Source organism: Balaenoptera ricei, chromosome 2, assembly GCF_028023285.1.
Source record: "Balaenoptera ricei isolate mBalRic1 chromosome 2, mBalRic1.hap2, whole genome shotgun sequence".
NCBI lineage: Eukaryota > Metazoa > Chordata > Mammalia > Artiodactyla > Balaenopteridae > Balaenoptera > Balaenoptera ricei.
In genome coordinates this window covers 178,901,063-179,042,941 of record NC_082640.1, presented here as the reverse complement: position 1 = coordinate 179,042,941, position 141,879 = coordinate 178,901,063, and the positions used below count along the sequence as shown (strand labels likewise).

Below are 141,879 nucleotides of genomic sequence, written 5' to 3'. Positions count from 1 at the left end.
TGCCTCAATTTCCCCATCTATAAAATGGGGATAATTATAGTACTTACCCCATAGGGTTGGTGTGAGGAGTAAATATACATGAAGTGCTTAGACAGTGCCTGGTACAGAGTAACATGCTGGGTAAGGATGTGCATCATTATTCTGGAGCTCACAACCCCATGGGGGAAACGAACTTGAACAAATCATTGTGCTAACATGGTTCCTAATCCTGGCTGTGTCTTAGCATCCCTTGGGGAATTGTTACAAACCCAGATTGCCCAGCCCCTCCCCAGACTTACTCACTCAGACTCTTTAGGGATGGGACCCAGGCATCTGTAATTGTGAAAAGATCCGTGAGTGATTCTGATCAGGCTGGTTTGAGTGGGAGCCACTATTCGAAGCACAAATGCTCCTCCCTGTAGACCTGAGAGGACAGGAGAAGGTCTCAACCAACTCCGCAGAGCTGAACCAGCGGATGCCGGCTGGATATCAGAGATGGGGAGAGGAGTTAGTTAGGTACCTTCCCACTTCCTGTAGCTCTAGCTCTCTAGGCACTCTACCAAAGGCAATCCACGCCGCCCACTGCGGACACGTGTAGGGTCTGGGTAGATGGAATCTGTCTCTATAAAGAATGGGTCAGTAGAGGGGAAAAGCCACCCCGGACCCATGAAAAATACGCAGCCACAGAGAAATGTCACACTGCAAGGAACCTCAGGATAGAATTACTCTGAAAATTATTTTCTCCATTAAGCAGAAGGAAACTGTTAGGAATCATTTTCAGGGGGTCTCAGAAGGAGACGTGGCCTCTCTAGAAAAGGGTCAAGGAGCCTCAGACGAGTCTGAGACCCTAGGGCAGGAGGCTGAGATGAAGAGATGGGCTGCAACAATGAAAGCCTGCAAGAAAACCAGGATGCGATTGCAAAGATGAAATCTACATCTGAGGCACTAAAGACGGAATTGACCAAGCCGAAAATCAAATTAAGGAAGTTGTAGTGGGTTGAGTATGAGCTCAAAATTCATGTCTACTCAGAACCTCCGGAGTGAACTTATTTGGAAATTGGATCTTTGCAGAAGTAATTCGTTAAGATGAAATTATAGCAGATTAGAATAGAGCCTAAATCCGAAGACTGGTGAAGAGGAAAAAGGGTTCACAGAGATTCACACAGAGGAAGAAGGCCATGTTGTTACCGACCAGCGTTTTTGGCCTCCTTAACAAATAGAAATTGATCAGAGGCCGGACAAGAAATTCAGGCAAGGCTTTATTGGGGCCCCTGCTGCAGCAGTGGGGAGCGAGAACAAACAACATGTTCCCTTGCTTGCTCGCTCCCTGAGCGGGGGCGGGGCGAGCTTGTTCCTTATATGGGGTGAGGGTAGGGGTGTGCCCAGGGGTCGGGCCAGAAGGGTGGCTTCAGCGGTTCACCCATCCCTTAGGTGGTGCTGTGTGCAGGGGGCATGCGCAGCTTTTGCTCCCGACCCCCTGCGTTTGCTCAGGGCTCTTCAAAAGTAGCAGTTGGGTTTTTCAGTCTCTTTGTATCTTTTATCCAGAATTTGTCCCAACTGCGCATGTGCGCGCAGTTATTTTCAGTCCTATACAGTTTCTTTGTATTTTGTTGCTCAAGGAGAGGTGTGTCCAGGTGCAACCACTGCAGCGCTGCAGCAAAGGGTCCCAGGTCCCAGCCTAAGTGTGACCACGGGGGCAGAAATTATAGTGATGCAGCTACAAACCAAGGAATACCAAACATTGGCAGGAGCCACCAGAAGCTAGAAAAGGACAAAGAAGAATTCCTCCCCAGAGCCTTCAGAGGCAGCGTGGCCCTGCGGACACCTTGATTTTGACTTCTGCCTTCCTGAATTGTGAGACAATAAATCTCTGTTGTTTTAAGCCACTCAGTTCATGGTAATTTGTTACAGCAACCCTAAGAAACTAATACAGATTTCTAGGTCATACTTCCAACTGAAAAGGAAAAAGACAATGGAATGAAAATGTTAAGAAATTAATAGCTATAGAGGAAAGAGAAAAGATCTAAACTACTGGGCTGTCTGGGCAAGCAACCAGGCCCCCAGTGAGTTTACCTAGACATGAAGGAAAGAGTTAAAAACAAGCCCTTGGACTTCCCTGGTGGTGCAGTGGTTAAGACTCTGCCTTCCAATGCAGGGGACACGGGTTCGAGCCCTGGTCTGGGAAGATCCCACATGTCGTGGAGCAACTAAGCCCATGCGCCACAACTACTGAGCCTGCGCTCTAGAGCCCGCGCTCTAGAGCCCACGTGCCACAACTACTGAGCCCACACACCGCAACTACTGAAGCCCGCGTGCCCAGAGCCCATGCCCCACAATGAGAGAAGCCACCGCACCGCAACGAAGAGTAGCCCCCACTCACCACAACTAGAGAAAGCCTGCCTACAGCAACGAAGACCCAACGCAGCCAAAAATAAATAAATAAATAAATTTTAAAAATAAGTAAATAAATAATAAGGATAAAACCAAGCCCTCCATCTGGGCTTGTGTGTCTTATACTAAGGGATTTTTTTTTAAATAAATAAAATTTAAAGGAAAAGCAATGACAGAATATTAACCTATTAATAAAAAGTTTTACCAAAAAGAAAACCAGCATAAATGGTGCAGGAGCACTTTAATAGAAGAAAATTCCAGACCTCAGAAGTTACACCTTCATATCACAATGCCAGGTCAGCAGATTGATGAGGCCTGGCCAGGACTCGGTTACAAAGTCGGTGCCCCACAGCCCCGTGCTTGTCACATGCCTCCTCCCCTTCTGTGCTCCAGCCGCAATAAATTACCCCAAGTCTTCCCAACATGCCCCTTCATGCTTTTTCATGTATCCTCACCTCCTTTCCTAAAACTGGAGTTCCTTTCCCAATCTCCCTTCTTCTCTCCCCCAACCCTGCTTACCCTCTCACCATTTTGGGGGGACCCACTTACTCTTCAGGTCACAGCCAAGCTTCTTTGCCTCCAAGAAGTCTCTGCCCTGGCTGCCTCCTTCCTTCTCTTGTGCCCTCTACACCCTAGACACAGGCCTAGGATCCTGTTTCTCACATGCCATTGTAACTTAGATTGTTCCATCTCTGTTTCACCTTCTAAACTGAGAGTTTCCTGAAGGCAGGACTCCCACCTTCCCTGTCCTTTTGCCTGCAGCTTCCTGCATGGTGCTCAGAGCTACCTCATCCCTGAGGGATAAATAAGCACAGTGCCTAGAGACAGCTAAATTTTCAAGAGCTGAAAAATTAAAAAATGCTTGAGACCTGAAAAAAACGATAGCTCCAAATTTGGGGGGAAAAGTGCAAAATACAGTTAATGTTTGTCTATTAACCATAACAATAAGTCAGTTTCATTAATTGTTCCATTTAATGTTCATAAAATGTCATTATAATTGGAAAAGTGTGTAGAGTAGTTTTTTCTCTTTGCAAGAATCCCTCATATGCACAGTGGTTGCTGAGAAATCATAGATGATCATAAAGAATGACTCATACCCAATAATTTTAAAAGTAAAACCAAGGCCTTAAAAGCCTTCCAAAACTTCTAAGGCAAAAGAAAAATTTTACATAGGGTGGATGTATTTTAATATATTTGATATGAGAAGAGATGGGGAATCCTAAGGCCAGGGTGTCTGAGACCTATGATCTTAAACATCCCTGACGCTGCTGTCACATAACAGATTTTTCTATAGATGGGTGTCAAGTGAATAAATGAACACAACCCGCAAAACAAATGGCCATTTATGGGGTACCATCCTTGCAAGGAGGGTGTACGCATACATTGGTGGGCTGTGGAAGGTCAAGTGCCAAGATGTATCACGTGCACACGTATGTACAAGGAGGGAACCTTGTTTCTGCTCTGTTTCCACTTCGAGGGACGTCAATTAGGGTAGCACTCTTGGCCTCCTGCCAACCTTCACTCACACCATGAATTCTGATTAGGGGGAGGGGAAGTGGGCGTGCCCAGCTCAGCCCCTCCTTCCTCCCTCCTTCTCCTCAGGGAGGGACCCAGGTTCCTACAGGAAGTATACGTTTTGGGCTGCCCTTCCCTAGGTTTACAGGGGCAGGCCCCATGCAGGGATGCTAGTTGTGGTCTAGCTGTGCCAATGAGAATGGGTGGGACTTTCTGATAAAGGGTTCAACATCTCCTTTGTTTCCATGCACCCAAGCCACATTACACACAGCAAGTATGATTTCCTTCCTGTTCTTGGAATAGTTCATTGTGGGTGAACCTGCCCCTCTGATGCTGACCTCAGCCATGGGATTTGCTTTGGCCAGTGGAATATGGGTAAAAGTGCTATTTCCAGGCTGAGACTTTAAGAGGCATCACATGTGTTTGCTGGTCCCTGGCACTTATGCCACCTGCTATGAGGAGAGTATGCCCTGGTCCCAGCATCAGAGACACACAGAGCAGAGATAAGCTCATCCTGCAGCCTGAAGCAGAGCTGCCCTAGTAGATACAGATCCATGAGTTAGAAAAATAATTCTTTTTTTTTGTCATAAGCCACTGAGTTTTGGGGGGTTGTTTGTTATGAGGCAAAAAGCTAACTATTACATCCTCCAACCTAATGCACAGAGGTGGTATTTTGCTCTCCATCTGATGAACTCAGACTGGGAAAGAGAGGTGTCATTTAATGAGCCCCTCAAACCAGAAAAATATGCAGTATCACAGTGGAAAGGTCTGTGCATGGGAGCCTCTTAGGATTAGACGGTCGCCAAACCACTTGTACACATGCTTAGGAGACTGTATGGTTTGTGATGAAGAGCTCATGCAGTGGGTAGAAATAAACTGATCCAGGAACACAATGCTGTTCTCAAAATGAAGATGGGAGAGGGAATTCAACCCATTCTGCTTTTTTGTTGGGCCATTTGGAGTAATGGACCAGAACCAGAGCTATTAGGGGGCAGGTTCAAAGCTTCTGATTTGCTAGAATTTTTATTTGTCCCTTGGGAGTATCTTTCACCACTGCTTCCCTGCCTGGGAGGAACTGTACTAAGATGACCTTTTTACTCATCTGTTTTCCCTCCTATGCTGGGAACTCCTGGAAGGTACGAAGTTCGTGTCTTATTTATCTTCATAGTCCTAGAACCTAGCCCAGTGGATGAACATCCAGTTGGATGCATGAATAATGGGAGGACCCCCAGACTTTGGCAGGGCAAGCCGGGTGCACGTTTCTGGTCCTGAAAGTGATGCTTCCCTCGGCACTAGCTTTCCCAGACTGTCACCATCAAATGAGGGTTGACAGAAGCCCAGATTCCCTGCTCACTTCATCTGCTCAGCCCTGCAGAAGGTTCCCGGCTAAATGGATCAAGTTGAGCTCCTAGGGACCATTTCCCCAGTTCCCTAAAAGGATGCGGCACAGCGACCTAAAATGAATTATTCTTCACAGAAGACACCCTGTTCGCAGCCGCTAAAGCAGCATTTCCAAGGACATGGTGTGCATTTTTCAGGGGCAGAAGAAGCATCAGGCAAGTGAGCCCAGACTTGGGACTTTTACCTGTGTCTCCACTAGCCCTGTGACTTTGGAAAAGGAACTTAATCTCTTTGAGCCTCGATTTTCTCATCCTTACAATGACCATCCTGCTGCCTGCCTCAGAGTACTTAAATCATACATAATAGATGCAAAATGTTTAGCTCGTAGTAGGCCCTCATGACAATTGGAGGCTTTTTTAAAATGTTTTGGCAACAGCTGGACTTTCCACCAAATGGGCTTTTTATAACCGTTGGCCCAGAAGACTCAAAAGGTAATTCTATTTTGTTTCAGTACATCTTAGATCTGCCTCCTTTGAGGGGATGTAAAGCAGAGAAATGCTGATTTGTGACTATTTTAAGGACTCTAGGGAGAATGACACATCTTTCAATAGTATATATGAAAGCTTTGCAAATTGAAAATTGAAGTGGTAGCTTTGAACCTGAGTCTCAACTGATGCCTGACCCCACTCTGCCTTTCCAATCTTCTTGGCCATGACTGTCCTCCCCAGGTGGCCTGGGCTCTGATCGCTGCTCTTTCCCTGGATAACCCCCTCTCCAGGCTGGCCGCTCACCCTTTTCTCTATCACAAATAACAGTACCTACATCTCATCCCTGCATATCCATACCGTGTCATGTCTTCAAGATGGTGCAGAAGCCACCTCCTCCAGGAAGTCTTCCCTGAAGCCCCAGTGTATTGGTTCCTACATGCATGCTGCAGTGCCTGGAGCTTTAAAGTAGGATAGCCCTGGGTTTGCAACCTAGATCCACATCATACCAGCTGTGTGACCTTAGGCAAATAGCCTAATTTCTCTAGACAGACATTTCCTTGTGTGAAGATAGAGCAATCACTTAATTTGTAGGGTCGTTGTGAGATTAAGTGACAAAGATCCCTTACAGTAAGGGTTGGGTCCAAAGAGAGCACTCAATAAACATTGCTTCCTTCCATTGGCCTGTATCACTGTCTTCTCTGTCTTAGACTGAAAACTCAGGTCTTTTCCTACAAGTCCATAGCTTGTTATTCATTCATTCATTAACATTATTCATTGATCACTTGCTATTCACCAGGCACTGTCCCAGCAGTTGGGTCCATGTGTGAAAAAAGTAGTCAAAGATCCCTATTGTCAGGGGACTTAACTTCTAGTCAGGAAGACAAAATAAACAATATACGTAATATATAAGTACATTACTTTGTCTGTTAGAGGTGATGGGGGGGGAAGAGAGCAGGGAAAGGGGGACCAGCAGTGTTGTGGGGAGACCAGGTTGCAGCTTTAATTAAACAGATGGCTGGGGGGACTTCCCTGGTGGTGCAGTGGATAAGACTCTGCTCTCCCAATGCAGGGGACCCGGGTTCGATCCCTGGTCAGGGAACTAGATCCCACATGCATGCTGCAACTAAGAGTTTGCACGTAACAACTAAGGAGCCCACATGCTGCAGTTAAGGAGCTGGCGAGCCACAACTAAGGAGCCCACCTGCCACAACTAAGACCTGGTGCAACCAAATAAATAAATAAATATTAAAAAAAAAAAAAGCCAGGATAATGGGAAATGTGCTTCTAGGTTCTCAGGGTTACAGCTTATGTGTAAAAGCAACTGCTGAAGTTCTCCTTCAGATTCCATGTATTTTGAGCCTGTCCTGGCTCAGGGTGGGGGCAGGGGTACCTGATTCCCAGCTGAAGGCTCAGCCCCAGACCTGGGGTCTAGAGTGGGAAGAGGTGCCATCGCAGAGTCTAGGGCTTAGGGCTTAGCATAGACACCCCAGGAGGCTGGCTCATCCCTGTTGCTGATTACCAAGGCTCAGTGTCAGTTTAGGACTAGACGGACCTACCAATAATCTGGAAATATTTTCTGCAGTTCATCACCTAACTTCCTGTGAACCAGGGGACCTATCAACCTCTTATTTCCTGGCAAAATGTATCCCTGTGAAAATCACTACTTGGGTACAGTAGAACCCAGCATCACAATCCTTGTTACTGATAAATTAGAATTAACTCAAGGTTAAACTGTGTTCTTTCAAGCATACCTCCACACAATAAAGCCTATTCTAACCTATCAGTTCAGTACAGACTTCCCACTGCATGAAACAGAAATAATATTTAAAAAAAATTAAAACTCAGTGGCAATAAGTCCAACTATAGTCTTGGGAAAGTAATTTACAGGGAATTCTTTCTGTCTCAGGGCCCTCCTGACCCCAGCCCCAAGAACAGCTGAATAATGGGTACACTCCACTGAGATTATCACAAATATTAGATCTTGTCATTGACCTTCAAAGATGAGTCTCCATGCTCTGGGGACGACCAAACAATGGCCTGTTAATAAATATGGACTTAGCTCTACTCCCTTAAGCCTAACAATGATGGAGAGTAATATACCGCAATCAAGTCCAGGTCGAGTCCAAGGTAACCATGGAGGTTAACCTATCTGGAAAGCTTATTATGGGCTTGGCTTTTGATGTGGATTCTCCCATCTCATAACAAGCCTGACGTAGGTGACTTTCACCGCTGTCCTGTCCAGTAGAGTAGGTAAGGGAGGTTATTAATGTGTCTGAGGCCAGTCACACATCTGGGAAGAAATGGGATGGGAATCCAGGAAGTTTGATCCAAACCCAAGCTCTTAGGGGTTGCCCTGTGCTGCTACCCTGGTGAACTGTAATGACCTAACGCTTCTTGTGACTCATCAGGACAGAACGGAGAAAGAGAATCCTTTGCTTATTTTTACATATTTTTCTAAGCACTACATGTGCTAGCGATAGTGGATCCTCGAGTGAAGCCAAGCAAAAGGGCAATGACAATCTGGTGCCATGGGGACAAAGCAGGGAGGTGAGGGAAGGACTTCTGGGGCAGCGACCTGGGAGGTCAGTAAGTAGGGGAGTGAGAAGTGTAAGTAGTGTGTCTGTGGAAGGCCATTCTGGCTGCAGTCGGGGAAAAGGCCTTCGAAGCAAGGTGCACTTAGCCTTTCAGGCCAGATCTGCTCCCAGCTCAACTGCACAGCCCATGCAGCAGTGACACTGCTCTCAGGAAGCAGGACGGGATGCGACTTCCCACAAGTCCCCCTTGGCCACGTTGTGGGTGGCTTGACAACCGCTCTTCCCCCTTTCACCGTTCCTCCCCTCTCGCTCAAATTAGCTATGGGACTCTGCTGGCTGAGACTCCACACTTACACTGCAGGGGGCACAGGTTCGATCCCTGGGCAGGCAACTGCATCTGGTGCAGCCAAAAAAAAAAAAAAAAACAATTCTCAACCGGATTAAGAAATCTATCTTTTTTAATAGCTATCAAATCAGCTCCTTTTGGTGTGACCATCCACCGGTATCTATTTTTGCCCGTCAGTGACTCTCAGGAACCCACCTGGAAGCTTCCTTGCCCCTGGTTTAAATGTACTCCAACATAACTTGGCCAGCACGAAGGTCGATCCTCTGAACCCTTAGCCCGATCTCTCGTCACGAACACCAAGGGACCCAACCTCTCAAGAAACAATTTTCCTCTACATAGCCAAGCTCGTTAATAAATTTACAAGAGTTCTTTCTCAAGCTAGCTGCTGGGGCATTGGTAATTACAGGAAAGCTTGAGGTCCCAGATTCTACCCAAGTCAATTCAATAGGGTCAATAACAAGAAACCCAAGAAGCCTTAAAACTTACCTGCTGTTCTAAAATATCTCCCCAACTTAAATGAAGTGTAATGACATTTATGTAACTACCAGCTTACAAGACAAAAACTACCTCAACTCATACAAATGTTCTAAAATAACTTCATCTATTTCTAAACGGTCTAATAACACAGGACTGAAGTTGTGACATAAATCAAATCAAATGATACAAGCCAGTGTCCTGTAGTGGAAAGCCGTGAAGTGGACCTTGCATTTTTAAATAGATGATGTGTGATATTGCTGTTTGTACAATGAACTTTGGTGTCACTGTTCTAATTATCACAGTGAATTCTAATTATGCAGATCATTAACGTTATTCAGACTGACATCAGATAGCATCTTTAATTTCCCACTTGGCAGAGACTTGTCAAGCATAGAGAAAAAAAGGATTAATTAACTTTGGAAAGAACATTTCCATTTCTTGTAGAGCTCAGTGATTCCTTAAACTTTTAAGCTCTCTGGTGACTGATACGATCTCACTATGATTCATAAGCATCTGAGTCCAATTATTTGCCTCGTAGCTCTCCCCTAGTGCTAATATTCCAGGGAGGTTTCCTACATTGATGTTTCCCTACAAATAAGGTTCTTATCATTTCATTTTTTAGATGAACCCTAAGGGGACATAGGCAGGTTGAAGGAAAAGCCAAAAGGAGCAAAATTATGGAAAGGTACCCTATTACACACCAGATGTGAAGGCGAGGGACAATTTTGCAGACTCATGTGTGTGCCCCACGGCCTGGTACTCATCCAGGGACAATAAAAAGTGGTTTGTTAACGGTATTCTTTCCAAAGGACAAGGTCACAGCCTCGGCTCGGCCACCACGTGGCAGCAGCACAGGCAGCTCTGAGCTCAGGGCTTCCTTCCAGCGCCCTCACTCTCATCTGTGAAGCAAAGTGCTTCCAACAAGTGAGCTCCAACCTCCTCTAAGGTCTGTGTAAGCTCTTAGCTTAGAGCAAACCCAAAAGGTATTGATGGGATGCAGTATACAATGCATGTAATATAAAACTCTTTGTGGCAGTAATCTGCTTTTCTTTTCCCTGAAACCCTGAGCTCTGTAATTTACGAGGGGCAGTCCTCTCACCTGACAGGGCAGTCCCCAGGGATGTGGGACAGTCCCCACGGATGTGGGGATGGGCTACAACTTGCCTTTCTTTTCTCCTGGGAATCTCACAACCTCTGGGGGAAGGATGGAGCCAGGAGCTGTGAGCTACAAGACCACCTGGCAGGTCAATCCTTACCCCACCAAGTCTGTCCGTTTTCAGAGCTTTTCCAAGTGGCACTCGTGTAAACTCAATAATCAACACAGAACAAGCCTCCAGAACAGCTCCAGGGAAATAAGCCATCCCTCTTTCCTTGTCATTTTTGCTCTTTTCATTAAAGAATGCAGCTTCTTCTTACCTCTGTCACTGTAAAGATGTGCTTCTAAACAAATGCTCTGTTTAAGCAAGCGCTTGGAGATGAATGAAGGCTTCTGGGGACCCAAGGGCACACGGTGACAGGATGGGCTTTCTTCCCACGAGTCGCTTGCTGTAAAGCTTACCTCTAGCTCCACCTCCAGCCTAGGTGGAGAAGCACAGTCTTGGTAAAATACACCATGTACTGGAAGATCTTGGCTATGATTCCAATTATGTCCTTTTTTATAAAGGCCCCATTTTATTTTTTTTAATTGTAGGTGTTTTAGGTATCTATTCTTTTTTTAATTTATTTATTATTTTTGGCTGCGTTGGGTCTTCGTTGCTGCATGCTGCCTTTTCTCTGGTTGTGGTAAGCAGGGCTACTCTTTGTTGTGATGCGCGGGCTTCTCATTGAGGTGGCTTCTCTTGTTGCGGAGCATGGGCTCTAGGTGCATGGGCTTCAGTAGTTGTGGCACATGGGCTCAGTAGTTGTGGCATGTGGGCTCAGTAGTTGTGGTGCACAGGCTTAGTTGGTCTGCAGCGTGTGGGATCTTCCTGGACCAGGGTTCAAACCCGTGTCCCCTGAATTGGCAGGCAGATTTTTAACCACTGCTCCACCGGGGAAGCCCAAAGGCCCCGTTTTTAAGGAATAAAAGACTCATGAGACCCTATTCTTTGGAGGGCTGCTAATACTGCTCCCTCTCCAAGTGCAGCGCAGGTGGCCAAGCACAGGTCTTCAGAGATGGGCGTGCGGGGCGCCCTCCTCCAGCCTCCCCACCTCACTTCTCGCCAGTCCGCCCAAGCCTCCAACTGGATCATCAACACCTCTCAGCATTCACAACACTTACTTCCCTTCGAGAAATTAGAGTACAGCTTGATGGCAATTTTTGTGGCAAATTTAACAGAAGAGTATGAATGAGAATCACTCTTTAATTCCTAAAATCAAAAGGTCAGCGGTGCTAAAAGTCCTTATCGACTGAATGTCTGTGTCCCCTCAAAATTCCTATGCTGACATATAACCTCCAAAGGGATGGTTTTAGGGGGTGGGGCCTTTGGGAGGTGATTAGGTCATGAGGGTGGAGCCCTCATAAATGGGATTAGTGCCCTTATAAAAGAGACCCCCAAAGAGCTTCTGTGAGAACACAGTGGGAACACAGCTGTCTGTGAAGCAGGAGCAGGCCCTCACCATATACCTGATGTGCTACAGCCTTGATCTTGGACTTCCACCTTCCAGAACTGTGAGAATCAATATCTGGTGTTTATAAGCCATTCAGTCTGTGGTATTTTGTTATAGCATCCCGAACGGACGAAGACAAATACTTATTGCTATTCAGATTAACAACTCACACGTGGTATCCCTGGGTTGGCAGTTTATTTTAAAAAAACAACACCCCGGTTATCTTTTCTTCCTTGTCCATCAGTTTTCTTAACAGAACAAGTTACAAAAAATTGGGGAGGGGGGTATATTATCTTTGCAGACTGACATATTTGCAGAGGACTCATGAATAATAATGATGATTCAAAAGCTCCTAGGTTTACTCCTGAATCAAGCAAAGAGCAAAGGACAACATAAGAAGGAATTGTTTACAGCAATCTCATCGTACAACATGGATTATGACAGTGCAGTGGTTACAATTACGTTCATGATAGGATATTCCTTGCTCAAATACCAGACATGCTAAAATCACCAGGCTGCTTACAAACTGGAGGAATCAGTGCAAACAGTCATCTGAAGAGCAAAAACCAGAATCGGGAAGGCTTTTCTGGCAGTGAGATTCTGACACCAGCGGCTTCCTCGCATGGGCCACCCTCACTTTGAGTCTTGATCTTTCTTTTCATCTAAGAGGGCGGAGCGGATCCCCAGCTTTTTCAGTTCTTCCACCAGGTCCCCATTCTGGTGCATCTGCAGAAGAATGTCACAGCCCCCCACGAACTCGCCGTTGAGGTACACTTGCGGGATGGTGGGCCAGTTGGAATAGTCTTTAATGCCTACGGGGAAAGAACATTTAAGCGTCATTTCAGTGGTCAAATACTTGTACGGCAAAATACGTTTCCCTGCTCCTAGGGACACGCCGTATCCCCTCCTGGCTCCCCATCCCTGGGGGACCGTGTATTTGCTACAAAGAGCATAAGCTTTAGGGTTGAATGGACCGCTGACTCTTCCAATTATAAACAGTGAGGCCTCCATCCTGTTTCCGCCCTCATCTCACAAAGTTTTTATGAGAATCAGGTTAAGTAAGGCTCTCATAAACTACCTGACACACAATCGACCCCGGATTAATGGCAAAGAACTTGACTGGTTAATGCAAGTGACACAAGATACACAAGGCTATACTCCCCATGCTTCTGCGGGCCACGTTTTCAGCAAAACAGACAAACGAAAGAAATGCCACTCCATTCCCAAATGGACTGCTGAACGTGGACCCATGGACCCATCATGGTAACTCACTGGCACACTGGGCAGCTCACACCTAATGTTTTCCGTGCCTTCTCCGCTGGTGAAGTTACAGACACTGAGTCACTCACTGGCTTTGATCTTTTACCCAAAGAAAAATCCCTCTCCTGTGGCTAGACTGTGGCCCTCGTCCTATTCAGCCCCTCAGATGAGCTCTCCATGGCACAGCCGATCTGGCTCAGCACAGAACTCGCAGCGACTGAGTGAAATGAAGGAAGGGCCCAAAGCTCATGAAGGGCCACGTCCTGGGCCAGGCGCAGGGCCACGGGGTGAGACCCACTCCCTGCCCTAAGAGACAATGGCTTTGAGAACACACCGAGATGAAGTATGTTCAGGGACAGTGCAGCCATGGGATGATTCTGTTCAGTGCTGGGCCACGAGGATGATGGCTATGAAGGAAATGTGGTTTCAATCTTGAGGCAGAAAAGATCACTCTTTTCTAAATTCCTCCTTACCTTTTACTTCCTTTTCTACTCAGAGGTTGAGATGAAGTATACTTTTTTAAATGTACAAATAAATGAAACAGAAAAGTCAACAAATTCTTCAGGCAAAAGACAGTATGACACAAATTTTAGAAATCGGTCAAGTGGTGGTTTTTATGTAAACAAACTAAAAATACAAAACCTTTTTCTTGATGCCCTATCATTTATTATCAGATGAGTTTTACCAAATAAGATTACCAATATGAGTTACATTACAAATAACAGTCCCAAGATACCATGTGTTTTTCTCTTTTAAGTCACTGCTTTCTAAAAAACAGCGACTTCGCTGTAAACGACAGCACTAGAGGGCCCCCAGTAGAGAGCTTTATCTTTCTTCTGCAGGCAGACTTTATGGATAGAGAAATGGTTACAACGTTATAGGCCCTGAAAAGCTCACTTCTAAGCCACTCTGGGTTTCTGTTTAAAAAAAAATCAGCTAGAGGTTTGGAGGTTACCAATAAAGGGCAAATTCCATTAACCATCAGAATGTCTTTATACTTGAATACCCTGATGAATTCAAGTTTGTTTTTTTTTATTTTTTGAATTCAAGTTTTTCATCACTCTGATGTTTGGTGCTACATAAACAATTACTTAGCATGTAAGCTGTATGTTTTGGATTTTTTTTTAAACTCTATCCTCAAACACAAAGAGTCCATCAGAACTTAACTTTACATTTCCAATGACACATCTTTTTTTACTTTATGACGGGGGGAGATTAAGAAACGTTTAGAATAAATATGAACTTTTTACTTCTTCTAAACTTTCTTAAATATCTGTTACATTTATGTACATGAACCACTTATCTGCACAATATTATATCTGGGTTTTTTTTTTCCAATTAATAATACACTGCATTAAGCTTTCCATGGCAATGAATATCTACTGATTCTTTTGGTGAGTGCCTACAATTTTTGAAACACACCAAAGGTGAAAACAAATTTGCTATCTGAGGGCCACCCAAAACCACATGTTTAATCCTAAAAAGTACAATTTTTTAAAATAAAATCTTTGTTGAGTAAAAGAATGACTTGCTTTCATCAGTCGTTTTTATGGTACTACACTCAACCAAAGCATTAGGCTTGTCCTATTTTATGGTAGCACACTCAACCAAAGCATTAGGCAACAACTAAACATTACATTGTTGCAGACCATACGTCCCAACTACAAGGGAAGGAAGGAAATCCATCCTAACCACCAGAACTACCAAAATAAGTGGGCTTTCCATTATCCTGAACATCCAACATACAGTCACATGCAAGGGAGGCTAACTCCTTCCAAACCCCTTGGCCTGCGACTGTCCTAGTAACTTCAAGAACTCGGAAGAACCCACCTCAGAACACATGGCATTGTGACAGCATCCAAGGTGCCTACCAGCTGATAGTTTATCAAAATTAAACTTAACTACTTCTTTAATTTTTAGATTATCAAGTGTTACAGGCGGCTGTTGTCAAAGCAAAGTTCTGGCATCTCTCCTAAAAACGATGCCATTTTCCATGTTTAAAAAGTCTGATTACAAGTTTAAATATTTAAGGAAATACCCAATTGCTTCCTACAGAGTGAAGTGAGAAACTTCCAGTAAGACTACATTCATAAATTGAAAACTAAAACAAATTCTATCAATTCACAATTAATTGTGTAAACATGGCTAATTTTTCTCACCCTTTAAATTTTCAGTAACTGCAATATACAGTGATAATTCTTGTATAACAGGGAATAACTCAGAATCAGAGAGCAACTCTTGAAAATGAGAAAATCATACCCAAGAATGGATTTTAATGATAACTGTATTCTATAGATGACAAACTGCGATTCGGTTTGGGACAGAAAATGCTGACTGCCAAGTTATATAACAGGTAACACGAGGACAGGGACTTAGGAGGCTGTCTTACAAAATCAGTTCCACATACACCTACTGCCCCACCAAAACAATGTAATGTTCCAAAGTATCAAGCCAGAGGGGAGAAAATGTTCTGGAAAATTCCCTTCCAGAACTTTCAAAAGGTACTTTTCAAAATTCATGACATTTCAGAACATTGGACCTCGTTCCTGGTTTGGACAATCATCATAAGAGCACCATGATTATAGTTTTCTTTGTTCCTGGTAGATTTTCAGTACACAAGCTTCAGAGTCTGATGCAGGTTGATGCCAACTCTGCCACTTAACGAGGCTCTGTTCCTCGGGCAAGTCATGTCACCTCCTCCTGGAATCACATATTTCTCCATCTTCCTTAACTTAGAGAATGATGTTAGCACTGCTTGACAAAAAGTAAACCGTGGTGCCGAGAGGGACAAGGTGCTGGTTTAGGGGTCAGCAGACTGTGGCTTGTAAATACCGCCTCAGATAAATCTGCTCACCTCTCAACCTGTTTCCTTTTCTGTAAAATGGGAATAACTCTATGCCTCACATATTTGTTATGAAGATTAAGTAAGATATAATTGGTGAAATGAATTAAGCTCCCACAGTGCCAGGTGCACTGTGGCTATGCTCTCCACGTCAGTGTCCTCTACCCCACCCTCCCCAGGAATGCTTTCCTGACAATATATGCAACGGGGAAAACAGAGGGAAAGAATGCAGGAAAAATACCAGTGAAGTATGCCATGCAATAATAAAAATACCATTTACTGAGCTAAGGGTTCCTGAGTTTCATACTCTAAGTTTTTCACATATCTAATCTCATTTCATCTTTACAAAATTCCTACAAGGTATGTATAATTATCCCTATTTTACAGATGAAGAAATGAAGGCTCAGAGAGGTTAAATAACTTAACCAACGTCACAGTGCTGGCATACGGTGGAGACAGGATTTGAGTCCAGGTGTCTAGGAGTCCAAAGGCCAGGTTCTCGACCACCAGAGTTGGTCTCTGGCCAGGGGCTGGCATCTGTCAGCTGGCATCTGCCCCCCCGTGAGCCCCACCTGCACGACACATGGATCTGCAATCCATGGGACTGTTCCACATCTTTTAACATTTATAGACACAAACGGCGTTAAGCCACAATTACCCTTTTGCAACTTGCTTTTTGACTAAGCATCGCCTTTTTTGAGATTCAGTCACATTAACTACATCTAGATCTAATTCTTTTTTCTTTTTAATTTTTAAAATTTTTGGCTGCGTTGGGTCTTTGTTGCTGTGTGGCTTTCTCTAGTTGTGGAGAGCGGGGGCTACTCTTCGTTGCACTGCGCGGGCTTCTCATTGCGGTGGCTTCTCTTGTTGCCAAGCATGGACTCTAGGCGTGCGGGCTTCAGCAGTTGCAGCGCACGGGCTCAGCAGTTGTGGCGTGTGGGCTTCAGTAGTTGTGACTCGCGGGATCTAGAGCACAGGCTCAGCAGTTGTGGTGCACGGGCCTAGTTGCTCTGCAGCATGTGGAATCTTCCCAGACCAGGGATTGAACCTGTGTCCCCTGCATTGGTAGGTGGATTCTTAACCACTGCGCCACCAGAGAAGTCCCTAGATCTAATTCATTTTAACCACAATTTAGTTTTCCATCATATGACTAAGCTACAGTTGCTTTCTTCGGTCTGCTGCTAACAGACCAAGATCTGTTGTTGCCCACTTTTCATTATTACAAGGAACACCGCAGTGCTCCCCCTTACGTGCATCTCCCAGCTCACATGCAGGGGACGGTCTCTCTAGACAAAGGGGTGGCAAACTACAGCGTTCGGGCTGAAGCCGGTCCACATCCTTGTTTCTGTAAATAAAGTGTTACTGGAACTTCGCCCCGCTCATTTGTCTCTGTGTTCTCCCCGCCTGCTGTACACTGTAGCAGCAGAGCTGAAGAGGTGTAGCAGAGACCACCAGGCCCCCAAAGCCTAAACTTTTACTCTCTGGCCCTTTACAAGCTTGTCGATCCCTGATGTAGCCTAAATACCCGCGACTGAAACAGCTGGGTGTTCAGCTCTGTTCACCTTCAACTTGACTGGGTACTGATAGTCACTCCTTCCAAGTGTGGGCACCACTTTATACCCCCATGTGCAGCATACAACCCGCCCACCAGACACCTACGCACACTTGTTACCTCATTTTTAATGCTTACCAACATCATAGTTCTATTATTGCCTTAAATTCCTTGATACTGGAAAGGCTGGGCATACTTTCAAATGCTTAATAACCATTCAACAATAGGATGATGGGTATTCATTCAACAGACGCTGTTCCCGATTCGAGGAATACAGTGGTGATCTGAGTAGGCAGAAATTCCAGAGTGTCTATAATGTTTTTAAGAGCAGGGAAGAGAGTTTATGATAAAATGATAAATAAAAGAAGCATTTATTCATTCACTAAAACATGCATTGAAAGCTCGCTTTGCATAAGCATCACACACAGTGCTCAGGGAGTCGCAGAAGACATGTTCCCTGCTCTCAGGAGGGCAAAATGCTATATATAGACATGCATGATCTCAACTCTGTTAAAAAAAAAAAAAAACAAACTGTTAGAAACTAGATCCAAATGTTAATAATAATGGTTTATGGTTTATACGGAATTACAGGGGATTTTCATTTTCTTTAGATTTTCAGTGTTTTCCAAATTTCTCCCATGAGCACATGTTACTTTCGCAACTGAAAGTAAAGATTAGTCTTTGTTAAGACCAAGAGCAGGATATGGTGACATCCATCCACCGTGACCCTATCCCTTTGTGGCCGTCTTGTGTGTGCTCCAGATTTTTAAAAAGGAACAAACCTTGAGGAAAGGCCAAAACGCAAAGCTGCCTCAGTCAGCTTGGTTCTTTGGGTCTCAGGTCTCAGGCTGACACCTCTGTGCATCATAATCCCTGGACCCAGTGCCCAGAACTAGGAGACAGTGTCTGAGGGTCTTCTTCCGACTTGGGTCCTTTCTAAGACTCAGCCTGCTCTGGCACAAGAAAACAGGAAAGGCCAATTTTGCAGAAGCCCCTATCCTGTTACTAGAAGTGACCTTGGGTCTGGGAAAAGTTCACAGACGTATCTTTAGTTGGCAAAAGCAAGCATCAGACAGCCTGTCAGTCTCTCTTGGCAAACCTGAAGGTGTGGAGAGCAAAAAGATGAAGAATCTTCATGTTTTACAGCCTCACCCTGGCTAAACTAATCCCCACTCTAATAACCTGCTTACACCACCCTGTCCTAGTCTAGAGGTTAATACTTACCCTAATGTTTACTTTTCTAGGCAACGAAAGACGTGTTATGCTCAATATATATGCAACACATTCACTTACTAAAAGTAATGGTCTGATGAAGCTCAATGGTTAAGAAATTTAAGGGTTAAGTTCCTGTTGCTATTGTTTGAACACTTAAGAACAGAAGACTGGAAGTCAGATACATAAGTGCTCTCGGCAAACATTCTTATTCCTGCTGTTACTTTCAGATTACTGGCCATCTTCCAGTATAGCCCATCTCTGGTTATATTTCAAAAAAATGTTTTAATTCAAGTATAGTTGATGTATAATGTTTCAGGTGTACAGCAAAGTGATTCAGTTATACCATCTCTGCTTGTATTAAACAGGAGAACAGAAATTCATAAACCAAAGACTCTCAAAACTTTAAGCTAAGCAAGGTATCAACAACACAACGTTTTACTAAGGACCACAGTGGCAATTTGCAAGCGGCCTGAGGCAAGGTCCCAGCAGAAAGATTACAGAGTAGTTTCTCCTATCTTATCTTTTAGGCAGAGACGCCACTGCTGCTGCATGAAGACGGCAGATCACCCTGTATGTGAAAAAAGCCAGCAATTGGAAGCATTCCAGTAGTCCAGGAAGGGAGAAGGATCATGGGGGCATAGCACATGGTAATACTACATATGCCTCCTGGTAACTCTAAGCTGCCTTCACTCCTTGTTTCCATCCACCAAAACCGAGAGTTCTATAAGGATTAGATTCCATGGAAAAAAATACTTTTAAAACCATAAAGTGCTAATAATAAAATAGCTACCATTTAATGGATGCCTTCTGAGTGCGAGATAAGAGGACAGGCACTTTCTAAAAGTTTTATTTTCCCTTTTTTCCTCACAAAACCTTTGCCAAGTGTGGTTTCATTATCCTCATATTATCAAAAAGGAAAATGCAGTCACGTGACTTGCTTCGGGTTGCACAGCTGATTGGCCAAAGGAGTCTAATCCAAAGCCCTTCCCTGACGCCAGCCTGTCGCATCTCTGTTGGAATGACTATGATTGACAACTTCAAATGCAGAAGAGCAAAATACAGAATTCTGAATGCAGACTACCATAGCACTTGATGCCCTAAAACACTTTTTAGAACACTGTCGCTAAACAGCAGCAGGAAACTCAGGGAGAACTCAGTCACTGAAAGTCTGGAATGCCACCCTTCAGGGGGTACAGGCACGGTCCCCCCATGCCTCCGCCAACCCCACCCACCCCAGCCAAGGAGCAGACCCGGGTGTTCTGGCCTCTCTCTCCTCCCCCACTAAGATGAAATAGAAGAATGCAGGTAAGGTTCTCAGCAAGGCGCTCATCAGAAAATATGCTGGTTAACTGTCAGGGCCCTCCACCCTCCCCTGTGGGCCGCTGAAAAGTCACAGACACTACTGTGTCTGCCCCAGACCCTGACTGGCTCCTGGAGCTCCAAGCTTGAGTGAGCTAGGGCCCAGGAATCATTCCTCGTCCCTCTCCCCACAAGCCTCTCCAATCCCTAGTCCTCACAAATCTCCCCCATCCTTGAGTATCTAAAAATAAATTTAATGTCTTTTTCTTCCACACCAGATCCCAACTAAGACCTGACCAAAAGCTGTGTCAACCGCTCCTGTAGCAGCAACAGAGAACGGTCCCTGACACCCCGAGCCTTGAGGCACGACAGGCCAGCCTCTGACCCCCTAGCCTCAGACAAGGGCAACCTCGACCCTCCCCCCCGCCATCGACAGCACCTGCTCCTTACCCACGAGACAGGGCGGCCTCTCAAAGTGTCCCCAAAGTGCCTACCTCTTAACGGCTCTTCCTGTATCCCTCTCTGCCCACTTCCCCAGCCCTGCAGAACAGGGAGTCACGCTGCTGACCACGCTCCTTGGATTCAGCCGAAGGGCACTGGCCCCGAAATGCCTTTTTCAGCTCCGAGTGAGGACCGGGGAACCGTTAGGACTTACTCCATTGCCCAAGTTGGCCCAGAGGCCCAGATCCTCGAGACCCAGTTCAAGTCGATCGTGCCCCCACCCCAGACCCGTGTGGAAGCTCGTGTCTGAACTCCCCTCGAGCCCCCAGACGGGCCTTGCCCGACAGACCCTCGGCCCCGCAGAGTGGCCTCGGCCGGTCGCCCCCCGGCCCCGCCCCCGCCCCCAGCCGGCTCTGACCTTGCCGGAGCTGGGGGTCGTCCAGCACGTTGTACGCCGCGTAGTCGCGGACGCCGTGCAGCCGCAGGATCTGCACCACGGCGTTGCTGAAGCCGCACTGGGGCTGCTCCGGCGTCCCCTTTAGGAAGACCACCACCCTGTCCTTCTTCACCAACGCGTCCAGGTGCTCCGACGAGCCGCTGCCGCCCGAGCTCGCCGCCCGCACGCCCGGGCCCCGCAGGCCGCCGCCCGCGCCGCGCCCCCAGCGGAGCAGAGTCGCCGCCGCCCGGCCCAGGGACCCGTTCATCCCCGCACGCTGGCCGGAGCTCTCGACGGCCAGGGACCTGGGCTAGCCAGCCGAAGCCTTCCCGGGGCCCGGCCCGCCCCCCGGAGGCCCTCATTGGACCGGCTCCGAACAGCTCTCCGTGATTGGAGAAACTTGGTCCTCAATTGCTGGATTCCACCAATCATGTTACTCGTCCCGCCCCGACAGGTTGGAGGCGGTCCTTACGCCTGAGCCGCATTTCATCGCCTTACCATTGGCCGCCGGCAACCGTTTTGTCAGTTGATTGGAGAGAGTGGATGTCCATCAGGGTCACGCTCCGAGGCAAGGGGAGGCGAAACGAGCGGGAAGACGGCTTCTCTCCGAAAGGTAGACGGGCCTGCTACGATGCTCCGGGAGGACTTGGAACAGGCGCTGGGCGGGGTTTCGCCGTTCCGCGGAACGCCGGGAAGGGGTCACTTTCAGATGAAGGTTCCGGTTCCGGTGCGGGCAGAGGTTGCGTTGCCACGGCAGCGCGGTTGGCTGGCCGCTGGTTCTTGCTTTCCGGGTGGTGGCTGGGCTGGAGCAGGCTTGGATCCGCCGTTCCTGGCTTAGGCGAGCTTCCCGGAGCTTCAGTAAGGCCGCGGCTGTTCGCGGCGGAAGCAGGGACTGCGCCGGCCTCTGGCGGCCAGGCCTGCCCGGGGCTACGGCGTCGGGGCCCGGGCCGTGTGTCGCAGCCCTCCTGTGGTCCCGCTGCCCCCGTGGGAGCAGAGGCCCAGACCCCTTCCCGTGGTTCCCGCCTCTGCAGCGCGATTATTCCACTAAAACAACTTTGATTTTTAAAGTTTGTAAAGAGCTCTCGTCTGTGTGATCGGGGCTTCGCTGACTTTCCAGCCGACCTAAGCCCCTGGGCCTGGGCCCAGGAAAGGTTTGTTGAATGGGGAACTAAGAAAGGAATTGGTTCGTTCGACAGACGTTTCCTGAGCAGCTGCTGCGTGCAGGGCACGGTGCCGGCGCGGGACCTGTGCCCAGAGCTTGAGAACTGAGAAGCAGGTACAAAGCAATGTGAGGGTAGAGAGGAGGGAAGGGAAGCCTCCCTAGGCCCACTGCTTCCTCTGTTCTCCATTGTGCTTAGTACATCTTGACATATATTTATTAGCTTGTTTATTGACTTCCAGACTGTCAACTTCATTAACTGCTGTATCCTCAGTACGTAGAACAGTGCTTGGAACCTAGCAGGTGCTCACATTGGTGGAAAGAATGATCCCAGAAGAGCGGGGCTCAGTGAAATCGCCACGTGGTCTGTAGTCTTGGAGCGGTGCTGGGTTGGTGGTACCCTAGAGCACACCAGACTTGCAGAGAAAGCATTCTCCAGAGGAAGCTGAGGCATGGCTGCTCAAGGGACAGCAGTACCATGTGCAATTTTCCTCTGATAGTTTCCAAGTACTGTTGCCACGGTGATAATGGCTGTGCCATGTCATTATCTATCAACCGACAGTAAAAGAAGGTTTTGCAGTCAGATGTTGTTTAACAGATGGAGTGGTTTCTGTTGGACACTAAGTACTGCTACAAATTACTTTCTTTTTAAACCCTAAGTATTTTAAAAGTTGTGGCTGGAGGTGATCTGGTTTTGCATTGGAGGCGCTCAAGTTTAAAAATCAGAAAATTAGTACATGTGCTGACAGCAAGTGAATCTTCCAAATAATCATTCACCACGAGACTTGAGGCCAGTAAGCTGAAAATAAACTCAAGATGTTACTCAGAAATGCTCCCCAGTGATGTATTTGTTTTATCCCCGTGGTTGTTATTGATGTTTGGTAGTTTGCTAATGTGGGACCCAAAATTGATCAGCTTCTTAAAGAGTCCTTTTTTTCCCCCCTCCAGAGTCATTGATTCCAGGTAAATCAGAGGAACAAACATCATACAGAAATATACAGGACAGTAATATACAGGAAGCGACGTGATGTCGAAGCTTAACTGTTGTTTCAAAAGTCCAGCATCTGGTGTACCTAACAGTAGGGGCTATATTGTTTGCAAAGTTACCTAACTTTTACTCATACTTATGTTCTGGTAAGTTTGTTTCAGTTTTTTTTTTTAAATAAATATTGGCAGTTCGTTCCAGAAAACCTGAATTGTTTATTGCCTACTCTGAGCTGTCTCATTCTGCTCTTGTGTTGACTGGAATAGGAAGAAAAATTTGCAAACTTATGATGTGAGGATCCGGAGACATAGTGCTAGTCATGGGGAGTATCATGTCGCTTATCTAGTGGGTGATACTGGCTTTGCCAGTACAGTTGGCAGACATTTTATTAAATTGAGAATACAGCTGTCATTAAAGGTTAAGAGTAATCCTTGAGCAGGAAGAATACAAAGCCTATGTTTTCCAAATTTATAATAGAGTTGCTGTGTACAGTCGTGTATTATAAGGACGTCCATGAAATGCAAGGAAAGCAAGTCGGGGCTCTTTCAGGGAGCTAAGTGGGATGGCTTTGATAGTATTGATCAAGGCCAGGAAAACAGATCATGTATCTAGACCAAAGAAATTGAAACAATGCACCTAAATTTAAGTTTTTGATAGAGCAACCTAAAATGCAAAATGTTGAATGTGTTGAACATACTGCTTTCTGTCTTTGACTTAAAACCACTCATCAAGTATTGGCACCAAACATCAGTGACTTAAAGAATCAAAGAAAATAGTGTTCAAAATATTTCTTCCAAAGCACCAGCTTCTTATATATGATGTGGCATTTGAGTTACGAGCTTTCTCATTAGAAGTTCTGTAGTGAGAAAGTATGATAAAAAATACACTTCTTAAACAGTTGTAAGAAATCTGCATTTATGCTCAAATGCATTTGGGTGTTTTGAACATGGAAGTCACCATCTTTATCAGTTTGTGATCTCCCATGTGGACATTAATGGGGAGGTAGGGGTGGGAAGTACAGGAAACTTAGGAGAATCCTGGGATTTGGGGTCACAAAGTGTAATTAGACCCCAAACTAAATAATCATACCATGTAAACATGCTGACTCAGGCATCCTAAAAATGTTTTTCTTCCCTGTGCTTATTTATAGATAAGGCTTTACTATATTTAGTAAAATTTCTCCTTTCTCCGCACTCCACCAAAAGCAAATTCACTGTTGAACCCATAATTAAAACCTTACAAATTTGAGATCATTTCTTCCTATATATCAGCTCTAAATGAAGAGTCAGGATTATTGAGCCTAAGATGAAATTTTATTTGAACACTTAGCATGTCAGTGTTTTTGTACCCTAACTTCAGTCCTAAAGGTCACGCTGCATTCTGACAGGGTGCGGTGATTGTGCATAGGACACATGACCCAGAAATGTCTCGGTCTCAGCTGGCCAGAGCATTCTGTGAGTGTAATTTTAAGGGAAAAGTGGCTGCAGGTGTTGCACAACGGGTTGAGCCACCAAACATTCCTGAGCTAAAGTAGCATTTGAGACCCAGATTACCATAGACCCAAGCTGAAACTTGAGACCTTTCTCCGTGGTGCCCCTTAGCTATTCAGTAATTCTAGAGCACCACTGCAACCCTGGAATTAACTTGATTCCCTAAAAAATAATTGTAATGTGTGAGAAACTGAGGCAGTGCCCAGCCCCCTGAGAAAATATTTGCTAACCCGTAATGAAAAGATAGAAATGCCTTTGCAGGGACTTCCCCCGGGGCGCAGTGGTTAAGACTCCGCGCTCCCAATGCTGGGGACCCAGGTTCCATCCCTGGCCAGGGAAATAGATCCCATGTGCATGCCGCAACTAGGAGTTCGCATGCCACAACTGAGGAGCCCACCTGCCACAACGAAGACCCAGAGTAACCAAATAAATAAATATTAAAAAGAAAAGAAAAGAAAAGAAAAGAAATGCCTTTGGGATCTTCACTACCTCTATCTGACAAGACAGCTGGGTTTATAAATACTTCTCTGGCCATGGGAGTGGCCTCAGTTTTGCTAATCGCAGGTTCTCACATCATGTGGGCTCTGCCTAGAGGCAGGAAGGGGGACCTTATTCGGGCCCCCTTCCACTCTATCACAAAGGTCCTGCTCTCCTCCTCTGGGTAAAATGAAGAGAAATGACGTCCTGTAAATTTAGTTCAGTCTAGAACACACTGTGGGAGATACAGGTGAAAATGAATTCCTGAAGAAGCACTTATGAAAAGCCTGGATGTCACAGCAGAGCCTGATTCTGTTCTGGGATTTGGACTGTAGAGGTGTGAGGCCTGGCTTCAGTCCTAAGCATCACTTACAAGCTCTTTTGGATTTTCCTTGGAATTTTCTGCCCCTTACATCTTCCCCTTCCTGGATTTGTGAAAAATGTATTTGTGACATCTGCAAAAGGTAATACCTATTTCAAGATGTCTTTATCTAAGGATTGCAGAGTTTTAATGAATCACTTTGTACTCTATTCCTCTGCTCCTAGACATTTACCCCCAAAATATTGGCATGCATGTGTAGTACAGCAAACTGGTTTTGTGTACGTGAATTCATTTGAAACTTTCATTAGCCCTAGGATAATAGTTCTCTGGCATTTTGGTCCCTAAATTAAGTTCTCTTTTCACTATAAGATCCCACATGCTGCAGAGCAACTAAGCCCATGCACCACAACTACTGAGTCTGCGCCCTAGAGCCTGCGAGCCACAACTACTGGAGCCCGTGAGCCACAACTACTGAAGCCCGAACGCCTAGAGCCCGTGCTCCGCAACAAGAGAAGCCACCGCGATGAGGAGCCCATGCACAGCAACAAAGACCCAACTCAGACAAAAATAAAAATAAATAAATAAATTTATATATTAGAAAAAAGAATGAACCAGAAGTAAAAAAAAAAAAAAGATTGTTAATAACATCTTTTTGAGAGACTTGAGCACTTTGGGTTCCTCTTTTTACCTTCACAAGCACTTCTTAAATCTTACTGCAGAATCATAGCAAAGCCAGCAAGTCCCACAGAAAATTAAATATTCCTGAATTATCTCCAGGGTAGGTATGTATTGGATACAGATGTGATTTTTATGCTTTGTGAAACTAAACTGACAACAATTTCAATGCAAAACTCCAGTGAAACAAATAACCCGTAGCTTTTCACTTCTGAAAGTTTCATTCTCTTTTGTCCCCATGCTGCTTTTTCTCAGTGAGGCCTGAAGTCCCTGGCTATATATAGGCTTTTAAAATCAGACACCTGCTGGACTTTGTTCTATTGAGAACTTTATTTTGAGGGAAAGAGCCCAAATCATATCTCCTGTCAGGTAATATTAAGAATTAAGTGGTAATCATAAAACATGTTAAGACTTAAGTAAAGTTGATAAAAGAATTGTTGACTTTTCCTCAACTGTCTGTTTAGTGAAAAATTTTAATGTTTTGTGTTATGTTTCTTTTTTTTTTGCAAGCAGATAGAGTCCATAATTCAAACTGTCATTACATTTCCAGCGACTTCTGAGAAGGTGCCTAGACCACAGAATTTAGAAAGCAAGGAGCCAGTACTGTTGTGTGTCACACTTGTTAGGAAGATTTATCTGTTGGCAGGAGTCTTGTGTCCCCCTCTGATAATCACTGAGCTTGCAGCCAGACGAACACTGAGAAAATTTTATTGTTTTCCTTTGAATGATGGCTAAGATGTATTGCCAAGGCCATAAATATTCTTTATGTTGAGTCAGAATTTCATTTCGTACTTCAGCCTTTGAGCCTTAATAATTTCATGCTTCAAAATTAAATCTTGCTTTCATGGGAATCCACTGCTCTAGCCTACTTCAACAAAGTAGCTAGCGAAGGACCCCAGTATCACGGATTGGGGGAGTGGGTTGGAAATTGGCTGACATTAACTGTTCATTTTCCTTTGCAGGAAAAAAACTGGTGGATTTTAAAAAATATTTTTTCCTGCTCTTATGGCCAGAAAAATCTCACTTGCTAATTCTAAACTTTACACTTTTTGCAAGTGTACTCTACTGAGATAGAATTAATTGATACCAAATTTCTGTGAGCCAGAGTTTTGAAGTTTTAATAAAAGACTATATTATAAACTAGTTACACTGTAAAACAAATAATAAATAAATAATAAAAGAAGGGAGGAGCATTTTGCATAGGCTGCACTTGCAAAATTGAGTCACCAAGAGAATTTTGTATCAAAAGCCTTGAGAAGGTGACATATTTGCTGGCTTTCTCCCCTCTCCAGACATCCAGTGATGTGCACTTAGTGTAACTCTAAGCACATATGTCAGTCCACTTGGTGAGCTATTCCCATTGGTTCATCTCTTCATACGGCTCAGCTGCAGCTCTGTGGTGGTTCATGCATACTGCCGGCTGGTGGGGAACAGGGCCAATAATACCCTCCTACTTGAAGGGATTTTTGAATCCCTTCTTGAAAATAACCCATCATCTTTCAAAATCATTCTATCTTTTGAGAAACTTGGAGCATTTCATAATGAGTCTCTGCCTTACCCCACAAGACAGGTAGGGGGCGCTAGTCTATCTTACTTAGGAAGCAGGGGCAGCAGGAGCCAATAAGTGCTGTCGCTGTCAGCGCACACAGTGTCTGGGAATTAATCAGCCAGCCGGTTTCTAGGAAGAGGCTCTCAGTTCCCATCCAAGTCCTGTTCTTATTTTAGGGAATGGTTTACTCTCTCAGTTTTCTAATATTACAGCCACAACAGATTAGAAGCAGTAAATTTAAAAGGCTAACACTAAAACCAGGAAGAAGCAATGACTAACAGGTTAACAGGAGATTTTTTAAATTGAGAAGCAGATATTTGGGGATTTTCCTCTTTTTCTTTTTTTTTTTTGAAAAGTCACATTCTGGAAGCGTTTGGTGTAAGCAGGGGCAAACATCCCTCACATGTCACAGTTCCTTGAGCATTAGAGCCCTGTGTAGTAATTCTAAATCATCCAGAAAAGGAAATGGTATTTCACGTGCTTTGGTTAAGAAGTCAAGGAAGCGTAGTATATATTAGATTGCCAACAAAAATTATACAGACTCATGGCCTAAGGGGGTTGTGTTAAATAAATTTCAGAGGAATACTTTCTTCCCTCATTATGCCAGATAAACAGAGTTTTATTCTACTTTTTCTTTTTTAATATTTTTATTTCTTTATTTATTTGGCCGTGCCGGGTCTCAGTTGCGGCACTCAGGATCTTCGCTGAGGCACGCAGGATCTTTCGTTGCGGCGCGTGGGATCTAGTTCCCTGACCAGGGATCGAACCCAGGCCCCCTGCATTGGGCGTGCGGAGTCTTAGCCACTGGACCACCAGGGAAGTCCCTATTCTACTTCTGTTACGTGTCTCATATTAGTCCGTGATGAGCACTTAGAAATACTTAATACATTTAATTAGGTGGTGAGGTATTGAATAATATTGGCATAAAGCTGGGTTTTTCCAAACTGTATGAGTCAGTTTGGGCTTGAGAGCTCAGCTAACATCAGGCCTGGAGACAGCTGCCCACAAAGCAGTTCTGCAAACCCTGGGTACACAGTCATCAAAGCATATAACCACTGTGTGTCCTACCACTCAGCCGCGTTTTACTGCTTTTGGGGACCAGGGTCCTTCAGGGGTTTGTATGTATCACAGTTTAACTTTATGCCCCGCTGCCCACTAGACCATCAGCTTCTAGTGCGACAGAACTCATTTCTTCACCCCGGGTCCTTAGCGCTACGCCTGGCCCTTAGTATGTGCTCAATGCATAACTCCTGCATGGAGAACACGTGACATGGTAAGCGATCCAGGACAGTATCTCAGAAACCCCAAACTGCATGAAACTCACAACACTGACCGCAGATGCCACAGAAGGGAGAGAAACATTTGGCCGTAGAGCTTGTGCTAAGCAGGACCTGGAGTGGAGTAAGACACTCCCACTCCCTGGGACCTCACCATCTTATGATGAGGACAGACGCGAGAATGTCACTAAGTACTGGAGAGGGCTGAGGTTGTGAGCCCCAACACAGCGAGTCAGGGCTTCAGGGATCAGAGACAGTCGGTAGAGGGGCTGGTGTTTGAATTGAGTGTTGATGAAGAGGTAAAGAGCTGCTGTTTAAAAGGGAAGGACAAACAAAATTAAAGAAAGGGAAGGACATTCCAGGGAGAGGAAACAGCCAGGGCAAAGGCACAAAGGCCCAGGCATGCTCTGGGGGCACACCAGGCCTTAGGATTTTGTCCTTGGGTTGAGAGAAGATCACAGAAAGAGTGTAAGCAGCAGAGTTCTTGAGAGATGAGCCTGGTGGGAACGTTGATGAATTGCAGGTGGCCCAGACTGACCGAGGGGGGCCAGTCCGGAGACCCCTGTGAGATGGAACAATTCCCGGGCTCTGGCTTGGGTGCTGTGGGTGAAGGGCACCAGTGCGAGCCACATTCCATACTTTGAAGGTAGGACTGACAGCATCTGGTGACTGGCCGTGGGGACTGGCTCGTCCCCATGGACGAGGCTGGGAAGGAGAGGGCAGGACTCGGGCTTACTCCCAGGTTCTGGCCTAGCCGCTAGAGCTCCTACTTGCTGAGGAATACGGGAAATCCAGGGGGAGGAGGAGGGAGGGTTGGAGGGGTGAGTCATGAGTTACTTCTGAACATTCTGAGTTTCCAGGAATCTGAGGGGCATCTATCTAAATCATTAGGTTATATCTGACATATTGGGGGAGATGATTCAGGTGATTGCCCTGGCAGGTCTGGACCTGATGGTAAAAGAGATTCGGGCAGGGAGAGCAAGAAAAAGGAAAAACCAGGGATGAAAGCTGGGGGATGTGTGCAGTTAGGGAAGGACAGGCCTGAAGACTAGAAAGGAGGCAGCAGGAGAAATGAGCAAGTGCTTCCAGGAGAGAAGCCCCATCAGGGCTGTCAGAAGCTGCGAGAGAGGCCAGGTAAGGACCCAAGTGTCCCCTGGGTTTGGCAGTGGAGGTAAGCGAAGCATGGCTGTGGGCTGGGCAATGAGGGCGTTCCCCAACCTTGGGCAGCTCCCTGAACCTCTCAGAGTCTCTGGAACATGAAGGAGCTGGGCCAGTGAATTTATAGTGTCTTCAGGCTGCTATTTGTGGGCGTGCACCTGTGTTTCAGGCCATCTTAGAGTGTAAACTGAGCAGACAGGGTCCAGTCCTTTGCCCAGATTTGCCAGTGACAGAAACAAACATGTCAGCTTGGATGATGAAACAGCCTTGATTGCTGAAGGAGGTGAATTAACCCCACTGGCGCAGCACCAGCAAGGACCTTTTAGATACCCAAGGACACAGGATGTGAGTGCTGCTTTCTCTCCTGTTCATGGGGGCTGCTTCTGTCTGCTGAGTACGGCTTTTGAAGAGCCAGGAGGTGCATGTGGTGGCACTTGCCGTTTTTCTCTGCACACCAACTCGGTAGCATCAAAGAAGAAAATGAGGATTAAAGTTCTTTAAGATTCCAGGCCAGGTGCCGGGGTCTCGCAGTGCAAGGACTTGTGGCAGTCAGTTCGAAAAGCGTTTGTGACGCCTGTGTCTGGGGCCAGTCGTTTGCAGCAAGATTCTAAGGTTTGCTGGAAAGAAGCTCCTGCAGTGAAATGGCCTTCTCTCCTGGGGAAACACCAAGCATTGTCATCAAGAGCAACAGGTGTCATACAGGGGTGCGGATCTGTTTGACACAAGCCTCGCCAGTCCAGTAGCGGGGCCAGCCATGCCCCAAGTGTGGGTTTCCCCAGAGCAGAGCCCAGCCGGATTGCATGGTGATGGGGGTGGCACAAATGCCCTGCACAGTTCTGCTGCCCTAACTTGGGTGCAGAGCCCCCGCTGCCCGTCCTGGGCACCCTGCCTGTCACACTGAGCTTCTAATATTATCACATGTTCAGAACAGCCGAGCCTGCCGAAAGCAAGGAGAGAACATTTCAGCAGATTTCAAAAACATGTCTCCAGGGAGCGAAAACAAGAAAAGATTTCTCTTCCTCCTTAGTGGGGATGTCTTCCTTACCCACAGCCTCTTCCTGAGTTGGTCTGCCATGAACTTTGGTTGGCAAGCCTAGTCATTGGAGGGTTTCATTTCCCGTGATAGCACACATTTGCACAGAACTTCAAGTTCGTAGCACATTCTTACGGTCCTTATTCTCTGCGATCCTCATGACAGCTCCTACAGGGAACCCAGGACACGAACTGGCCCCATTTTGTAGATGTGGAGGGGTGATGGCCCGCCCTGCACTCAGCCAGCTGGGGGATGCCTAGCCCCGGAGGCACCACGTCAGGAGATTTTCATCCAATGAGCTTTTCACTCTGCCACGCCTCCCCCCTCCCCGCGCCCCTCTCTCCCTCCGCACCCCACCCACCCCTGGCTTCGCAACACTGACATTATCAAGGCTGCATCCAGGTTTCAAAACAAAATCAAACAAACAAATAAGCCGGGTTCCTAGTGTGCCCCGTGCCGTTGTTTAAGCCAAAACAGTGAAGCTGGAAGGCTGAGCGGCTGTCAAGGCTGTGACAGAAGAGTAATCACACATCTCACGTGTTCAGCACCAAGGAAATCGCTGAGCGTGGCTGTGACTTCCCTGGTACAGAGCAGTTCAGAGAATTCAAAACCACAATCATCATCATCCGAGATGAGCTCAGCCAGCCCTGCGTGTTTCATGGTACGTATGAAACTGAAGCTCTGATGTTTTTCTCACTGCATGTGCAGGTGATCAATGTAACTGCAGGGCTCAGCCCTGCTGTTTACACTCACTGATACACACACACACACACACACACACACACACACACACACACAACAGACCTCCAGGCTGGTCCTCTTCATTATGTGCAGACTTTCTCTTCTGTTACTAAGGCTGGTGCTGTTCTTTGCAAAGTACTTCTAATTTCTCATCAGTAACCTTGACCCATAAGGAACTCATCACAATAATGAAGCCAGAGCTGTCATGTTTGGGGTTCAATGTGGCTCTGTGTAAAAATATAACCTAAGAAACAGATTGGAATCTAATCATGACCAGAAAATGGCCCTCCACTATTGCTACCAGGCAGACAGAAGGGGCAGTGATTATTAATAAGAGTGTGGGCTGAAGCCAGAGTGCCTGGGTTTGTACCCCAGGGCAGTCATGTGATAGCTGTGTGATGATGAGCAAGTTATCACCCTCTCTGTTCCCTCATTTGTAAAATTAGATAATAGTAGCTACCTTGATGAGGACTAAATGAGTTAATATAAGTAAAGTCAGAGGACAGTGCTTGGCACATAGTAATCCCATAATAGATGTTAAATATCATTATTATTCTCCATCATTCAAGATGTAGCTCACATCTCACCTTATCCACAATGCCCTCCCCCAAACACTCGAGCCTTCACTCCTCTCTCCCGTTTCTGGATTCCACTAAGAGTCAATTCTGTACCGTGCTGTCTAGCATCTGATGCCCTGCAGTGCTGTCTTGTTATTTCAATGTTATTTCAAATGTTTCAGTCTTAATGTTGCTTCCCCCATAGATTGTGAATTCCTGATGGTAGGAACCATGTAGTTTGCGTTTGTTGAATTTCCACAACTCACAACTTCCTGGTCCTGGACATTTACTAGACACTTCAACATCCTTGGAGTGTGTTCATCACTATAAATAAATAGGAAAAAATCTGGTGGTGTGGTATTGTATACAGGTACTATAACTAACAGTTAAAACTTACAGTGTAATGACTTACCTTGAACCAAAAACCTGTACTAAATGTTTATAGCTGTTTTATTCACAGTAGAACCCAAGCTGAAAGCAATCTTGAGGTCCTTCAACAGGTAAATGGTTAGACAAACTATGATCCATCTATACTATGGAATACTACTCAGCAATAAAGAGCTATGAACTCTTGATACAGTGACAACCTGGATGAATCAGCAGTGAATTACACTGAGTGAAAGTAGCCAGTCCCAAAAGGTTACACATGATTCCAAGGTTATAAATTTTATATAACATCCTTGAAATGGCAGAAGTATAGAAATGAGAACAGGTTAATGGTTGCCAGGGGTTAAGGAGGGGATGAGGGCAGGAGGGAGAAGCAGCATGAGGGATCCTTGTGGTGATGGAAATACTCTGTATCTTAATGGCATCAGTGTCAATATCCTAGTTATGGTATTGTACCAGCTACTCTTGCAAGATGTTACCATTGGTGGAAACAAGGTAAAAGGTACAGGGGACTCTCTCTGTATAATTTAATACAACTTCATAATCTACCATTAGCTCACGTAATTTTTAAAAACCACTTAAGATGTTCCTTAAGCAAAAGCAGAGAGAATAGATTGGCTTGCCCACTGATGAGCGGAATATAGCAAGGCTCTTTCAGAAGGATTTTATTTTTTAGGAATAAAGATGGCGATTTTACCTTAACATTTTTATTTCTGTTATTACTTATTCCTTGGAGTATAATAATAGTAGTGTTTCATAGTCATGCTAAATGACATTATTATCCAGTACAATCAAGATTCACATTGTTTTTTCAATTGGGAGGAGTAACTTAGAGATGATCTTTTCCAATTCTCTCATTTCACAGATTCAGAGACTCAGAAGTGACCCAAAGTAACACAGCTAATTAGCAGCATCAACAAGGGCTAGAACCCAGTCAACCCAGGATCCAGTCCTGTGCTTCCGACGCACGTTACATTTTTATTTTATAAAAGCAGCACAACTCAGGAAGAGAAAGACAAATACCATATGATATCACTTATATGTGGAACCTAAAATATGATACAAATGAATTTATCTACAAAACAGAAACAGACCCACAAGCATAAAGAACAGACATGTGGTTGCCAAGGGGGGATGGGGGAGGGGTGGATTGGGAGTTTGGGATTACAGATGCAAACTGTTCCGTATAGAATGGATAAACAACAAGGTCCTACTGTATAGCACAGGGAACGATATTCGGTATCCTGTGATAAACCATGATGGAAAAGAATATGAGAAAGAATGTATATATATGTATAACTGAATCACCTTGCTGTACAGCAGAAATTAACACGTTGTAAGTCAACTATACTTCAATAAAATTAATTTTTAAAAAAGCAGCATAATTCGCGTATGTAGAGGAATAGCCTGAATTACTCCAGTTACCGTGCTTAGTGCTTGAGATGACTGCCATCCAGCAGGGGTGCCCCTACTCAGTTACTGGGTGGCAGCTGCCAGTGGGGAAGGGAGCCGACTCAGAGAGGTTAACAAACCAGGCTGGTGGATCCGCTCACCCTACGAGCGCACAGTAGGACTGGAGGGGGAAAAGACAGACTAACACTAGGAGAATTGGCAAAGGAGGAAACAAAGAAAGAAGCAAATGAGAGCAGAGGCAGGATGAGAACCAGCTCTCCACGCCCAGATTGGGATATCTCCGATGAGGCGTCACAGAAATGGCTACCCCAGTGCAAGCTTTTCATCTGTGCTTAGCCAAGAGCACCGTGTAAGTCGTCACTAAGGGGGAAGCCAGGCTAGGGATGGAGAAATGGGAACATACATTTCCAGAACACCAATTACCACCCTTGGACCCTGGGCAGGGTCCCTCCTTCCTGCCCTCTTGCCTCAGTTTACCCATTCGCACACGAGGGGTTGAATTAGTCAGAAGAGCCATTCCAGCTTTCCTTGTTATCTTTCTGTAGAGACTGAACACACAAACAACTGAGAATCACACAAAATAAGACTTGAGGATTGCTGTTGAAGCTAGCTAGCCAAGGCAAATGTGAAACAGACCTGAATAACCTCCCCAGGCTTTTTAAATTGGCCCCTGCTTCCAGGGGAGTGGTGGTAGAGATGCTGGCCACAGGGAAGAGACGTGGAGAAAGAACAGAAAAAATTTCACTCTTGGGGAGACTTTTTGAACGTTGCACAAACAACCCCCCTCGCCAAATGAGTCAATTTCCAAATGGCACCATTTTAGGGCCTCCTTGTGGTTCCTTCTCTGGGCCACGTCTGAAAGGGGAGGCTGGGTGGGGTTTCCTGTGCTCAATTGCAGAGGTGACAGAGGGGCTCTCCCGCCTGCCTTTGCCAGAATGTTCTTTCCAGATAAGCTTTCATTTTCACTCCTTTCTGTAGCAGTGGGTAATGCTGAAGATGAATTGAAGTTTTTATAGCCTTCCTACTTGCAGACTCCCCCATTCTCCCGCATTGTTTATTCAACTTTTTTCCCTTCCATATGGATTTAGTGCTTGAGATGACTCTGCCATCCGGCAGGGGTGCCCCAACTCAGTCCCTGGGTGGCCGCTGCCAGTGGGGAAGGCAGCCGACTCAGAGAGGTTGACAAACCAGGGTGGTGGATCCGCTCACCCTACAAGCACACAGTAGGACTGGAGGGGGAAAAGACAGACAAAAGACTGCCATAAAATGAACAAAAAGGAAGCTCCTGTTTTTGTCGGGCTTAAGGAAAGCAATGGAGGACTATACTGAAAAGCACTAAGCCCTGTAAAGCTCAAGCTAATAATAATCACAAAACTAGTAACGTCTGCATGGTATTTTGCCGTTTATAAAATATTTTTATCCCATGTATTCTCACCTGTGAAATGTTATTGCTATCACCATTTAACGGATGGGAAAACCAAGGTTCTAAGAGGTTACCCGGCTTGCTAAGGTTCCCTCAGTCAAGCAGCAGAGCTGGGCCTGGGATTTGGGTCTCTCAGCTCTGACAGGTGCTCTGTAGTGAGAGGAACAGTCCATCTCTGTACCACACGACCCTGTTCAGGCTACAGCCCCTTGGACACAGAATCACTGCCCTGTGACCTCCTTTCGGGTGATCGTCCATGACTCATTCTTCTCCATATTCCCAGGGACTAGCACATAGTAGGTGCTCAGGAAATGATGAAAGACTGAATAGGGAATTCCCTGGCGGTCCAGTGGTTAGGACTCTGAGCTTCCACTGCTGGGGGCCCAGGTTCAATCCCTGGTTGGGGAACTAAGATCCCACAAGCCACATGGCTCAGCAAAAAAAAAAAAAAAAAAAAAAAGACTGAATAGCTGTCTGCCAGGAACCATAGTGATCCTGCTATCTCCAGAACAGTTCACGTGAGCTGGGTGCTCACAATATCAGGCACAAAACCATTCAAGAGAGGTTGTTATTATTAGACCCATTTAAGAGAAGAGGAAGCCAAAGTTGAGTAACGAGCTGAAAGTCATTAACTTGGGCAGTTTGGCACCAGAGCCTGAGCTCTTGACTCCCCACTGCATCAAACTGTCTCTCACTGCAGGAGACTGACTTGAAGGGCCTCACCCTTTCAGGAGCGTTGGTGGATCCGTCTTCATCCTGGTGCAAATCACCTGACCTGTTTCTGTCCTGAGAGAACTCATGAAACTTTTCTTAATTACCTGGGGGATCTTTGCAGAGATTTCACGAGCAGATACATGTGAAAGCATTTGGAAAAGCAAAGCACATTATCCAGATGCCCAGTATTATAATAATTGTTGACCGCTGTCTGTACCTTCAGCTAGACTGCTGCAACCCCAAAGCCTGCAGCAGCGTTATCAGCTGGAGTCAGGATGATAATGAGAAACATAACTGGACACCTAGAACAACCAAAGGGCAAAGGATGAAAGAGGCCCTTTGTGTGTATCTCCTCTGACCCTGTGAATAATTATAACTCAGTGAATGGGTTCTTTTTTTTTTTTTTAGGCAGAATAATTCTTTACTTATTTATTTTTTTTATTTTTGGCTGTGTTGGATCTTCGTTTCTGTGCGAGGGCTTTCTCCAGCTGCGGCAAGCGGGGGCCGCTCTTCATCGCGGTGCGCGAGCCTCTCACTATCGCGGAGCACATAGTGTTGTTGCGGAGCACAGGCTCCAGACGCGCAGGCTCAGTAGTCGTGGCTCACGGGGCCTAGTTTCTCCGCGGCATGTGGGATCTTCCCAGACCAGGGCTCGAACCCGTGTCCCCTGCATTAGCAGGCAGACTCTCAACCACTGCGCCACCAGGGAAGCCCAGTGAATGGGTTCTGAGTTAAGGGAGTGGGGCTGACACTCCGGCATTCGGCTCAGGCTAGGTCTACCCAGTGTTAACTCTGAGCTTTGGCATCCTTCTACGTTGCCCTCCATTTGGAAAACACACACACACACACACACACACACACACACACAATTACTATCTGGTCCTGCTTTACAATTTAATCTTTCTCTTAGGACGCTGATTTCTACACTGATTTATTCAACAAACATTGATAGAGGGTTGGTCAGCCAAACTAAGGAACCAAAGAGGAAAACACCCTCTGGGAAGCATTAGATTTGGGACATTTACTTAACTTTTCATCTGCAACATGGGCGTAGCCACACCTGAATTGTGAAGACTGGAGTCCACGTGGTACAGAGTTCTGCAAGTTGTATCCTTCGTGAGCGGCTCTCATCCCCATCCAAAGGAGGCGGACCCGATCGTGCAAACCTGTGATTACTCGGACAAAGATCAGCGCTGAGGTGGGGGACAGTCCAAAGGCCTGAATGTGCTGGGAGCACGAAGGCAGAGGCAGATAAGATTTAGACTTTCTGCTGTAAGGTTAAAGACTTGGAGTCCCTGGATCTCGGGTTTGCGAACGCGTGGGAGGAAGTGTCCGCTGGGGGGCGGGTCGCGCGGGGACACCGAAGGGGAGGCACATTCTAGCGCCTCGGGTTTGTAGGAGGTTGATTATGGGTGGGATTCACATTCCTCGTGACTCACCCCCCATCGCCTCCTCTCGGCATCCTGGGTGTCTCCCATCCGAGCCTGGGGCGCGAAGATCCCTCGCAAGGTGGCTCCTGGGACTGTGGGGTGGGAGGGGCCGGATGGGGCGCCCCCTCTGTCAGGCTGGCTGATAAGTGTCACTTCCTCCTTGGATTTCGCGCCTCCGGGAGGGGAGCCCCTGCCTTTGCCCCCATCTCGGCTCCCAGAGGGCAAGACCTCCCAGGCCCCCAGCCTCCTCCCCAAGGCTGGACGCACAGAGGAAGTCCGCAGATCGAACTTTCCCCCGGGGCGCGGCAGCTCCGCGCCATCCGCAAGGATGAGACCCGGGCGGAGGCAGGCGGGGGGCGGGGCTCGGGGCGGCTCCCGAGCCGGAGAGGGCAGCCCCGGGCGCGGGGCCTGGGGTGAGAGTGGGGACCCCCCCACGGCAGCGCTCCTTCCGCCCGCCGGACTGGGGCCGAGCCTCGGGGGCCTCCGCCGAGCGCGCGGAGCCCGGCGCGTCCCTCTCTCGCCCCGCCACCTTGGAGGGGCCTGGGGGCGGCTCCCTTGCCGGGTCCCCAGAGGACTGGGCGGGGCGGGGGCGAGTGTCCGTGTCCCGCCCCGGCCCCGCCCAGCCCGGAGCCTCTCCGGACGCAGGGAGGGGTAGGGCGGTTCGGCCCGGAGTGCCCGCGGCGCCGCGCTCCTGCAAGATCCCGGCCGGGTAAGTGGCGCGGGGCCGGGAGGCCGGGACGGGGACCGAGAGGGTCGGGTCCTCACCCCCCCTGCCCAGCCGTGGCGCGTCCCCCAGGGATCGGGGTCGCTGAAAGTCAAGGGGACCTGGGGAGGCGCGCCCGGCGCGGGGGCGGGGGCCCGGGCGTGACAGCTGCGGGCGGGCGGGTATTTTTAGTTTAAACCCAACCATTTCCTGCCGCCTGCGAAATCCCCTAGCCTTTCTGCTCCCCAATCCTGGAGGTTCGGTCCCCAGGAAAAAGCCCGTAAGCCCCGGGCAGCGCGTCCTCGGAGGGCCGGGCGCCGCCTCCAATCTTCGCTCTGCCTCCACTTGGGGCGAGCGGACCTGTCCCTGCGGGCTCGCGCCGCCGCGTGTCCCCGGACCGGGCGGTAAACGCCGGCAGGAATACCCGCTCCGGGCGACCACGAGCTCGCTCCGTAGTGCCTGAGAGAGCCCAGAGCCCATGGTAGGAAGAGGAAGCCGCACCCGCAGGCAGGATCAGTTTCCTTCAGAGCCCCCGGCTGTGCAGCCTTGGGCAAGCTTCTCAGCCTCTCTGAGCCTCATCCCACATCTCTAAAGGAGGGGAGAGTGAGGGCAGAAATCTCTTGTGGGGCCTGAAGGAGCCCCACATGGATGCTGACTCCTCTTAGAATCTTCAGATCTTGACTCCAAACAGTGGATCTGGTGGACGTGGCCTGTTGGTCGTCCCAGGAGCAGTGAGTGCCCAGCGCAGCCCACTGACCTCCGCTTCAAAACTCTAAGGCGGGGAACTCCAGCTGCGGTGGGGTGATAATAAATGTTATTGTTTTATCACTTTGGCCCTGAAGCTCTGGCCCAAGGCTGCCCTGGGACCCTCTCCCAGGTTCCTCCTGGCACTAATGAGGGGCCTTTTACAGCCAAGGGCTGCCAGTGGGGGAGCCTGATGTGCCCGGAGCGGGGGCGGGGGGGGGGGCATGCCTCGTTTCACATGAAGGAGGGCAGGAGGAGACAGTGGGGAAAAGTGACTGTCCTCCCAGTAAAGGGAGCATGTCACAAAATCGCTGCCCTTCTGAGCTTGACAGGACAGCCTCCTTCATCCAGAGGAAACAGGTCCAGAGAGGGGGAGTGATTTGCCCAGAGCCACACAGCCAAAAACAGAACTTGACTCTTGAAGGGTCCAGCCCTGCCTCCTGCACAGCCAGGACAGCCAACAGCTATCAGAGGTCAGGAGCTGGGAGGCAGAGGGGGGAGTGCACTGTGCCAACAGGCTGTTTTGCCCTGTTTCCTGTAACCATGCCCCAGCGGAGCTCTCTGACACGTGTGGGTCTGTGCATTCCTCAGGCAGACGGCCACAGCTGTGCCAAGCCTGCAGGCCCTGGGGCATCATGTGCAGCCAGAGAGGCCCCTTGGAGGGCAGCTGGAGGGGGTGTGGGCTGGGAGGGCTTATTTCTGGAACTCATTCCTCTCTTCCTGGGGCTCCTGAGGAGAGGACCTGAGGCTTTGCTGGCGGCTCTGAGGGGAGTAGTGAGAATCTGGGCTCAGGTTTCTGCCCCAGGGTGCAGGCTGGCCTCCAGCGCATGCAGGCACCCTTCAGGGGAAGTCTGAGTTCCTTCTGTCTCCATGGGAACAAACCTCTAGCCCGGGTGTTTTGCATGTTTTCCCACAGCTTGGGACCTGTCCTTGCCTGGGTGGCCCCTCTGCCTTGTGATGCAGAAACCTGGGGCGGGGACTGTTGGGGGAACAGGCTTGGCTGCAGGGTGACCGTGACCTCCATGCTGGGGAGGCAAGACCGGGCAGGTCCAGCACAACCTCCAAAGCGCCCTGGAGCCCCTGGGTGCCCGGTGGGCAGTAGGGCCTCCCGTATTGCTCAGCTGTTAGAAAGGAGGGTGGACGTCAGACTAGCTGTTCCAGCCCTGCCTTAGCCTTTTCTCAGATGTGTGATCGTGGAAACGTTACTTCGCCTTTCAGGGCTTCAGTTTGCTTCCCCACGAGATGGGATGACCATACCGCCCGCTGAGAGAATGAAATGGGACTTCCCTTCAACAGTGTTCCGTGCGTGTCCGCCTCAGCACATGGGAGCAGGTGTCACAGTTTGGGGTGATGGGGTCTGGTTAGGACACCTGAGTTTCCTCCCCCTCAGTTCCACCCTCTCCCCCTCTGTCTTGATGTCCCCATGTCTGTCAAATGGCGGGTGGCCTTGATCATCTCCCTCCGAGCTCTTCTGGCACTGAAAGCTGGCCCTTGACCCAGGCAGAGAGATTTGAGAGGCACCAGGAGGGGACTCCAGGGGACTCTGGGCTCTTAGGCAGCATTTCCTGTCTCTCACCTCCTAGGATTCTGACCGCAGGCAAGGCTGCTACTCCTGGCCCAGGGACAGATGAGGAGAGAGATACAGACGCCAGGAGTGGTGGAGTCAGGATTTGAACTCGGGGCTTTTTTTTTCCTTTCCTTTTCTTTCCTCCTTCCCCTTCTTCCTCTTCTTCTTCTTCATTTTAATTGAAGTATAATTGATTTACAATGTTGTGTTAATTTTTGCTGTACAGCAAAGTGATTCAGTTATACATATATGGTTTTTTTTAAATTTTATTTATTTATTTATTTATTTTTGGCTGCATTGGGTCTTTGTTGCTGTGTGCGGGCTTTCTCTAGTTGCGGTGAGCAGGGGCTACTCTTCATTGCACTGCATGGTCTTCTCATTGAGGTGGCTTCTCTTGTTGTGGAGCACGGGCTCTAGGCACGTGGGCTTTAGTAGTTGTGGCTCGCGGGCTCTAGAGCACAGGCTCAGTAGTTGCGGTGCACGGGCTTAGTTGCTTCGCGGCACGTGGGATCTTCCCGGGCCAGAGCTCAAACCCGTGTCCCCCTGCATTGACAGGCGGATTCTTAACCACTGCACCACCAGGGAAGTTCTATATATATATTCTTTTTTCTAATATTCTTTTCCATTATGGTTTATCATAGAATACTGAATATAGTTCTCTGTGCTATACAGTAGTACCTTGTTGTTTATCCATTCTATACATAATAGCTCACATCTCCTAACCCCAGCCTCCCACTCCATCCTTTCCCCAGCCCCCTCCCCCCGGCAACCACAAGTCTTGAACTCAGGGCTTTTGACTTGATGCTCTTCACTCCACCACACTGCCTGTCTCAGACGATACAAGGACAGTGTTATACGTCAATTATCAGGAGGACAGTACTGATGAGGCAGGATCCAATCAACGTTAAGACATTGGCATTTGCTGGAAGAAGTGGATTCCAAACTTTTTTTTTTTTCCCGTAATATCTAAAAGTAGCCCAGCTGGATCACAGAGAGAGGAACCTGGGAGGAGCCGATGGAAGTTGGGGAAGTGTCTGTCCACCCTCTCGGCCCCTACCCACCGGCCAAGGAATCTTTGCTTCAGGACTTAAGGATGAATTCCCTGGCAGTGAGCAGCTAGGAAGGAGATGGGGGGACGGACGGTCCTGGCAGCAGAAGCCTTGATTTTGTCATCATCAAAACAGAGTTAAGAGGCCCCAATACCTCCCGGTGGGGTTGCTGGGAGGATAAATGAGACAACTGGAGACAACGCTCAGTGGAATGCTTGGCGTGGGGGGGACACACCAGAAAGAGGCGTTACCATGGTGTTATTATTACTAATCCTCCTAATGTCGTTGCAACAATGTAGTGTGGCCTGCACCTCTTGCCTGGATTTCCAGGCTGCACATTTGGCAAAGGGAATCCTAGCATACCCAGAATACTTTGAAAGACTCAGGGGAAAGGCAGAGGCTGCTTAGGAAATTAGAAAGGTCAAAACACAAGCACACTAACATGAGTTGACTAATCTATATACATCTCATGTAATATATACATGAGATGTAAAATGGTGGCAAAAAGCAAGAAGGTGATTACCTTAAATAAAAGTCAAGTATCACCTTGGGCTGGGGGGAGAGGAGATTGGTATTGAGAGGGTCATGGTCGGGGGGGGCAGGGGTTATGAGGGAATTCACCTTGTAATTACTTGTGAGTACAGGTATGTTTCATGCATCCCTCTATACCTAGATCCTGTTTCACAAATTTAAGCAGGTTTAAAAAAAAAAAAGGCAAGGGAATGATAATGCAAAATCAAGGTGGTCATCTGTGGTGGGGGAGAGGATACAGGGTCAGCCTGCTCCATTCTCAGTGGGATCCACTGGTTCTGTGGGCTCGGGGGCATTATTTAAAAATATTTTTATGCTTCATCACTTGCAAATAAGAAACAAATACATATACAATGTATATAATATGTAAATAGAATACATATATAATGTAATACAATGTATATTCCATTGTTTATATATCAAATCATACATACAAATAAAATTAGAAGGTAATATAGAGCATTTTCACAAAGCTCTCTTAGAAATTCACACACCTCCCAGAGATTCAAATGTTAATCTGCCTGTGTTTAAAAAATAAAACAAACACAAATCCTGTTGTATAACAGACACATGGTTTCTCATTCAGTAGAAGTAATCTCCCTCTTCTGAAGTCATAACAAGAAAGTGACTTTCACACTCTACCATCTCAGATGATCAACAGGACTTTTTAAAGTCTTGGCCTCATGATTTATGCTTCTGAAATCAGAAAATCCTGGCGTATTTGAGCTGGGAGGAACCTCAGGTCCCCTGGACCCATCTGCCGGTTTTACGGCCGAGGGAATGCGAGGCACGTAGTTAGAGAAGACAGTTCGCTCTGTGCTGCTACTACTGACTCTCATCAGGACCCCACCCACCACACCTGTGCCGCTACTACTGCTAGTACTGCAAGGCAGGGAAACGGGTGGTATATCTGAGATTAAACTGATGCGATCGTTTCAATTTTACAAAGTCAGAAGAGAGCTACAACAAGCGGTGACCACAGCACTTCCGGGACTTCCGTGGACAGAAACATCACCGAAGGAAATATACAAGCAGTGCCTTTCCTCCTGGAAGCCCTCTTAGGGCTCCTCCTACTCTTTGCAGGGCATGCTTGATATATTTATAAATTATCAAAGCAATTTCGTGCCATGGATGTGGTGATCCCCATTTTTCAGTTGGGGAAACAGGTTCAGAGAGGTTAACTGTCTTGCCCCAAATCATATGACAGGTAAGCGATGAGGCAGGAGTTTCACCCCAAGGGAGTACTAAAGAGACGAGAAACTGTTTTAAGTGTGCTGTGTGTGAGCACACCCTTCACTCCTCAGAAGCCAAAGCCCACAGTGGCCACTGGTTGAAGTCAAGAGTTTTATTTGAGATCTGGAAAGGGCTGAGCCCCTCCCAAGTGACATTTGCTGAAATAATGCAGCAGGGCTGACTCACTGGGAGAGCCTCTTTCCTTGTTGTTGCAAAGAGCTGGCCTTTCTGTGATGCTAGGAGGTGCCCTCATTCACAGACCTGTTTGACCTTCACCTGGGCTGGTCTCCGTTTCCTGCCCTTTAAAAAGGGAGGTTGGAATTAGGAGATCTCTAAGGTGCCTTGAAGTCTGAATGTTTCCTCTCATCCAAGAACCACAGCCTCACGGTAGGTGTTTGGGGACCTTCAGTCTGGCCGCTGCAGTCTGCCCCCCTGCCCCTCCCAGGAGGGGTCAGGTCACTTAATCGGGTGATTCCCTGCTTATCTGCCTCCAATGCCCCCCCCCCCCCGCCCCCTTGCTCTAAGGATTAAGTCCCAAGCCTCCAGCCTACTGGGCTGGCATTTCATGCTTTCTACCGCTGGGCTACTTCCCGGTCCCACGAGGCGCCAGACTCATCCCGATCTTTCCCACCTCCAGACTGTGCTCCAGAGGTTACCTCTGCCCAGCTGTTACCTCCCCACCAACACCTGGCTAGACATCACCTCCTCCTAGAAGTCTTCCTCAACTACCCGGTCAGGGTTGGTGATTCTGTTTCCATGGTCTCATTGCACTTTGCAAGTGATAGGTAGTTTTCAGTTTTCGTGTTGATTTCCTGCTAGACTATGACCTCCTGGAGGGCAGGCATAGAGGATTATTTATTCTCACATCCCAACCAGAAAGAGGTTATTATTATTTTCATTATTATTATTTAGCGAAAAGGCTTTACGGTTTAAAACAGGATCTTACAAACTTGAGGGCAGCTGATGCTCATACCACCCCTGAATGAAGCGGTCAGGGCACTTCCTAATAATTCCCAGGACACAGAGGAGAAAGGTGACCGGAGGCTGGGGAGAGAAGGTGTCACGCGCCTTCTCTCCCTTTGTGGCCCTCTTCAGGGGACTTTCTCCTTGGAGAACCGTCCATCTTCCTGGACTCTCCCGGGTCTGGCCCTGGAACTCTGGACACATCTCTTGGCCTCTCTGGGACTCAGACCTGACGTTTGTTCTCTCTCCTGTTCACGCCCAGCGTTTGCGCCGGGTCTTCCTTCTTGCTCCTTCCTCTGCATGAAGCGTGCCTCCCCCAGGCCTTTCCGTGGCTGCTCCTTCTTTTCTTGGAAATCTCACCTCACAGTCACAGCCTCCAGGGGGTCATCCTGCCCACCCAGTAATGCCCATCCCATCCCCTGCCCCTCTCTACCCTGTCCTTATCTCCCTGTTTTATTGTCTCTCTAGCACTTATCACTACCTGAAATTATCTTAGTTATTTATTTACAATCGAGTTTAGCTTCTGTCTCATCTACCTGAAAACTCCAGGAGGGTGAGATTGTTTTTCTGTCCCCAGAGCAGCCTGGCCGTTGTAGCTGCTCAACACGTATTTACGGAATGCAGGAATGAATGGATCAATGAATGAATGAAAGAATGTCTAAGCTGATGGGCTGGATGGGAAGCCGTGAGCCCCCTTGCCTGGTTTATCGTGTCAGTTAACATCTGTTCAGCCCTTACTGAAGTTTCTCTGCGTTTTCTCTCTTTATCTTCACAACTGTTCCGTGACGTGTGCTCCGATAGTCCCGTTTACAGTGAGGTTAACTCAACTGTCCTCAGCTAGCTCACAGTGAAGTTAAGAACTGAACTCAGACTATCTGATCCCAGAGCTCATGCAGGTCTACATTGGCCTTTCCATGCTGGGAGTGCACTGGGCAGGACGCGGTGAGTCAGACCCAGGACTCAGGCCTCCTTACCAGGGCTTCTAGTTCTTTCTCTGCAATCCCCAAAGGCTCTCACACTGCCAGGCCATTCCTCAAAGGAAATCCTCTCTGTGTGGAAATCCTCTCTGTGTGTCATAGGGGTTCAGGAATGCCACGGGTTTCCCAGAGCTGGGGCCCACCCTGGAGCACCCTGCCCTGCACACGCCCTTTGCTAGCTTGGACCCAAGGATCTCCACCTGCGGCTGGCTCACCAGCTGTCCGAACTTGGTGACCGCAAGCCGGTGGCTGTAGATTGGATGTGGGCCAGTTGGGGTTGCCAGGTTACATTCCTTTCCTCAGAGCCTGGCAACCATCGAGCCTGGTTTATGTAATTGGCCTATTTATCGGTTTGTTGATTTCAAACTCAACTTTGCTCAGAAATAATTTTAGAAAATGGATTTTTTAAAAAGTCCATCTTGTGGTGTCTCATCCCCATTTCCTTCTGGATAAAACCACCTGAAAGCTTAAGTCTTTGCTTGTTGCTGCTTGCTCCCTTGAGGAAGGGAGGGGAGGTCCCCATAAGTTCCTATATTTGTCCCCTATTGGAATCGGCTCCTGGCTGGAGCCAACTTTGCTTCGGGAGCCCTAGAGGCACACGTTTGTGCCAGAGATCTGGGCCCTTCCGCCCTGGAAGCTGCTCTCCTTGGGCAGCCGCATTCCTTCAATGCGCTGACTGAGATGGACACGTCCCTGCCCTGGGTGGGAGCAGTCTGGTGGGGGGAGGTAGATGCTTTAAACAGACTGTCCCATCCCAGGGACTATGGCTCAGCTCCCAGGGAGCTGGGAGAGGCCCCATGATGGACCCTTTAATTTTGTCCTTTTGGGCCTCAGTTCCCTTCTCTGCAAAGTTGGGGGGGGGACACGTGCTACACTCTTCACCGGGCTTGGTATGTGTGAGCAGGTATCACAAGCCACAAAACCCCGCCTGGAGCTAAGGGATTGTTAAATGCTAGTTTAGCCCACAGAGCAAGGTGTCACCTGTCTTCCTATGCAAAGGAGAGGTAGACCTTCTACTTTGCCTGATTTTTCTCTGCTCTTGGGCCTGAGGTGTGGAACCGGCAGCCTGGAATGGTGACATCAGACAGACCTGGGCTGAGACCCTGATTCTGCCACCTGCAGTGTGATCTTGGCAAGTCACATAAGCTCTAGGGGCCTGGACAACTCGCCGGTTCAGGGGGTCTGGTCACACCTTCCCTGCAGAGCTGGTGTGAGGGGCAGATGTGATCACAAGTTTACGAGGTATTCCCAGCTCCAAGCAGGTGCTTGGTCCCACTTCCGGTCTCTTCCTTCTCCAGCCTTCCCGAGCACTCCCCATTCACCCGAGGCGCTCCCTAGCTGGGAGGTGACTTTGATGACAATTTGGGTCACTTGGAAGGGAGCTCGGCGCTTCCGCCTGCCTCGGCCCCGGCACTGGCACTTGTTGGATCCAGCGCAGCTGCTGGTGAGTCAGCCCAGGCTCAGGTGTTCTTGGCCGAGGCCCGTCCGGGGGGGGCGTGATGGGCTGGAGTCGACCCAGCCTAAACCTGTCCCCTTCGGAGGACTCTTATTGGGGTACACAGGGTGCAGACCACATACCTCAGTCATTCGTTTCCTTCCCAAGGTCCCAGCCATCCCTAATGGCCAATGCAATTTTGTTCTTTCGTAGAATTAATTATGGGAAAAAAGTCAATGTCACCACTCCAGGCCCTATTGTCTGACTCCCAGTCTGGCCTCGGGGTCCCTTTCAATACAGCGAGGGAGCTTAAACTAGATCAGAGCTCTGAGTTTGGACCAGGGGGCTACTAGTAGCTGACAGGATGACTGTGGTGCACTAACTGAGAGCACAGGTGACATAACTCCCTTCTGTCTTCCTCTCCATCTTCCTTCTTTTTAATCCTTCTGATTATCCTATGTTCTCATCATCACCTGGGCGCCGCCTTCGGCTAAAGGGTGAATCTCTGGACCTGGGACTGCTTATCTGTATTTTGTCAAAGCTCCCCGGGTGATTCTCGTGCACAGAGATAGTTGAGAAGCCCTGGATTTTGTGCAGAGACCATCTCCGTGTGGAGCTAATCTGGTCTGACCCCTCTCTGACACTCGCCCATCTCTCTCTATGGGCTGACCACCAGATAGAGATAAATAAGTGGTGTTTATATTCATTGCATTTATTCCTTTTGATGTTCTATACATGGCAATCGATCCTCACCCTGGCTTTCTATTTAAGGTAAAAATAAAAGGTCTCCTCTTAAAATAAATTTAAGTTTCAACGGGTTGAATTTCTTACAAACGAACGAGAAAAAATAATAGTGCAGGCGTCCCCAGATGTGGCCCAAATCATGGATGTGATGATGCACAAATGGCCAAAGTGTGTAAAAACGTGGAACTAGATGACTTCCAAGGGCCCCTCAAAGCCTGACATCCTGATGGATCCAAGGAGTGCTCACCATAGCTGCCCTTTAAACTCTCCAGAAGTGAAACGGAAATAGAATTTCAGGTGAACAAACCCTGCCTGACCCCAGCTGGCTTTTTCGGCTTGTGTCCCGGGGCACCTACCTATTATCACTGGAGAGCTGGCCTGTGTACCTCCTTTCAGAGTGATTGTGAGGTTCCTGTTGTCTTTGAACTGTCTTCTAGGGATTCATGCCGTGGCACCCCCTGGGGAGGGTGGAACCCAATCCAGGATCCAGGTATGATTCCGGTACCGTCCTGAAGGGCATGGGTAGGTGGCCCCAACAATGTCCCTGACAGCGCTGGGAAGACCTCACCTTAATGACAAACACTACCTAAGTGTCTCTAAGTAAGGGGAACTCCGGAGGGAAAACTCTGCTGAGGACACGGCTCTCAGCATTTGGAAAACTTTGCCTGATCAGCCCGTTCTGGATATCAGGGACTGCGTACTATTATATTTCCTGAAAGGAATAGTAAGGAATCTTCTGGATTCCCAGACCTGGAAGAATGCTATGCTGATAGGTAGGGTTGGGGTGAGGTATTTCCCTTGAGCTGATAGAACAGAGGTCAGCAAACTTTTTCTGTAAAGGGACAGATGGTAAATATTTTTGCCTTCATGGACCATTTGGTCTCCAGCGCAATTATTCAGTTTTTCCATTGTATCTAGAAAGCAGCCATAGACACTTTGGAAATGAATGGGCGGGCTGTGTTCCGATAAAGCTACTTGGGGACACTGGAATTTGCATTGCATGTAATTTTCACCTGTCATGAAATATTACTCTTCTTTTGATTTTTTTCCAACCATTTAAAAATGAAAACATCACTCAGCTGGAGAGCTGTACAGGAACAGGCAGTGGGCCACGGTTCAGCAGTCCCCTGCTCTAGAAACCTTCTCTGCAGTGGAGGGTGGACCTTAAAGATGTGAACAAGTCACTGTTCTAATCATTTCAGTTCTTACAAACAGAGCTCTGAAACAGGTCTGAGTCTCGTGTCTGTTGGTTAAAATAGAATCTAGTGTTAGTTATTGTACTTAGTTCATTCATCAGCAAATATTAGGTCTAGTGGTGAAGAGGGAGGGAGAACACTCGTCCTGGGCTGGCTGTGGAACCTTGGGCAGATGGCTTAGCCTCTCTGAGTCTCAGTGCTTTCATCTGTAGAGTCAATAATAGTGGGACCGATCAAATCAATGAAATAATCAATGCAAGACAGTTCACTTCTGGCACATAGCACACCCTTCACGAAGGCTAGCTATTTCCTCTCACTTCCATAGAGTTCAAGAGCACAGGGATGTTTTATCCCTTTATCCAGCAACCCTGCACAGTAGATCTTATTTAGCACTTTATGGAGGAAGAGGCCCAAAGAAGTTACAGAGCTTGTCCAAGGACACAAGCTAGTAATAAATGGTAGAGCTTGAAGACTGTGACTTGAAAGACCTAGCTTTCTCTATGTGATGCCCTTGCAGACAGCCAGACAGGAGAATAAATCTAGTTTCTCTAGGGACTTGTGGAGGTGGTTAATTTAATGACCTTTTCGTCTAGAGCCAGGCTCTTATAACTCCTCCCTGCTGTGCCTCAGATTCTTGGGGAGACCAGCATCATTTGGGGGACCTCACAGCCCTCTAGCAGTTTGGGGAGGCACCAGGCTGAGGGGTTTCTGTGAATATTTTAGGGGGAACTTTGTTGCTCTGCATGGAGCTCTGGTTTAGAAGCCCCAGCGTGGAAACAGGCATCTGGGCAAGATTTTAAGTTTTTCTGAGTCCTCCTGGGAGAGAACGTCTGTGGTGTGTGTCTCTGCAGGGCTAGTAGGGAGGGTTCTAGAAGACAGGATTTAAGGCAGCTGCTTTTGAATAATGGAATCATCAGGATCTTGGGAAATAAATAGCAGAGGTGGGTTCCTGACCAGTTTTATGCCTTGGTTTTCTCTTCTGTATAATGGAGATGGAAAAGTCGTCATTAGCTGCCTGTTTCTTGAGCCCAGCACGTGTGTGTTGGACGCCTACAATGGTTCTCACTCTGAACGCACAAAGGAAGTCTGGGGAGGAAGTCTGACCTTGGATAGGGGAGGCCTCGGGAGGTAAAGCTCAGACAAGGGAAACAGTGAGCCTGCAGCAGCCTGGGAAGGTGGCCGAGCCAGTGTTTCCCACGCCCCTGCACTTGTCTGAAGACTTAATCAGAGAAGGGAGGAACACGGGCATTAGACTCACCCATCGCTGTGCCCTCTGTTCCCACTCGGTTACCGGGGGGAAAAGCTGCCCTGGACCCTGGCTGCGAAAAACCCAGCCCTCACCTGTGAGTGGCTGAGAGGCTGGCGGGGGAGGGGTGTTGGGAGGAAACGTGAAGGTGGAAGTAAGTGTGACCAGCTGTTCCCAATTTGCCCAAGACTGAGGGGTCTCCTGGGACACAGGACTTTTGGAGCTAAAACTGGGGAAGCCCCGGGCAAACCAAGACACTTGGGTCACCCTAGTTAGTCAGAGCCCTGCCATCCTGACTGTGGCACTGGGCAGTCTGGGTCACAATGGACAGTGTAAGAGGGGTCATCTGCCCCCTGAGCCTCGGTGCCCCCTCAGACTTGATTGCCCCTCCTCTGAGCTCCCAGCGCCCCTGTGCACGAAGAATCACTGGCTCTGCTGTCCCCCAAGTCTGTGAGCGCGTGAAGACAGAAACCACTCTGTCCTCGGACCAGCCTCTGCCTGTCCCTGAGCACAGAGCCGGTAGTAAATGCTGTAGGGTGAAGGAATGAGGGCTGAGGGTCTCCGCCTTCATTTCCTCCACGCTGGGGACAAATTACTCAGATGCCAGTTCATGCTTTGCTACTTTGCACATGCTGTTCCCTATCCTGCATGCCCTTCCCTCCCTTGGCAGTCTCTCACCATGCTGTGTCCCCTCTGAGCTGAACCTTAACTCTCTAACTGGCCTTCTCTGTTCATTCATCTTCCCCTCCCACCCCCGACATGATGAGCTCCTCAAGGGAAGGTCCCAGCTTAGTATTTTCTCTGCTGCACTTGGCACCTGTAAAGGTTTCTTGAACAAATGAGTGGTGCTGAATATGTAGAGCAGCGATTCATTCATTCACTCACCAACTCCTTGCCGAGGTACGACCGCATGCCAGGCACTATTCTAGGGAGAGGGATGGGAGCAGTGGACACGACTGGCAAAATTTTTGCTCTGATGGAACTTACATTCTAGAAGGTTCTAGAATCATCTAGCTTCAACAAGCAAGCAATAAGTAAACAGACCATATCCGAAGGTCACATGCCCTGGCCAGTTGCTGCCAGGCTGGAGGCTGCAGTTCCGTGGAGGGGAAGTGATTCAGGCCCAGCACATGTGGCTCCCCTCCTGTGGATGCAGAATGGACACACCTTCCCCTGGGTGGTGGCGGCCCTACTGTTAAGCGCGGTCAAGTCGGGGAGGGTGGCATTTGCCTTTCATGCAAATCCTGTAGGCCATCAGTCCTTGCAAGAAAATCCACTAAAGCTAGCATTGTGCAGCAGGAGGGGAAAAACACATTTTAGGAGGTCATGTGGTATTTGTGCCGAGTGTGGGAGGCCCCGTGTGTCTGACCCCGGCCCCCGGGGCGGGAGTGCAAAGAATGGGGCTCACATGCTGACCGCCCCTCTCCCCCAGCTGCGTGGGTGACCTTGCTGGGCAGCAGCAGGAGGGCCATGGGCTCTGCTAAGGGATTGTTGGGGAGCCCAGATTCCTCCAGGAGGAAAGGGATTAAACTCCCTCCCATCAGGGGGATGAGGTTGGTCAGCTTCCAAGCGCTGCACACAACAGTGAGGTATTGTCCGCTGGGACTGACGGGGAGCTCAGCCCTGGGCACAGTCCCCTCCGGGAGGGAGGAGCGGAGTCCGGCAGGGCCAAGCGCCCCATGCCCCAGAAACACGCTGCTCCCCAGAGCCCCAGGTGGCATCTCCCTGCTGCCTGGGGGCTGGTAGCCCCTGGTCCTGAGGTCCAAGGGGCTTGGGTGGCACCTCTGTGTCTGCAAGGACGTGACTCACCCCTGCTGGTGACCCCCTCATGTTGACCCCCACCCTGGAGAGCAAGGAACAAGTCAGTCCCCAAGGCCGGTGCCCTTGGCTTCACACAGACACATCATAAAACTGGCGTCTTGAAGCCTGGGAAGGAACTGGCATGTGCTAATTATAATCTGCACAGCCTGTTAACGATTGACCTTGGACTCCAGGGAGGTGAAGGCTCCTGGGGGAAGTCTTAGTGGTGCTCTGAGGCTTCTAGATATCGGGCACGGCATCGAGATAAGGAGGATGGACTCTTCTGGATGGCTCAGTGGATACCACCTTGCAGCTCCAGCAGAATGCGGACAGTTTTAAACCTCTTGGGCTCTGCTAAGGGACTGTTGGGGAGAAAAAGGCAGCAAGATACCTTCTGTATGACCTTGGGCAGGTCACTGAACCACTTTGGACCTTGATTTCTCTATGTAAAGAAGACAATCATTCCTACTTAACAAGAGGTGAGAGACCTCAATAAGCTGTGTGTAAACACCTAACATGGGGACTGACACCTGGTACATGCTTAACAGTGTTAGTTCCCAGCCCGGTATGCCCTGAAAAATCCTGGAGGGCTCCCTGGAGGCAGTGGTGCCAGAACTGATGAATGAATGTGGGCAGGCAAAGAAGAACACTGAGGGGGGAAGCCACATGGAAGCCCCATGGAGCTCTGGCTCAGGAAGAGGAGGTGGGAATCAGTGGGAGGTGAGGCTGCAGAGATAGATGGAGAAGGACCTCAACTGTCCTGGGACGCATTGTGGACTTTCTCAGGTACGGGCCGTGGAGCCTTGGAGGGATTAAGTCAGAAAGGCCTTTGACTCTGAACCCTAAGTGCCCCTTTCTGCCAAAAAGAGAGGACTCTGTTCCCTCTGCCTCCTAAAGACTCAGGGCCCAGGGCTCAGGCCCCAGGAAGAAGCACGCTGGGCCTGAGCCCCTGTGGCGACGTGCGTCTCCCCAGGGGTTTGGCCAGTGCAGCCCCGAGAACTCCCTTGCTCCGAAAACTCCCATTTGGAACAAACCCTGCCTTCTTTAGGCTGTTCTTCTCACAGCTAGGGTGCCATTTATTAAATGGAAGTGGGGTTCAGGTTGTTCTGTATCCTTTTATAAACCAAACCTGAAAACCATAGGAGGGCATTTTTCTTAGGTGAGAAGTAAAGCGTGCTGGGTTTTCTAGTCTGCCTTGATCCTGGTGATGCCACAGACCCAGGGTCAGCAAGATCCTGCCTGTGTGGGTCCTGTGGGTCCTGTAGGTCTGAAAGGCACGTCTTTGTATTGAGGGCCTACTGTACCCCAGGCTCAGCGCCAGGCCTTTGTTGTTTCATTTTGTTTTAAATTTAATTATTTATTTTTGGCCTTTTGTTTGTTTTAAGTTTATTTATTTATTTATTTATTTATTTTTGGCCGCGTTAGGTCTTCGTTGTGGTGTGCGGGCTTTCTCTAGTTGCGGTGGCTTCTCTCTTGTTGTGGAGTGTGGGATCTAGGCTCGTGGGCTTCAGTAGTTGTGGCACGTGGGCTCAGTAGTTGTGGCTCGCGGGCTCTAGAGCGCAGACTCAGTAGTTGTGGCGCACGGGCTTAGCTGCTCTGCAGCATGTGGGATCTTCCCAGACCAGGGCTTGAACCCGTGTCCCCTGCATTGGCAGGCAGATTCTTAACCACTGCGCCACCAGGGAAGCCCAGTGCCAGGCCTCTGTATGCTTGTTGGTGCCGTTGGTATCCTCACTTTACAAACAAGGAAACTGAGGAACAGAGAGGTTAATAAACTTGCCTGGGGTCACACAGCTAGTAGATAAAGAAGCCAGATTCAGTCCCATGCTGGCCATACTTCATGGACTACGTTTTCTGTACAGCATAATGTGAAAGCTGTGCTTCCTAATTCTAACTTATTTTAAAAAGTCGAATGGAACTGTGAAATCTCTTAATTTGTTATTAGAATGTATGCAGCCTTAAAGTACTTTAATTTTTTAAAAAACTACTACTACCACCTTAAAGAAATTGACATTTAAAAAATGTGCCTATGATTCCAGTGCTCTAAGAGAACGTTCTACTTTTTCCTGTGTTCCTTTCAATCTTTATCTTTTTTCACACAGTTTTTGTATAATTTGCACAGCAGGAGTTGGCAAACTGCAGCCCACAGACCAAATGCCACATGATTTTGTAAACAAGGTTTTATTGGAATACTGCCATGCTCATCATTTACATACTGTCTATGGCTGTTTTCACGCTACAACTACAGATTTGAATAGTTGTGACAGAGACCATCTGGCTTACAAAGCCTAAAATGTTTACTATCTGACCCATTCCAGAAAAAGTTTTCAACCCTTGGTCTAGAGGGCAAAGAGTTTTAATTAAAGTATAGTTGATTTACGATGTTGTGTTAGTTTCTGGTGTACAGCCAGGTGATTCATTATGCTTTTTCATATTTTTTTCCATTATAGTTTATTACACGATACTGAATAATAGTTCCCTGTGCTATACAGTAGGACTTTGTTGATTATCTATTTTATATATAGTAGTTTGTATCTGCTAATCCCAAACTCCTAATTTATCCCTCTCCCCCCTTTCCTCTTTGGTAACCATAAGTTTGTTTTTTATGTCTGTGAGTCTGTTTCTGTCTTGTAAGTTCATTTATGTCATATTTTAGAATCCTCATGTAAGTGATATCACATGCTATTTGTCTTTCTCTGTCTGACTTACTTCACTTAGTATGATAATCTCTGGGTCCATCCATGTTGCTGCAAATGGCATGATTTCATTCTTTTTTATGGCTGAGTAGTATTCCACTGTATATATATATGTGTGTGTGTGTGTGTGTGTGTGTGTGTGTATATATATATATATATATATATATATATATATATATATATACCACATCTTCTTTATCCATTCATCTGTCGATGGACATCTAGGTTGCTTCCAAGTCTTGGCTATTATAAATAGTGTGCAGTGTGCTCTTTTTTCTCTTCAGACACAGCATTATTCCATGGTGTTAATCATCACATTTCTCAGTGTAAATGGCCCAGGATATTCCATGGGATGGATGTCATCAACTTTCCTTAACCATTTTCTTTTTGCTGGACAGTTAAGTGGCATCTTTTTTTTCTCAATATTTATCTAAAACACTTATATAGCACCTACTGGTTACCAGCACTGTTTACCAGTATAACTCACTTAATCAGATCAGTGATAAGAAGTTCATACTATTATTACTTCCATTTTACAGATGAGAAAGTGAAGTCAGAGGAGTTAAATCCACTTGGCTGAGGCCGCATTGTTTTTCAGCAGCAAAGTTAGGCCTGAATCTGCTCAGCCAGCTGGCTCTGGAGTCTACGCTCTTAGCAGCTGTTAGGAAGCGTCCTGGAAGAGGCAGGCCTTTGTGACCGTGACTGTGTGTGTGTGTGTGTGTGTGTGTGTGTGTGTATGTGCGCGTGCGCGCGTGGTGAGGGGAGGGTGTCCAGTGCAGTGACTCACCAGGAGTGAGCCCCACCCTGCCCAGCCCAGCCTGACCACCCAACGTCACCCAGATTTGGTTAGTCTCTGGTCCTCCTTGTTACACACCAGGCAGCTACAGCCATGTGACCACATACTTTGTTTCTTTGTGGAAAACAGCCCTGAAAAGAAGGCCAGCTGCTGATGCTGAAGAGAAAAATGAATTCTCCCGGTCAGAAAAAGACCTCTTGGGCGGGATAATACAACGGTAGATTAGGGCTCTGCCTTGTGGCCAGGGGGGTACAGGTTTTGCTCAAATGTTAAATCAGTGATAAATTTGCAAATGTTCTAGTTGGACTGAGAAAAACAACAGCAAATATGTGACATAATTGTCCAGCTAAGTGGAAATGATTAAGGAAAGTTTGTGACATCCACCCCAGGGAATATTCTGGGTCACTTACAAGGAGAAATGTTAATAACACCATGAGTCGGGTGTAGCACTAGTCAGGGGGGGCTTTGGGAAGCTGATGAGACCTGCAGACCTTGCCAGGAGAGTAAGCATATACACAAGATGCTGCATGAGATTTCAGGAGGCTCAGGGAACCCTCATAGCCTAATCCAGGGGTCTTACCCATTGTCGGGGAGGGGGGCAGGTTAAAACCCCTGGTCCACAGAGACATTTTGGTTTTTTAAAATAAATTTATTTATTTTTGGCTGTGTTGGGTCTTTGTTGTTGTTGTGTGTGGGCTTTCTCTAGTTGCGGTGAGCAGGGGCTACTCTTCGCTGCAGTGCGGACTGTTGTGGCTTCTCTTGTTGCGGAGCACGGGCTCTAGGCGTGCAGGCTTCAGTAGTTGTGGCACGCGGGCTCAGTAGTCGTGGCTCGTGGGCTCAGTAGTCGTGGGTCGTGGGTTCTAGAGCACAGGCTCAGTAGTTGTGGCGCACGGGCTTAGTTGCTCCGTGGCATGTGGGATCTTCCCGGGCCAGGGCTCGAACCAGTGTCCCTTGCATTGGCAGGCGGATTCTTAATCACTGCGCCGCCAGGGAAGCCCTCACAGAGACATTCTGAAAAGTGAATTTAGTGAGTACTACCCACGGGACACTTGTGAGGTGAGCTAGTGGATACCAGAAGGTCTCAGGTCAAGAAATGCCGTATTGTAGAGACTGGGGCGGGTGGAGGGTGTTGAGAAGACTCTGAACACTGTGCCCACCTTCCAGCAGAAGGAAGGGAGCCTGAGCTGCCAGGGGACCCAAGGGCGCAGGATCTGGTCGGTCCTGTTCACCTCTCTGATCTTCAGCACCAATCACAGCATCTGGGACAGAGCAGGCGTTGCAACAAGATCTGTCATTAAATGAATGAAGCGTCTCCCAAGCTCTGGAACAGAGGGAAGTTGGGCCTGGTGTGGCTCTGGGTTAGAAGATGAGACGGGCCCCTCTCTCTGCCTGTTCACACGGGTCCCTAGAGGGCACGCCCTTCATCATCACCTGGCCTGGCGGCTGGGTGGAGTGAGAGGCACAGAGGGGGAGAAGCGAGGGTGAGCTGGATTCTTCTTGGCTGTCAGTTCCTGGAAACCCAGGTCGGGCCTCCACCGCCTGGTTGGTGCCCCATCTGGCCTGATTCATTTCGAGCCGTACACTGAGGAGCCTGGTGTCCCTGGGCCCATCGCAGTCCCGCCCAAACTGGGCATGCCTCTTAGCTAGTCCCCCATCTCAGGCACGCTCCCTGCAGAGGATTTGGCCTGGGCACCTCGTCAGTCTGACCTGCAGGGGTTCATCTCCCCCCCGCCCCCGGCCTCTGCATCAGTCGGGTATGGGATGGGACATCCTGTTCTGACTCAGAAAGGAACCCCCTTCTTTTGCCTTCCTGACTCACTTCCTCCTTTTGCTGGCCGTCTTGCAGCGTGGCATGGGCGCTGGAGCCCAGCAGACCTGGGCCTGCTCCTGACTGCGCCTCAGACCTGGGCAGGAGAGCTGGCCCCTCTGAGCCTCAGTTTCCCCATCTGTAAGGTGACGCGGTCGCCCCTGCCTTGGTGGTAATGGATGCACCACACCTGCCCAGCACCTGGCACCCAGCAGGTAACCTCATACATGGGAACTTTGGGTGACATTTTCCCCAACCCACAGGGGCCTCCTTTGGCATACAAAAGTTAAGACTTATGATGACCTTGACACTCACCCAGGGCAATCATAAGGTCACAGATGACCTGGGGTGGGGGCAGGGTAGGAGCAGGCAGAACACTCGTTACCCACCAAACAGTGTTGGCTGGGGTGCGAGGCTGGGGGCTTTGCTGGGAGGGGGCCCATGGGACAAGCTTCAGGGGCAGACACCGTGGGGAGGAATGACGGCTGCTCCCCACAGCTTATCAGATGTTTGCACATTCAGGCAGCAGTTGAGAAAAGATCCTTGGACTTGAACTCTGTTTTCTTTGTGGAAGAGCAGGTTTCCAATAAAAAGAATGCCTTGGGGTTAAACGGCACTTTACAAAGCATTTCCTAGCAGGTGATGGAAGGTTCCAGGTTGCCTGGACCCTTTTCAGTGCAACATTGTTTCCAGACAATTGGTCAGGCGCTGCCCTCCTTGCCTGTGGGTCTGTCACTGATGAGAGCACGCCACTCCCTTGCTCACAGACCCTCGCTGGATCCCTAGTGCCCACAGAGGAAAGTCAGTGCACCGTTCTGACTCTCCTGCCTGCCTCTCCGTCACGGCGTCCTTTAACAATTCCCAAGCCCACTCTGCAGCCTGAACTTGGCGTTGCACTTTCCCAGCTTGTGCTTATGCTGGTCCAGCAGCTTGTTATGCCCTTTCCCACTTGTCATCTTATCCAGACCCTGCTCATCCTTCCATCTCAGTCAGTGTGTCCCCTCGTCTGTGAAGCCCTCCCTGGATCCCCTAATCAGCATCATTGCTCCACTCTCTAGGCTCCGAGAGTTTCTCGTGTGCCGCTCCATTTGAGCATGTAAGAGCCTGAGAGTCTGCGGTCACGCAGACCGTGTTTATAACCCGCAGCCTGCGCCTGGCTCAGCGCTGTGTACATCTGGATGTTAAAGCCGACTGGTCTTGGATTTGACTCCTTATCTCCTAACTAGTAGCTCTGGGACCTTGGGCAGAGCACGAAACTGCTCCATCTCAGTGCCCTCGTCTGTAAAATGGGAATGAGTATTAAGGCCTGCCTCTCACTGGCTCTCCCCTGTCATTTTTGTGTCTTGAATTCTTTTTGTCACTCTTAATGTTAACCTAAATCTATGTCTCTGCTCTCTCTCTCTGTAATTGTCCGTAATGTAAAACAGAAATATTGTCATAATTTTTGGATATTTTATGTTCTTCTTAATATTTAAGAACATTTAAATTATTTTGTCAAAAAAAAAAAAGACCTGCCTCTCAAGTATAAAAAATATTTTTATTGTTAACTCAGCAAATGCTGTTTAATTGAATTGAGTAACTTCTCACGGGGGTGGGTCTGTTTCTCACAGGAATGGGTACTTAAACTAGGTCTGTTTGAATGGCCCTCTTAGTTTGGAGATTTTGATTGTTTCTTTTACAAAAAAAGTTTTATTGAGATATAATTCACAGTATACAATTTAAATGGGTGCATTTAAAGTGTACGATTCCACGCCTTTTAGTATATTCACAGAGTTGTAAAAACATCACCCCAGTCATTTTTAGAGCAGTTTTACTACCCCACCCCAAACCTGCACAATCCCCGGTCCACCCATGCACCCACCCCAGCCCTAGGCACCCACCCATTTCCCTTCTGTCTCTACAGACCTGCATGTTCTACACATTTCGTATAAGTGGAACCATACAATATGTGGCCCTTTGTGATTGGCTTCTTTCATTTAGCATCATGTTTTCAAGGTTCTTACATGTTGTAACCGCATCACTACTTCATTCCTTTTTATTGCTGAGTAATATTCCATGGTATGGATGTAACATATTTTATTTATCCGTTCATAAGTTGACAGACATTTGGGTTGTTTCCACTTTTTCGGCTCTCATGAACATTTGTGTATAAGTTTTTGTGTGGACATATGTTTTCATTTCTCTTGGAATATACCTAGGATTGGAATCGCTGGATCATGTGGTAACTCTGTGTTTAATCATTTGAGGAGCTGCCAGGCTGCTTTTCAAAGTGCCTATACTTTTTATATTCTCACCAGCAGCATAAGAGCGTTCCACTTTCTCCACATCTTCACCGATACTTTGTTATTGTCTGTTGTTTTGATTATAGCCATCCTTATGGATGTGAAGTGGCATCTCCTTTTGGTTTTAATTTGCATTTCCCTGATGGCTAATGACGTTGAGCATCTTTTCATGTGCTTATTGGCTATTCGTAGGTACGTTGTCTTTGAAGAAATGTCTATTCAGATCTTTTGCCAATTTTATAATTGGGTTTTTGTCTTTCTAGATATAAGTCCCTTAGTGGGTAAATGATTTGCAAAATTTTCTTCCATTCTGTGGGTTGTTGTTTCGCTTTCTTGATGGTGTCCTTTGAAACACAAAAGTTTTTAATTTTGATAAAGTCCAGTTTATCTTTTTTTTTTTCTTTTGTTGCTTGTGCTTTTGGTGTCACATCTAAGAAATCAGTGCCTAATCCAAGGTCAGGAACATTTACGCCTATGTTTTCTTCTATGAGTTTTATAGTTTTGGCTCTTACAATTTGGCCTTTGATCTATTTTGAGTTAATTTTTGTATATAGTGTGAGGTAGGGGTCCAAGTTCATTATTTTGCATGTGGATATCCAGTTGTCCCAGCACCATTTGTTAAAAAGACTATTCTTTTCCCATTAAATTGTCTTGGCACGCTTGTTGAAAATTAATTGTCTATAAATATGAGAGTTGATTGTTTCTTTTTTTTTTTAAATTATTAGCACCTTTAATTATTATTTATTTATTTATTATTATTTTTGGCTGTGTTGGGTCTTCGTTTCTGTGCGAGGGCTTCCTCTAGTTGCGGCAAGTGGGGGCCACTCCTCATTGCGGTGCACGGGCCTCTCACTATTGTGGCCTCTCTTGTTGTGGAGCACAGGCTCCAGACGCGCAGGCTCAGTAGTTGTGGCTCACGGGCCTAGTTGCTCCGCGGCATGTGGGATCCTCCCAGACCAGGGCTCGAACCCGTGTCCCCCGCATTAGCAGGCAGATTCTCAACCACTGTGCCACCAGGGAAGCCCCCAATTGTTTCTTATCTGTGGGTTATTTTGAAGAAATGTAATGCTTTCCTTCAGAGGCAGAGATGTTTTTATACCAAGATGAGTCCTGGCCAGAGCTCTGCCACTGAGCTGCTGCAAGATCTTGGGTGGGTCTCTAGCCTTCTCCAAGCCTCAGTCTCCCCATCTGTAAAATGGCACAGCTAGATAAGAGGATTCCTGAGAAGCGGTCCAATTGTTTTTGTTGTTGTTGTTTGTTTGTTTGTTTGTTTTTGTCCAAGTTGCGCGGCATGTGGGATCTTAGTTCCCCGACCAGGGGTCAAACCCGAGCCCCCTGCAGTGGAAGCACAGAGTCTTAACCACTGGACCGCTGGGGAAGTCCTGGTCCAATTGTTACATGCGGAAATGTAGGGAGGTTTCCGCGGTACTTTTCACTGGCTCCTGGGGGTGTCCCATGAGGCCTAGCCCTGCAGCCTGAGACCTGGAGCCAATCTGAAACCTGTGGGCAGTTTCAGGAACTCCCTACCCTGGCCTGGCCCCAGGGGAGCCAGCCCTGCTTTTCCAAGAATGTTAGTGCTGTGCTCACTTAGTAAGCAGCACCGCCATCCTCTTCCATGCTGGCTGTGGTCCAGGCCTGGGTATACAGAGCAGGTGAGACACAGCCTCTGCCCTTGAGAGCAACAGTCTAATGGGAAGACAGACAGACACGTCAGCAACAATCGTGGAGCCGAGTGGCGTGTCCTGGTTGGCACTGTGTCCCAAGGGCTGCAGGTGCAGGGAGAGGGGGGCAGATGGCAAAACTCGGCTTTGCTGGTAGGGCCACAGGCCTGGCCCAAATGTGAACGCTTGCTCTGGGCAGTATCTGAAGAACGGTCGGGTGAGCTGTGTAGTGTATTTCACAGCTCTTCCATGTGCCGTCCAGCAGCAGCTCCTTCTTAACTCGCATTTAACCAGCGCTAATGCACTGACCAGGCGACTACTGACCTCTTGTCTCCAGGCAAGGCGCTGTGGTTAAGGAAAAGGCTCTGGAGCCAAGCTGCCCGAGTTTCAATCCCTGCTTTGCATGCTTTGGGGAAAGTTATTTAACATGTCTGTGCTTTGCTTCCTTATCTTCTAATACGGGGTTTTATATTAGCACCTACCCGGTAGCCTATTTGTTTCTAAAGCACTATAAAGTGCTTTAGGAACATGGCCTGGCACAAGGAGCCAGCTCTTATTAAGTTCTCTGGTTATTACAGGTTGGAATTGTAGCTTGGAACAGTGTAGCACTGACCCCAGTATGTTAGGCCCGCTACACAGTCGGTTATTATAGCCCATGGCTATTACACGGTGTGACATGGTAACATGGTACAATTAGCCTATAGGTTGCCTGAGGATCATTACAGTTCTGTGCCTTTGAATAAAGCAGAGCTTCTCGGCAGTGTATACGTCCCTTCCTAACAGCTGCTCTGTTAAAAAAAAAAAAAAGCCCGGAGGTGAATCGGTTGTGCCCCTTCCCTTCAAAACAATCTTCCCATTTAAAGCTCTGCCATCTCAGAGAGGAGGCAAGTCAGGCAGAAATTTTTGCTCTTATTTGACCAAAGAGGCTGGTGTTTGGAGCTGGTTAGTGGCAGATCCTGCACTGGACCCCATGCTCCCTAATTCCATTTTGGGGCCTGCTCTGCCCCCAACCCATGGCCTGAAGGAAGACTCTGCTTTGGGGATTAACAGAGTCTGTGCTGAAGTCTACCCTTCCCCCATCCCTGCCCTTCCCAAGTTTCCCTGAACCTTCAGCTTGTGTATATTGAGGACCAAATAAGGCTGGTAAGATGCTCCTTCTGGCTCCACACGTATTCCTTTTAATAAAAAAGACCAGGGAGTTCCCTGGTGGTCCAGTGTTTAGGACTCGGTGCTTTCATTGCCGGGACCTGGGTTCAATCCCTGGTCGGGGAACTAAGATCCCGCAAGCCACGGGGCATGGCCAAAAATAAATAAATTAATCAATTAATTAAATTTAAAAAGAAGACCAGAACTAACAGTTATCAAGTACTTACTAAATGCCAATGGGGGTAAATATTATTCTTTATATTTTCCAGATTTATCTATCCGCCCATGAACATTTGTGAGCACCTACTATGTGTCAGTATCTGTCTCAGGTACCTTGATCAAGATAGCAGTGATCAAGATGGGCAGTTCACATTCAAATGCGAACAGCAGGCTGAGTTCAGTGGTGCTGGACTCCTGACTCGGAAGTTGTTGATTTCCGTCCTGGATGCTGGGAGACCCCATGGCAGCCACACGAGTTGTTGAGCAGACATCCAGGTCCCTACTGAACCAGGGACCCACAGGAGCATGGATAAAGGCCCCATGGCACCGCTCTTTGGGAGCTCTGAGAGCCCCACGCACACGTGAGGGACTCCATTTGTTTATCTGCTTTTACACACTCTTGGCTGTTGGTTCAAGGAGTCAGCTGGCAGCGCCCTCGGAACTGGAGCAGGTTCCTGTTGGCTGAGTGTCTCCGCATCACTCAACTCCTCACTCCCTTAGCCTCCAGCCTACCGGGCCCGCACTGAGCACGGTAGCCTTAAAGGAGGAGGTGCTTGGGAAGTGCTGAGCGCAGTCTGGAGCTTAGTAACTTGTCCTAAAGTACAAACGCAAAAGGCAATCAGGTGGTTCGCCGTGTGGGACTGCAAATTAAAACCACAGTGAGATTTCATTACCCACTGGTTAAAAGGGCTAAGATTAAAAAGACTGATCATCGCGGGCCGTGTGGGAACGGGAACTCTCATCCACTGCTGGTGGGAATGAAAAGTGGTGTGGCTGCTTTGGAAGATAGTGTGGCAGTTTCTTAAAAATGTGAACATAGGGCTTCCCTGGTGGCGCAGTGGTTGAGGGTCTGCCTGCCAATGCAGGGGACACGGGTTCGTGCCCCGGTCCGGGAAGATCCCACATGCCGCGGAGCGGCTGGGCCTGTAGCCACAACTACTGAGCCTGCGCGTCTGGAGCCTGTGCTCCGCAACAAGGGAGGCCGCGACAGTGAGAGGCCCGCGCACCGCGATGAAGAGTGGCCCCCGCTCTCTGCAACTAGAGAAAGCCCTCGCACAGAAACGAAGACCCAACACAGCCAAATAAATAAATAAATAAATAAAATGTAAACATACACCTACCATCTGATCCAGGCACTCCACTCTTAGGTATTTTTATTTTTTTTATTTTCTGTTTTTTTTGGCTGCGTTGGGTCTTCGTTGCTGCACATGGGCTTTCTCTAGTTGAGGTGAGCAGGGGCTGCTCTTTGTTGCGGTGCACGGGCTTCTCACTGCGGTGGCTTCTCTTGTTGCAGAGCATAGGCTCTAGGCGCACGGGTTTCAGTAGTTGTGGCACACGGGCTTACTTGCTCCGCGGCATGTGGGATTTTCCCGGACCAGGGATCGAACCCGTGTCCCCTGCATTGGCAGGCAGATTCTTAACCACTGTGCCAGCAGGGAAGTCCCACTCCTAGGTATTTTTGCAAGAGAAATGAAAGTGTATGTCTATACACAAGTGTTCAGAGCAGCTTTATTTGTAATAGCCAAAAATTGTCCATCAGCGGGTCTCCGCATGCTATGGAATTTTACTCAGCAATGGAAAGGAATGGACCATTGATACAGGCAACAACATGGATGAATCTCAAACTAATTATGCTGAGTGAAAGAAGCCAGGACCACACCACTCGCCCCTATATATATATATATATATATATATATATATATATATATATATATATATATAAAATTACATTTACGTAAAAATCTCCAGAAAATGCAAACTAACCTCTAGAGACAGTAAGCACATCAGTGGTTGACTGGGTCAGGGTGTGGGCAGGAGGGAAGGATTAGAAATGGAATCAGGAAACTTTTGGGGTAATGGGTGTGTTCATTATCTTGATTGGGGTGATGGTTTTGTAGGTATATATGTTAAAGCTTGTCGAACTCTACAGTTGAAATGTGTTTATTGTTTATCAATTTTACCCCCAAATAAACCTGTTAGAAACAAAGGCCACCCCATCTCCAATTAATCAGTAAGATGAATCTGACCCTGCCCTCCTTCAGAGAACTTGTTTGTGTCAACAGATATGCACAGCAAAGCATGAACCGTGAGGTCAAACTTCTGGGTTCCGTCTTGGATTCGTGGCTACTCACCTTGCCTCCCTAAACTCCAGTTTTCTCACTGTGGGATGGAACTGATAGTAGTACCTTCCTCCTGGGGTTGTTGGATGGAGAACATGGGAAAATTCAGAGTGCTTAGTAAACAGATAGTAAGTGGTAACATGCACAGGGCCCTGTGGGGTCCCAAGGAAGGGAGGAGCTTTTACTGTCGGGGGAAGGAAGCTGGAAAGGTTTCCCCTCTGAGTGAACTGAATCTTGAAAGAACAAGGAAGAGTCTGCTAGAAGGAGGTGTGTATTGGGGTAGGGGAGGCTCGCCAGGCAGAACTAAGCCGGGGAGGCAGCACTCAGACTCTAAGCTTCTAGAAACTTCAGCAGTGTGGTACAGCTGGCGTGCAGGGACCAGGGGCACCCTGGTGAGTCAGGGCTGTAGGTTAGGTGGGAGGCTCATCCTTGAGGGTCCCTGAGGATTCCCCTTCATCCTCCAGGCCAGGGTTTCTCAAATTGGGATATGAGGAGGATTTCTCCGGAGACCATGAGTTCTTTTTTTTTGGCTGCACGGAGCGGCATGTGGGATCCTAGTTCCTGGACGAGGGATCGAACCCGTGCCCCTTGCAATGGAAGTGCGGAGTCTTAACCACTGGACCTCCCGGGGAGCCCCAAGACCATGAGTTCTATGAGAATTTTTGGAATTTTTATCTAATAAAGACAAAAAAATAAAAACCCTATATCTTGATGCAATGCCTTTGGATACAAAGACGTTTTCATCTAGTAGAAAGCGCTCATTTCTGAAGTCCTTCTTGATAAGAGTGGTTCTGAAAGTATATTATTGTGCAGCCATAATTTTCTTTTCTTTTTTCTTTTTCTTTTTTCTTTTCACAGCCATATTTTCTTTAATTGAAGTATAGTAGATGTACAATGTTGGGTTAGTCTCTGCTGTACAGCAAAGTGATTCAGTTATATATGTACATTTTTTAATATTCTTTTCCATTATGGTTTATCTCGGGGTATAGAATATAGTTCCCTGTGCTATACAGTAGGGCCTTGTTGTTTATCCATTCTATATATAATAGTTTGCATCTGCTAACCCCAAACTCCCTTGGCCACCCTCCCTTCCTTGGCAACCGCAAGTCTGTTCTCTATGTCTGTAAGTCTGTTTTTGTTTCGTAGATAGGTTCATTTGTGTTATATTTTATATTCCACATATAAGTGATATCATGTGATATTTGTCTTTTTCTGTCTGACATCACTTAGTATGATAATCTCTAGGTCCATCCATGTTGCTGCAAATGGCATTATTTCATTCTTTTTCATGGCTGAGTAATATTCCATTGCACATATAGATATACATATAGATATATGTACCACATCTTCTTTATCCATTCATCTGTCAAAGTACATTTACGTCTGTCCATGTGTTATTCAGGTTTGAGGGCCACAGGAGGTGTGTGTGTTCATTACGGTTGAACCCGCTCCCTTGGGCTGTGGTGCAGACAGTCCAGGGAGGGGGCACTGGTTCCATGGGAGATGTTCAGGAAGGTAAGGCAGGTCTGGTGGGTTCAGGGGTGACTGTTGGAATCACCCCTCTGCAGGGAAGATTCCTACCTGAGGAGAAGGTATGAGGCACTGGGGGCCTGGCATGGGCCCCTGATTCCCAGGGCCAATAAGAGAGAGGCCTGGGGAGGAGGTGTGAGGACATCTGTCACTGCCATGCTGTCACGGAAGACGCTGCCTTGGGTCACTGGAGAAGGGAGGGGAGGGAAGGCGCAGGGACAAGGGGCCAACATCCCATCCTGGAAGCTCCACCCCCTTGTCCAGATCTTCTTCAGGGAGGGGCTTTGGAGGCTGGAGCAGGACCTGGGATGGGCCTTGCCACACGGCAGATGGAACCCTCTCTGGTGGGACAGGACCTTGGAGATTTCATCTACAGGGTACTTGGGAGTGCGGCGGGTGCTTTCACTGCCAAGGCATGGGGTTGGGCCACGACCCACAGTGTGAAAAACCAAAACCGACCTAAAGCTCCCGTTTCCGAATCAGAGGTAGGCTGGGCAGCGTTGATTGGTCTGCCCAGACTCACGCCTGCGGCCCGCAGCACTCGGTGTCCCACCCAGGCCTGGACTAGTCTGATGCCTTGCCCACTGCTGCTCTCTGACCCGCAGCTGACGGCCAGTCCCTGCCTCCCCGGCCTCTGATCGCCCCTGGCCACACTGCCAGCGGCCGGCTGGGACTACGACGTGGCCAGGGCTACTGGAAGGATGCTTCTCAGAACCCCCTCAGGGAGCCCTCCGCTTCGCGCCCTCTAATTGGCTGCCCTCCCAGCAGCCTGAGCCAATCACAGCTGGCCCGAGGAGCCAAGGCCCCGCACCTGGGAGCCACTTGCCTTGCCCAAGGGATGCCCCTGTCCTCTCTGGGAGGTCGGGCCTTCTGTACCCCATTCTCTTATAGTTGCACTTTGCATTCTCTCCCCCTCCCAGACATCCATATTTGACTGTGCTTTGCAAGGCCAGCGTTTCCCGGGTAGAAATCCTAGCGTCCTCCACACTGTGCCTTTTGACGGAGAGCTTGGCTTTAGTTAATTTCAGAGTGGGAAATGTTGTTTTATCGTCAGCTATCTGGGAAAGGAGGTGGGCCAGAGCACGGTGGGCTTTCACTACCAAATACCATGTGTCAGTGATGGCAAAGCTGGTTGAGAATTCCTCTCAGAGCGCTTGTCTTGAAAGCAGTCCCCTTTGTGGGGACTCTTGGCCTGTCCCCTTTGTGGCTAGAGTTGTAAAGTGGACCCCAGAACCCTGTTACTAAGCGGGGTTTCTTGTATGAACACTTACAAGCCCATGGACAGAGGGTGGGTTGTGGTGCCCTGTAGTTTGTATGGCTTTGGTTCAGTCCCTTAATCCCTCCAAGCCTGTGGTTATCTCTGACCGGATAAAGCCCAGTAATTGTTCCCAACTCCAGGTCCAGCAACCCTGGAGGGCTGTTGTAAGATTAAATAAGATGGTGTGAGAGTTCCTGGTCCAATGACCGATTAAGATGCTACGGAGGGTGCCGGTCCCTGCTTCTTACACACTTCGCTCTCAACATCACCTTCTGTGAATGCCAGATAAGAGAGCGTGGCCCAGGACCATCCTGGTGCTCTGAACGATGCTCTGAGCTGTGGCTTCTCCGTAACACTATCTGCAATAAGTAAACAAAAAGGAGTTCCCAGGATCCACTTGGAATAGGCTTTGGGATTAAAAGCAGCTGCCCGCTTGGTTCCTGAAATCCCATCTGTGTATGGGAGAGCAGTGGGAATGAGTAAGGGTGGAAACTGTGTGTGGCAGAGCAGGAATGAGTCACAGGAAAGGCGAGCGTGTCACGGGAAAGGGAGTGTGCCCCGTGCCGGGGCGCTGTGTCCGTCTGTGGTGTGGGCCCCCGGCCAGGTTGGAGGGGCAAGCACGCTTGCCTGTAGGGCCTGCCGTGGAAGCTGGGGTTTACTTGGGTCTGGATCCTGAAGGTTCTGAGTTCTAGAGCAAAATGCCAGGGGGCGGCTGGGGTGGCAGAGGGCCAGGGTGTCTGAACACCGTAGGACTGAGGCGGCCCGGCCGCCGGGGCCTCAGTTTATTAAATTCAATTCTAGATTCTTGAGCAGAGCCCCAGGTTTACACCCTGCAGTCACCTTCCTGGAGCTTAGATGCTCATGGAAGACGACCCACAGGAGGCGTGGACGGCTCTTAGTGGGTTCTGGGGGGTACAGGCGGGGGCGTGGAAGCCGGGTAGCACCGTGGTGTTTAAGAACAAAGGCTCTGGACTCAGGCCATCCTGTGTTCCAGTTCTGCCCCCGATACTTAACATCCGTCTGACTCTGGGCAGTGTTCTTAGTATCATTGATCCTCAGTTTTCTCAGCCATAAAATAGGGATAAGTGTCTCATTGGTCTTTGTAGGATAAATGAGTTAATAGCTGTAAGCCCTTTATCACGGAGTCAGGCACATACAGAATGCAAGATACACGTGGGCTGTTAGAATTATTATTGTTCATCGTGGATCCACCACTTTCTGGCAGGCTATTCGCTTTACTGAGTCTCAGTTTCCATCCTCATAAAATGGTACTAATAATGTCAGCCACATAATAGTCACTCTTTGAACCTGACTTTGCCCCTCTCTTTGCTTGGGAGGGGTTTGGTGTCGTGTTTTAGGGGCATTCCCTAATGGGGTTTGGTTAGGTCTTCAGCAGGATTCTTGGAGTGTCTAGATCATTGAATGGCATGCGGTATTAGAGTGTTTGCACATTCCCAGAGAATGTTTTACGTTGCCTTTATGGTGTTGGAGGGGCTGGAGCAGGGAGCTGTCCCAACCTGGTCCTTATGGGGTGTCTGCCTCTCACCACTGGCACCACAGAGCCCAGTAGGGGCCTCCATCCTGCAGCCTCAGCTTCCCAGGCCCAGGAAGGGGAAGGGAGAGGACGGAGGGCTCTAATCCCACTGCCCCCAGGACACAGGGTTCTGAGCCCTGATTTGTTTCCCGTGCACTGCCCCTCAAGGCCAACCCGGCAAATGGTCAGTGTCAGTGCCAGTAACTTGTCCTTTGTCCTGCAAGGCTGGTCCCTCCCAGACCGAGTTGCAGCTTGGCCCATTGCTCAGGCAGCCCGGAATCAGGGCAAAGGGAGCTGGTGTCCTTCTCCATCTACAGATGGGCAGCCTTCGCAGGCCTGGGCTGGGAGACCTTCCTTGCGGTCCCCTGGGTCACAGGAGGGTTGACCCCTGCGGGCTGCGTCGCTCAGGTTCCCCTGTGCTGGCCCAGGGATTTCGCCCACACAGCCTTTCCGCCTGGGCTGGGGTGACGCCTCCCTTGGGGCTCCGGTTCCCGCGGCTCAGAGGCTCCCAGCGCGGGTCTGGTATCACCACCTCCTGCTTTGCCCCCTCCAGCCGAGGTGTGGAAGTAGCCAATCTCTGGGTTCCCTTTTGTCTCCTGGCAGCTTCTCAGCTCCTTCACCCCCAGGGAGCCGGGTCCCTCTGGTTCACAGCTGGACTCAGAGTGGATTCACTCTGCCTGGTTGAACCCTGTCCAATCAGAGTCACGGTCTTTGGGCTTTGGAATCTGACAGAACAAAGTTCAAATCTCAGTGCTGCCCTGATGGCTCTGTGCCCTGGACACTCCAGCCTCAGTGTTCTTGTCTGCGGTTGCGGAAGGTGACGGCAGCGCTGCCCACTGAGCGCTGGTCCTGAACAGGTGCCCGATGAACCCCCCAGTATTCTAAGAGGAAGGTGCTGGTCGGTGTGAGGGGGAGGAAGTTCTTCTGAGGTCCCTCTGCTAATCAGCCGAAGCTCTCCGCCTGAGAGGATGCCCCGCTGCCCTACCTCTGCCCGCTCCTGTGTGACCGACCCTCAGGGACCAAATGGATGACTTATAGACAAGCGCTTAGCACGGACGTAGGCCTTTCATCATGGTGGAAATGGCAGCACCCTTTTCTCTTCCCTGGTTGGCTTTTTTTTTTTTTTTCCAAGTCTACATCACGTTTTCCAATCCCCTCCATCCAACCGCACACTGCTTTATGGCCCTTCTGCCTGCTTATTCACCCTGAGGCTTCCTTGTGACTCTAACTAAGCTCTCCCCTCTTGAGTCGATGGCTCAGGCCTGGAGCTCAGTTTCTGGAACCTTCTTGGCCTCCCCTGAAGTACAGCCCCACAGTCCATTTCTGGGAGAGCTGTGTCCCCTGTCACCTGCTGTGGACGCGTCGGTCTCAGGCTGGTGCCTTTTCACCCGGGGTTCATCTGAACGCATGCTCTTTCTTGAGTCCGCTCCTCTGCTCCCTCATCTGCCCTGCCCTGGCTTGTCTGTCATCAAGGAAAAAAGATCATTTCTCTTCTGGCTGTCATTTGTGATAACCACACGGGACGCTGAAAACCAAGGCTGCTTCCTTTCTAACCATCTCCTCCAGCAGACCAGTGCCGGCCTGAACCAGAAAGGGCCTGCATCCTGTCTCTGGTTCCTCAGGGACAGCCCAGAGGCGCCCCTGGAGCCCCACTCCCTTGTGCCTGCAGCAGCACCCCAGGGCTGCTACCCAAGAAGAGACTTGGAAATGGAAACAGCTTTTTAAAAAATGCCTGAGCACGTTTTTTTTTTTTTTTTGCCAAAATGTTTGGAAAATGCATAGTTCCATTTTTTAAAAAATCTTGTGTCCACTCAACCAATCCAAGAAGGACAAACTCATGGACGGTGAGAATTCCCCCCTCCCTCCCAGAGAGGCGTGCCTGCCATGCTCGCTCCTGCAGCCTTCCTGCCTGGTCCTTGGCCTCGCGCAGCTGCCTGTGTCTGCAGGGACCCCCTCCCCCCACCCCGCTTCCACCCACCCCCTTGGCAAGGGCTTCCCTTCTGCATCCTCCCCAGCCAGGGTGACTCGCCTGAACCTCAGAATCAATGTTGTCACCCCCACCTGAACCCATGTTGGCTCCCAATTGCCCCCAGGGACCAGCCCAGCCTCCTGGACATGGCTCTGGGGCTCTGATCTGACCCTTGCTTCCTTCATTGCCTCCCCCCATCCTCAAGCTCCAGCCTCCCCATCCCCCAGTGTGTCGAGAGCCTCCCCAGTATCCCTGCAGTGCCTCCCACTCAGCTGGTGCTCCCCTCTCTCAAAGCTCACTTTGGCCCCCTCGCTGGACACGGAGCCCCATGGGCCAGAGCCTTACCTGGTTCGTCTCTGAATCCTGAGCACCCAGCAGCTGTTAAGATGCACAGATGCATTAGCCTATGGCTAGTAACCCCCATTCCTACCCCGCACCCACCTTTGGGATGGTGTGAGAGCCGCCGTCTGGATGCAGGTTTCTAAAGAAGGAGAGCCCTCCACCTGACCCCAGAGGAATTTGGGGTAAAAAAAGAACTGCTTCCAAGTATGGAATGTGTTCCAGGTGCTGGGTAGGAGGTTTTTTCATTAACCAAATCTAGATGTTGTCCCCATGCTATGGTCTGAATATTTATGTCCCCTCAGAATTCACATGTTGGAATCCTAACCCCCAATGTGATGGTGTCAGGACTTAGGGCATCTGGGAGGTGATTCTAATCCTGTTCTAACATGAGGGTGGAGCACTCATGAATGGGATTAGTGCCCTTATAAAAGAGACCCCACAGGGCTCCCTAACCCCTTCTTCCGTGTGAAGATACAATGAAAAGTCTGCAACCAGGTCTCCCCTGACTGTGCTGGCACCCTGATCTCGGACTTCCAGCCTCCAGAACTGTGAAAAGTAAAGTTCTGCTGTCTATAAGCAACCCGGTCTGTGATATTTTATTATAGCATCCCAAACGGACTAGACCCCATTTCCAGGTGAGGAGATGGGGACTCAGAGAAGCTAAGTGACTGGCCAGATGTCACACAGCTAGTGAATAGCGGGTCCAAGACCACCAGGACCAATTATAATTCCTTCTGGCCTCAACATCTGTCCAATCCCAGGACACATGCCTGTGGGTCACTTAGCCAGCTCAGTTTGCCTGCTGGCCGCTGTGGCTCCCTGCAGCTGCTGGTTACAGCCTTGGAGCATCTACAACTGAAGCTGGCAAACTGTGGCCCATAGGCCACATTTGGCTAGTAGTCTGTTTTGGTGCAGTGAATGTGAAATGGGTTTTACATTTTTTAAGGGCTGTAAAATCAAAGAAGAATATGCAACAGAGACTGTATATGGCCTGCAGAGTATAAAGATAGTTACTACCTAACCCTTTACAAAAAAAGTGGGCCCCTCACTGTATAAAAGGTCCCCAGGACCACCTCCTTTGGAGTTTCCATGTGGCCCTGGGAGGCTACTCAGCTTGGCCTGCCTTAGAGGGGCCGCGACGCTGGAAGGGGTGCTCTGAACTGGCTGAGAAGGGGGGTCCGTGGGGAGAGAAGGGGACCAGGGCCCAGACCAGGCTGACAGTCTGAGGGCGGAGGCTGGTGCATTGGCCCCAGCTGGCGTGGCTCACAGAGATCTCAGTAATATGGACCCTTCCAACCCACAACCTCAAAGACCCTCAGAGACCCTCTTTTCAACACTCACAGTGTGCAGATGGGGAAACTGAGGCCCAGAGAGGCAGAGGCGTGCTCAGGGCAAATGTGCAGATTCCAAGCCCTGGGCTCTTTCTCCTACTTTCCCTGTCACATTTTGGAAGGCTTCCCACCCTGCTCAGCCCAGTACTATGGGTCATTTCCTTGGCTTATTTGTTCCTTCAGTGGACATTAATGAAGGGCTGGTAACTTGACTCTCCAGCACCGGGGTGCAGAGGTGGAAAGGCAGCAGGAGAGGAGGTGGCCTGCCCAGAAAATATAGTTGGTGGTCACGATGCTCTGGGGTTCCACGCCGGACAGCAATGCTTGGGGGAGGGGGCTCGCTTCTAGAAGAGGGAACAGAGGTCATTGTCTTGGCTGTGTCAGAGAGGAGCTAAGAACTGCACATCTGCCCTGGGGTTGGCTGTGAGGAGGCACGGGAGGAAGCAAGGCTGGAAACAGGGTCACGCTCAGGGCTTGGGGGTCAGTCGGAAGACTGCTGCAACGTATCTTTTAAACAGGGCAATGGTCAGCTGGATTTGTGTTTTACGAAACCCCCTCTGGTTCCCGCCCGGAGAAGGGATGGGAAGAGGGCCGGAAGCTTGTTGGAGTCGATTGAGGAAACGGAGGGAAATCCATGATGTTCCTGGTGAGGGATGTTAAGGAGGGATGACTTCCTGGTCCATAAACCAATTGTGAGTGGGCTTTTCTTGAGCTGCTCATTTGCTTTTTAACTTTAAACTTTTAAACTTGTGTAAGGAAGCAGGCTCTCCTTTCCATCAGTTGTGGATTCTAACCCAGGCCCATGGACAGACAGGGGGCTATGGATAGAATTGCTACTGACCTCTAACTGATGGCAGTTTCTTCAGTTACGCAGGAGGCAAAACAAAATCAAAGCCTACTCTGTTATTAGCAGCGGCTGTAACTTTGTCACATATATTTTTATGTTGCACTGCAGTCATTGTAGATTTCTTGAAATGTATTTTATGCCCATCAGTATTTCAAAATTCCAGTAGTTATTAGACCCATTGTCATTAGATCTTGTGATTTAATGTGTTAGTAAGGTAGTGTGTGGTGCGTGTGTGTGTGTGTGTGTGTGTGTCATGAATTCGATTTTTAGTATTTTGATAACTATGTTTTAATATGATTGGTTTCCTTTGTAATTCTTGCAGTTTATTCTCGGCATTTAAAGACTGTATTCCAAGAATACAGGGGTCCACAGTAAAAGTCCATCCCCCTCCCCTCAAATCCCCCACCCTGGTTTGCAGTTCATCCACCTGCAGCCTACACAGGCGTTCAATGTGCAGCTTCTCTTCTAGAAGCTTCTTGAGGCAGAGGTGGTGCCCACTTATTTGCTGCTGTGGTTGTAGCATCTGGCCTAGCTCGGAGCGCGTGTTTAATTCCTGTGTGTTTCACTGACCTGGAATGAAGTGGTTTGGTAGAACAGGCCAAGAGGCCCTGGTCTCTTGAACTCTGCCTGCAGCTTCACCAAGCTGACAGTTAGTGGTCCCCCATCCGAGGTTAGAAGCCCCCATCGGAGGCTGATCCGTGGATCTGAGGTCCACCCGAGTCCCGCCCCACCCTGCCGGACCCCTAGTGTTCCACTTGAGTACCTTGGGGTCTCCAAACCATCACACCTCCCAGGCCCTGGGCATTTCCAACTGCAGGAAGGGTTCTGCACACCTCGCTGCCTTTGGGCGTTTAGAGCATCCGCCCCCCCCCCCTCCGCATCCTGTCATCTGAAACTCTGGGAGCTAGTTTCTCTCCTCCCATGCATCGCTTTGTAAAAAATAAAAGCTGAGCTTTTGGAAGCCAATCAAGTCACACACTAGACGAGAGAGATTAAAGCCACAATGAACCAATTTAAATGCCTGCGCATTCTAATGTGCTTTTCAAACGAAACATTCAGAGGCAGGGAGTGGCTGCGGGGAACGTATTAAGTTGTTAGAAAAACATCAAAACAGGCTCCAGGAGGAAAACTGGGAGACTGAGCTCTGAGGACCGAGGTCCCAGAGGGAAGCCCGCCCTGGGTCACCCACTCCCTTCCCCTCGCTGCTGGTGACTTTCCCCTCTCCCAGCGTGCGTCGTGCGGTCTGATGGCAGAGCTGCCAGTGCCAGGGGTCGAGGTGAGGGGCGGGATGCCCACATTCCCAGTCAACGCCTGTTGCACAACCAACTGATGATTGAGAAAAAAGGGCCGACAAACAATTCAGCCAATGTTAAGAAATTATTTGGGTTTTTTAAATTTTAAAGTAACGATTGCCCTTTCTGGAAAATTCACAAAGTGCCTAAGAGGAAAAATAGGGAAGCAGAAAAACTTCCAACTGTGATTCCACCAACCAGACAATGGTCCTTAACCACGTGGCCTCCAAAGACACCATGCCAGGAAAAGAGAGGCCCGAGGTCATGTGGGATGCGTCTTCAGCCACTTGCCCACACCCCTCTCTCCGATTCGTCACATGGGCATTGGTTTTTGTTTGTTTGTTTGGACCACTTCACGTGGCTTGTGGGATCTTAGTTCCGTGACCAGGGATCAAACCCATGCCCCCTGCAGTGGAAGCGTGGAGTCCTAACCACTGGACCGCCAGAGAAGTCCCTACATGGGCATCGTAATGGTGAGATTTCCCAGCCTTTTTCTAGGAGCATGGTTTTTCTGTGGTTGTTTTGTTTTGTTTTTATTAGCTGTAGAGCCGGGGCTACTAAGTATAAATTTTGTTGCATTTTTTGATATTATCATTAGAGCCTAAGTATTCTCCATCACAAATTCATTTCAAGCCTACTTTTTATTGGCTGCATAATATTCTGAAGTGCAAGTGTGTGATACTTTCCTTAACTAATTTCCTACTGTTGGGCATTTGGGTTGTTCCTAGTTTTGTGTTGTTTTGCCTTTTTAACAAATGCTGTGGTTGGTTTTGGGTGCATGACACTTTATACCAACGCTGGGCTATTTCAGCATTGGCAGAGGGTTTACTCTGTGCTAGGCATTGTGGGAGATTGGAGGATAAACTAGACACAATCCTTTCACCTAAGATGCAGATATAAATAACTTTAATCCAAAGTCGGTTATAGTTGCCATAAGCAGACAACTAGAACCGAAATACAGAAGAGTTTTTCCTGGGCTTAATGGGATTTTAAGAAAGTTACATGAGAAAATCTGAGACCTTGTATCCGCAGCTAGAAGGTAAGGGAAAGAGAGGAGGGGACAGGATAGCAAAGGGGTTGGTTTAGCTGGGAGACCTATGCCAGGAGGCGGGCATCCCCGAAGGCAGTGGGTCTCAGCTCAGATGCTAGGTCAGTTGATTGTCAGTGGCTGCCAGGAGGTAGATGGTGCATAGCTCAGTGGAAACACTTAGCAACATCTGCCAGGGACCCAGGTTTGGTGGAGAAGTAGCCACAAGACACCTGGCTCACTGGGCCATCCCCAACCTGAGATATTAATTTCAGGTGAGGTTCAGGGGCTGGCGTCATCCTGGCCAATGCCCCAAAACTGTGTTTCTTAGGTTGAGGCTTTTTGATCCATTCAGATCAAGATTCAGTGTCTGTCACAGACATCTCAGCCTGTGTGTGTTTTAGGATCCACTTTTGGAGCAGTTTCCAACCAAAAAACACAGGAGAGAGTTGGCCCTGAGTGCCAAGCTAGCGTCAGAGGGGAGCAGGGAATCTGAGACAAAAAGAGTCTTTGCCAACCGGGCACCCTGGGCCCGCTCTCCCTGCCCAGCCCCCGGAGAGGCCAGACCTGTTTTCCTTCTCGGCCCACTTCCAGTCCTTTGGCTCTCTGACAAACACGATCGCCTCTGGCTGTGGCACCGAAGTCAGAGTATCGGAGCATCAGGAGGGTGTTGGGGGCGGAGCGTGAACCCCATTCCCAGGGTCAGGCTCCCCGACCCTCGCCGCCATCAGCCGGCCGGGGCCTCTCCACAGCTCGCCTTCCCCCCGCCCTCCTCGCCTCCGCGTTCGCACCTGTGCGCCTGACCTCGTGTGGTCCTGTCTTCAGCCCCCGCAGGTGCCATGACTCAGCAGCCGCAGGAGGGCTTCGCCAGGAGCTTGGAGGACGCCCAGGAGTGGATGAAAGCGGTGCAGGAGCGGCTGCAGGTCAATGACAACACCCAGGGGCCCCGCGCGGCCCTGGAGGCCAGGCTGCGGGAGACCGAGGTATGCAGAGACCGTGGCCTTGATAACTCCGTGGCCTTGGCCCTGTCCCTCCCTCTCAGGCCTCAGGTTTCCCAACTGTTACATGGCAGAGTGGACTAGACCGGTGTTTCTCAAAATCTGATGTCTTTGAATCTCCTGGGGTTTAAGTGCAGATTCTGGTCCAGGAGCTGGAGGTGGACCCGAGATGTGACATTTCTGACGTGCTCTCGGTGACACCTTTGCTGGGGGTCCTAGGATCACACTTTCATCGTAAGGGTCTGACTCTCCCATCCTGGAAGGGGGCACCGTGCAGCTGGATGGTCCCCACCCCCAGGTGGCCCAGGCCCTGCTTCCTGCCCCTTCTCTGCTTCTCTGCAGCTGAGGCCCCTCCCTTGGCTTTTATAGGGCTAGAGTCCAGCTCTACCCTGACCTGGCACAAGGCGGAGGCTCAGTGCTACCCTGACTGGAAGTGCCCATGCCCAGTGCCTGGCCCAGCATTGTGGTGCCCCCCACCTGAGGTCATCTGCTCCGGGCCAGGGCCCAGGGGGAAGAGCTCTAGACTAAGAGTCAGAAACCTGGGTTGTAGTCTGCACGCTGATCTAAAGTGCTGTGTGACCTCAGCCACATCTCTGTCCCTCTCTGGGCCTCAGTTTCCCATCTGTAAGTAACGCAGTTGACTTATGTCTCTCAGGTCATATCCATTGGGATATTCCACAATTCTAATTTATCACCTGAATGGTTGCTTTATTTAAGGGGAGGCTTACCTCTTCCTGCACAAACTGACCCCCCAACAGGCTAGAAATAGAGCTGACCCCACACCCACTTCCCTGTGTCTTGTCTTTTCTTTCTTTCTCTTTTTTTCTTTTTTTGAGCTGTCTTATTGATTTTGCACATCTTATTGAAAATATCTAATGCTCTTTTTTGGAAGTGGACAGTTAAAATTAAGAATTGATATCACCTTTTCAGGGCCAACGGCTTAAGTGTCACCACACAGTACGAAGGAGGACCCAGGGTTTGCATTTTACAAGTGGGGAAACTGAGTCTTGGAGCGGTCTGGTGACTTGTTCAAGTTGAAAAGGTCTCTGGGGAGGACACTCCACCCTGGAATTCTGGTCCTCTGACTCCTCTTCAAATGTGCTTTCTGCTTTCCTACAGCATTGTGTGCTTCTGTAAAATCGCGCCTGCCAGCGTCAGGGTGCAGGGTGTCCTGGTTTCTCAGGCATTCTGTTTAGTAGAGCAGCTCACAGGACTAGAGAGAGGACAGGCTTTGGAGTCTGGAAGTCCTGGGTTCAAATCCCAGCTCTGCTTCTTGCTGGCCCTGTGACCCTGCTGGACCTCTCTTCACTTCCCTTCTAGAATGGGTGAAGCTCATTATGTCAGGGTGCTGACTTCAGGAGGGTGGCTCACCAGCCTGCCTTGAGGAGGCTTCTGTGGCTGATGGATGTTAACATAGAGCAAGCCCTGTGCTACCTATGAGGCTGGATGTAAATGACCTGAGGTGACAGCGACAGTGGCACCCTCTCTATTCTTCTCCCCCCACCCCCCGTCCCCTCCAGTGTTTTCTGGCATTTCCTGTCATCCCAGTTGCCCTCAGAATAGTCCTTCTCAGTCCTTCATTGGTCGGACCCCAAAGGATCTGAGACCCTCCACTTTGAGTCACGTTTTCCGTCAGCCTCCCCTGTGCCAGGCCTCGAACGTTGGGATGCCAGGTGATGGTGCCTGGTCCCTGGCCTCAGGGAACTCCTCCCAGGTAGGCACAGAGATGCCCGCTTGTCCCAGTGGGAAAGGTCCCCCATCCCTGCTCGGCCTCCCTCTTGGTGCGACACCATCCTAGCACGCACCACCCTGGACCACTTGTCCTTTTATAGCAAACATGAACAGATACTTGAGGCAGCTGACGAGAGCCCTGCCCAGGCGACCATCACGGCAGAAAGGAGGGGTGACCACTCTTGAGTGGCCCGGTCAGAGACTTCTCAACTGGACGGTGAAGTGAGTGGAGAACCCAGGGTACACGGGGAGCCCCGAGGAGGTCACGTCCCCTGGTCCAGAGGGTCAAGAGAGGCCTCTGGGGACAAGGGTCTTTACTGCTGAGGCTTGAATGAGGAGGAGTTAGCCAGATTGGGGGATCCAGGGGGAGGGGAGGGGAGGGGCTCCAGGCAGAGAGAACAGAATAGGAAAATCCCTGGAGGTGGGCACAGCTGGGGGCACATGTGGGACACCCCCGATGTTGGTGTTGGGACAGCAACAACCATCAGGGAGAAGCAGGGGTCAGGGCCAGAGAAGTGCGGAGGGGTCAGTGGTTCCAGAGCCTGGAACAGGGAGCCAAGGAGGACCCCTCCTCTGTAACAGAGTGGGTGATGGGTTGGAGATTTGGAAGGTCAGGGGCAAGCCTGGTGAGGAGAGGAGTTGACAGCCAAAGCCCCTTCTCTTGTCAGTCTTGGCCTTTGTCATCATCGTCATTATTATTGTCACCAATATTCATTATCAAAAGATGACTCTGCCCGGTCACTGAGAGAAGGGAGCTGACATTCATTCAGCAACTATTATGTGCTCAAGCCTGTACTATCAGCTTCCATGTTTAGTTTCCCCAAAGCCCTGTGATTGTGGTGTATTGTCCCCACTTTTCAATAGTGAAATGGATCCCTAGACACAGTGACGGGCCAGAACGAAAGGAATGGATCTTGTCAGGGCTTGAACCCAGGGCTGAGTTCAGAGCATCACTGGCCGTCCCCGTGTGGGGTCCGGGGGCAGTGGAAGGGGTGAGGCACACCCTACGCTCGGGTTCAAGGCATCACGGGGACAGGCAGGCACATAATCCTGCAGCCATACAAGTTTGTACGAGGTGCCTCCCTAACATGGGTCTCATGAAATTATTCTCCTCCTCTAAAAAACCTTCCGTGGCTCCCCATTGCCCACGAGAGAAAACCCAGCTTCACCTGGCATCAAACGTCCTCCACTACCTATCTGCCACAACCCTCTTCTCCAGCCTCAGCTTCCCCCTCCAGCCGACCTCCCAGGCACACATCCTCTCCCGTTGGCAGAAAACCTCCTAGATTTCCTATCACCAAACCTTTGTGCGTGCTGTTGCCTCTACTTGGAACGCCCTTTCGTTTGGGTCTGGGTGTGCATGTGAAATGAAACGTCCCCTTGTCCACGTGTCTTTCCTAACCCCTTCCCCCAGCCCCAAACCCAGCTCCTGACAGCCCTGCACAGCACTTGCTGTCTCAGCGTGCTAATCCCTTTGGACCTTGCACCATTTGCTGGCAGCTCATTATCCCCTGGTGGTGGGTCTGGCTTTGTTGGGCGAAGGCAAGGGCGGCCCTTAGGAAGAGCTGTTGGCAAGGTGACCGGCTTCTGGAAGCCGAGGGAGCACTTCCATCAGGTGAGCCCTCAGGGATCTGGCCTGGAGCCTAGGTCAAGGGAGCTGTGTCCTGGGCGCCCCACCACCGTGCTCTCCTACGGGGCTCAGACCCACTCGTTTTCTGTGTGCTTTGATGTTTCAAAACCGATTTTGCAATAAGAAAACATTTCACCCTTGTCCTCTGCTGAAAGGGAGCAGCTAGAGCCTTCTCCACCTGCTGGTCCGTGGGACCTCCCCTGGGGTCTGGGGTCTCCCATGCGATCCCTCCACCAGCTCAGTGATGCACGTCCCAAGCGCCTGTTGGCTAGAGTGACCAGGATATGAGTTCTGATCCAACTCTGAAGCTTAGTCGCTGTGTGGCCAGGAGCGGGTCCCATGTCCTCCTGCCACCTCATTTTCCCAGCTGTAAAGTGCAGGGAGAACCCCCAGCGGGGGCGGTTCAAGAGAGGCCTCTGGGGACAAGTGACTTCACTGCTGAGGCTTGAATGAGGAGGAGTTAGCCAGGATGGGGATCCAGGGGGAGGGGAGGGAGGAGCCTGGGGGAGGAGGAGAGCTTGGGGTCTGGGGCCTGCAGGCCTGGGTTCGAATCCCCGCTCTGGCTGTGGTACCTGAGGAGAGTTCAGTGCCTTCTGAACTTCAGCTTTGCTCCTGGGGAAAGTGCTAGTTGCCACCTTGCAGGAGGGTGGGAGGATTGAGGCCAATGACTTACTGGTGCACTTGGCAAAGTGCAGGGCACGCTGGCAGAGCCGGTGGAGAAGATTGTTTCTCGTGGTTTCGATGCAGGGACACCAGCCTGTGGACTCTCCCAGCCCACGCCAGTGCCTGCAGCGGCTGGTCTCCCAGGTCGCAGCATCTTGTCTCGTTGCCCTCTGGTTCCCAGCCTCCTCGGCCCTGCACTTGGGGTCTAGGCCAGGCTGCTTCCTTACTGGTTTCCAAGCCTCTTTATGGTCAGAGACATGCCACATTTCCTAGGACGTGGCTTCCAAAATCCAGATGCCCTGAACACGCCGTGTTTTCCTAGCTTTGCTGGCTCAAATGTCTGCTCAGCACTGAGGCCCGGTGCCACCGCCACCTCCTCATAAGGCCTTCTTGGTTTGCCCACATCCCTCCTCAGAGCTCCAAGTTTGGGGTCTCTCATGGCTCTTTTACAGTCATCTGTGCTCTTGTCTGCAGATCCCCTTACAGCCTGCAAGCATCGGGCCATGTTTGTTTTCCTCCTGGATTCTAGTACCCAGCACAGTACTCAGCATAGTACTCAGCTCAGTACCCAGCACAGTACCCAGCACAGTACCCAGCACAGTACTCAGCTCGGTACCCAGCATAGTACTCAGCACAGTACTCGGCATATTACCCAGGACAGCGCCCGTCTGGCCGTGACTGTGTTGAGGGAAAGCCCTGACTCACCACATTCCTCCAGCCTTCCTGACCTGCTTCTCCTCCCCGCTGAGGTTTTCCCTCCACCCAACCCCCGCCTGACTTTTGCCCTCACTGGCTCCCTCGAACCAGAATTGCTTTGTGGCTGCCGTTCAATGACCCCTTCCCAGCTGGCTCGTGTCCCTTGCCCAGCACTCCTGGACTGCGTGCTTGCTGGGGTGGGGCTGTAGAAGAACCACGCACCTGCCGAAGAGCGGAATCATCAGGGCAGAGAAGGAAGGTAGAATCTGCTTCTCGGAAGCTGGCTTTGCCAGCTCAGCCCTAGCCTCTGGTCCCACAGCAGACATGCCTCTGGTCGCTGATTTGGTTCTGGGGCAGGGGTTTCTGCTTCAGGCCAGGCGGGGCTCGTGTTCTGCCGGCCTTGGGACTGGCCAGCTCTCCTCTCTTTGTAGGGAAGCAGCAGACTCACTCCCCTGCAAAGAGCGGTGGGTCCCCCCGTCTCCCGTGTTCCCCTGGTCCAGCCTGCGCCTCCTTGGCCAGGAATCAGGAGGGCAAAGGTCCAGAGGCCTAGAGGAGATCACACCATCAGGACCCTGGACTTTGGGAAGGGGCCCTTGTCCTCACGGGGACTTTCTAGGCTTGGCTGGTTCCTTGTGAGTGTGGCAGAGAGAGATTGAATTTAGTTTCTTCCCCAAGCTGCTGTCTCCCTTCATTCACGGAGCTGGATTCCGACTGAGGTTACATTGGGCAGCCCCTATAGAGGAGGCATCATGAACTGCTGCAGAGAATTGTTCTGCAAAGCTAAGGTTTCTGTGCCCCCACTGGTAAAATTAGAATCACCGTGGTGCCCATCTTGCCAGCTTGGGGATTGGGCATGGGGTCTACTCCACAACTCTAGGTGTCAGAGGCATCAGATCCTGAATTATTATTATTATTTCTAATCAAATTAAATCTCACTGGATGGCAAGAAATTCATCCTCAGCCACGCTGGGGGACCCCTGCTTCCTCGTGGTGTGAACTGTTCTGTGCAGAATCTTACTCAGCCCAGAACGTTCCACGGTGGCCCTGGATCTTTGGTCCACACTCGTCACTATGGTGCCTTTGTCTGCCGCTTTGCTGCTCGCTGCTGAGCGGGACTTGGGGTCCCTGCTGGGCGCTTGCTGTCCCCATTACCTTCTAGGGTCCTGCAAGCCCTGCTGCTCGGCGCAGCTCCTGAACCCCAAACTAAAGCTCTTTTCCTCTCCTGGGGAATCTCCCTGCTCCTCCCTCTACCTGCCCCACACCCCACTCAGAGCACAGAGACAGCCCTTGTAAGGAGGTTCTATAATCTCACTCTTTGATAGCACGCGTAGGCAGGGAAGTCCCTCTATAAGCAGGGGTCCCCAAGCCCTGGGCCGGGGACCGGTACCGGTGTGTGGCCTGTTAGGAGCCTGGCTGCACAACAGGCGAACGAGCGAAGCTTCATCCCTGCTCCCCATCGCCCGCGTGGCGACCTGAGCCGTCCCCCGCCCCGCCACCACCCGTGGAAAAACTGTCTTCCACGAAACCCGTCCCTGGTGCCAAAAAGGTTGGGGACCGCTGCTCTATACTATCGTCATCATCATCGTTAACCACTCTCATATGAGGTAACAGAAAGGACTGGGACCACTGCCCATTTGCACGTGTTGGGGGAGGGTCTACTTAACGGCTCAGTGGTTTATAAAGTACGCTAGCATATCAGTGTTCTAATTAACAGTGTTTTTGAAAAGTAATATTATAACCTTATGAGGTAGACAAAGCAGAGATTGTGATCACCATCTCTGAGTGACTGAGTGACCTGCCTGGGACCACAGAGCTATCAGTGGGGCAGCATTGGACACGGCAGGAGGCCCTCCCCGACCCCACCCACAGAGAAGGCTCAGACGGGCCAGCCCACTGGGACATCAGTCTAAGAAAACTGACTGCCAGCCTTAGGGAGACAGGCTGGGGAACAGCTGGAGCTTTAGGCAAATGCTGTGCTGTCAGTAAATATAATCAGAAGGTAAGCAAAAGATAGTAGTAACAGTGAACAATTTTGGAGGGATGGAGGATGCAGTGTGGGCCAGGCCATGTGCTAATGTATCTCGCAATGTTACTATAACCTTGGGTGGCGTAACCATTATCTTCCCCCCTATTTCATAGGCCTGGAGAGTTTAAGTACCATGACAAAGGTCACACAGGTAGTGGGGACTAGCCCTGAAATTGGAGTCTAATCTTATTTTGACTGCAGAGACCAAGCTTTAGTTGCCAAAGAACTAGAATAATAACAGTGAATAATGACAAGAGCTAATGTTACCAGATAACGTACTATTTGCCAGGTGTTGTGTATCGGCCTTGGTCCTCCAAGAAGCCAAGGCCAAGATGAGGTTAAATATGCAAGACGTTTAATAGGGAACCATCTGTGAGAGAAAATGGGACGGGAACCCAGGGAGGATGGGAGGGACATGGTCAGTCCAATGCAGGTCCGACCCTGAGTCCGGGAGAGCAGGGAGAATCTTGGGCTGCCGGGTGGTTCTCAGGGAGTTTGACAAGGCCATGGGGCATCCCGAATCAGTCACCCATCAGAGGAGCCCAGTGTCCTGTAGTAACGGGCCTGCCTTCATGTTCCTGTTTGGTCACTGGTGGGAACAGCTGAGGAAGTGAGGCCTTGGTGCCAACTGCAAACTCAGAGATAATTCCGAGCCTCGGCTGGGGACCTGGGCCGAGCCCACTCCCTGCAGTGGGCCTGAGAGGCAGATTCTCGTGGAGCCACACACTGGGACATGCACTTTACGTGCATTTTCTCAGTTAATTCTGAAAAAAAAAAAAAAAATCTGAGAGCTGAGTACTACTATACACCCACTTTACAGACAAGAAAACCAAGTCCAGGGAAGTAATGAAACTTTTCTGGGTTCACACAGCTGGAAACAGGCCCATCAGGGAAGGGAGGGCACTCCTATCATCAATCAGACAGCTCTGGGCGGTTCTGTGCTGATTAATCTCCATCGCTGCTCGCTCCCACGCCAGAGCCCTTAGCAGCCTGCCCAAGGTCCCAGGAGGAGGGGCAAGGGCTGCGATTCGAACCCTAGCTCCTCTGGTCTCAAAGTCCTGCCTCTTTCCATGTCTTGCCACTGTCTTCCCAAGGCTCTGCCTGTTGGCGTGTTGTCTAACTCCTGGGAACTGGCTTTGTGTCCACAACAGAAAATATGCCAGCTAGAGCCAGAGGGCCGCCTGAAGGTGGACATGGTGCTGCGGGCGGCCGAAGCCCTTCTGGCATGCTGCCATGAGGACCAGAAGCCCGAGATCCTGGCCCAACTGAGGGACGTCAAAGCCCAGTGGGAGGAGACGGTCACCTACATGACCCACTGTCACAGGTAGGGTGGCTGGGTACCTTTCCGGGCCTTTGTCTGCAGCTGCTGCCGACCCTCCGTGCCCACCACCACGCTGGCCTGGGGCCTCTGCCCAAGGGACATTTCTTCGGTCCTGGGATTACTGGGAACAGGATGCTCTCTTGGGATGTCAGTCAACCCTGCCTGCCTCTTTCTAATTATAATCAAGCTTAATGAGGATAATAGACAGCGGGAGCCCGTCGTGTTTTGCCAACAATTAATTCTTGGTAGACTTGCCGCGCGTGCACCCTCCAGCAGAACGGCCAAATGGCCCTGGGGGGTAAGAAGGCCTGTCGCCTTGCTAGCACTTTAGCCCAGATTCTCTGCTTGTATCAGGGAGGCAGGTCGGGGGTGGGGGCTTCGCCTGACCTGGGATCTCCTCTTGCTCTGCTGGTTACTTGCTGTGTGGCCTCGGGAAAGTTACTTGACCTCTGAGCCTCAGGCGCCTCATCTGGACAATGGGTATAATCAACTGTTTCTCAAAGGTTGTTAGGAGGATGGCGGGGGATAGCAAACGTCAAGAGCCAGGCACAGCGCTTGGCACACAGGAGGTCCTCAGTGGGCAGGAACTGCCAGCATCTTCTCCGTCTTTATGAAACCAGAATGTTGAGTGGACCGGGGGGACTTTACACAGTGTTTTCTGCTTTTCAAACTCTTTCACTTGGAATTCCAAACCAGGTAGCTTGATGTTGGCTGGACCAATAGGGCCATCTCCATGTTACAGACGGGGAAACTGAGGCGGGTGCGGAGGCAGGGTAATGCAGCGAGTTCATGGCACGCTGGGACCCATGCACAGGCCCCAGCCCTCTGTCCCCGCTGAGCGGTGACGAGCCCACAGATCCTACTGTACTCTGCAAACTAAGAGACACTCTCCCCGTGGCAGTCTTCTCGTGACTGCTAGCAGGCATCCGTGTGGCAAGAGCCAGGGTGACTGTGTGTGGGGTCCCAACACCAGAGAGAAACAACTGGGGGCATCGTCGTGCATCACTAATAGGAGTTTGGGGCTAGAATTTGGGGTCCTGGTGGCTAAGGGCATCAGCAGGCTGGGGGTTCTCAGAGCAGGTCTGGAATCTGAGCCACCCTGATCATTCGCCCCATGGAGCTTGTTTCCCAGACGGGAGGGTCTTGTCTATCAGGACTGGGGTGAGGCCCGAGAGGGTGTCCTTGTGCCCCCTCCCCCAGCCCCCCAGTACCGGGGAGGGGGCAGCGGCACGGCCTCCCCGCCCGTGAGCCTGGTGGGGGGATGCTCATGGCCGTGGCCTCTGCCTGCAGCCGAATCGAGTGGGTGTGGCTGCACTGGAGCGAGTACCTGCTGGCCCGGGATGAGTTCTACCGCTGGTTCCAGAAGATGACGGTGGTGCTCGAGCCCCCTGTGGAGCTGCAGCTGGGCCTGAAGGAGAAACGCTGGCAGCTGAGCCACGCCCAGGTGCTGCTGCACAACGTGGACCATCAGGCCATGCTCCTGGACCGGCTGCTGGAGGAGGCGGCCTCCCTGTTCAGCAGGATCGGGGACCCCAGCGTGGACGAAGACGCGCAGGAGAAGATGAAGGCCGAGTACGACGCGGTGAAGACCAAAGCCCAGGTGGGTGAGGGCAGTGGGCTGTCTTCACCCCTTCATCCGTTCATCTGCTCCCATCTACCCATCCGCCACTCGTTTGCTCCCTCACCATCTCTCCATCCATCTACCCAGCATCTACTATCCACCCACCCGACACCCACTGACCTGACACCCACTGACCCACCACCGTCCACCCATCTCCCCACCCTCCCATCCGTCTACCCACTCACCCATCTATCTCCCCTCTAAACTAACCACCAAATCTCTTATTTACTATCTACCCACTCACCACTCCATCCACTTACCTACCCATCCATCCACCCATCTCCCCACCCTTCTATCCATCTGTTTACTCACTCACCCATCTACCTCTCCACCAACCTAACTAGATCTCCTATTCCTCTCTCCAACCACTTAATCACCCACCCATCTATTCATTCACCTACTCGTCAACCCACCATGTACTCTTCACATACCCATGTACTCATCCATCTCTCCACTGTCTACTGCCCACCGTTTACCCCTTCATCCACTTACCTACTCACTATCTACTTGTCACCCATCTCTTATGCACTCACCCAAGCATTATATAACTACCTACCTGTCAATCTTCCACCTACCCATCCACCCACCCCTCCACCATCCACCCACCCATTGGCACATTATCTACTATCTCTATGGCCAGTGTTTCTCATGCTTAATACACATGTGGGTACTTCGTAAGTGTATGTTGACTGACTGACTGACTGATGGACTTTGAGGTTCACTTCCACTCGGCTCTCCTCCCCTCTCCCTCCCTCCCTCCTTCCTTCCTTCCCTCCCTCCTCCTGCCCTTTAGTCCTTCTCCTTTGCTTTCCTCCTCTTCTCTCTTTTGTCCTTGCCCCAATTCCTCTGCCCATTCTTTGTCCCCATCTCTCACCTCATTCTTGCCTTGGTTTAAACAGTCCATTGAGTTATTAAGTTCAATTTTGTTTCAAGAAATTCTATTTGGTTTTGTATTATGTCCCTCATTCATTTTTTCTTTCTTTCTTTTTTTTTTTTTAAATTTACTTATTTTATTTATTTATTTTTTGGTGCATTGGGTCTTCGTTGCCACACGCAGGCTTTCTCTAGTTGCGGTGAGTGAGGGCTACTCTTCGTTGTGGTGCGTGGGCTTCTCATAGCGGTGGCTTCTCTTGTTGCAGAGCACAGGCTCTAGATGCGCAGGCTTCAGTAGTTGTGGCTCGCGGGCTTAGTTGCTCCGCAGCATGTGGGATCTTCCTGGACCAGGGCTCGAACCCGTGTCCCCTGCATTGGCAGACGGATTCTTAACCACTGCGCCACCAGGGAAGCCCCTCTTTTTTTCATTGTCCTTTTTCTCTTAAACTTTGCACTCCTCTCAGGTATGGATTCTATCTGTAGTCATTTTAATCATACACATTTTATAATCGTCAGGCTGCTCAAGTAGCTGAAGTTCCTGGCCTGTTGCTGCCGTCTGTTGGGTCTCCTGACATGGTGGATCGTTTCCTTGGAGACTTCGTAATTCTGAGCTGTGAGCTCATCCTATTTGGGGCCTTATCTGCAGAACCCCGTGGTTGGGCCTGGCCCTCAGAGAACTTGTGTTTTCTTCAGCCAGGCTGCCGTGGGAATTTACCTTCAGGATTCCTATTGAATGTCCCTGAAATGTTTTGGGGGTTCCTAAATCAAGTGGGTTCTCTGCACTTGAACCCTAAGCCAAAATGATGCAAGAGGCTCCTGGCTCCATACTCTGAAAGGTGACTATCTTTTCATTTGTCTTTTCAGCCAGAGCCCAGGCTGAAACACATATGCTTCTGCCTTGTATGGCGCTGGTGGGAAGGTTTTTTCTCTAGTTCACCCTTTGACAGAGGGGGAGTCCCCTGAGTATTCTGCCTTTTTGCCGTGGTCTCTGCTCGCCTGGGCCCAGAGTCTTACCTTCTCCTCCAACCTGAACATTAAACCCAAGAAGATGTCAAGCGCACATGTGAGTTTAGCATCTTGGTTTCCATAGCATCTTTGCTTCTGGTCCACGGGATATCTCTTACCTTGGTGTGTGCGGTGCGTGCATGGTTCTGCATTTAAATGATGCTTGTTACATTTTATCCAGCATTTCTGGCTGGCTACGGTGGAAGGGTATTCAGCTCTCCCATGTTGCTGGAGGTGGAAGTCTCCTGGGTCCTTCAAGTTACGGGAAATGGTTCTCTAATAAGCAGAGATCTGAGAAACCTTGAGTAGGAATAGGACGCTGGCCCCAGAATGCTTGGAAAGGGACCTGGGTTCCAGCCAGGCTCTGCTGCTTCCCAGCTGTGTGGCCTCGGGGCGCTCACCCTGCCTGGAACCAGGTTGTAGGACTGAATGAGTTTGCATGTGAGCTCTTTGAAATTGGCGAGCATTTCCCCAGCATAAAGGATGACTTGTGCTCTCAGTAGCAGTGAGAAGAAATAGCCACAACAGTGGTGTCTGCCATGCAGCAGGTGCTAGGAGCCCTTCATTGAATGAATGAGAACCCCGCCCCTGCAGCTGGGAGGCTCAGAGGACAGGCAGACGGGGTGGAGCTTGGCTCTCAGAGATGTAGACGGCTGGCCCTCCCTCACCGCATCCAAGTGGCTAGAGCCTGCTTAACAGCAATTCTCTCTCCAGGTCTGCCCCACGGGCTCAGGCAGGGGAGGTGCCTGGCCCATGGCCTCCTTGCTCTGACTTTACAGGAAACAGGTGCTTGTGTCAATCAGCAGAGAGCGCCTCGTGCAGGAAATGGAAAGTGGTTTTGTGTGTGTGTGTGTGTACGTGTACACGCGTGTGTATGGAAGGGGCATGCCTGGGGCACCGGTGAGCACCAGTTCTAAGAAATGATCACCTCAGAGATTCTCATCGTCCCTCCAGGGAACCCTCCCCTCACTGGATCCAAAAATTTATAGAAATCACAACTCTTATTGGCGAATGCTATCTTTTCCTAGTCCCTTCATGTGTTTGACCTCATTTGATCTTCCCAACCTTCTTATGTGATAAATAGAGAAGGTGTGACTGGGCCCTTTTTTTTTTTTTTTGACTTAAAAAACTAATCTACAGATAAACAACAAGGTCCTACGGTATAGCACAGAGAACTATATTCAGTATCCTGTGATAAACCATAATGGAAAAGAATATGAAAAAGAATGTGTATATCTATATAACTGAATCACTCTGCTGTATACAGAAGAAATTAACACAACATTGTAAATCAACTATACTTTAATAAAAAAAAAATAATAATCTAAGGGTCAGATACCACTGGCCCATCAGAAAGAACCGGAAGTCCTAGGCGACTCCCTATGTGGGCTCCTCCTTTGGTGGTTGCCCCGGGTCCTGGGTGAGTCGCTGCGCCTGTGTCCATCGGGGGAGAGCAGGGGCCGCCAGAGCTCCTGTGGGTCCAGCTCAGAAAGTGGAGGCAGTGGTACATGGGAGGTTTTGAGCCCCTGGATGAGGGAGCAGGTTGTTTCCAAGGGTTTTCCCGAGGCGCAGCCCAGCTGGCAGCATGCTGGGGGCAGGAGCCTGGGGGCTCTGCCTGTGATGGAGGGGTGGGGGGAAGTTGCCGCCCTGGCAGAAGCCCTCGGAGTTGCCAGACGGGCTGGTGAACTTTGACCTCAATGTGGAAACTGGGGGGGTGTGTAGGGTGACTGGACCCTATGAGAGAAGGCAGTTCAGTTTGGCCTTTTGAGCTGCTGGCTGAAGCTCACAGATCCTTGGTTTTCTCCTCCTGGCTGCCAGAGGTTTGGGAGCTCTGTTCTAACTCACAGGGAGCCTGGTTGGCTCTCGGGATGGGGTGGCGGGTAGGGGTGGTGAACGGGGAGCTGTTTCTTGTCTCTCCCAGAGCCGGCAGTAGAAGATTGAAAGGCGGTATGGGGGAGAGGCCAGGGCAGGCCCTTACAGAGCCTCTGAAGTTGTACTCAAACTGTCATGTGAATGTGCATTTTGCTGGAGAGAACAGTCATAGCTTCCAGATGATGCCATGACCTTCAGAAGACAGAAGCTACTGAGAGGGGCAAACTTCTATATCACCCTTAGCAAGGGTCCTCATTAGTAAAATAGAATATAGCTTCCCCAACATCAGCCTCCTGGGGCATACCCCATACTGGGCCTTCCAGCCCCAGACGAAAGGAAGACACTCTGGCTCCACCCTAAGCAGGGTGAGGGACACTGCGTGTCCAGTAGCCCTCAGAGATTCTTGGTGGCCCGGATGCCTCCTGGTCACCTGCTCTGTACATTTGATGAAGGTCTCACCTTGCACTGAAGTCAGACGAGAAAGCCACCCTGAGGCAGGCAACTGAAATCCTCCCACCCCAGTGAGAGTAGGAGAGCCATGCAGGGATCACTGGAGGTCCAGGCCTATTCTCAGGGTGGGAAGGGTCCCTGGGATATTGTCTTAGTCTGCTCGGGTGGAAAGAACAGAATACTATAGACTGGGTGGCTTAAAAAACAGGAATTTGTTTCTCACAGTTCTGGAGGCTGGGAAGTTCGAACTCTAGGTGTCAGCAGATTTGGTTCCTGGTGAGGGGCCTCTTCTTGGCTTGAAGATGGCGGCCTTCTCGCTGTGTCCACACGGCGGAGAGGGAGGGTCAGCAAGCTCTCTGGTGTCTGTTCTTATAGGGGCACTTATCCCATCGTGAGGGCCCCACCCTCATGACCTCATATAACCCTGATCACCTCCCAAAGGCCCCGCCTCCAAATACCATCACATCGAGGGTTAGGGCTTCATCGTGTGAATTTGGGGAGGACGCATCTCAGGCCATAGAAGATACTGTATGTATTAATATCTCAACTTTCATCAAGGAGATCCCATTTCATTATTTCTCGTGCTGGTTAACAAGCCACTACTTTTGCCTCTAAAAATCCAGTTTCGACTTCCAGTATGTTAATTAGCAAGGCCTCTGGTGTTGATAGAGACAGGACCACAGAAGCACAGCGGGGGTCACCTCTGGACTGTATCCTTCGTGACCACCCCCTGAAGGGAGATTCTTGATCAGGAAAAGTGGCCAAGCCCGGGAATGAGCAATGGCACAGCCAGCAGAAAGCAACTGAAAGTCAAGAATAGACAAAGCAGGCTGGTTGCCAGTAGGCGGGACCTGCTTGTTTACTTTGCCTGATGGTTTTTAATCCAATGATTCTGTTTTCTGAAGGGCCAGGCAGATAGTAGCATCCTCCTCCTCCCTGCTTCCCTCTGTGACTGTGTTTGTTTGGCATCTCGGCCAGGAATCAGAGCCCTTCCTGCAGCCCTTTGCAGAGGCGCAAATCCAAGCCCGCCCTTGTTAATTGGTTGGGTTTTGACATTCCTGACAACTCTGCCCACACAGATGGTTTAATTGTTTGGTGTAACGAGAGGAGGTGGAGCCCTCTCCCATTTGTCACCCACATTCCTCCGACGTGCCCTGCCCGGCCGTGGCTGAATTGTGTTCTGTGATCTCGTTATGCCTGGCACAGAGCGCGGCTGGATGCCTGCCCCGCTCCGCCGCGTTCCTCTCCTAGCACGCCTGCTCACCATCACAGAGGCTTTGATTTACTCTGGATTTCCCCCAGTGCCAGCACCTCATTCTTCACACACACAGAGCCGCCAGCCGGCACTTTTATTGGAGAGTTTGCCTCACTACAACCTTTATCACCATCAGTGTCAACCAGGGGCCCAGCCCCTATTCTCTGCTTAGTATTCTTGACCCACTTTGTTTCATAAATGAATCTTCCCATGGAGTGAGGAAGCTCGGGGAGGATTCTGGTGGATGCAAATAATCCTGCGGGGAGGGGGAGCCGGCAAGGGAAACGTGAGGGAGATGGTCACTGCGCCTCGGTCCACTTTCTGAATTCAAGCAGCCCCGTGTTTCCCATCTGTCAAGCGCTGATGTTGAAGCTCTGAGCCTTACTCCCATAAGTGAGAGGATTCTCAGCTCTTCACTGAAGGACTTGATCCTGTGCCTTGGTTTCCCCATCTCTGAAATGGGGGTATTTTCTCCTACTTGCCATGGGTGTTGCAAATGTTTAAATGAATTAGTGTTTCTAGGTTTGGTGAGGGGCTTCTCCACGGGAGGGGAAGGCACATACAAACAGCCAGGGAGGTTTTTCAAATCCACGTGTCTGTCTACCCTTCCCAGTTGAGAATTGTTGGCTTAGCCTCGTAGAAGGTCAGGACCCTCCTGAACATGGTCTGGCTCTGGCTCCATGGCTGAGAGCTGAGGTCAGCAAACCACTGCCCGTAGGTTCAATCCAGCCCAATTCCTGACTTTTTTATGACCTGCAAACCAAAAATAGTTTTTATATTTTTCAGTGGTTGGGGGAAAATTAAAAGCAGAATATTTCATGACATGTGAAAATGATAGGAAATTCAAATTTCAGTGTCCATGATTCATTTGATTGGAATACAACCGTTCTTTATGTGTTTGCCTGTGGCTGCAACTTGTGTGCTACAACGTAAGTAGCACACAAGTGTTTGAGAAGTTGCAGCAGAAACCACATGGCAGGCAAAGCCCAGAATATCTACCATCTGCGAGAAAGAAAGATTCTGCCACCCCCTGGGCCTGAGCAGTGATTTTGGAGTCTGAGCTTGGCGTTTAAATCTTGTCTGCAAGAGTTATGTGACCTCCCAACACCCCTTTGGATACTTGCATAATGGGACAGTTTTGGGATCGTTGTGAAGATATTAAATAAGATAATGCTGGTCTATTTCCAGGTGCACAGTAGGTGCTTACTAAATGAAGGTCCCCTGGTTCCTTTTTCTTGGCTCTCCTTGGAGAGATCCCTCCGCCGGCAGACACCCCGCGCTTAATTACTTCTGGCCACTCAGGAAGCACTTAGTCTCAGAGCCTGCCCTGAGCGGGACCAGGGAGATGAAATCAACCCCCGTGTCCTTAGGGAGCGCTTGGTCCCCGCCAGATGACAATTCGGTAGACAAGGCTGGGGGAGAGCCACAGCCTGGGGCAGTGGGCAAAGCTTCAGAGCAGGTGGGCCCTGGAGATGAGCATTGCCAGGTGGGCACCCCTCACTTGGTTGGGTGTGACAAGAGCACAGGGACACAGGTGACAGTAAACAGTGCCTCAGAGTTCTCAAGCTCTTACTAGCTGCCCGGTGCTGTTCTGGGGTTGTGCGAGCCCTGACTCACTTAATGCCCCACCACCCCGGTGAGGCAGCTCCTGTTATCAACCACACCATACGGAGGGATTAATTACAAGCTCAAGGGGGGCCAGGGTCAAGCCCCAGGCAGCGGGCTCCCAAGCCCAGGGTCCTGACCGCTGGTCTGCAGAGCCGCATCGTGGGGTCCTGCCCTTGACCACCAGGCTACAATGCTTGGACCTGGGCCTGGGGGCAGTGGGGAGCCGTGGAGGGGTTTAAAGAGATGGTGCTGTAATCAGGGGTGTGTTTTGAAAATCAGAATCTCTAGGCACACAGTAGGTCTTATAGCAGGACACTGTTATCTCCCCAAATGTCACCCACCCTCAGGACACCATCTTGCCCCTGTGTGGTTAGAGCTTCAGTGGGATTGTCTGAAAATAGAGGCAATTCCAACACATGCAGGCAAATCACCACACTCAGGGGGAAATGGGGGGCAGCCTGCTGTTTGCTCCTATACCCTGTGGACACAGTCGCAATGGAGCAGAGGTGCGTTGGCCCGGTCTTGCCTCCCAGGTTGGAATCTTGGTGCTTTCCTAGCCAGGTGACCTTGGGCAAGTCATTTCACTTTCTGTGCCTTGGTTTCCCCGTCTATCAGACTGGGCTAATAATGGTACCACCTTATGGGGGTAGTCAGGAGCATTCAGTGAGATGATCTTGTACACAAAGTTCTTAGGGCAGTGCTACGGCACCTTGGTAAGTGCTCAAATGGTAGTGTTATGTAGCTGTTACCACGGCCCCATCTTGAGTGCCATTCCTAGGACGTGGCAGGAAAAAAAGCCCACCGTGTGGTTGACAAGCCCAGTGCTGACATGTTTTGGTCTCCAAAACCAAGAATTTCTGGGCTGATTGCTGATAAGGTAGAGAAGAATGTGTGGGATCTTTGTGTCCAGAGAAAGGGCTGAGGGTCAGTTGCGTCCCACGCTCCCTACACACACGCACACACACACACACACACAGATTCAGGCCTGGGAGGCCAAGGGAGGGGCACCCTGGGCTGGGGACCTTTATGGCCGGTGCCTCTCCTCCCCTCCCACAGAACAGAGTGGACCTGCTGGAGCACGTGACCCAGGAGCACGAGCATTTCCAGGTGAGCGTGGACGAGTTCCAGCTGTGGCTGAAGGCGGTGGTGGAGCGCGTGCACAGCTGCATGGGGCGCAAGTGCCAGCTGAGCACCAAGGACCGTCTCTCGGCGCTGCAGGTAACCCTCGGCAAGCCTCTGCCAGAGTGGGGAGGGAGCGCTCATGGCTGGTGGGTCTCAGAGTTTATTTAATAGGATGGGGCTGCGGGGGTCCCAGGAGATACAAACATCCCTATACACAGACCCCACAAGAGGAGAAGCATGGGATGTGGTGTAGATCCCATGCTTGGGGCCTCCGCTGCTTTATGGAAATCTCTGAGCCAGCAGGGCATTTGGAAACCCAAGGCCACAGCAGCATGGTCTAGACCAGCTGCGCTCAAATGGGGGACACTTGTCCATGTCTGGAGACATTTTTGGTTGTCACAGTTGGGAGTGGAGGTGCTCCTGGCATCTAGTGGATGGAGGCCAGAGATGTTGCTAAACATCCTGCAGTGCCCAGGACAGCCCCCGACCACAAAGCACTGTCTGACCTCACGTGTCAATATGTGAAGGTAAGGAACCCTGGTGTAAGCATCAAACCTGCAGCGGGGAGAAGCTGGGTCCACTCTGGGCTTCCTGACTTGCTGTGATCTTGAACGAGCTTCCGACTCCCTCTGTACAGTGAGTGGGTAGATTATCTTCAGTAATTCAAGGACCACTTTATAATTTTTGATACAGCTATACAGCACCTGTACCATTTATTTAATATTTGTATTTAAATTGACTCTCTTTTGAAAAAACCAATGAACAGTGACCACAAAATATCTTATATGACTTGTACAGTTTCCCCACTCTCTGAAAGTAGTGTTCCTATGAAACCGTTCATGAGACGAAATGGTGTAAAGCAGAGAAGTGGGACTTCCCGGGCGGTCCAGTGGTTAAGGTTCTGTGCTTCCACTGCAGGGGGTGCGGGTTCGATCCCTGGTCGGGGAACTAAGATCCCACATGCCGTGCAGCACGGCCAAAAAATTAAAAAGAAAAACAAACAGACCAACAGAAAACAAGCGGAGAAGTAATGACCTTTTCTCGCAAAGGCTACAATCCTCTTTGGATTTCTTTCAGGTAGCGAAAACAGGTACTAATGTAGGTCTTTTGTAAAAGCAAAGTGATATAAATTGAACTTTTGAAAAGTGTGGGTATCTGTAAAAGAATGTTCACAGCAACCTTATTCATAACAGCCCTAAACTGAAAACAACTCAGATTTTTATCAGCAGAGTATTGGATAAACACATCATAGAATAGAATATATGTACAAAGGCATATTAGTCAATAAAGAGGAATGAAGTTCTGATATACATGACAGCATAGAAGAATCTAAAAAACGTTATGCTGAGTGAAAGAAGCCAGTTTTAAAAAATAACATATTCTAAGATTTCAAATAGATGAAGTTCTAGAATCTTCTGGGATGTTAGAAATGCTCTATTTTGATAACAGTGTGGATTGCATGGGCATATATATTTCTCAAAACTCTTTGAACAGTAACACTTAAGATCTATATATAGATTTTTCTCAACTTACAGTAGGGCTACATCCCGATAAACCCATCGTAAGTTGAAAATATCATAAGTCGAAAATGCATTTAATACACCTAACCTACCAAACATCATAGCTTAGCCCAGCCTACCTTAAGCGTGCTCAGAATCATCTTCCATTAGCCTAAAATCATCTAACACAAAACCTGTTTTATAATAAAGTGTTGAATACCTCATGTAATTTATTGAATACCATAGTGAAAGTGAAAACTATGTTGGTTTACACTCTCTGCCACTGCCCAACATCACGAGAGAGCATCGTGCTGCATATCACTAGTCTGGGAAAAGATCAAAATTCAAAATGCAAAGTACAGTTTCTACTGAATGCATATTGCTCTCATACCATCGTAAAAAGAAATCAAAAATCATAAGTTGAACCATTTTTAGTCAAGGACAGTCTGTATTATACTCCATGTAAGTTGTACTTCAATAAAAAAGTGAAAAAAATATTTTGAAGGTATTTTAAATAAAAGACAAAAGTGTTTTTCAAAAATTTGTTTTAATATTAGAAGCCGATGAACACCGATTTAAAAAGAAATTTTATATCATTGTCATAAATGGAATACCAATACTCATTCATAATTAGTAGATAACCATACAAATAGATGTAATGAGGCCAAATGGGGTCGTTAGGTTCTATTTGCTCCACACTTTTGCCAGCTGAAAGCTTCAAGCCTGAGGCTGCCTCTGTCTTTGTTAGAAAAGCAAGATTAACAAATGTCAGAGAGTGTTAAAGACAGAGAAGTACCCAACAGAGACTTTCCCCTCACTTAATCAAACGGCTTGTAAATGACATGGTAAAGGAATTACACCCTGAATGTTATAAAGGCAGGCAGTCCACCCATTGGAAAGGTGCCTTGGCTCTAGCCTGGGAATAGGAATTAGCATTTGGCATGATGTTCCCAGCGGTCCTGGAAAATGCAGCACATGTTTTCTTTTTCCCCTCGTGTTTTTTTCCCACCGCCGCCCTGCGTTAGGACATCGCCAGTGACTTTCCCAGGGGTGAGGCGTCTTTGAAGAGGCTGGAGGAGCAGGCCGTGGGGGTCGTCCAGAACACCTCCCCTTGGGGTGCAGAGAAGATCACCAAAGAACTGGAGGAGATGCGGAATGTTCTGGAGAAGCTGCGTGCACTCTGGGAGGAGGAGGAGGGGCGGCTGCAGGGCCTGCTCAAGTCCAGGGGAGCCTATGAGCAACAGAGGAGGCAGCTGGAGGCTGAGCTGGCAGAGTTCAGGAAGGGCCTTCAGAGGTTGGCGGAGGAGGACCTGGAACCCGCGGCCAAAGCGGGGACCGAGGACGAGCTGGTGGCCCGCTGGAGACTCTACTCGGTAAGCAGTGTTTGGCAAAGCCATGGCCCAGTCCAGGTGCCCTGTGTGCCTCGGGGCGTCCTCTGTGTAGTGGGAGGATCACGCTGTCTCAAGCACACTGGCTCTGGTTTGCCTGGATTTTTGATAATCTCAGTTGCCCGAGCATAGTAGACAAATTGGTTGTTTGTACCTATTTTCTGGATGAGGAAACTGAGGCCTGGAGAGATTTTTTTTTCCCCCCCACCAACATCCCCAGCATCACATGATGAGTTGGTGGGTAAATAAGAGGTGGATCGGCTCCAAGTTTGCCATTCCCTTGCCTGATGGTAGGATGTGGGGAGCACTTTCTGAGCACAGAGCAGGGAGTGTTAGGTCAGAGGCAAGGCTCTCAGTGTAGAGAAGATGAGGAACAAACATAACCAGGCCTTTTAGGGGGCCCAGCACATGAATGCCCATCCTGGGGAGGGTGGGGGCATTCCAACCCAGACACGATGTCCCATCGGAGCACCTCCCCCTTCCCCACCCATGTGTACACTCACGAGAGGTCTGACTTGAGGACAGAGAGATTTTTCTTTTATTTATTTATTTATTTATTTATTTATTTAATTTATTTATTTATGGCTGTGTGGGTCTTCGTTTCTGTGCGAGGGCTTTCTCCAGTTGCGGCGAGTGGGGGCCACTCTTCATCACGGTGCGTGGGCCTCTCACTGTCGCGGCCTCTCCCGTTGCGGAACACAGGCTCCAGACACGCAGGCTCAGTAGTTGTGGCTCACGGGCTTAGTTGCTCCGCGGCATGTGGGATCTTCCCAGACCAGGGCTCAAACCCGTGTCCCCTGCATTGGCAGGCAGACTCCCAACCACTGCGCCACCAGGGAAGCCCCGAGAGATTTTTCAAATAAGGATTAACACCCTTCTCCAGTCCTTTATGTATTATATTAACTCAAAGGGCTAGCTTGTCAATTCCACTAGGGGAAATATCTAAAAGGAAAGCCCCCAGGTCCTACCTCCACTTCACATTGTTGTGTGTTTTCCCTCTTCCTTCTAACGTTTGCTCGTATGCAGAAATACTTGTGTGTAGGTAGAAGCAAAGCATCCGTGCTCCTTAGCACCACTCAGCCTTGTAGGAGACCAGGTTCACTGCGATGATCAACTTTGTACAAAGGGAGTTGTTTCCCTTGTAGGATTGTCTGCCTTGGCATAGGGTAGGGGTGGTGTGGTGCAGTGGTGAAGGGCGGGGGCTTTCGGATCAGACTAACCCGGTTCGAGTCTTGGTTTTTCTGCTTGCCGACTGGCTGGCTTTGGGAGAATTACTTTTTTTTTTTTTTTTTTGGCTACGCCACTTGGCTTGCAGGATCCTAGTTCCCCCAACCACGGATTTAACCCCGGCCCTCGTTGGTGAAAGCGCGGAGTCCTAACCACTGGACCGCCAGGGAATTCCCGGGGAGAATTAGTTTAATCTCAGTTAAATGTGACATGGACGTGATGATAATAAGACCTGCCTTCCACATTCCTTATGAACGCGTGAAAACAAAAGTGCTTAGAACAGCAGCTGCCAATAGCATCGGGACTCAGGGAACATATGGCTCTTACCAGGAGTTCTAGGTGACGGCCAAGGTCAAAGCAAGCAAACGGGCAGGGGTGGAGTGTGGGGAGAGTAAGGCGTGGAAAGCCCTGCCAACACCCCCCTGTCCCGACAGCCACCTGGCCATGCCCGGCTATGCTTCAGGAAGCCTTTCCCGAGGCAGGAGGCTGACCACATCCCTACAGGTGCTGTCTGTCCCACCCGATTCAAGTGTCAGTTATGACCAAGATATGACTAACCGGAAATCAATGAAGGGGAATTTCAGAACTTGTTAGATTTCTGTTCTTAAACTAGCATTTATGTAGTGAGAAGTGCGCCTTCTCTGTACTCGGTGCCTTGTCAAGCGGGGGTGGCCCCGTTTTACCACCGAGGGACCAGGACCGATCCAAGGCTGCGCAGCTCGGAAGGGCTGGAGGTGGGTTTCCAGGCCAGCCCGTGTCCTGCCAGAGCCGGTGCGCTTTCCACTCCCCCACCCTGCCTCCTACTGAGCATGGGACCAGCCAGAGTCAAGGTCAAGATCGAGCTCCACGTTTCCCGGGACAGCAGGAAAAGGCCGCATCCGAAGTACCTGAACATGGAGTGGAGTGGAGTGGTCGGGCGTGCTGGGTGGAAACATCCTCTTGCCGACAACAATAACTGGATTCACAGAGCATCTTTAGGTCCTTGTTTCCTTCATGCTGAAGAGGCAGGTTAAGGGCCAGAGGGCCCGGCTCCAATGTCAGGTCCACCGTTTCCCAGCTCTGCAACTGTCAGAAAACTCTCGGCCAGAGTTTCCTTGTGTATAAAACGGGGACACGGAGAATTCCTGTCTCGGACCACGGCCAGGCTTCAGTGAATGGGACCACGGGGCACTCAGCACGTCATCCCTGTTCCCTAAATATTAGTTGTTTATATGATTAGGTGCTAGTACGTGGCAGTGCTGTGAGGTAGGTGATGATAAAGAGAAAACCCAGCTCATCAAGAGCAAACGTGTTTGGGGTCACGGAGTGGGAGCGAGGGAGAGCAGGGGCTGAGCTCACGGGGCCCCTGTCCCTCCCCTGGGGGACCGTTTTCTCCCAGGCTGACCCACTGCCGCGGGATGTGCTCACCCTGCTGCACACACACCGCCATCCCGTCTCGGAAGCCCACCCATCCCATCGGGTGTTGTCTGTTGCTGCAGGCCACGCGGGCGGCGCTGGCCGCGGAGGAGCCTCGGGGGGACCGGCTGCAGGCCCGGCTGCAGGAGCTCATCGTGTTCCCCCAGGACCCGCAGCCCCTCGCGGACAGTGTGGCCGCTGCCATCCAGGAGCACCAGAGGTACCGGGTGGGCCGGGGGAGGTCCTGGACCCCACGCTCAGGGCCTCTGCCCGTCTCACACCAGCTGCAGAGGGGGCTTGCACCCTCTTGCTGCCTGATAACAAATAATTCTTGCTCCTGTCAACGACTGGCCATTATAGGGTCTCACTGGGCTCAGGTACTGACCCCTTTTCGAAGTATTTTACATTCTGCTCCCAGAAAGAGGCCTGAATTTTGCTTTTTTCCGTGCTATGTGGCCTCTTCACTTATTTCCATCAAGTCTCCTTATGCAGCTTCGCACGGGGGATGGGTCCCCTGTGCAATGGTCCAAGGGGAGGGCTTTTCACTAGGCCAGCATTGTGCCCCGCTTGCTGACGGCGGTGCTGATGTAAGCACTGGACCTGACTTCAGACCAGCCTCTACCTCCCTGTCCGCCCATGGGTTCGGGCACGGCCAGGTCTCCAGCTTCTTAGCCCAGCAAAGACCAGCAGATCAGATATCCACTGGGCACAGTGTAAATTCAGAATCGGTACCTATTTTTACTACATGAGGTTCAGAGGGGTTTGGAATACAGCCCGACTGTCCCCGTCTCTGTAGCACTTCTCATCCTCCTGCCTGATGCAGGGGTTTTCCTCGAGAAGGAACTCAGGGACCTCCTGCCTTGCCAGGTGACTCTCACCCCACAGTGTGCACAGGCCCTACGTGTGTACATCCAGAACAAGGGCCTGGGTCCTCCACAAGGTGCTGAGGCTGAATCTCCCATGCATAAAGCGGGCCGTGGGACAGGGTGGCCGAGGTCTCCCCCTCCTTCGTTGCTCTTGTGGAGGTGGCAGGTGCTGGTTATCTATGGCTGGGTGCTAGACGTTATATCTATACATATATATATATATCTATTTTTGGAAATGTAGTTGATTTACAATGTTTTGTTAGTTTCAGGTGTATAGCAAAATGATGCAATTATACATATATATCGATTCTTTTTCAGATTCTTTTCCATTATAGGTTATTACAAGTTATGGATTATAGTTCCCTGTGCTATACAATGGACAGGGTATTGGAAAAATTATCTGTAGAAATTATTTGGGCCTAAAGTAATGGCATCCTACTCAAGAAAGTATTTTGTTTTGCTTCCGCGAGGTGCCTGGGGGCAGGCAGTACCAGTCTGGGAGCTCCATAATTCCTCTTCCAGGCTTGACTCTTTCCCTGGTCCAGAAGCGGGGCTGCAAGTCTATTCGAGGACTGGCTTACCTCCAGTGCCCTTTTATCTGGACAGCATAGGCCTCAGGGTCCCGTGGACAGCCCAGCAGTCTGTAGAATAGGAGAGTGCCCGCCCTGAGGGCAGCACAAGCCGGGCGCTCTGGGGTCTGGGCAGAGGCCTTGCTCCTGTACTGACCCGCTCTCTCCTCTCTCGGTTCCCCCTCCACGGTGCTCACAGCCTGAAGGCCAAGACCACCAGGCTGCGCAATGCCGCGGGCACGGACCTGTGGCAGCATTTCCAGCGGCCTCTGCAGGAACTGCAGCTGTGGAGGGCTCTGGGCCAGAGGCTCCTGGATGTCACCGCCAGCCTGCCAGACCTGCCCTCCATCCACACCTTCCTGCCGCAGATTGAGGTAAGCATGGTTCTGTCGGGAGGGCTGATGGGTGCAGCTGGGGGAGGCCACCAGCCAAGCATAGCATTTCAGCCTGTCCCCCGCAGGGACAGGCGTGTCTCTGGGTCCTCCAGATGCCTGGGTGGAGCCCACTGTACCCTGTCTGGTGAGTTCTAAGTGCACAGAAAATGTCAACACTTGTAGTTATCAGTGACAAAAGTCACCCTCAGTTCTTGGGAAGAAGGTGAAGCCTGGTGCCTGGTGTAGCTCCAGGACTCTGCACTGATCTGCGCTCAGCCCTTCTCTTTAGGACCCTGCTGCAGGCGGTCCTCTGGTGGAAGCCTGAGCAGTGCTGAGAAAGAGCAAGATGTCAGGCCATTACCTTTACTGTGTGTCAATTGGGATGCACGTGACAAGTGACAGAAAACCTGATCAGTGGTGGCTTAAAACACAGAGACAGGACTTCCCTGGTGGCGCAGTGGTTAAGAATCCGCCTGCCAACGCAGGGGACACGAGTTCGAGCCCTGGTCCAGGAAGATCCCACATGCCACGGAGCAACTAAGCCCGTGCGCCACAACTACTGAGCCTGCGCTCTAGAGCCTGCGAGCCACAACTACTGAGCCCGCATGCCACAACTACTGAAGCCCACGTGCCTAGAGCCCCTGCTCCGCAACAAGAGAGGCCACTGCAATGAGAAACCCGCGCACTGCAACGAAGAGTAGCCCCCGCTCACCTCAACTAGAGAAAGCTCATGCACAGCAACGAAGACCCAATGCAGCAAAAAAAATAAAATAAATAAATAAATAAATAAACAAACAAACAAACACGGAGACTTTCAGGTTGTCCCAGAGCTGGCTTGATAGCTCAGCAGTATCTTCCAGGACCCAAGCTTTTTTCAGCTCTAAACCATGTCTGCCTTCATGGCCCCAAGGTGGGTGCCACCATTGCAAGTGTGCACCCTCACTGTGTATTTGAGCTCATGCTGCATAGTTGTATATTCAGATATTTTCAGTTGACACATATGAGCTTTTTCTCAGCAGCCTTTAAAATGGTCCAATAAAGCCATCACTTTAAATGGCTGCAGAATATTCCATTTGGGGGCATGTCATTATTTTTTTAAAGTTTCCGCACTTAGATTGTTTAGGCTCTTTCCAATTTTCATTGCCATAATTAACATATGTTGATTATCTTTGTACATGGATTTTTGTTTCCATTTCTACCATTCTCCTCATTTTACTGATGAGGGACTGGGGCCAGGGAGAAGTTAGGGAGCTTGTTCAAGGTCAGGCTGCTCAAGAGAGCAGAGCTGGGGCCAGAATGGTGGGTTCTAGACTCTTGTCTAATGTTCTCATCCCTGTCTTCACTCTGGCTCCTGAAAATAGGTTTGCGAGGCATTCAGAACACTTATCATCATTTGACTGTTGAGAAAAACAAGTGTCCCAGAGGGGAAGCCACTTGCTTGATGTGACACAGCCATTAAGTGACAGGGCTGGCTTTAACCCAGACCTGTCTAACTTTCCGCACCGTGTCACAACTATATTTCATCCTGTCCTTCCCACTAAGGCAGAAAGCAAACCGGGACCTCCTTGAAGCAGGAGAGAGGTCCTGTCTTTCTAGAGTGTGACCCAGGACTCCCAGTGCGGGAATTTCACGCAGCAGTGGGCTGGAACACTTGGGGCCAGGACTTTGGTTTATTCACGTTTGGACGCTGTTTTCTGGCTGGGAGTATGTCTTGCATCACTCCCACCGGCCCACCTGGGCGGGATGGATTTCACAGGCCAGGGCTCAAGCTACCAGCCCTCTCTTTTCTTGACTCAGCTCCTGCATCTAGCCTCAGAGCAGCCTGTGGATCTGCAAAGCTCCAGCCGAAAGCTGGGCGTGGCTGGTGTATTAGTTCCCTGGGGCTGCTGTAACAAAGCACCAAAAACTGGTGGGTTAAAACAATAGAAATTCATTCTCTCAAAGTTCTGGAAGCTGGAAGTCCAAAGTCAAGGTGTCAGGAGGGCCTTGCTCTTTCCAGTGGCTCTAGGGGAGAATCCTCCTTTGCCTCTTCTAGCTTCTGGTGTTTGCTGGCAGTCGCTGGTGTTCACTGGCTTGTAGGTCCATCACTCTGATCTCCGTGTCTGTCATCACGTGGCCATCTTCTCCCCATGGGTCTTCATTTTTTTTTTTTTTTCCACCATATCTTTTTTGAAGGACACAATTCAACACATAACAGTTGGTTAAATAATAATGGCTGAGAAGACCTGTCTTTTATCGTGTGTTCACTGTGGGTCCTGCACTATGTTAAATGCTTTTTAGGCATTTAAGCCTCACGGCAGCCCCGTGAACTAGGGTGTGTGACTACCCCTAATTTACCGATGAGGAAACCGAGGCTTGGAATTGCCCAAGTTCTCCCAGTTAGTATGGAATCCAAACTCATGATTGCAACTCCCCAGCCTGAATTCTTAACCCTCATGATATTGTGTCTGAGTCTGGTGGAAAGGGGGTGAAGGTGACTCCCTACAGCTAGAGGCTTGACCTCTGTGTAGCTAATTGCAAACCACACACCTGGGCTGGGGTCTTAGTTCTCCCTCTCCCAGCCCCGTGCCCAGCTCAGCATCTCTGTAACATCATCAGATATCAAATGGAAGGACTCTGGCCAGCTGAAGACCAAACCGCCGGCCTCCAGGGCCCCTGCGCCCTCAGCTAGAGAAGCAAGAGAGGTATTTGTCCCCAACAACTTGTTCATCAGCAGGAGCCTGAAGCGGGGAACAAGGCTTTGGGGGCAGGAAGAGTGCGTGTAGGCTGGGAATGTGGTCAAGGGAGGCTTCCTGGAGGAGGTGGGGCCTGGGCTATGCAGAGTTCAGGCTGCCTGCTTAGGAGCCAGCTGCCCATTACACAGGGCTTCTGAGTCCCCTTTTCCTCCCCTCTCTGCCCGGTGAGCTCCCACACATCATGACTTCACTCAGGTGCCACCTCCTCTGGGAAGCCTTCCAGAATATCCTGTGATCATGATCCCATAGGCCCTTAGCCCCTTCGAAATGTCCCATACACCAACTGGGGGATGGCCCACTGCTGTCGGTGATAGAGGATCACTGAGTAGAGGATCAGACTGGTTAGTTTGGGGTTCGGCTGCAGTGTGGACGGTCGATTTTGGGGGGCGGCTGGGAGGCAGCAGGCAGTCAGGAGCTTCTGGGGCTCAGGTGAGCAAGGCTGAGGGTGCACCACAGTCAGTGGTGGGGGATGGAGAGGGGACGGATTTCCGGGACACGTAGGAGGTAGAATTCTTGCTCAGGCTTTGGTAATAAGATGGATGTGGAGGTGAGAGAGGAATCAGATTGACCCTGACATTCAGGGCCTCCTACCGCCTTCCTGCCAGCCCGTTTCTCCTTACGTTCGCTGCTTGGAAACCAGCACCAAGGCCCAGCCTCCTGAGCAGGTGCAGCCAGAACAGGTGCGCTCCTGGCCCCATCTCCAGCTTCATCCTGCCCTGCGGTTCACGGAGGCCTTGTCTCCCCTAGGCGGCCCTGGCGGAAAGCTCCCGCCTGAAGGAGCAGCTGACGATGCTGCAGCTGAAGAAAGACCTGCTGGGCGGCATCTTTGGCCAGGAGAGAGCCACGGCCCTGCTGGAGCAGGTGGCAACTTCTGTGAGAGACAGAGACTTACTGCACAACCGGCTTCTGCAGAGAAAGAGCAAACTGCAGGTGAGCCCCGCTGGTGGCCCTCAGCCCTCGACCCGGCCCTCCAGGAAGGGCAGCCCTGCATCCTGACCCCAGCTCTGCCACTGGCCACCACGTGGTCCTGGGCATATCGCTTTGTCCCCCATGACCTCAGGGCCCTCATCTATCATCTGGGTAGGATTATGGCGCAATCCTTCTCACGTGTCGGCCTCCCACCTCTGCCCCCAAATTCCCTTCTTCACTGATCAAGTCGAACTGTCTTCTGCAGAGAGAGCTGGGGACTGTCAGATAAGAAGACGCAGAGAAAAACACTTGTAAACTTTAAACCACTGGAGAGCTGGGAGCTAGTATTATTAGGGACACTTCTAAACGGCCACACGAAATCAAAGACATAACATGGGATGTTGTGGCCAGTTTCTTTTAGGTAACAAATGTTTGCTGAGCATCTAATAATGATGATGATGAAAGAGATGGTCTCTGGGGCACTGACCAGGGGCCTGGCACCTGCTAAGAGCATTACATCCCTGGTCTGATCTAATCCACGGAGAAAACATTTAGGAAACATTTGAGGGTTTGCAGGGCAAGTGGTCTCTGTTGCAGCTTCTCAACTCTGCCGCTGTAGCATGAAAGCAGCTGTAAATGAATGGGTGTGGCTGTGTTCCAATAAAACTTTATTTACAAACACAGGCCCTTGGTGGGACTTAGGGTGTGTGGTAGGGGATGTAGTTTGCCAGCCCCTGTTCTAGAGGCAGAACAACTGTTAGGTGAGGACACTACGGTCCTCAAGGAGGGGAGTCAAACACCCTCAAGGGCTCCAGGAAGGCTTCCTGGAGGGGGCGGCACCTGAGTGAGTACGAGCCAGCCAGGAGAAGGCTGGAGATGGAGCAGCTAGTCTGTGAGTGTCAGGTTGTACCACAGGGAGCCTGAGAAGAAAGCTGATTTGTGTGCTGCCTGTTCTGTCTCCGCAGAGCTCACTCGCTCAACACAAAGATTTCGGAGCGGCTTTTGATCCCCTGCAGAGAAGGCTCTCAGACCTCCAAATCAGGGTCCACGCTGAGAATGGGCTTCAGCGGGACCTTCCTGGGAAACAGGCCCAGCTTTCGAGGTTGCAGGTAAGAGGTCTGTCGGGCCTGAGGGACCTCTACTAAGATGCTCAGCTGTGCCTAGAAGAAGCCCCCTGCAGTAACAGTAACCAGCAAAGCAGCCAGCCCGAGCCAGATATTTAGACCCTCCCTTGAGAACTGACCTTTCATGTCAAATGAATCTCTGCTGATATACCTGTTTGTTCCTGGCCTCAGCAAGGCCTTTAGCACCTCCAAATGGCTGATTCTTGAGCCTAACAAAATGAGAGGCTGTCCTTTTGCTTACTCCATGGTTCCAAAGTCTAACATGAATATTTACTTTTAAAGTTGCTTCACTAAGTGTTCCTAATGAGTCCAGAGGCCTTCAGTTAAATAAATGATTTGGGGATTAGGAATAAATGTTTGAAAACACATGGACTGTACGTAGGCCGGTCATGAATAACTGTTGGCTGCATGAGGAGCTTGCCGGTTTTGAAAATGCACGTGAAACAATTATCTTTTTAAAACCCAGGCACAGCTCATACATACCTGGGAGTGTTCTTTGGAAGGTATTAAAAATGATGCATTTGGGGCTTTAAAACTAAAGCTGAGATGTGATTTTTTCATATTAAGAGGTGCTCATCAAGTATGAGTCCGGACGTGAGTTTGTCCCCCAGAGACGCCTCCTGGTCTTCAGCAGTTTATTTTCATGGTGTCTCAGAATATTTTCATCTCATTTTTAAAATTCTCACCAGTCCTGAGAGTGGGCCCATCAGACAGCATATGGTGCAGCGGATGGAGAGGGGGAGTCCCACGGTCCCGGGACCCTCCCAGTCTCTCCCACTCGGAGCCCCCGCCCTGATCAGCCTAGACAAGGAGAAGCAGAAAGCGCGCTCCACTCGTTCCTTCCTCTCCTGCAGGGGCTACAGGAGGAGGGGCTGGACCTGGGGGTGCAGGTGGAGGCCATGAGGCCTCTCGTCCAGGGGAACTCCCACCACCAGCACAGAATGGACCAGCTGTCCTCTGACCACCAGATCCTGCACCGGTCTCTGGAGGTAAGGGGCCAGCGGAGGGTCTGTGCTGTGACAGAGACATCTGACACTCCTGGGGACTTTCTCCCTCTTTTCTTCCTTCGTTCCTTCCAACCCTTCTTGTTCTTTCTCCCCTCCTGTCTTCCCTTCCTCATTCATTCAGGAGCACCTCAATTACTGAGCACCTCCTGTATGCCAGCCAGTGTTCTGGGCTCTAAGGATTGAGGCAGCACGAGCAGGACAGCCAAGGCCCCTGCTCTCCTGGGGTTAAGTTCTGGTGGGTAGATGGACAACGGAGTCAGCAACAAGTTAAGCACACCATTCCACGTGTGCCAGGAGGCCAAAGCACGGACCAGGCCGCACACACGCAGCAGTCCCCGGCACGTGTGCTGCGGTAACGCCAGGTTGAAAGGTGGGTCCTGGTGGCCGTAAGCCCCGTATGCAGTGCCCTCTAGTGGCCACCTGGATCTTGCTGGAGTCCGCGCAGGATCGATGCCCCTTTGGTGGTGGGACGGCCAGTAGGTGTGGGTAGTGGGATGGCTCCTTCAAAACTGGCCTGAGGACAAGTTGAAATGCAGGCTCCAGCCCCACCCTGACACTGATTTAAACGGAGTCCTGGGTCTGCATTTGTAACAAGTGACCCAGGCGTGCAAAGCCAGCTGTCAGGCGGCCACAGCTCAAGAACGCTAGTCTAAGACAGGGTTCTCCACCCTTCCGGACCCTACATGCCCTATGTTAATAACAAATATTCCTGACATCTTCTTTGCAACCCTGAAATTCATAGAGTTACCTGCACAATTTTAAAATTTAATATAACGCTTTTTCTATTATCAAAAAGAGAAATAAGAGTAATTATAATAAAATAATGCCTTATAATAACCTATAATGGAAAAGAATCTGAAAAAGAATATATATATATATATATATACATATATATGTACATATAACTGAATCACTTTGCTGTACACCTGAAACGTTGTAAATCAACTATACTTCAATTTAAAAAATAAATAAAATTTATTTTTAAATAAACCACTGGTGGCGCAGTGGTTAAGAATCCACCTGCCAATGCAGGGGACACAGGTTTGAGCCCTGGTCAGGGAAGATCCCATATGCTGAGGAGCAACTAAGCCCGTGCGCCACAACTACTGAGCCCGCGTGCCGCAACTACTGAAGCCCACACACCTAGAGCCCATGCTCCACGATAAGAGGAGCCACCGCAGTGAGAAGCCTGCGCACCGCAACAAAGAGTAGCCTCCGCTCGCCGCAACTAGAGAAAGCCCGCGCGCAGCAACAAAGACCCAACGCAGCCAAAAATAAGTAAATACATTAAAAGAAAAGAAAAAACCTATGTCATAAAATAACCTTTTAGAAAAATAAAATAAAACAAAATAATGCCTTTTGATGAAGTAGGTGCTCCAAGAAGGCTACACCAAAGACACCGGAGGTGGTCAGAATGCACTCACTCTATTCAACAGCTACAAATGCCTCTAGTGATGAGAGTACTGGAGTAAGACTCTAAGCTCGGGTCACGATAAACAGGCTTTTCACCTCTGTGGACATCAGTAGGACGAGAGAAAACCTTGCGAGGTGTGGGGTAGCTCTGCATTGTTGGCCTTAATCGAGGCATAGGGTCTGGATGAATGCATTTAATTCCATTTAATAAATTAACAGCGTGTGGTCTCAAGGTTGGGGCCGGGGAAGTAGAGAAATAGGTAGGAACCACTGTCCTTGCTCTTCAGGGGCCTGCAGAGGCCACAGAAGCAGCAGACATCAGCTTTCATGCCTGCATCCAAATGATGAGCTAATGGATTGTTATAATAATTAGAAGTATTAGCTGAGCATCGCCAGGATTGCAAAATGGTGATATTCCATTTCTTTCATACTTCTTTCTTTATTGTTTAAATGCTTCTTCAAAGAAGTATTGCCCCTCTTCTATTATTTTGGTGCTCGGTGCTTTTTGAGTCTAGTGAGTTCTAATAAGTCCTTCCCCCATAGCCCAGGAGATCTTCCTGTCCCCCTGGGGGGCACATACCCCACTGAGCAAGGGGGGTGGCTATTGAAGGCATTGCGTCTGATGTTGGTGCACAGGGGACAGGAGGAGACGGTGGTAGCGACAGTGCAGGGAAGTCCCCAGCTTCTAGTGGCAGCCAGTGGTGTCAGCCAGTGCCTGGAATGCAGGAAGGCAGGCCCTACGGTGGCCCAGCAAAGAATCACAAGGACCTAGACTGAGAATCACAGCAGGAGAGGGGACCACAGACCCTGGGGTCTGACTGGCCTGTGGTGGGCTGAGAGGGAGGGGCTTCGAGGGTCTCAGGCTGGGTGACCAGGAGGACAGAGAATGGTTACTCTGCTGGATACAGCACCCACCTTTTGTGGAGACAGAGATGAACAAGGTCCCAGAGAGCTGAGCCATGATTGACTCAGGGGAGGGGAAACAAAGCAAGACCACTTTAAAGACTTTTTATCGAAGTATAATCATATACAGAAAAGTGAACATCTAAGTATGCAGCTCAATGCATTTGTAAAAACAAAAAATCTGCGTTACCAGCACCCAGATCACAACACAGAACAATACCTGTCCTCGTGCCCCCTCCAGTTGCTGCCTGACACCTGCAAGTAACCCTGACCTTCGACTTGGCATGGCATCGATTGGGTTTACCTGATTTTATAAGTTACTTCAAATGAGTCAGACAGAATGTTTCATTTTGTTTCTGGCTTCTAGGTCTCTACATGATGGCTGTAAATCCATCCATAATGTTGCACTAGATTGTTGTGTAGATTGTTCATTCTGGCTGCTGCGGAGGTGAAATATTCCATCCTGTGAATGTACCTCAATGCATTTATCCATCTACCATTGACAGGCACTTGGATAGTTTCCAGTCTGGGGCTCTCACAAGTAACAGCACACATGTGCCTTTTGGTGAAGATATGTTCACATCTGATGGGTTACATGCAGGAATGAAACGGTTGGGTCATAGGGATGCCAGTGTTGGGTTTTAGTAGATACAGACCTACGGTCTTCCCAAGTGGTTGTACCAGTTTACGCCCAAACCTGTGACAGACGAGAGCTCCCATTGCCCAAACCCTCACCCAGAGCTGGTACTTTCCATAAAAGTATGACAGGCTTATAGGCACTTTAAACCAGAGTTGGTCTTTCTGGGGTAAATTCCTTGCTCTGTGAAGAAGAGAAGACCAACCCCTCATGTTCTTGGCTGGGTGGGGAGCCCTGGGGGCCATCCTCCCCTGGGGCTCGGGCAGGGCTGAGGGTCCTGCAGGGTGGGGTCTCAGCCTGGGTCCCCCGGGGCTGTGCTGCAGGACCTTGTGGACACGTGCCAACAGAGCGTGCGGGAACATTGCACCTTCAGCCACGAGCTTCTGGAGCTGCGACAGTGGATCTCCGTGCTCACACAGAAGCTGGAGGCCCACCGTGGGGACACAGGCCCGTGGGATGCCCAGTCCCGAGAGGTCGAAGTCGAGGTAAGAGGGCTCTCCCCACAGAGAGATTCTCTCCCCTGCATCCCCAAAAAGCAGGTTTGGGGAGCCAGTGCTCTCATACTGGGGAGCAGAGACCCCCCCTCCCCAGGACCTTACTCTGTGTGTGTGTGTGTGTGTCCTTCAGAAGCTGCTGGATGAATTCCCGGGGAAGGAGGCGCAGCTGCCCCTGATTGAAGCGCACGGCCGGCTGGTGATGGAGAAGTCTTCTCCGGAGGGGGCTGCTGTGGTCCAGAAGGAGCTGCAGGAGCTGGTGGAGTCTTGGGGGGCCCTGAGGCTGCTGGGGGAAAGCCTGCTGAGGTGAGAGGGCTCCCGGCTCTGTGCCTGGACTCGGACAGCCCCCTTCCCAGCCAGGGAGAGCTCAGCCGCGCTCCTAGAACAGATGGCCGGGGTCTGTGTGCCAGGCGTGGCGCCAGCTGCCCCCGGGCATCTCCAGGCAATTCTAAGTAGAGGCACTAAGAGCAAGGAAACGCCTCAGCTTGGGAATTAGCCTCCAGCCCCTTCTGGCTTGGGCCTCACCTGCATCGATGGGTATATGCACCTTGATGACAGTAACATGAGTCTCTAGCAGGAAACTGGAGATGCAGGTGCCCTGGGGAGGTTCTGACAAACCCGAAGGACAGGCATGGGCTTGTGAAGACCAGAAGTCGGCTCCCATAGCCTGGTGCCCTAATTCTGTTCCTTCTCTCGTGACCCGGGGTGTCCCCATCCCATCACCACGTTGACTGGGCTGATTTGTCTTCTCAGCCTCATCAGAAACCAGCAGCTGCAGAGGATGGAAGTGGATTCGGGGAAGAAGATGATTTTCACCAACAACATCCCCAAGACCGGGTTTCTCATCACCCCCACGGATCTTATTTCCCGACACCACCGTCAGGTGAGTCCGTCTAGTGGGGCTTCCGGGGAGGGACCAGATCCTGAGTCAATTGATGGTGGGAAGCTGTCTCCAGCAAAGTCCCTTCCCTGCCTGGGGCCACATGCTCAGCTCAGGACTGGACCATGTCCCACCTCAGGTGAGCCTGCCCGGTAGTGGCACAAGAGCTCCCTGTGCCACTGGACGAGGAACTCTGAGACCCCAGACCCAGGGGTCCCCACTAGGGAAGGTCCCAGGCATCCCTCGGGCAGACAGGCCCTCACCCTCAGAAACCCCGGCTGCTGCCTTTGCAGGGAGGAGTGTCGGGGTTGGAAGCTTCCTGCTGACCCCAGATGCAAAACTGAAAGCACACAAGATGGGTATTTTTTGTGCCCTAAACTGTATTTTGTAAAAAGAACTAACCTAACTACATTGTATCATCCATCCCTTCCCTTGACTGGCTTTAAAAAATGAAACCACATTGAAAAGAAATCCATTCCTTTTTCTTCAAAGACAACACGTCCGTTTAGTTGTTTTCCCATTCATTCTTTCATTTCCCCATCCAGAAGGCACTTCTGACTGTTACTGTGCTCTGAGGGCTGTGCTTGGAGCTGGGACACAGCTGTCAATAAAACAGAGACACTTCCAACCCCCAGAGGATGTAGAATCCAGCACACAGCTTTTCAGATTGTCATGTGCCGCCGGATCGTGTTAAAAGGCAGATTCTGATTCAGCAGGTCTGGGCTGGGGCCCGTCACTCTGCATTTCTACAAGCTCCCAGGCGATGCTTAGGCTGCTGGGCCTCGGAGCACATTTTGAGGAACAAGGAAATGGGAACCACAAGGTCATAGAATAAGGGTTTACAGAACATGCGTTTCTCGGAGGCAGAGGGGCCAGGTGCTATGGCAGCCTGTTGCGGAGTGATGGGACCTGGGGTAGCGAAGCCCTCCTGGGAGAAAGGAAATGTCAGGGGATCCTCACGGCGGAGTGGGAGTCAAGGAGAGGAGTAGAGGGGGTGCATCCCACGCAGAGGAGGCCACGTGTGCAAAGACCGAGGGAGAGAGCACCGGCGCCAGGGGCCGAGACGTCTGTTGGCTCTGGCTCAGAGGATGCGGCAGGTGGCACGGCTGCAGAGCCAGGCAGGGCCGGGATCTGAGGCTCTCAGGCCACGTCAAGGAGTGTGAGAGGCCACTAAAGTGTATAAGTGGGGCTCAGCTGAGTGGACTTGCATTTTAGATAGATCGCTCTGGCCGCATAGCCTGGAGGGGGACAAAACCGGCAGACGGTGACCAGTGTTATAGACGTCCTGGTAAGGGATGATGCTGGCTGTCTCCAGGAGACCAGGGAGGTGACAGTGAGGAATGTCCTTGGCCCCTAAACATGGCCACATTGAGTAGAGTTGCATTCCTCACACCCCCTCGGCCCCTAGGTGTCTCTTATCACCGTTTGGGCATCCTCAGCTCCATCCCTCTGCTCAGATGGAATCCCCAGGACTTGTGGCTAGTGGACTGTTTTCAGAAACTCTCATGCATTGGTCATGCTGTGCCTTCCCGCAGGCAACTGTGCGTCAGGAGGAGGAAGGCAGCTGTGAAGATTTCTCCCAGCTTCTGAGGAACTTCGAGCAGTGGTTGCAGGTGGATAATTCCAAGCTGGTTAGAATCATCGCCACGAGAACTGCCACCGCCACGGACCTGAGGACCAGAGAAACAAAGCTGCAGGTTTGTTCCCAAGGAAAGGCCCTGCTTCCGAAGGATTTGCCCCCAGAGATGTGCTTGTCGCCAGGGAGTTCTAAAAACAGGAGCACATACATAGCTCTTGAGCTGTTCTGGCTTGTGTATAAATAATAGTTTTAAAACTTTTTTGCCTCAGGGCTTCCCTGGTGGCTCAGTGGTTAAGAATCTGCCTGCCAATGCAGGGGACATGGGTTCGAGCCCTGGTCCGGGAAGATCCCACATGCCGCGGAGCAACTAAGCCCGCGCGCCACAACTACTGAAGCCCGCATGCCACAACTACTGAAGCCCACGCACCTAGAGCCCCGTGCTCTGCAACAAGAGAAGCCACCGCAATGAGAAACCCACGTGCAGCAATGAAGACCCAACGCAGCCAAAAATAAATAAATAAATTTGTAAAAAAAAAAAAAAAAAAAAGAAGAAGAAAACTTTTTTGCTTCAAATATTTTAGAAGAACCATCCATTCATTCATCTGTTCATTCAGCCTACTGCTGTAGTCCCCAACTTGGAAAATATCACCACGAATCACAATTCTTTTATCAGTTAACTCTTGCTATGTAGCAAGCCATTCCAACAGTTTGTGGCTTAAGAGAACAACTGTTTATTTAATTCATGATTCTGAAGTTTGGCAGTTCAGACTGAGGTCAGCTGGGCAGCGCTTCTGATCTTGGCTGGGTGCCCTTGTCTGTAGCCCAGCAGGGCGGCTGTGCTCTGGAGGTTGGTGGGCTGTTCGAGACGCGCATGAGGCGCGCCACGCATCTCTTACCCTCGTGCAGGACAGCCTGGGCTCCCCAGAGCAGAGGCAGGGTCTGCGAGAGCGCGTGGGAGCCTGCAAGGCCTCTTCAGGCCTAGGCTAGAAACTGGCACCACATCGTTTCCCCTGCATTCTGCTGGACAAAGAAAGTCACAAGGCCGGCTCAGGTTCAAGGGCAGAGAAAATAGACTCCACCTCTTGATGGGAAATATTGCAAAGTCATATTGCAAAAGGCGTGGATATGGCAGGGGGCTGGAGGGATAATCCATCTACCACAAGTCTTTCTCCTTCTCCCACATCGAATTAGTCGCCAAGCCCTTCTTGATTCCATCTCCTGGGTTTTTGTTGTTTGTTTCCTCACTACCACTGTCTTCATCTAGGCGTTTATCATTTTTGACCTTGACGATGACAATAGCCTCCAAGCTGGCCTCCCTCCTTCCTGTTGGGTCCTCATCTCAGTAATGGCTCATTCTGTAGCCAGAGTGACCGTTCGGAATCCTCAATATGACCTTGTCTTCCCCCAATGAAAACATTTCAGTATAGAGTTCAACCTCCCAAGTTTATCACACAGGGCCTTATTCTGTTGGCTGCCTCTCAAGTGAAATTTGATTGGCTCCTCCTTACCAACCAGGTGGGACCTCCTCGGCCATTTGGAAGGCACACATGACCCTGTCTTTCTCCCTCTAGGAGCTGGAGGCTCGGTTACCAGAAGGTCAGCGTCTCTTTGAAAATGTCCTTCGTCTCAGGCCAGCAGGGGGGTCCTCAGAAAAGCTGGAGGATCTGCGCTACCGATGGATGCTCTACAAGTCCAAACTAAAGGACTCCGGCCACCTGCTGGTAGGTGCTAAGGATGCACAGGTCCCAGGCCCTGGGGAGACATAGCTGGGCCCGCATCCACTCTGCCCCATGCCTCCACAGACCAGGCTGAGGGGACCACTCAGAGAGAGGAGACGGAGACTCATGGGTGCTAGGCGCTTGACTTGCAATTTGTCATTTGGCCCTCCTGCCACCCAGTGAGGCTGGAGCTCCAATAACAACAGCTTTGCTACTTACCAACCTGAAACCGTTATGTGCCTCGTCCCATTCAGTGCTTACAGCAGCCCTCTGCCAGAGTAATTGCATCTCTAGCCTTCAGAGTGGGGCTGAGACTCTGAAGAGTTAAAAAACTCACCCAAGTCCACATGGCTAGGAAGGGGCAAAGCCAGCACCAAACACACCCTGGTGTTGGAGGCGTGACAGAGGGAACGCCGGAGTGGGAGCTGCGGTCTAGGCCCCCTCCTCCACTAACCTGCTTTGTGATGCTGAGGAAGCACCTCCCCCCAGGCGCCCCCAGGTCGCACACAAAACAATAATAATAGCTAGACTCATAACAGCCTTTATTAAATGCTATGTCCTCATTACGGCCTTATAATGGAGGTACTGTTATTATTCCCTGAGAACTGATAGGGAAACTGAGGCACGGAGGTTAATCCAAGGACAGGGTGGGTGGCCTCCTGGAGCCCTTTAGGCCCTCAGACCCCAGACTCCGAGCTTTGGGGCTGCAGCTTTTCTGGCCCTGAAACAGCCCTGTCGGCCACTAGGTGTCACCCCAGCCCCAGCCAGGTCAGCATGCCCGTGGCCTTGGCCCAGGCCTTCCCAGACAGGATCCCCCCTGGGCCCCATGTGCGTTAAAAAGCTCATTAAATTGAATCACCTGCTGCTTCAGCCGGTCCAGACGACCAGAAGTTTTAAAGAAACACTCCCCTGACAAAATGAATATTCCATTACAGGCTCTGCTGGGATTTAAGTTTCACTCACTTAACTTCTTTTTTTTTTTTTCCCCTTTTCCTCTCCTTCCCTAAAATAACAGATGCAGAGTTCTCCAGGGGGGGAGCCGACTGGATTCCAAAAGGTACCGTGTCTGCCATCTCTTCCACACAGCTAGAGGGCAGGGCGTTTGGAGGGTTGGCGGGCCTGTGACGCTGGGGCAGGACCCCTGGGCTTTCTGGAAGGTTCCATGAGGTCTGAGGGACGTTTCTGGGGAATCGGCTCTGGGCTGCACTGTGCTGGGCCCCGGGGGTCCTTGCTCTCAGGGGTGCACAGAGTTCTCAGCTGTGACAGGACACGGGAGGAGTGAGCAAGGACACTGCCGTGACAGCAGTCGTAAACTGGGACGGTCCCAGGAAACCTGGACCATTCCTGGTCACTGGACCTCGCGGCCACCTGAGTAGTAGACGGGCATCCGGGGGGGACAAAAGAGGAAGGGGTGAAGCGCTCAGAGCCCCTCCCGCGGGGCTTGCAGGCCAAAGCAACGACAGTTAACAGCAGTAATCATAGTAATAATGAGGAATAAGAATTATTACTGCAGATGCTACGTGTTGACCATCCAGTGTGTGCGAGGTTCTGTGCCAAATCGCGGTGAGGGCGTTTCACTTAACTGTCCCCTAGACACCCAGCAGGCATCGTTACCGCCATGTTAAGCATGAGGAAAACAAGGCAAGGCAAGATCGGAGTGACATGTCCAGTCAAGGCCCACAGCTCCTGAGTGGCCTCTGGCCTCTGCCTCCTAAGCCCACACTTAACCATCCACACTGTGCCTTGGAGAAAGTATCCCTGGGGGCTGGAGGCTCTCCCCACTTCTGGAAGAGCCCAGTGTAAATTGGTGTCCCCAGTGCCACCTTTTCTGAGAGCACGCTTGTTGTCCTGACGAGCGATGGCTCATGACGTGAGCCTGCAGCACTCTCTGCTCCAAAGAGCCCCGGGGCCACAAGATCTCTCGGGCCCTGCAGTCTGTGTTCCCAGGGGCTCTGTCCACCTGGACTTCTTGGTCTCCAGCTGGTGTTCATGTCTCCACCTGTGGGACAGCAGATGTCCCCGGGACCGGCTGGGGCTGTCACAAGACCAATGCTGTGCTCTGGGCCTGGCGTCCACCAGCTTTGTGGCCTTGGGCAAGTTGCTTTGACTCTTGGGGCTTACTTTCCCCATCTGTAAAATGGAACCATCAGTGCCGACTTTATTTACTTCATGAACGAATTTTGAAGATCATGTGAACTGTTGTTCGTTCTTTAGAGGAGACCCGGAAGCCCTGGTTTCCCCCCTAATTTAGAAGAACAGAGGGCCTCCTCATGAAGTAGGGGAGCAGATCAGGAAGGCAGGGTGGCCCACACAGCCCAGCCTGTGACTCCTGGTGGCGCAGGGGGGCCCAGGGCCCGGCGTTCAGGCTGTCTCCAGCTCCTGCTCCTGAAGCCACTCTGGTTGGGAGCCCCCATCTATGTAGCTCCCAGGCCAGAGTCCAGGGGCAGTCATGTCTGGGTCCTGTGGTGCTTTTGAGTAGGGGGACGCCTGGCTGGCTGACACCGGCCCTCCAGTGCAGACTCAGGACCCTGGCAGCCTGAAACCGGGTTCATGTGGAGTGTTCACAACCCTATGTTCATTGGCCGGCTCCTCATTCGTTCATTCATTCGTTCATTTCACAGATATGTACTGAGCACTGACTTTGTACCAAGCACTGTTTTAGGTACTTGGGATAGCTCACCAGAGCAAAGGCCTGCTCGGGGAGGACTGGGTGGAGGGGTTTGGGAGAGAGGCTCACACCCACAGCTGGTTTTGCCCGCCCGATGTCGAGTCTCTGGCCAGGGACCGCCGGAGGACAGCAGTGGCTTGAGGTCTTTACAGCTACAGGGTTGATCTTATCTATGGCTGTCCCACGTTGGGCACAGTTTCGTGGGATATGCAAAGCAGGCAGGCTCTAAATGGCTAAAAAAATCTGCTTATTCAGGCTTCATTTAAAAACAAATGGATGTGTGAAAGTTTGAGTTTGGTTCTGGCTGGCTTTTGAGCTCACGGGCCCCCTGTGAAGAAGCAAGCAGCTCGGAAGCCAATCTACAGAGGCCGTCTGGGGCTCCTTTATATGAGCTTATTTCAGCACAGGTTTCTGGGTCCCACATCCAGAGTTTCTGAGGCATTAGGTCTGGGGGGGCCCTAGGATCTGCATTTCCATCGAGCTCCCAGGTGAGATGCTGCTGGCCTGGGGACCAGACTTTGAGAACCGCTGCCGAACGCTCTGGATCTGAGTCCAGCATCCACCATTAGTGTGTGTGACCGTTGGCGAGTCACTTAACCAGGGTTTTCCAAGCAATAAAATGCGGGTCCGCTGAACTAATCGTTCTTATTGTAAACCAGCAGATTCTTTTTTTAAAAAAAAATATTTATTTATTTTATTATTTTTTTAAACGTCTTTATTGGAGTATAATTGCTTTACAATGGTGTGTTAGTTTCTGCTTTACAACAAAGTGAATCAGTTATATATATACATATAGCCCCATATCTCCTCCCTCTTGCGTCTCCCTCCCACCCTCCCTATCCCACCCCTCTAGGTGGTCACAGAGCACCGAGCTGATCTCCCTGTGCTATGCGCCTGCTTCCCACTAGCTATCTATTTTACATTTGGTAGTGTACATATGTCCATGCCACTCTCTCACTTTGTCCCAGCTTACCCTTCCCCCTCCCCGTGTCCTCAAGTCCATTCTCTAGTAGGTCTGTGTCTTTATTCCCGTCTTGCCCCTAGGTTCTTCATGACCGTTTTGTTTTTTGGTTTTTTTGTTCTTAATTGCCATGTAAATGAGGACCGAGGAGAGGTCTGCAGTCACTGCCTCTGCTTCCCTTCCTGATGGCAGAGGGATAATGCCACTTCTGCGGGGAGCAGTAGGGGGGATTCCTCCCGCTGGTGTGGCTCTGGTGTTGTTTGGCTGGGAGGGGTGCGCACATGCGTGTGCAGGGTTCTGCACATACACACGCAGGTCTGTTCATACACACGCAGGTCTGCACATACACACGCAGGTCTGTTCATACACACGCAGGTCTGCACATACACACGCAGGTCTGCTCATACACACGCAGGTCTGCACATACACACGCAGGTCTGCTCATACACACGCAGGTCTGCACATACACACGCAGGTCTGACAGGTAGAAAATAGGTGCTGTTTTCCGAGGTTGTAATCTTGCCAACTTAAAAACATTCCATATACTATTTTTAGTCCAAAGGGAAGGGGGGAAAAAAAAAAAAAACCCTGCCCCAAAGCTAATTATTTATGAACAGTTGGCCCTCCACACTTTTTTTCTCTCCGCGCACCAAGCCACTGAAAGCTCCAACTACGTCAGTGGCTTCAGCCTGCTTGTTTATATAAACAGAATAATTAAGATTTATTAAATTTGCAGCTGCCTACACACTTGCCAGCTCAGTGCCACCGGATATGTCTGCTTGAAGCAATCAAACACATGAAATGTCATTGCTTTTCGAGCTGCTGTTGGGCTGTGAGTCGACTAAATTCCTGCATCGGTGCAGGGAAGCGGTCCTACCTGAGACAGCCTGTTAGCTGAGGGGCAGATTTGCCAATGCTTGCCTTTGCCGGCGTGAACTAGGCAGCGCCACACGCCCGTGTGCAGGCGTAGAGGGCAGATTCCTCCTGGGCCTCCCATGCTGTGGCCTCTGCGAGATGGATCCAGATGGTGAGAGACTCGAGAGTGGCACTTTATTCACTTGCCCATATTTCACAGGCTTTAGACTCGTAATTATTCACATTTTCACCTCTCTGGAATGGGGGTGACCTATTACAGTCTAGTTTTTCCAGCGAAGACTGGGACTTACTTTTTTCCGCCACCCGGGACACATTCCACCTGAGATTTCTTTAAATTAAAATCTCTCCTTGGGGGTTGAGTTTTGTTTTCCATCGGACCACACTGATTGTGTCAATTTAGATGACCCACTTCTGGGAGCTCTGGACTGAGGTTCAAATTCTCAGGGTAGACTTTATTTCCTGCCTGCACCCAGTGCCAAGATAAGACCTGGGATTTCCTTGCTTCCCCTTTCGGTGGGACGGGATTAACCCTCGGTTCCCCTGACCCTGAAGGCATAGCCCCGTGTGGCCCCGGCATTACGTGGGATCTCCAATCAGACGCTCCATCTTGGTTGTTGGGTCTTTTTCTTTCTTAGCGGTGTGTAAGATAGTGCTGCACCTTACATTCAGCATGGTAGAGCAGAAGAAATATTGTAAGACCAAATCTCAGAACTCACTAAATCTCTTAGTGAGTTGTCCACGTTAGGCAATAACTTTCTCTCACAATAGCTATGCTTTTTTTTTTTCTTTCCATTTGTTAGTTCACTTTATTATTCATTCAATAGCTATGCTTTTAAAAAATCATCACTATTAACCAGAGTTCATAGATAACATTAGGGTTCACTTTTTGTGTTGCACATTCTATGGGTTTTGACAAATGTATGATGACATTGCAGTGTCATACAGAATGGTGTCACTGCCTTAACCTTCTCCCAGCTCTTCCTCTTTATCCCTCTCCCCTTCCCCAGAGCCCCAGCAACCACTGATCTTGTTACTTCTTTCACTTAGCGACATGCACTTGAGTTTACTCCATGCCTTTTTGTGGCTGATATTTCATTTCCTTTTACACGGAATAACATTCCATTGTAGGGATGTACCATTTACAGTCTTTTATAGCTTTTTTCCGCAGTCCAGGATCCAACCTAGGATCACACATTACATTCAGTCATCATACCTCTTTAGTTTCCTCTAAGCTGGGACCAGTCCTCAGTTTTTCTTGACCTTGACCTTCTTGAGTACAGGCCAGATATTCTGTAGAATGCCCCTCACTTTGGGTTTCCCCAGTGTTTCCTTGCTCTGCATTTCTGGAAAGCATATCCCAGAAATGATGCTGTGTTCTTAGTGCATCTTATTGGGAGACATGTGATATTGATACACCCCCATACTGGTGATGCTGATTCTGATCACGTGATGAAGGTGGTGACTGCCAAATTTCTCGCCTGTGAAACTGCTCTCATTTCTTTTATAATTGTTAAGAACCAACTGCTCAGAGACCCTAGAAATACAGCGCCTCTTTCTTACATGGTCACATCCACGGGGTTCTCCAGGGCCTCTTTCCCTCTCACGACTCACTCACTCCCCAGCAGTTCCTTCCTGCCGTGCCTTTGTTCCCCGACTCTAGGCCTCTCTCTCTCTCTGGTCCATCGCTGGTCTGGGTCTCCTTCTAGCTTCAGTCCCAAGGCCCAAGCCTGTGGGATGTTTACCCAGGAGACTCCTCGACTCAGCGTGTCTAAAGCTGACCTCCCTGTATTCCCTGTATCCAGCCAAACCCCGGTCCCCCTATCAGCAAAGCATCCTCACTACCCAGTCTTCCAAGCTGGATGCCTCTGGGTCACCCTAGACCCTCACTGACCTTGGTTCTGTCCTAGACTCAAAAGAGCCTGGTCATGGATGGATCTCAGATGAGCAAAGATGAGGGAAGGAAGGGAAGGGAAGGGGGCCTTGTGTCCATACATCTGCTGCTGAATGGGGCTCTGTCATCTCTTGAGTAATAATAAGGTCACCCCTCAGTCTGATCATGTCATCCAGAGGTTCTTCCCATCAATCACCAAACCACCTCCAAAAAGCCAGCTCAGACCGTCTCATCTTCATCCTCCCCAAAACCAAGCCAGGGGGCTGGAAAAACACAGTTCTGTAGCCTGACCATCGCACGCAGGGCTGGCCCAGCGAGGAGATAACATTAACCCTGCCCCACCCCAGCCTCTGCCCTTCTGCGCCTGGGTGGGAGCTCTCCGCCACCTCTGAGCATGCCTGGGGAGTGAGTTCGGGCTCTAACTCAGTGCTTCGGCGTCAGGAACTTAGTGACGAAGATATTCAAGGTGCTGTGGGCAGGGCCCAGCCCAAGATCTGTGATGTCCTGAGACTCCCCGTAGCAGTCAAGGAGACGCAGCCCCCTGCTGGGGGTTCTCGAGGAAACCCAGTGGGAGCAAGCCAGCCAGCATGTGGCTTGGCATCTATCAGAGGGACCTTCAGGGACTGAACTCATTAAGTGAGAGTCCAGTGAGGGGCATTGGTGCTGGTCCATCCTGAATAGCCAGAGAAAAGCTGGCCCCTGCCCATCACCTTGAGCTCTTGGTGCTGGCCTGGAAGCATCTTTGTGCTGGAGAATGAGACCGAACTAGCTCCTGGGAAAGACCCTGCAAGCCCAAGTGGTGTTGCCGTGGGACTTCCATACCCAGGACCCCGGGTCAGGGTGGGACCAGCTTCAACAGAGGCCCAGGGGGACTTTTGTCATTGTTGCTGCTGTTTCTTATGAGAAATGCCACATGGGATGGTGGGAAGACGCTGGCTGTGGAGCTGTGCTGGCAATTTGAGCCTGTCCGTGTGACCTTGGGCCGGTTATTTCCTGTGGGCTCAGTTTCTCCCTCTGAGAAATGGGCACAGGGTACCTCCCAGAGCTGGGCAGGAGCTCAGGAAGCCCGTGAGTGAGGAGACGAGCTGAGCGCGGGGCTGAGACGAGCTGAGCGCGGGGCTGGGGCGTGCTCAGTGTTGTTCATTAATGTGTGGAGCCCAGATGTTCTGGGGGAGCCATCGGGACGGCGTGGACAGTTCACAGACAGGTCAGTGAGTGTCTGCGTGGTCACACCACAGGCACCGAGGGAGGAGCAGGTGGCCAGATGCACAGGAAGGGAAAGAGCCTTTTATTCATTGTTTCATTCTTTCAGTAGATATTTATTGCACATTGCTGAGGATACAGCAATGAACCGAACTAATGTAGACCCTGCCTCCAGGGAGCCAAGGGGAACACAGACTTTAAGTGGTAACCCAAAGGAAAGGTATTGGTGCCATGAGAATGTGTAATGGGCCTTTTTTTGGTTTAGAGGCAGGGAAGGTTCCCCCGAGGAAGAGACTCACAAGTTGAGATTAGAATGATCAGTAGGAGGTAACCAGATGCACTGGAGAAAGGAGGGAAATGGGTCTTCCAGCAGGAGGGATAACCTGTGCAAAGGCCCTGTGGCAGGAGGATGTGAGGGCCTTTAAGGGGCCAAGAGATGGCGTTTAGGGAGAGCAGTGTCTTCCTTTCTGATGGGGCTGAGGAGGTGGATAGTGTCTGATTCTTGGCACCCCGGGTGCAGGGGGAAGCTTAGGGGTCTAGTAGAAGCTGCCCATCTGCCCTGGGCAGTTGGAGGAGTAAAGGAATGAGTATTTGCCAAGGACCATTGGCATCTTGGCTCATCATTTGCATGTTGAGCGTAACCTGCATTGCCCTATTTATCCTTATGACTCTGGCAGGCAGGTGTCAGTCTCCCTTTGCCTTGACAGATGGAGGCACTGAGGCTCAGAGAGGCTGAGTGACCTGTCCTAGGCCACACAGCTGGGAAGTGACAGGGTCAGGGTTAGAACCCAGGACTCCAAGCCTTTTCTTTCCCCCACATCCTTTTTCATCAATGGCAGAAGGTTAAATCACATTTACTGTGATAAACTCATCTTGCCTGAACTCCTCAAAACTGCAGAGTCTCAGGTTCGTGGGAGATATTGGAGAACTCAAGCAGTTAATCACCCTCCGCAACATCACCTGTTTTCTCCCCACCACCATGTGCTATCAACGCTCTGCTTCCACACCCTAAGGAATGGGGAGCTTATCACTTCCCGAGGAAGCCCCTTCTCTCTTTGGATAGGTCTAACAGGGCAGAACACACGTAGTACTTTCTATGGGGAAACTGAGGCACAGAGAAGCTCCCAGATCTGGGAAGAGCTGAGATTGTCAATTTCTTTGTTGGTTTCTTAGACAGTAGTTCATTCCTATTTGTGTGTGTGTGTGCATGCGCGCACGTTTGTTTTCTAAGCATTTGAGAATCGTATTAAAGTGTGTCTTCTATTTTAAAGGGCATTTTAGAATTCAGGTACCTCAAAATGAAGATGTGAGCTCTGTGTGAATAGACATGGGGCAGGCAGCAGGATTCCTTGAAAAAGATCACCCCTTGTCAACACTTGTAAATGCAAACATGCTTTGGACCTTCAGAGTTGTTTTCCCCAGCGGATCGTGGCCAAGGCACAACTCCTCAGTTAAATAAGCAAAGTATTAGCTCTGAGAAAGGAGAAGCAGACAGGACCCTTAGACACAGATCTCCATTTGGGATACCTTTAATTACAGGTTTTCAGTTGTGGTGTGAACCCAGGCTAGGGGGGGCCTACATGTTGCCTTACCCTCTTTCCCTCTCCTGGGTGGGTCAGAGATTTGGAATCGGGCAAAGTCAACATGAAGTGTCAACGGGTCAACTTAGAGCCCCCAGAGACTGAGGCATTGCTACATGAGTCGAGTAGGTGGGTAAGAGCACGTGGCAGCCAGGTCTGACCCAGCCTGGCAACTGTGGGAAGATCCTATCTCCTCTGTGGACATCGTTCAGCTATTTAAATGACTTATCACACACACACACACACCCACACACTCCTGAAGTCACTGCTGAGATAAATGCAGCCAGCAGTGCTTCTCCATTGTGTGGGTTATAAGAAGTCTGTTTTTACAAAGTCAGTGTCTAGGGCCTTTGGTGAATGAGAACACCTGAAGTTGGAAGCATAGGGTCAAGTGTTATCAACCTGGAGGAGATAGTTGGGGCAGGAGAGTGGGTGAGATGACTCAGGTATGAGAGGTAGAGAGAGAGAAGTGCTCAGGTCAGAACCTTGCAGAAACACCTGCATAGTTCCTCTCAGCATCAGCCCCACCGCCGTCATCATCACTATCATCGTCCTCATCCTCACCACCATCATCATCACTATTATCACCACTATCATTATAATCATCCTTACCGTCATCATCATCACTATTATCACCACTATCATCATCCTCATCCTCACCACCATCATCATCACTATTATCACCACTATCATTATAATCATCCTTACCATCATCATCATCACTATCATCCTCATCTTCATCCTCACCATCATCACCACTATCATCCTCATCCTCATCCTCACCATCATCATCATCACTATTATCACCACTATCATTATAATCAATCATCCTTACCAGCATCATCATCACTATCATCCTCATCCTCATCCTCACCATCATCATCACTATCATCCTCATCCTCATTCTCACCACCATCATCATCACTATTATCACCACTATCATTATAATCATCCTTACCATCATCATCACCACTATCATCCTCATCTTCATCCTCACCATCATCATCACTATCATCATCCTCATCCTCACCATCATCATCATCATCACTATCATCATCATCATTATTATTATCATCCTTACCACCATCATCATCACTATCATCATCCTCATCCTCACCACCATCATCGTCACTATCATCATCCTCATCATTATTATTATCATCCTTACCACCATCATCATCACTATCATCATCCTCATCCTCACCATCATCATCATCATTATCATCATCCTCATCCTCACCATCATCATCCTCATCATTATTATTATCATCCTTACCACCATCATCATCACTATCATCATCATCATCATTATTATTATCATCCTTACCAGCATCATCATCACTATCATCCTCATCCTCATCCTCACCATCATCATCAGTATCATTACCATCATCATCATCATCATTACTGTCATCACCATCCTCATCATCATCATTATCACTATCATTATCATCACTTGACTTGGTACCCTGGAAAGTGAACCTTTGGTTCTTCAGGGAGCCAGTAGGTATATTCTATAATAATAGTACTAGTAATAAGAGCATATATACTTTCTTTAAAAAAAATTTATTTGTGTATTTATTTACTTACTTTGGCTGCGCCAGGTCTTAGTTGCGGCACGCGGGATCTTCGTCGCGGCATGCAGGCTTCTTAGTTGTGGCATGTGGACTCTTAGATGTGGCATGTGGACTCTTAGTTGCAGCACACGGGATCTTAGTTGTGGCATGCGGGATCTAGTTCCCCGACCAGGGATCAAACCCAGGCCCCCTGTATTGGGAGCGTGGAGTCTTACCCACTGGAACACCAGGGAAGTCCCAAGAGCATATATACTTTTTAATTGGTGTATAAATGTACTTTGCTTTGAGTCCTCACCACAACCTGGAAAATGGGGGTAGGTGTTTTATCCCCATTTTGCAGAGAAGGAAACTGAGGCTTAGAGAAGTTATTGACGTAGCTAGTGTGCGACAGAGTCTTCACTGGATCCCAGTCGGCCAAGCTCCTGAGAACTGGGCCCCTGCCCTGCACCATGCTGTACCTTGACTGTGGGGCCTCCACTTTACTGGGTGGCCAGCTCTTGGCTCTGCACTCCCATGAAGTTGCAACTCAGCCAGTCCCTCTAGAATTTAGGAAATGTCCTTTGGCTGCTTTCATGGACATCGCAGCAAAGAAACCCATTAGACATTTGGACTTGTGAGATTGGCCTTCAGGTGATATTGAGGGTGTTGATGATGAAGATGTTGATGAGGAACAAGGAGAGGGAGGAAAAGAAGAAGAAAGAGGAAGAGGAGGAGGAGGTGAAGAAAGTGATGATGAAGAACACAGTGATGAACATGGTGGTGATGATGATGATAATGGTGATTATGGTGGTGACGGTGGTGACCATGATTTAGATGGTGATAATTTTTGTTTTCTTTTATTGTTATTTTTTCAAACCCTGTGTCAAGGGCTGATGTTCAGTAGATTGCAGCAAGGGAGCTGCTCTGCTACTTATGAAACCCTGACCCAGAAGTAGGTCATCTTCAAATGGTTTACATTCCCCATGAATGTGTCTTGTAATGTGTCTTGTAATGGGTGAGGGGGCAGCCCCCTTTCCACCAGCACCCCTGTTTCCTGGGAAGAGGGGGGCTCCACACTGGGGCACGTGGTGGGGCCAGAGGGGAACTGGCTATCTGAGGCCAACTGGGGCCCTGCAGTGCCGCTGTATGGTTCTGCCTGTGTGGGATTCTGACTTAGAGGTCTTTAGTCATAATCCCACAGATGGTAGCTTCACCCCATTGGCCAAACACATGCACCAAAGATGGTGATCATAGTAATGATGCATAATAATAACGGCAGCAGCTTTGAGTACCTACTGTGTGCCAGGCTCTGTCTCATTGAATCCTCACAACAACTCTATCAGGTAGGTGCCATTATTCCCCCTATTTATAGATGGAAATCTGAAGTTTAGTGAGATTGAGTGACCTTCTTAAGATTCACACCCAGGACCCTTATAACCTGGCAAAGATTTATGTAATCATGGACAAAGCCTGTAACTTTTTTATCCTCTTCCTTTCTGAGTGGTTTGAGAAAACTAGAGATCTTTGTTGCCCGCAGAACTGACATTAGTCCCACTTCACAGATGGGAAAACTGAGGCCGATGAGGTTGGAGAGTCCACCCGGAGCCACTGCCGCTCCTGGGTCATCCCAGCCCTCTCCTCCCGAGCCCACTCTCATCCGGAGCCCACTCACATCTCCTGCTTTGGTTCTGCAGACCCAGCGGTGGCGAGGGCTCGGCTCCCTCTGCCGGAAGGTGTGCTGCGTGGCGCTCCCCCTGCAGCTGCTGCTGCTTCTCTTCCTGCTGCTGCTCCTCCTGCTTCCCGTCAGGGAAGAGGACCGCAGCTGCACGCTGGCCAACAACTTTGCCCGCTCCTTCACGCTCATGCTCCGCTACGACGGCCCCCCGCCCACCTAGCCCCCCGGCGGCGCTCGGGGGACTTTCTTCTCCAAACTTCCATGTGCCCCAGGCTCCTCCGGAGGACGCTGGGGAAACTGGAAAGAGGGGCAGGCCAGAGCCTGCCGGGCTGCATCCATGTAAATACTGTATTGATGTTCCCAGAACAAAATTACTTTTTCTACAGTGTTGTCTTAGTCTATTTATACTAAACATGTACTATGTGGGACTAGGGAATAATGCACAGCACTTTTATATGCTCTCTATGTAAATGCTCAGTATGTATGATTTCATATATGACCTCTATTTGTCTTTGGGAAAATTCCCAGCAGTGTTTTTGTCCAGTGGGATCTTGTGGCATTTTGGCCTTGGTCTGCAGTCAGCCCTGGAAAGCAGGAGCAATAGCAGGTCGCTTTCACGGCCACCTCCTATCCAGAAGCCAAGCCCTACACCCAGATGTTCATGAAGAGGACTCTGAGATGTCAGCATAGAAGAGCAACACTGGCCCCCACTCAGAGCCCAGTGACTCTTGCTTTAGGTACAATGAGGACAACCACGCTTGTCTGGTTTTTAGAATGACAGCAGATTAGATGCTGTGGATTAGAAGCAGGAAGGGTGCTGACCCCAGGCAGGCTCAATGGCAGCAATGACAAGTGACAAGTGATGGCGTGAAATTAAGGGAGGAAAAGAAGAACTCCAACAAGCAGACCCAGAAGTAAGACAGCACCGCAGAACGGGGACCTCAAGGAGCCCGAAGAGCCCAGACCGGTGATGAAGGGCCATGGTCGGGACAGTGCGTCTTCAGGGAATGGTTAGATCATGCCACGTGTTCTCCGCTCTGTTCAGGGAGAAAATGAAGGAGAGGAAGCTTATCGTTAAGCTCTCCACGCAGACAATGATGAGCACATTCTGTGTGTAGCCCCCACCTGACAGTGCCGGGGACGATGCGTCACCTCCGTTGCTCTTAAGCTGAGTTTTTCATCATCTACGACTCAGGCTGAAGGGACAGAGGGCAGCATCTGCCACGCCAGGGACCAGAGATCGAGGGTCCAAGGTAGAGAGTGGAGGTCCGCCGTGGAGCTCAGCCTGTCTGAAGGGCTCTCCCTCCTCCTCCCAGAAGGGACTTTGGAGAGAGGTGGGTCCTGTGTCCCACAGATGTGCCCACAAGGGACCCAGGGGCCAGGCGCCCCACCAGGCCCCCTCCGCAGGGGCTGGGCAGTGGGGCCCATGAACCACCTGGGCCCTGAGGCTGGAAATACATCCCTTCCTCCCCAAGGAATTCTGGAATGGTTCCTAAGTGCTTCATCACTGGATCATATTTTCCCTAAATCAACACTAAATTTTCCTTTTTTAAAAAATGCTTAGTTCCCACTCTTTACAAATTGATTTTGTCTGTTCAGCTACGCATAGGAGACCAAGAGGGGATGCCTGAGGCCTTGGAAATCACAGTGTTATAGGCCAAGAAAGACCTTTAAACAGAGGGGAAACCGAAGACCCAAGAGGGTCCAGACCCCCAGCACGTGCCGCTCCCCCCTGCTCTCTGGAGCACACGGACCCGTCCTTTCTAGCGCAAGCCCAGCCTCAGCACAGCTCTCAGTGCAGGGACCCAGGTGGCCCTGTAACTAGGAAGAGCTGGACATCCACAGGGCAGGAAAACAGTGTCACTGAGAAGGGCTCTCAGCGCTGACTCAGAAAGCACACTTTTCTCCAGATATTCAGAAACCAAGCCACAAAGCCGTTCTCCACAGGCGATCGCTTTACTGGAAAATCAGGGTCTGTGTGAACCAAGACCTCAGGCCCAGGCAGCTGAGCCCAGATGCCCACTGGGTTGCGTTGGTCCAGCCCAAGAAGGTCAGCGCTGTGGCCAGGGCCTTTGAACATCTCCTCTCCCACTCTCCCACTTCACAGCGAGCAGGCAGCGGCCCAGAGAGGGGAAGCAACTTACCCACAGCCACACAGCAAGAGGTGACCAAGGCCAGAGTTGAGCCTGGTCACCGCTACTCCCAGGTGGCGCCCTGCTCGCTGTCGCCCCAACCCCCACCCCCATCCGTAACTTCAGAAAGAAAAGGCTCAAAGGATGTGAACACAGTTGTGTCCTGCGTGTGGGCTCGGGGGAGAAGTGTAATGTGTGGGCTGGTGGGTGGGAGTGTCTGCGTATATTTTTTAAACTTTGACAATGATGCCATAGAGCTTGTTTGCATAACTTTTTTTAAAAAAGAGAATTGATATTTTCATTACTTTCACATAAATGCGGTTCCGATATGATATAACCATCATTCACTGGTGCTTTTCAAGTGGTGTCATCTCTTGCTTAAAGTGGGTGCAGACAACTGTGATTTTTATGACTTTCTAGCTTCCTGAGCACCAACCTCGAAGAGCTTTAACGTGCCTTTTGAGAAGGGTGTCGCAGTGGGACCTTCGTGTGTTTATTTTTCCTCTGTCCCCCAGAGTGAGAGAGATGGTAAGAAGTGTGAACATCACTGCCCAGCCCAGGGGTGTGTGCGTGCGTGTGTGTGTATGTGTGTGTGAGAGAGAGACAGAGACAGAGAGAGACAGAGAGAGAGAGAGGAGGGAGACAGAGGAAGGGGGAGGGGGAGGGGAGGAGGAAGGGAGAAACACAGGTGAGCCTTACCAAAGCTGCTGTGACCCTACTTAGCTGTCTCTCGCTCCCCTGATGAGGGACACCCCTCCCCCAGGGTGGCCACGTCTGGGGCGGTGGGGAGATGGGGAGAGGTCCCTGCTTGCTCTGTGGATCCCGAGATGCCAGCGGCTTCCTTTGAAGTCTGTTACCTGAGTGTCTGTCACTGGTGGCAGCACAGTGACCCCCAGCAAGCCTCTTGTGTTCCCAGCCCAGTCGGGATTGCACCCTGATTCCCTCTCTCATGGGAACTCAGCTAATGGAGTGGCGGCTCTGCCTGCTTCTCTCACCCCAGTAGGATTGTCACCCGTCTGGGTCAGCAAGAGGAGAGGCGGTCAGGCCATGAGCTGTGAGCACAGGCCCAGCATTAAATACATGGGCCCTACTTTTCAGGAGCTTTCCCAGAAGCCCCACCCAGACACTTCTGTCGACATCTCATTGGTCAGAACTGTGTCACATGGTTCCTCTGCATCTCTCAGGAGTCTGGAAACACATCCTCCAACAAAATGGGCATCTCTTAGCGAAAAGGAGGAGTAGAGTGGATTGGGGTGGCACTTAGGTGTCTCGGCCCCAGTCATCCTGACCCTCCGTGTCTTGGTCTCCTGCTCTGTCAGCAGAATTTGGGGGCGTTCGTCATTGAGGGGTGAAAATGACCTTCCACCACTGCCCCCACCTGCCTCCCCAGGTGACGGGGGTCCCTGAGTTTTTCAAGACCCTCTCCCTCCCCAAGGTGTCACAGCCATTCCCTCCACACTCAGGACACTTCTAGGTCCACCTTCTTGCAAGACTTGGGAACAGGTAAATAAACCAAAATAAATCCAGTGCCCTTCTTGGCCAGAGTGTGTGCAGGGGCAACCCCCCACGCGCCACCCCGTCCTGGCCGTGTAGGCTCAGGGATAAGCTTTTTAACACTTGTGTGTCTGCATCCAGCCCAGGAAATTTATAGTTGCTTTAATTTCTTCTGGAGCATGAGTTACTCCTGGGTGCAAATCCTGGAAAGAGAGGCTCTCTTGAGCGTTTCCAGGCTGCTCCCCTTCTCCCCATTTTCCAGCAAACCGCTGAGGCCTGGAAAGGGAACGTGGGAGGACACAGCCACAGGTGGCTCCCAGGGTCTGACTGACGGAGCCTCCGGCAGAGGAGCGGATTCAAAGGATTTAAATCATCATTTCTCCCTCGGTTTCAATTACAAGAGAAAGGCCTTCTATTCGTCAAAGTAAGCAAAAGGGGGAATTCATTTTTAAAAGGAAATTAAAAAGACAAAAGCTCATGGTTTATAAACAGATCTTAAATCAGAGCACCCAGAGCCTGAAAGAACAGTCAGCCAATTCAGCATCCTCCAATGCCTGCCTTTTGGTTGTCATGGTAATGTGACAGCTGCTTACAGGTTGGTACCCAACCAGCTTGCCCAGACAGGGGACAGTAATCATACAGAGCAACCTCAGTTTCCCCAAGGGTCCCAGGCTTCCTTTCAGGAATGCTTACTTCTACGCTCAGCAAACAGAGCACAGGGTGGCAGCCCCGCTTCCTATTCTGATGGAAATGGGAGGGAAGAAACAAACTGAGGACCCGCCAGATGGCCCTGACTCCTTCCAAAACCCTCGCCATGGAATCATGGTCTTGTTTTTAGATGCTGAAACCAGAGCACAGAGAGGGTTAGCAACCTGCCTAAAAGCAACCAGCTTGTGAGTGAGTGGTTGATTTGGGACTTGTACCCCGGGATGATGGGCTCCAGGCCTCTCCGTGGAACTTCAGCCTCAGCTACTTTTCTTTCCTTGGCAGGCCTGGGCTGCTGCTACTTTGGCAGCCGGTTAGCTAGTTGAGGGTAATGTTCCAGAGGAGGGGTTGCAGGGCTTCTCTCTGATGCCCACTCCCCCAGAGAGCTGACAACACCAGGGTGATGTGCCGGGGGACAGACACAGGGTGCTTACCATCCCCTGGAAAAACAGAAATAGACCTCCTCTTGCAGGGCAGCTTGAGGGCAGAGTTGGCTTTGGGATGTCGCTGCCTGTAGAACCGTTCTGATTCCTTCCACTGGAGAAAAAAAGAGGCATTTCTCTCCAGAGGCAGTGGCCTTGCATGTTCTAGAGTTTTACAGGCAAGGAAGAAGTGGACAGAGGAAGTTTTGTGTGAATGTGGTGTGTGTGTGTGTGTGTGTGTACACGTATATGTGCATGTGTGCATGTGTACTACGTGTTCATCTCCACCCAGAAGCACAGCTACGCAGCCCTTGTTTCCAGCCCTGGGCTTCCGGGCAACAGATATCACCAGCCTGTGATCTCTGGGAACCTCAGGGTGACCATGCTGGACCCAGGATGTTTCCCCTGATTCTGGCATTTTATGCCTCTTATGGAAGCAACTGGTTGTTCCCCCTGCTGTTCTCCACACAAAGGGAAGGTCAGCTGACCCCCGAGATCTCTGCCATCTGGAAACTCCCTCAGGCTGGTTTGGAAACGATGCCCTCCCTTTTTCTCTGGCTGGCATACAACCTGCTCTTAGAGGAGGACTTAGCTAAGTGGGTCCTAATTTGCCCATTTCTCTCTTGCTCTGTGTGTCTGTGTGTTTTAGAAACCAGTGATGTTCAAAGATGCTAAAAACCCAGGAAATGATCATTTAACAGCTTGCAGATAAACATATCTTGGTTTCTGTACATTTTTCTGCTCTCAACCACTATTTCTTAAAACATTTATAATCTAAATATATGTGAATGTGCAATTACTAGCTCTACATTCTCTTTTCATTTATGTTTGATTTTGTAGGACTCCACTGAGGAAGTGTCAGCTTTTATTCTTTTCATTTGCTTATTTATATTCATTCATGTTTTCTTTCAGAAAATGTTTAAGGCAAGATTTGAATGTATACACGCTCAACACAATAATTGTGAGGGTAGAAATAACCTGTTTATTGATGTACACAATCTATTTTTAACCAATAAATGGATTGGCTAGTTTTAAAAGATGCATCCAGAATCAAGAAAGAGAGAGAGAGGGAGAGGGAGGGAGGGAGGGAGGGAGGAAGGAAAAAAGGAAGGAAGGAAGGAAGGGAGAAAGGAAGGAGGAAAGAAACTAGTGATGTTCACAGAATTTGTTGAGCACCTAAGGTACCAGAAGCAGGAAAAATGGCAAGTTTCCAGCTTTGGAGGAATGACCACTTTCCCCTCCATTTCAAGCCCAAAAGACCAGCCCTCTCATCCCAAAGCAGGTGAGCCTGGTGGATTGGTTAGTTTGTCTCGTCACCCCTCTAAAGGGAGGGCTCAGGAACCAGAAGGCACCACACTTCCTCAGAACCCCACCTGGAGGCATCCCTGCGTCCCTGCAGTCTATCTACTGTCAGTCAAGTCCACAGAGGCCAAGTCAGCCCATCTTTGCTCTTGAAGACCTGGTGACACTAACCTAGTACTGACCAGCTAGCTATTCATGTTGGCTGGACTGGTCTGGTTAATGCACGGTGAGCCAGGCGAGGGCATGGTGGAGAGTGTGTGTGTGTGTGTGTGTGTGTGTGTGTGTGTCTGTGTGTCTGTGTGTGTATGTTGATGCTGTGTCCGTGGGCTTTGTTGTCAAAAGCAAACTGAATTTTTGTCATTGTTTAAAATGTTCTATTATGTAAACAGTAGACACAGGGACCATATCCACTCCCATCGTATTATTTGTGATTGTAAAACACACATTTGCAATAAGTTAAGCTTTCTGGGAAGGCAAGCAGAGTGGGAGCCAAATAACTGTCTTGGAACATGTGTGTATTATCTTGGTTCATATCAAGTCCAAAGCCGGCCGAGAACCTTCCCTGCCTTCCCTGCTCGGGAGGGAGGGACTCTAGTTTCTTGTCAGTGCTGTGTTTTAAAGTCACGTGAAGTTTTCATCCCCTTTCTGTTGTTCAAGTTGGAAATAGCCATGTTCTCAAAGATGGTTTGACGGTTTTGCTATTGCTTTATGTTTCCTAAAACGTATCTACTTTATGTTTGGAAATAAAAATCTCTATTTTGGCCTATGAAACATTGTGTGGTTTGGAAGTTCTTTTTCTGAGGGAAAAGGGTTTGTCTGAAGAGGTTATAAGCAGAAAGATGCCATGTGGCTAAGGCCGACTCGTTAAATTATGACTTCCGGGCAGAACGGAGGCCCGGTTTTTTCAGCGGTTGAACTCAAGGCAATTGTGTCTCTCAATCCAATGTGAGCATCAAATCACCTGGGAAGCATCTTCATAAATTTTTCCAGCATCTCCCCAGACCTCCTGGGTCACAGTCTCAGGGGTGAGGGCAGGCCAAGCAAATTTTGGAAATTCCAAAATGCGTTCTGAGTAGAGAGATGGCCCCAGACAGATCCAGGCAGCGGGGAGGTAACAGGAGGCCCGTCTGACACTTTGCTCCCACACCCCTCCCCAGATCAAAACCCCACTGTGATGGTTTGTTTAACAAACTGTTCTTAGGTTTGGGGATCTGGTTTCCCAACTGACAGTGCATTGGAAACTGCAGCAAGGGGACAGCAGAATCAGGAGAAGGGGAGTCCCATGCCCAGGTTCGAGGAAAGGTCTAAGAAACCAGCACGTGAACCCAGTTAAGGAAGGCTCCTAACTAGGGCCCTGGCTTGCCAAGAAAAGGAAAATTTAGGTCCAGAATCTGCTGACAAAGGCACGGATGTGTACTCTTCAGTCTAGAACACGTTCCATGAGAAGGATTTAAAACAGAAAGGGTCTGCCGCTTGCATAATGTATTCCCCAAATTAAAAAAATCTGCCATTGTTTTAATAATGCATGTAATACTTTTTCTGATCTGTTATCTTAAGAAAACTTCCTCACCTTTTGGGAGGAGAGAGAGAAGGACGCCTCAGGCGAGAAGTGATGTGTCTGCAATCCCTTACCCCTAAAATGCTGGGATAAGGTAGAACAATGTTCTAGACTCTGCTTCAGCCTAAGCGGCATCCAGAACTGTGAGTGAGAAAGACTTGGAACTTTCTAGATTCAGGATCAGGTTCCACTGCACATGCCCTGGAGTTCGACATTGTTGAAATCACTAGCTGAGGTTTTTTTTTCCTTCATCTTAACACACCTTACTTTAAATTTATTTTTTTCTTTTTTAAAAAATTTTTATTGAAATATAGTTGATTTACAATGTTGTGTTAGTTTCAGGTGTCCAGCAAAGCGATTCCATTATAATACATACATATATATACACACACATATATTCTTTTTTAGATTCTTTTCCATTATAAGTTATTACAAGATATTGAGTATAGTTCCCTGTGCTATACATCTGAGTTTTTGAGTTGGTGGAGTAGCTCTGCAGACAAAGATCAAAGGATCTGACTGCAGCAAGAACAACGTTTGTTTGCTACAAGGAATTTACAGCTGGAAGAAGGGAGTCACCAGGCATCTCAGGACCATTGACTAAAGTCTCAGCGTAATACCACATGCCCTCAAAGAATGCTTGTAGTCGTATGGCCGGGGATACGGAGGCCCCTCCCTCCTAATTAGTTGTCCAAAAAAATAAAGCATATCCTCTGAAGGAAGACAGGACTTTGCCTGCTGGGGTCCTTTGCCCCTTAGGTGAATATGGAATTGGTCATGGTGTTGCGGATTTTAAGCTTTAATTCGTATAATGGAATAGTGTGCCGGGTATCGTCTATGGTAACTAAGCACGGTGTACATGTTTATTTCTACAACAGAGACATCAAATCTTGGGTCAGAAACTTCAAGTGTTAAAACACTGACTCAGTGGGAAAACTAGATTCAGTCTCCTTCGTTTTAATTTCGCACCTTTGGGGGAATCCAACCCACTGTGAAAGTTATATTAAACACACATACGGTTTCTAAATCTTTACAGAGCTCTCTCTCCTACTCCTGGCTGGGTGATTAACTCATTTTTATGACTATGGATTTTTTTTTTTTTTTCACAACCAGGCATGCTATGGAAGTAATTATCTTACCTCCGTTTTCATCTGTGGCTTCCAAGCCCAGCCGTGACATGTTTAATAGGAGAGATTCATCATCTTTCGTGGAAACCCCTTGGTGGGAACATTACTCAGCTACTTGGCCTTGGCCTTTTCTGTCACTGTCTCGCCAACCCTGGCTCCAGCCGCTCCTGCAGTGACCTTTCTCCACTCTGCTTCTCCCAATCGTGCATCAAGAGGGGCCACTTGTTTGAGGCTTCCATCGCTGGGATTTTGTACGGCCGTTGCCCTCTGGCATGCATCTTGGTCCCTGCTCCCGGCTCCCACTTGGTCTTCACTGTGGCTTCTGCTGCCAGTTTCTAACAGGAGGGCTCCTCTACCAATGGGCATCAAGGGAAATTGTTCCAAATTGTCCTGCTGCACAGCCCCTCTCACTTGGAGAGTGCGTGGTTCCCGTCCTCCAGCATCTGCAAATAACGGAGGCCCTTCTGCTTTGGAATGAGGTGATGGGAAGACAAAAAGTAAAAATTTTTAAAAAAGGAAGCCAAATGGAATTTAGTATCCTGGACTGCATCCTAGAACAGTCAGAGGTCATTGGCCAAAAACCCGATGAAATGCAAATGAAGTCTGCAGCCCTGTTAGTAAATCTGTGCCAGGGTTAATTTCTTGGTTTTGACACATGTCCCATGGTGACGTGAGATGTGAGCCTTAGAAGAGATCAGGTGAAGCGTGTATGGGAACTTTGTGCTCTTTTTGCAATTTTTCTAAAGTTTTTCCAAAATAAATTTTTTTTTTTTTTTTAAAGTTACTTGCCTTTCTTTTATTTATTTATTTATGGCTGTGCTGGGTCTTCGTCTCTGTGCGAGGGCTTTCTCCAGTTGTAGCAAGCGGGGGCCACTCTTCATCGCGGTGCGCGGGCCTCTCACCATCGCGGCCTCTCTTGTTGCGGAGCACAGGCTCCAGACGCGCAGGCTCAGCAATTGTGGCTCACGGGCCCAGCCGCTCCGTGGCATGTGGGATCTTCCCAGACCAGGGCTCGAACCCGTATCCCCTGCATTGGCAGGCAGACTCTCAACCACTGCGCCACCAGGGAAGCCCCAAAATAAATTTTATTTTTCAAAACATAGATTTTTATGGCCTTGGAAAAAAAATATGAGTGCTCGTTTTTGCCCTTAACTTGCCCCCTTAAAATAGGGTGAATCTGTTCTCGGAGCAGGATTGGAGTCAGTCTGATCTATGTTTGGCTCCCAGCAGCCGCATCTCCAAGACAATGGACCTTGAGAAAGTTCTTCAGTCTTCCTGAATGATTCAAAGGGATATGGTTGTTCACAAGGATGAATTCACCAGGATGAATGAGACAGTCCTGAAGAGCTTGCACAGGGCTTGGCACAGAATAAACACAACAGTGGGAGCTACTTATTCAACTCCCATCCCAGCGGCTTCCTCAGTCATGCTAGGCAGGTTCAGAAGAAGTGTCCTGTTTTAGCCATCTGAACTTGGAGTTTCTAGACTACTTAGTTTGATCCCAAAGTACTGCCTTGCAAGCACCGCTAGGGGTTTGGGGTGTCCCCTGTGGGCTTGCAAGTGTCCTGGGGATACTTGTTGGGGGAGATTCTAGAATCAGTCAGGGTTCAGTTGCAGACAACAGAATCCACTCTAACTAGTCTGAGAAAAGGATTTATTATGAGGTGTTAGGTGGCTTACAAAATTGTTGGAAAAGATTGAAGCAGTAGGCTGTAGTCTGAGACTCCAGGAATAACTCTGGCCCTACGGCCACTCTGCCTCTTCCATGAGGCAGAAAGGGGCCCTCCCCATGGTAAGAAGCTGCCAGACCAAGAAACCGCTGAGTGAAGAGTCTCCTTGTCTCCACGGCCATCCTCAGCAGCAAAACAAATACCCCATGTCAGGCTGTCTCCTCGGTGCTTCCCTTCCATCCTGAGAGTTGTGCGGGAGAACCTGAGTGGGTGAAATCTGGGTCACATTTGGAATTGGCAGCGAAGGAGTCAGGAAATGTCATTTTAGCTTTACCCTTTCTGCGTTACAGGAAGGCATCTTGCAAGGAGTTTAATGAGCGATGAATGAGCAAAATCCATTCGATGCCCCGCAGTCCACCCCTCTGGAGACTTAGTGTCTGTGCACACTCCCATTTCCATACCTAAACTTCCAAAGAGAAACCACAGCACGAATAATAAGATCACATTCCATGTAATGGAGCTACCTCTGTACAAACAGGTACATGCATAGCAGCGTGTCACTGGTCAGCTTTTTTATTTCTACGCTCTATCAGTTTTCTTCAGTTTCATTCACAATCGTGACTTGATGTCCTGAAGTCTGCAAATTAAATTAAAAGTTTAAGCACCCCCGTCCCTGCCACCATGCCCACGTGATTCATGAGTGGGCACCGGGGTAGCTGGGGAAAGAGACTGTGTGACGTCCACGGGATGGACTGCCTTGTCCACCTATCAGGGACCTCTTCTTCATGGACAGACTTCTGGTGAAAGTTTCTAGATACCACCCACACTCTTACACCCGAGATCCACTCCGAAAGGGCTACCCACAAATCTCTTCCTTAAGCCTCTTTGTTATCAATCCCTAATCTCATTCTTTTCAAGCCCTTGATCATCCTTAAGTCAAGTTAAGAATTAAGGAAAGAATATTTAAGGAAAGAATGTGATTGAACTCCTACCAAATGTCAGGTATAAATGCGAACAAAACACTAACTTCCTGCCTTCCTGGAGCTTACTTTCTAGTACAGGCTGCTGCCCACCAATCCATGTAAATCTGTACTCCCAGCCACTTCTCCCAGGCAAAATGGACCACAAAATGGTGCAGCTGAAACATGTGTGTGGGGCTCTCCCTTCCCCACTATCTTTCATCACCAGCCTTCAGCAGGGTTATAATCCTATAGAACTATACCTCTGGCTGGTTCCATCATATCATCCAAGGCCAAACTCTTTACTCCAAAGATAACTGGTCATACGGGCCTCCAGGTGAGGCCACAGGGGTGTGGGTTGAGGGAGAGAGGGCTGTGCAGATGTAGGTGCCCTGGGGTGTGAATCACACGTGCATTAGGCTCATAGGGGGACCAAATTGGACAGTGGACAAGGACTTCGGGCCTGGACACTCATCCAGCAACTGGACAATGGCATTGGGGTCAGACATTGTGTGACGGATCCGTGGGACAAGCAGCTGGCGGGCTCATGACCACCTGAGCACCGCCTCGCCATGGAATTTCTCTCCATTGACTCATCCTGTGCTGCGGAGATGCAGCCCCTCCTCTGAAAACACTCCATGATAGAGTCTCCTACACCAGGGGCCCAACCTCCCAATTCCAAAAGCCAATCTGTGACCGTTGTTTTGCACCTTCTCACGCAACGCCCACCCTTGTTCTTTGTTCCCTGTTCCCATCTCTCTTCCACTGGCTCTGACCCTGTTGTCTTTGGTCCAGTTTCTGGTTCCATAAATTCAGATTCGTCTGTCTATTTGTTCTGACGCTTATATCCTCCAAAACAGGGGCTACCCTGAGAGTCAATTTCGGTTAATGATTTTTAAATTTTTAAGTGGTTATCTGTTTAAATGGTTATGTAAGTACCTACATAGTATCTTCAAGTTTGTCTCTTAGCCTGTTAAATTCTAAAATATTTCCCATTTGGCAATTTAGAGAAGCATTTGTCAACTCACGCTTATGGTATTCCTTGCACAATTTCCCACCCAGCCCCTCCTTGTATCTGAGCTGTTCACCCCCGCCAGTCCCACCCAGGTCCTTCCGTAAGACCAGCTCCCTGGCAGGCTGGCCCTGACCCCCCTGAAGGGGATCAGGGAGAAAGCACATTGGATCGGGCATCGGGAGAAATTGCTTCCAGCCCCAGCGATGGCCACCAACTTGCTTTGTGACTCTTGGCAACTCAAGTTGCCTCTCTGCTCCTCGGATTCCCTCACTGTCAAGTGGGGATTTGGGTGTGAATGATTCTGGAGATCGCCCATGGCAATCTCTTCAAACCATCCTTCACATCATCACAAGGAACACGCGGAGAGAACAACGCACCAGGCAGGGTCCAGAACCTCCGGATGGAACCCACGATTCATCCTTCATGCCGGGGCCGTGGACGATGAGCCACGCAGGCGCACATGTACACACACACACACACACACACACACACACACACACGCTACACACCCTTGATACATGCACACACTTGCACATATACGCCACACACACCTGCAGGCAGCATACACATACCACACACGCACCAAACACATGCCTAGATGCACACGTACACTCACACCACAAACAGACACATACAGATGCAGACACACACCACGCACAGAGGCACACACCACACCAACAGATGCACAGACCCACATGGACACACATGGCTTTTCATGGGTCGTTAAAGTGGGAACCCCACCGCAGTTCTGGGGCACATTCCTGGGGGGAGCCCTCCTTGACTCTCAGCCCAATTAAGTCAGTTCTTCAAGAAACCAGAAAATTAAATTTGGGGCCATTTCTCTGTTCCAGATATTGTGCATAATTTGAGGATGACTCTGGTCAAGGAAAAGAGAATGAATGGACTTCTGTCTCTTTTTTTAAAACTGGGCTTGAAAAGAAAAACACTGCTGTGTGGACTAAGGAGCGTTTTGGTGGGCGAGGTCCGGAGGGCTGGGTCCCGGAGCCATCAGAGCCGTGAGCACCCGCCAGCTTGCCTGCTGGGGTCGGGGATGGGGGTCAGAAGCGCAAGGGCTATAAAGAAAGAGATTGCATTTAATTAAAGAAACATCTTACAATCATGATTTTGCTGAAAGGTATGTCCAATCCCGACCAAAGGCTCAAGGGGCCAAACACAAAACGTGTAGTCAGATTGCTAGAAAACCTCCCACAAGTTATATTTTAACCCGTGTCAAAACCCCAATTGACGCAGGAGTTGGGGAAGTGAGGGAGGGAGGCCTTTATTTGATGGGTCATGCATACCAGGCTTAATAAAATGAAAATGAAATAGTCACATTTTGCTTGACACTTTTACACACATTATTTGGTTCTTCCAAAAGACGTCAAAGGTATTATTGTGTTTAACCCCGAAGACTGTTTATTGGGTATAAAAGAAAGAACAAGACCTTAAGGTTAACAGGGCAGAACTGGAGAATCTTGGACAAAATCTCTTAGCCCAGAGGTATCTGATAGGTTACTTGAATGACTGCCCAAAGCACTGTGTTAAGAAGGGCTCTGAGGGTGTAATTAAGCAAAGAGCTCCAAGATCTCATGGAGAGGTCTACCATGGTGGGGGTGAAGGGGGTTAGTTATGGGAGGGGATGGGGGGACTCATATTTGCATTCTTTTCTTAAGCCTTAGTTTCTTTACCTGTAAAAGTGAAGGGATTGCCCTCAATCTGGCCTCATAAACTCACGTGCAGAATCCAGACAGGAAGCCCAAGTGAGAGACTAAACAAAGTGTAAAAGATGTCGTGAAGGAAGGTTTTGGGGACTCTGTCCGGTTGTTGTCATGTGGGTATGCAAGCTTTGGGTCCCTGAGTCTGACAGTTTCGAGATCATTCAAGATTTCAGATTTTAATGTTTAAAAAGAAATACAATTTTTAAGTGGCAATTAATCTGAATACTTAAAAAATACCT

General features: G+C 49.7%; 2 protein-coding genes, 2 long non-coding RNA genes and 1 other non-coding gene across 13 annotated transcripts; 3 read left to right on the top strand and 2 right to left on the bottom strand.

Moving 5' to 3' along the window:
* Positions 1–11,838: 11,838 nt before the first annotated feature.
* GLRX5 (glutaredoxin 5) lies at positions 11,839–21,016 on the bottom strand. Its single transcript, XM_059915844.1, has 2 exons — positions 20,688–21,016; positions 11,839–12,472 (listed from the first exon to the last, which is right to left on the bottom strand). Exons 1-2 carry the CDS (start codon positions 20,971–20,973, stop codon positions 12,294–12,296), a joined length of 465 nt encoding a protein of 154 aa, XP_059771827.1. The 5' UTR covers positions 20,974–21,016; the 3' UTR covers positions 11,839–12,293.
* A 313-nt stretch (positions 21,017–21,329) lies between these two features.
* On the top strand, positions 21,330–28,080 carry LOC132359968 (uncharacterized). The gene is made up of 3 exons (XR_009500993.1): positions 21,330–21,981; positions 22,813–22,998; positions 25,508–28,080. It is a non-coding gene; the product is annotated as an uncharacterized LOC132359968 (long non-coding RNA).
* LOC132361442 (small Cajal body-specific RNA 13) lies at positions 22,228–22,502 on the top strand. The gene has a single exon (XR_009501730.1). It is a non-coding gene; the product is annotated as a small Cajal body-specific RNA 13 (non-coding RNA).
* An 8,991-nt stretch (positions 28,081–37,071) lies between the features above and the next one.
* LOC132359967 (uncharacterized) lies at positions 37,072–37,830 on the bottom strand. Its single transcript, XR_009500992.1, has 2 exons — positions 37,505–37,830; positions 37,072–37,231 (listed from the first exon to the last, which is right to left on the bottom strand). It is a non-coding gene; the product is annotated as an uncharacterized LOC132359967 (long non-coding RNA).
* Positions 37,831–37,959: 129 nt separating this feature from the next.
* On the top strand, positions 37,960–136,983 carry SYNE3 (spectrin repeat containing nuclear envelope family member 3). Of its 9 annotated transcripts, none has more exons than XM_059914941.1 (22): positions 38,158–38,204; positions 39,267–39,415; positions 40,161–40,244; positions 57,022–57,197; positions 62,341–62,652; positions 76,366–76,523; positions 84,436–84,608; positions 85,896–86,205; positions 94,346–94,507; positions 96,936–97,283; positions 100,004–100,140; positions 101,555–101,729; positions 105,212–105,394; positions 106,339–106,482; positions 107,352–107,486; positions 110,781–110,942; positions 111,085–111,257; positions 111,705–111,834; positions 113,367–113,528; positions 114,982–115,131; positions 116,144–116,185; positions 127,558–127,923. In XM_059914941.1, exons 5-22 carry the CDS (start codon positions 62,517–62,519, stop codon positions 127,756–127,758), a joined length of 3,081 nt encoding a protein of 1,026 aa, XP_059770924.1. In that variant the 5' UTR covers positions 38,158–38,204; positions 39,267–39,415; positions 40,161–40,244; positions 57,022–57,197; positions 62,341–62,516; the 3' UTR covers positions 127,759–127,923. The 9 variants fall into 9 exon arrangements, with proteins under 9 accessions (XP_059770929.1, XP_059770922.1, XP_059770923.1 ...); XM_059914944.1 differs by lacking the exon at positions 127,558–127,923 and adding an exon at positions 136,265–136,983 and having other exon boundaries at positions 38,177–38,204; positions 39,275–39,415; XM_059914938.1 differs by having other exon boundaries at positions 38,177–38,204; positions 39,275–39,415.
* The last annotated feature ends 4,896 nt before the right edge of the window (positions 136,984–141,879 follow it).

What these genes read in the sequence shown, in the direction of transcription:
- GLRX5 (XM_059915844.1), bottom strand. Translation starts at nt 20,973, where the DNA reads ATGAACGGGTCCCTGGGCCGGGCGGCGGCGACTCTGCTCCGCTGGGGG. An exon ending in CGACCCCCAGCTCCGGCAAG is followed by an intron (nt 12,473 to 20,687) that starts GTCAGAGCCGGC and finishes CTTTCCCCGTAG; the next exon opens with GCATTAAAGACTATTCCAAC.
- SYNE3 (XM_059914939.1), top strand. Translation starts at nt 62,517, where the DNA reads ATGCTGGGAGACCCCATGGCAGCCACACGAGTTGTTGAGCAGACATCC. An exon ending in CCCGCTGGAGACTCTACTCG is followed by an intron (nt 97,284 to 100,003) that starts GTAAGCAGTGTT and finishes CTGTTGCTGCAG; the next exon opens with GCCACGCGGGCGGCGCTGGC. An exon ending in AGAGAAAGAGCAAACTGCAG is followed by an intron (nt 105,395 to 106,338) that starts GTGAGCCCCGCT and finishes CTGTCTCCGCAG; the next exon opens with AGCTCACTCGCTCAACACAA.